Here is a 121835-nt window from a genome sequence, read left to right as displayed (position 1 = left end):
TAAATTATATAGATACAAACATTTTTATTTTAGCTTTGTTAACAGCCTACTTAAAACTTACTTAACTATTTAAAAGATTTCAAACCAGAAATTTCACAAAAAACGTGAAACATTACATATTTTATGTGTCCCTAGTGTTTACGAATAGCAAAGTTGTTGGTATGTTTTTTTTTGTGTACCTACTAAATTTGACCGACAAAAATTTATTTGAACTAAAACTATATTACCAATTTTCATATATATTTTAAATTATACTACCACTAGAAGATAGAAGAAGATTCTACGAATTATTAACACGCTGGTGCATTGGCTCCACTCCTAGGCTTGCGCAATAAACAGTATAGTAGGGTTCCGCATATAAAAACATCAGTCACGCGCGCCGACGACGGCGCCGGAAAACTGCGGTTTATGTAAACGACGCGACGTACACACTTGGATGTCACCGTATTTTTATTTATATTTGACTATAAACACGATTTTTGTACCAAGGAATTCAGCCTTTTATGTTGTGCCTGTCTATATGGGTATCGTTTGAGGTTAAGAGTCGAGTTCTTTAGAATAACAAACACGCAAGAATATTATTTTATTACATAGGTACTTCATAGGTTTATATTTTTATAAGTAAAAGAAAATCCTTAATGATATGAATAAAAAAGTCGTGTAAAACTAATAAAAAGTAATGATAAAAATATTATGCAATCGTCGTAATGGGGTATCTTCAATTATTATAATATGTATTATAGTTATTCAGAAACAGCTGTCAAATAACAATTTTTCGAATAAGTGACTACATCTTTTATTATACAGTAAACCGAGCTTATTACAGGAAAAATACTTAAATATAATTTTCTGCGCCTACGATAAAATAATAGCAATCCATCTTACCCACGTCAAACTGCGAACTAAACTAGCAGCATCACCTAAATGTAAGCTAGAATTTCTGAAGCAATATTCACATGTTTAGCAATATTTCGTTTTACAAGATTATAGCAAGTAATAAACTTCCAAGACGAACAAACTTGGATCAAGCCGGGATGCTGTGAGACGTTCCAATTAAATTATAGCCGGTTCAAAGGCAGAATGCATAACGGTCCGACTGAGCAATAGCTATGGAAATCATTCATTAAGTACTACGAGTTTGTGTACGTCATAATCTATGCAGAATGGTTAGTGGGAGGTGAAACGTGGAAGATTTATTTAATTGGTGTTTTTATAGAAGACGTGGCAAAATAAACAAATTAATAAATAGCATAGAGTAAACTCTTGTAAATGTAACTTAAAAAAATTAATTGTGTGCCAACAAAAATAACATTTTTACAACACTGAATTTGCAACAAATTAAGAAAATATCGGAAATTTTGAAATTTAACACTATTAGGTATAGGTTAGGTAAGCTTAAATTAAATTAATGAAAAAAAAAAACTGATATGCTATACGACTATTCCAATTTAATTATAACACTTTAGCAATTGATTGCGGAAAGAAAAACGCAAAGCTCGAAAAAACATTGTAATAAAAGCCTGTACATTTCCCATTGTAAAAACTGAACGAGCGAAAGAATCTTTCATAAAAACCAGTTTGTTAATCAAATGTATACGTAGCATAGATCGGAGAGTGGTATTTTTGCAACTATTCACTAAATTGAATGCACAGAGTTGGCTACCGACTTGTATACGAGATTATTAAGCCAACGCAATCAATAGTTTGAGTGCATGTAATACCAAAGTGAGCCGGTATTGATTCAACATCAGTGTAATGGACGCGAACTTTTATACGATATTTATTTGATGGTTTGAATGGCAACAGGCTATTGTTATTTGTATTGCTATTTCAATTAATGTTTGATGAGAATGTTGGAATAATTAAAACGTACACATTTATTTGAGTACATAGTTGGGAAATATTTAAACAAAATAATTTTTTTTCAAAAAATATTACGATATAGTTAGGTACCTAATATTTTACAGGAAATACAAGTTGACAATAATTATAATTAAAGGTTTTACACAAATATCTTGAAACTATTCGCAAGCAATCACGTCAATCCTTTATGTAGAGATATCTACTTTCGTCTTTCAGATATTATTCACAAATATATTTGTAGAGTAGTTAGTTAAGCCAAGAATATTTTTTCCTTTAATTACGCACTTAAAACCATTATTTTTTTCTATAAAAAACAACAAAATATAATTAGCTGCACATTCAATAAACGTTACTCGTATCTACAGAAGCAGCTTGACTAAGCTTAACACCAGTGTGCACTTAATCGCTTGGCATTTGATGCAGTACAGGGTAGAACAAAGCGCTCATATTATTGCATCAATATCCGGTAATTGCATATTGTATGGGATGCTTTTAAGTGTAAGCCGATTTGCTAGCCACGAGATATAGTTGCTAACTAGGGAATAATGCACAGATTGATGGGTTAATATGGTTTTGTGCTGTATTATAATGGCATTTTGGACGAGGTTTAAATATTAATTATTATTGTAGGACACTGTTAATTAATATTGGCGGAGAATATGAGTAGTGGTTATTTAATTATATCGATAAATCTGTTATTTTTAATTGTATTAAGGACCATGCTGCAATATCAGACAACCTTTTTACCTCTAAACATAGGTATATAATTCAAAGGTGACTGACTGACTAACATAGTGATCTATCAACGCTCAGCCCAAACCACTGGACGGATCGGGCTGAAATTTGGCATGCAAGTAGATGTTAAGACGTATACATCCGCTAAGAAAGGATTGTGATCAATTCTTCCCCTAAGGGGATAAAATAGGGGATACAAGTTTGTACCATGAAAATTTATCTTTTCCACGCAGGCGAAGCTACAGGCAACAGCTAGTTTAATTATATTTGGATTTCTGCAACTATAGTTGTAAATCTCAATAGATTCATCACGTACCATCAATATGGTACGTGAAGAATCTTCTTATTACGAGAATCCTTATAACATAATCCAGAATCCAATCTATATGAGATTCGGATTTACGTCTTTATAAAAAATCTCTACTATCGTATTCCATTCTATTGAATATAGTTGATAAGTTCCTGAGTATGCAGTTATATATAAATAACACTAGCTATTTGTAAATTATACAGTTAGAATTTTATTATATACCTTTCAAAAACTACAGATGAAACAAGAAAGAGAAAATATCGATTCTATGTCTACTCAATAAAATATTTCAACCAAATATGTATTCGATATAATCTTAAATACAAGTTCAATACTTTTATATTGAATAGGTAAATTATTATTCACGTTTTACGCCTTCGCTGAAAAGCAATCCATCTGCAAGATTGTGCAGTAAGATTAATTTACGTGAACGCACCTCTAGAACACAGTACACATAATCTTAATATATCAGATAGCAAAGCAACGGGCACAATATCGTATAATCTGCGTCCATCGTGGTCAGGAGCAAGACGCATTCAATCTGCAGAAACTAATCAATTAACAATAGACGGACGTCGTATTGACTTTACAATATATTGTGCTATATAATGACGTGAATGTTGAACATTAATTGGTTCGCAAATCCAATTAGGTTGGCTTCGATACGCATTAAGCACGTGCGACTCATTATTGATTACTAATGACCTATCGTCTGAAGTTCGATTTTGATGCTCGAAGTATAATTAGTTCGCTATTAAGTATGCAAGTTCGGGATCAACTTTGGGATGCTCAATTAGAATACTCTATGTATATTGTATATATAAACTTAGAACATGTGCTAGTTTAAGATGTTAGTATACTATGTACGCATAGTATAAAGTATTACTGATTTCATATTATATGAGACCCTTGGTGGATTTAATTTACGCCTTTTTAAAGCATTCTGAGGTCCGTTTTCTTTTCCTTAACCTTACCAGTGAAGTCCTTTGCTTTATACCATTCGTCAATCTTTTCCAATCTCCCACCTTTTTTAGTCGGCAATCCGAAAAACATTTTTTTACTTTCATAAAATTTTAGCTCAGATACGAGTTCTACATAGTATGAAAAACACATCATATCGAGATATTGAAGAATAAACTTCATTCTCCAATCCACATCGTTGGTATACGAGTATGCTGCAGAATAACGTAACCACAACAAATATTATTGTTAGCTGACCAAACACTGAGTTTCAAAACATACCCGTATGCTGGTAAACGAGTATACGTTGATTGAAAAATTAATTTAAACTTCACGCTACGAGTTTCAAACAAGATATTACTCATTATAAAAATAAATAGAAACACACAACTGAAACATGGGAGCTTAGAAGTTCTAAGCTCTTGTATAGCAAAATGGGATGTGAGGTTTGTGTTTATTGTTATTAAAAAGGATGGAAAATATCTGTTTTGGTGATCACTTTTTGCAACCTTAAAATAATATTGAAAAGCATATCCAATATCCATGTTTAGTAAAGTCTTTTAGATTGAAATCGACCTCGAGCGATCGATGTTCTATAATAAAGTACATATTTATTTTATTAATAGATAAAACAAACATTACATAGTTAAGCTGTTCTTATTTTTTCTGTGTAAACTTTCTTTTTGTGAAGCTTAGTCAATCTTGTTTAGAATTTGACTTGTTCTGAGATTTTAACGAGAAAAATTTATAATGAAATATGAACTTACCTTTAAATAGTATATGTAACAATAAAACTGTCACTATTACTGTGCTTTTACTCTCAAGAAAATCGAAAGTTCCAATCTCAAGCGCAATGAAATATACAAAGCGTCGCAATATAGCGTTGATGACGTCATAAACCTAGACATCTATTGTTGCAGTAAAATAAAAGTTTTTATAGTAGCTGCCGAATTAGTTGGAGCACAATAAAGAGTGGCCATACGATCACCCCTCGTCTCAAGGACTGGTAAGATTTGGCGCGGCTGCCCGGAAACACGTTTTATAATTGGCAAAATATAACTAGGCATTGGTTTAGTACCTATCTCACAATGCCTAGTTTTATTATGTTGTTAAAGTGCTACCAGAAATTATTATTCTATTACACCTATACTACTTTTGTTTTCCTCATATTTAAATGGTATCAAATTGGGCAATGTATCTACTTGTATACTTTGTAACAAACAAATATTTTTAAGTGAAATTTAATGATTTAAATGGCTAATCCTTTCCGAAGTAAAATTAAATTAATAAAAGCTCTCTTCAACAAGAAACTCAATATTGCAGGCCATAACAAATACCTGAACCTCATTACAATCGCATAAATTATTAAATAATAGATGTATCCCCTCGTTATACCACTTAAATGGAATTGGCTAAACTTGTCACAAGGTCCTCGGTGGGCAAATATTTGTACGAAAGAATTTTCATTAGCGAACATGGGTGACCACATTCAACGTTCCCTCTTTTCGGAGGTCGATGTGCCGGCCCATGAGTTATGTTTGTCCTTAAATCAACTGATGCATTGAGAAGGTAAAATCGAATGCTATGTGGCTGAAAATTTCTCTTTATTTACGTAATTAAAGGTGTATCTGTGGTTCGATTCAAGTCTTGCAAGCTAAACAGCTTTAAGCTAATAAAAAATATTTATCAAAAGTATAAAATAGTATCTCATTTAAAAGTAATTGATAAATTTTAAGGTAAGATACAGTGTTTCATCGTATAGTACACAACTAAATCATCTTTCAATAATTTATTCGTAAAAGTTTATTATAGGTAACTTCATCTTATTTGACCGCGCACAAGAACAAAACATCCTCACAATACACACAAGAACCAGGATAAGCTCAAACTATTAAATGCAGCGAATTTCCATCGCATTTCCATGCCAAGTGTGTGTTCCCTTACCCCAAATTCAGCACTAAATCTGTCGCTAAACGTCGAGGGCTGACGTTCCCTCTCTCGCTGACGTGGCATCTAGTGTTTGACGGATCATCCCTTCCATACATAAGTGCTATGCTCAGCCAGCTGCTGTATGCAGCATTATAAAATGTTATTCAAGATTTTGGTGACCTATTTAGTGCGACGTAGTAAATTCTGAGGAATGTGCAGGAAATGTTTAAATTTCTTGAGGTAAAAATGTAGCCAGTTATTATTATTTTAAGATAAGTATGTAATTTTATGGAAATCTATATGGTAGGGTTATTTATTTAATAATACAAGGGTGCTTGAACTAATAAGGTAATTTACAAATCAATACAGTTTTTACACTATAAAACAATCATAAATAAATACAGCTAAACGTAAATGTAAAACGATTTCTACTAACTCTGACCAAACTCAAACATTCCTTTGTATGAAATTAAAATATAATAATATACACATAAATTCAAAGTCAACATTATCAAAGAGAACTTAAAGGCCATCCCTTACTGTTAGTGACAGATAAAAACGGATCCGTATGTGGGTCCACGTCAGCATATTTACCAACCCTAGAGCTGTTTGCTTCTTACCCTAAAACTAACCTTTACAGTGTAAAATGGCGCAAGTATATAGCGAATATATGTAAAAGTAAACGAAACGGGTTCAAAAGATGCAGCATCCTGGTGAATATTATTATTTTTTTATTGACCATAAGAGGACCTCAAAAGGACCCTCTACATCCAAAGCGCAATAGTACATTATTTTTGTATTTAGAGTGAAATCTATAAATGAGAAAATTTCTTATAACTTAACTTTACATAAAAATTACACATAATTTATTGTAATAAAGTTGTAGGTACCAATAGGCAAAGCGTATACTGTCCAAACAACGGAAAGAGGCATTTTATTAAAAAGTCCCACATAACTTGTACCATACACTGATTTGATCACATTTTGCATATTCCTTATTCACATAATATAATATCAGCCTACCGTTATTTGACTTCGGTCTTTGCTGACCTTGTTACGGTAGGTAGGTACCTATTCAATTTCTAACTGCTGAATTTGTTCAAATGAACATCTTCAACTTCGAAACTATAATATATTATGTAAATAATATTATAATACTAGTATTATTTATACAAACTATATTTTAAATACGAAAGTGTGTCTGTTTGTCTTTTATGTAAGTAGCGTTGGACGAGGTTAGAGAGTACCTACTTATCAGCAATTTGTATAATTACATAATTTTCTTTATACACAAATTGCAATAATTTTATAACTATGCATCTTTCTATAATTCATTCTTTATCGTACAAAAATGTTACAGTTATTGCCTTTTAATGAATTATTTTCACATGCACTTAACTAAAATAACTACATAACCGTCCTGCGTCCTTGAAATACAGAGATGAATTTGTTATTGCAGAATGTCTGTCAATGTATTACATAGTTTACATTAAAAACCTGTCAGTCTCGATAACAGCAATCTTTGGATACCGACGCAGGTAAACAAAAGCTTTATCTCATTGTGCATCAAAACAAGTTATATTTACACAGAATAATCACCTCAAAGACTAAAGACATAAATGTTATAACAGCTTAACGTATTTTGGCACAATTTTTGTTTTATAAAAAGGGTTCGCATTTTCAAGAGAAGGCTCAAGGGATTGCAAACGTCTACATCATGGGAAGCCCTGGATACGAAGACTTCACTCGTCGGATTTCACCTGTCATAATTATCCCGAGTGGAAATCTTGGCTTTTAAATAATACTATCCTTTAATATATAGTGCTGTCATAGCATTTGCTGACGTTTTAACCCTTCGTACTTGTGGTGGTTGACTTTATTTTATTCGCTCTTTAGTCTTTATCTAGATTAGTGTACCTAATACTTATTACATTTATATTATTATACTGTATATATATTGTATATGTATGTAGGGTCAACCGGGGCAAATGCAACTATGGGGCTATGGCAACTAGTTATCATAACTACCGTCAAATGTGGCTACTTGACCTTTACTTGGCAACTTGACCACACCTTCCGTTTAACAACAAAATATCAAATTTTGTAGAATTGAAAGCAAATTGACCTAACGTATCGATGTTGGTAGGTTTTTAAAATATAAATTGGCAACATATTTTAATTTTAAAGCTGTAACGCTGTTGGTTCTCGCAATATAACGTATCGAAGTGTGACTGTGACTAAGGATCTTTTGCCGGTGTCAGTATTATTATGTTTGTAGAGCTTAAACTGCACATCTCAGGTGAGTACAGTTTTGATATGTTGTGTAATAAACCCTAGAGATTGATTTTACAGTGGGAACTATCCAATTTTAGGCTCATCTGTCGAAATATTTGCTTGGGCATTGATGCCTCAGGTTAGGTCAAGTTGCCATTGACCGCTGCGTGGCAACTTGACCGACGCCTAGGGTTGACACAAAAAATAACGTGATTGCATTTTTTCCTTTTTTTATCTGTTTCGAGTTTTGCATAGTAAAATCAATAAATTTGCTGCAAATTTCGGACAATCCAGATACTTATACTCTCTTTGATGACAACGATTTAGCATATTTCTAATGAAAAATAAATGTTTCCTTACCTATTAATAAATACCTATAAGTATTAAGTAATATACATATACATATGTATTAAATTTAGTTTAATAAATAAATAGTTCATTAAAATTTGTGTCTTGTTTGTGACAACCCTATCCGACATGTAACGCTTTGTATGAAATCATTACAAATCCCGTGGCAACTTGACCAGGTAGCCAGAGCCTAACAGTTTATTGTAAAGCTTCGGCCTGCAATATTTAAAAAGTCGAAGACTTAAAAAGTAATAGCAACTTAGCCTAAAACAAGAATGTTAAGCATCTACCTATGAAAACTGATGTGCAAGGTCAAGACTCAAGATACCACATCAGTGTCAACTTGACCCGTATTACGTTTATTTGTAAATAATGTCGGATTCAATATATTTTAAAGAAATACCTAGTAAAAGTGAATGATGAAATCATTCATGACATGAACAAATCATAAAATGTTAATAAAAGTTAAACATAAATAAGTTAGCTAAGAAAAAGTAAAAAAATGTGGTCAAGTAGCCACATTTGACCGGTAATTTATTAGAGTTGTTGTAATATATCGCCACCTATGATTCAATAACTCAACGACTAATAAATCTTACAAGTAATAGATGGTGCCACTACGTTGAAAACTATTTGATTTATAGGCCATTTTGTCAAACCGCTATTTTGAAGTTGGTGTGCGTAAAAACAGGTGTCGAGTTTTACAGACAAAAAAATTGTTTAGGAGTGATTTTTTGCAGGTGTTTTTGATTGGACACGATTATCACAAGCCGTTAAGCATATTTCATTTATATTTTTAATGCGTTAGTTGACTCTATTTTGTGTTATTGATGCAGTTACAATTGCCTCATGAAAATTTTACTGTGGGGTTATTGCAACTGTGAGGTTAGTTACAATAGCCCCTTATATTTTTGTATGAAACTGAAAACACTAGTGATGTGACAGTGTCGATATTTTTATTATGTATCCTTCTTGGTAGTCAAAATATACTTTCTTTATGATTAATTAAAGAAGAACCATCGATTATTTCTTCGATATTATACCCAGAGACGGGTTCATAAGTAAAATTAAAATTAGATAAAGCGTGGTTAAAGACTATAATTAACTAAAAACTATTTATTATTTATTTAAATTTAAATAGGTAGGATAGTTCTGTGATTGTTCAAGTAATTTTTAGTTAACGGTTGATTAACTAATAAACGTATTTTGTTTGGTTTACGTTTTTAACAATATTTAACACAAAGAATATTATTTGTTCTGACCAAAAACTAAAATTGACTTAGTAGGTAGTACACTGTAATTTTTTTTTTGTTGCGATTTAAAGTGGTAAATAAAGTAGGTACATGAGATTTTACTCTAAATAATGCGGCGCCATCTACGATCGCAACGTTATTGTATATATATATATATAGAATAATAAAAATATATCGATGAATAAGTTTTTTGCATTCCCCACACTAATTCTCTAACAAATAGTTGCATTTGCCCCACATTTAGAAAAATAAGATTTTTCCTGAAAACTCGTCCTTGCTACACGGTAATCCAGTTCAAAATCCTATGAATAACATGAAATCTCATAAATATATTCTATATTCGTTGTTTTATATGAAATAGAAGAAGAGCTATGGCAGTTAGTTGCATTTACCCCCGACTAGGGGTTAATGTAACTTTTTCTACCAATTTTAGGAAATATTCTCACTACCAGTTATTTATAAGACTACTGTATTGCTTGATTGGTTTAAAATAATCTTGAATAAATACAAAAAACAATAAATGGGTCAAATAAATGACCAAATATAAAAGGAGATAACTGCAACCGATCAAACTTGAGACTTGTTATTTTTTAGTTGCATTTGCCCCGGTTGACTATATATACTTATTTATTATACTGGTAGAAAATTACAATAATTTTCATTGATCAGAAAAAAAATCACGGATTTGAAAACGGATATTTTTAAATGTTCTTATTAGATAGAAAAGACATGATTTGGATAGAAAAAAAAACATATGTTTTCCAATACTTCACACTAAAGCGTCATGTTCTTTCATCTTGGAAGCTCAACAGTTCCTGAAAGTAAAATTAAAATTATACACAAATATTGGAATACAAAATACATTAATTATTAAAACAGGTCTTAGCACAGTCGTGTACAAATTAGATATTCACACAGGCGTTTCACGCTGAATGCGTAGCGGATACATTAAGCCCTCATAATGTACTAGCGATATATAATACTATCTGAAATACAGCAATTCAGCTTATATCTCGAAAACAATAAGACACATTTTGGTATGATTGTAATTCTCATAATGTCTGTGGTCAGCTGACCGAAGTCGAGACTGTAAGGAATAGGCTATTTGACAGTATAAAAAATAAATTACTTTTTTGTGTAATCCATATACATATAAGGTTTTTGAATCGATTTAAATTAATAAATGATATAAATAATAACTTATTTATTTATAAATCGTCGAGAAAAAACATCATATTTTTAAAATGACCACGTGACCGAAAACATCCATGATTGGCTGCATCTGCCATGACGTCACAGCGGCGTAAATAACAAGTGATCCCAACGTTTACTCACGTCGTTGCTGAATTTCGCTTTTGGTTTTGTTTCTTGTATAACTTATTTCTTGTGATTCAAGGTGTCTGTAATCAGTTTTGTTCTTTATGTGTTATTTTTGTTTGTCATGGAACCTAATTTCGAAAAAGCAGACAGTAGAAATCTACCTAAAGTGGACGCTATAATTAGGAAATAATATTGTAATACTGTGCTATAATGGTTGGAATGTTCTTTAAAAACAACCAAGATTTTTACGCTCCTCAATTGAGAAATGTGAAAACAGCTATGTAAGTTAATATTTCAATCGTCATTCATTACCTTTTTAGTTAATTGTACCTACAAACATGAATCACAATAGCACAATAATTATGAAGTACCTATACATTTTTTAGATTAAGTCCTTTATTTTTCATTTCAGCCATCCAGTTTATAGGATTGACGTGTTTGTATTGATTATTTTCAATATCAATACAAACACGTCATCATCAATTTATATATATCATTATCTTACCTCAAGCAGGTAAGTAATGAGACGATTTATACTATGTATTGCAAATAAAATAAACTGCCTACTAGGTATTCAACACCATACTTACATCGAAGTGGTCTTCACAAAAAAAATATAACTGTTTTAATTGATATATCTAATATCACTTGGATTTCTGCGAGCTAACTGCAACCACTTTCTACGCATTTTTATATCTTTTGGAGCACATATAAATAGTTTGTCAGGGGTTTTAATAGTTGTATTTCTGCATCCAGGAACTACACACCACCTATAAGAACTCATTTTCTGGTTTTTAAACAGATTAACTTAATCAAAACTTAATTATACTATAATTAAAACAAAAACGAACAATAAGTGCTAGGAGCAAGTTGATGTTTACGCCGCTGTGACGTCACCATGGTCGCGAGACGCCATATTCTTCAAAATTGTGTTTTGGCGGCGTATTTGAATATCATGTTTTTATTTTCCATTTTCTCAATGAATAACTACAAAAAATTAAGAAACATGTATTTTGTGTGCTCTATAAACGTATCCTTATAATTTGAGACAGTTTTCAAAACCTTGTCAAATAGCCTATTTTAAATGACCCTTGGCCATTGTGGTTTAGGGTTACTTTATAAGTACGACCCGGTTTCGTCCCTTGAAATGATATTTTCTTATACATTTGCAAATATGCTTTCTATGTGAGAAGATTACACGAGTGCTTTCCGGGACAATTTCTTTACATTTTGTACATGGGAGTAACCACATATTACATACATTATTTGTAATATATTTATTTGAGATAACTAACTAAATTTGACACAGCTTGCATACCAGATATTTCCGTTGGTGTAGTGGTAAATATTATGTTCAACAATACAACAATACATTAAGTAGTACCAGTTTTAGGCCTTCGGAGCGAATGCCAAATTACACACACCATTCCTTGTGTTTGTGTACGTCAAACATTTATAACAAACGTAGATATAGTTTCAGATTAAGGAATATTAAATAATTACATTTAGTAATAAAAAAACAACAGGGAATTTTTTTAGCATGACACTTGAGCACCATGATACGCATTATACCTTACTAAAATCGTTCGAGCTATTTTGTATTATATTTATTTGACAATAAGAGCAAGATATCATCAAAGCAAGGAAAAAAAACTTTCGCGTATTTACGCACGTTTCAATATAATGAAGTTAAAATCGCGAGTGCTCATTAATTTTACATAAAATCCTGTATCTGAATGAGTATATGTACGTAACATAATAATTCGTTATGAAATAAAACCTGAAATAACGAAATGTTGAAGAGTAGCAAAACCTGTGTGTGTTAGTGCATGAAAACAAAGGAAGATACAGTGGCATGAGACGTTTATCTTATTTTTGTTAGCGCAACATATACCCCAAATTAAACGCCCTCCCAATAGAATTACTCATAGCGAAGATCCTTATCGCCAGACCAACGCTAGTACATTCGATTTAATGCAGAATTACTTCATTGCGCTCTTGTCTGGCTTCCAAAAACTACGAATTCGGTCCCTATCGGATTGCTCCGTCCAAATTAGTTCCTGTCAAACCGTACTAAGGCTGTGCATTCATTACTACTGAATGCAGACCATGTTTCAACGTCCTTCTGCGTCCAGAGGGGAGCGTTATGCTATTCTCGTTTTTGTCCCCTGAAAAGCTTTTACGCCGATGTAATTTTATACAATATGAACAGAAATGGCTGTACGATTGAGATAATATTATTTTCACATTAATGTTTACAATGTGCTCTGTACATTTGTTACTGACGTTTTCGTTTTGCTGAATGGAAATGTGATTGGATAATGTTTAAATATGCTTGCGATTTAATATTTACGTAATTTTTGTTTCGCTTGAAATATGACGTTTAGAATTACTTTGTTGAGCTCGCGCATATTGAGCTAACAAAAAGTTTGCCAAACAGCGAATATATAGTATATTTTAACTTGGAGAAAAAGTGGTAGATTTAAGCGAGTAAAGAAGTTTATTTTTCTTTAACAAATAGCAGCTACGGAACAGACTTCGTCATTTTACAGGCTTGTTAGCACTAGTTAGAGTTGTTTGGTCGTCTCGCTGCGTCAAATGGTTTCATACCAATGTATATTATAGTCATATTTTTCTTGAAAGCTGTTTTTGCCTGGCTGGTTTTGTGAGAAACGGAAGGAGAAATAAATTCAAAATAAAATTACACTTATATCGTAGTAATCCAATATGACATGAATAACTCTTGAAGTATCTTCTTGCCTCGAAATTACTGCAATCTGGTTCAATCTACTATGACCACCCACCATGTAGGTATATATATTATATTCTTAAAAACAGAGGAAATGCATTTAGTAGGTGTCAGTTATGAGTTTCCATGAACAAATAAAATTTATGAACTTCACAAGCGCAACTGCGCAATAATACGATATAATCAAAAATTAATACCGATAAATGGAAATAGCGTTTCCCCAATCGAACCTGTAAATAAGTTCCGCTGCAAATATCCGGTTCGGAGTCAACCTGTTATGTCTGTCTCCCTCCGTCGTATGCAACAAGACAGAGATAAGTGACACCCTCCGGCTTCCGAGTGTGATTGACAGAGCAATCGGCAGCTCAGTGCATTTTGTCGAGTGTTACGAAATTTTTCTGTGTCGGTATACAAATGCGTTTTGTATTGCATTACGTGTTTTATCGAGACACGTGTTTCCTTGACTTTCGTTTAGTTCAATTTTACTGGCATATAAGATTGTTTACGGGTTTTTTTTATCGTATTGATTGATTATTATCGAACACAAGGAAGATCTTTTCGGTTATCGAATTAATATTAATATTTTTTAGGAGTAAGAAGTAACAGAATTTGATTTCTATATTTTATACCAGACAAATTTTCATACAAATCAAATCAGCAGTTTTTGTAGTTCACAAATATCCATCCTCACAAACTTAATGTTTAAAATATTCCTTTTAAAGAAAAAATAATGCACTTTCGTTCATACAGTACAAGTCCTCGTAATTCAACAAGCCCGATTGAAACAAATGCAAGAGGTAATCAAACATGCGGTATGAATAACACAGGCTTTAGTTTCCCCAAATTTTAAATGTATTATTTTACTTTTTCAATAAAGATATTCTTATTCTTATTCTTCTTCTTCTTCTTAAATATTTCATTATTTCAAATTTAATTTCCAGTCGACTTTCCAAACATTGTCCATTGAAAATCATTCAAATGGTGTATGCTTGGTGTATGTATTTAATTTATTTAGTTTTCGCTGTTTTTAAATACTAGCTATTTATTATGATTTATTATTATAATATATTAGGTGTATTGTAGTCGATGATGCTTGGTTTTGGTTATTTGAGAGTGGTATTCGGCAACCTATTCATTTAGCATTAATAAATTCAGTTGATGCTATATTTTTATTAATGAAAAGATTATAAAAATATCTAAAACCACAAATATATACTTTTCTCTTTTGTAGAAAATACTCTTTTTAAAATATTACTAGCGACCCGCCCCGGCTTCGCACGGGTGCAATGCTGATACTAAATACACTACAGAAAAACTGTGAACGTTGTATATAAAAACATAGCGGCCCGGCCGGCCGGTACCGCCGCAAATTCTACGTCCCGCAATTTTTAAATAATATCTTCGAAAATATTCACTTAAATCATACGTTGTAAAGGGCCATATAGATCTATATTAAATGAACAATGTATTCAAGGTATTTAATTGGTTAAGGATTAATGCTGTATTGGTGAAAATCGCTTCGAAAATTAGCTATTATTTGTCGTAAAAAGTAAATGACAAAAAAATGTTATTGTGGGTTATCCTGTATCCATAAGAGATGACATATACCATCGCGTATACTTTTCTGTAGACCTTTTCAATGTGTATAATACTTAGTACATTATTTTGATAAAACTCGTAGGGTTCAGCCTGCGTTTGCAATATAAGCGGAAAAAATGTAATTTTTTACGACATCACATTAGAAACCTCAAAAATAACAGTACTTCTCCACTATTTAATGGATGTTATTATACATATAAACCTTCCTCTTGAATCACTCTATCTATTAAAAAAAACCGCATCAAAATCCGTTGCGAAGTTTCAAAGATTTAAGCGTACAAAGGGACATAGGGACATAGGGACATAGGGACAGGGAAAGCGACTTTGTTTTATACTATGTAGTGATATCGTATTTCTATGTAGAGCATTTTCCTCTCAACCACATTTTCCGTAGAAAAATATTTATCAAGATAGGAATAAAATGGAAAAACTACAGACGCGAGAAATATTCTTATTACACTTAATATTATTAGATTTAATATTTCAAAAAGATTCATTTTTCATTTAACTAACTATATCGGATTTGAAAAAATATTTTTTTAAATATAAATTCCCAGTTTCCACATGCACTCCAGTTAACTTTTGAGTCAGATAGCTCCGCATTTATTTTATAGATTTTTAACGAGCACGGCGGTGGAAATGATTTTTCATATTCCAGAATGTTCCGTTGTATCATTAGAACATAAATCCAGGTGATGATTATAACACAGATTCACAATTCAGTGAAACTGAGACTTAAGTACGAGCCATTAATAATTCAGGCGTGCCCTTAGGTAAATACTGATAAGGGAGTTTCAACCGCACGATAAGACATGTCTTATACACAAATAAGTACGTATGTAGTTGCAAACTTTCACTAGAAACGAGCAAATTATGCAGGCCATAAATCGTGATCCTCAAACTGACAAATTAATTAAACAGCTGATAAGAGTAATAAATGTTTATCACAAATTTATTAGTCTGGCAAACTAGAATTTTGAAACGATTAAATTGAACATCTCGTGGTAAATTATTGGTTGTGTAAAATCTTTGTTAATTACCAGTAAATGTGAAATAATAAAAGAAATATTCACAATGAGTTGTTTTAGATATTTTTTACTTATAAATAAGTGTAGTTAACTTATCATCATATTTTTATAGGCCGGTTTGATAAACCTGTCATTTATTTGATATGAAATAAAAATAAAGAATTATGTACCAACCAGAAGAAAATAATATTTTTTTAAAGATGAGAGCTCGACGCCTCCGCTTTTCTTCTTTCTACGTATAAGTATACACATAATACTCACATTACAAAACTCATTCCAAGTGCAGTTTCCGCTATAATAAAAAACATACGTCGATTACAGTTTCTCATACATAACAGTTTACGAGTAAATCGACAGAAATCTTAGCAAGTGCCTTGTCCCCTCGAAGGGGAGTCCCCCACGACACCTGCTACACGCAAGATGTGCCTGACGTGCTAACGTTTTACGGGTTTATTTTTCAGGATTTAATGCACGTAAAAATGAAGTATTTGTGACAGTGTACAGACGCAATAGTGCGTCGTTCATTTGATAAGTATTTAAAAATCGTTAGATCTGGATAGATTTTGAGAAGCTTTAATGTTTCTTATTATTCGTTCTTTTAATCATATTGGTATAGTGTATATTATGTTGGGAATTTTAATGGAAAGTGCGTAGCTGTTAAAATATACTCATTTATTTTAGACAAAGTATGGTACAAAAATCGTTCAATTGTACAGATCGGTATCTAGCTCGTTTAATTTGCCTAGTTATGAGCTCTTTATAAAGGAAAATAATTCTTAGACATTAATAGCAAAAACATTACAATACTAAAAACTTATATAATTTTAATAAAAAGACTAGTAATTTTGCATGTCTGCACATTTAACAGGTACTCATAAAAGGGGTAAAACATAACTGCAAATTTTCAAAATCAAAGGATATTGAATAAGCGCACGCAAGGTCTAATCTCTATAGATAAAAATTTATGAGAAGCTGCTGTCTGTATATTTTTAGATATTAATAAAACACCTAATCTTTCACACTATCTTTATTAACGCTACAGAAGAACAAATAATCTGTTCAAGAATAAAATAAATTCTTCAGAAAGACAGACATACAGATATCTATCTGTTTTTGTGCTAGTGTCGCACATAAAAACTAATATAATAAAATCATACTCAGATTTTACTCTTGCATTACCACAGGTCAAACATAAAAATAATAATATATGTAGTTCTTACTTACACATCTAAGGAAACTTCATAAAACACTGAAAAAAATCCATCAGCACGGACGAAGTCGCGTTCGAAGCTAGTGTATAATAATGTCAGGATAATTCTCATCTCATAGAACAGCTGCATACGCAATTTGCCTCCCCCCGATGATGCGACGTCTGCTGACACTCGGGCGTAACAAATAGCTTTGAATATTAAAACATTCTGATTAAAAAACACAGCCTTATTCGATCTGCAATTTTATACGTTGCAGCGCAATTCTTTTTCATAATGTTTTAATATACGTTCTACAGCGAATAAATGCGAGTAATTAAAAGTTTCATATTCATTCGGATTCATACGTTGGCTTTGTGGGAGAGTAAATATTCGGGTTGCATACTGAAAGGTTATTTTGAAGTCATGTATGCATTCGTGTATATTAAAATATCAAACCAAAATAACAGGTCTGCTTAAATAAAACGTAACAGAATAATTAACATCTTTTGGTAGTGAACCTGTGTAGTAAAACTACACGAATTTAGTACCAACTTTCAATGAAGCATATTAAATAACTAAGCACGTAGTATGTATCTGTTGTTTATACGCCGACGTAGCCTCGTAGCCACCGTAGAACGCTACGCCGTAGCTGGAACCGCGAAAGGCTTATAACTCACCCTCTAGTATTATGTGGTTTAAATGAAATTTATGCTTCTTAATTAGAGAAGTACAAGGAATAATTGTGTTCTAAGTGAGCAGTCGATAAGTTTTGTAGTACTAGTTTCATTTAAAGTTTAACCTGCTTTTGACTTAACAAAATACTTTTACTTACTATCGCTATTCTTTGATAAAACTTTATAAACATTATAGCTACCGATCTATCGATATTGTTCTAAACTTTAGGACACTTTTTAATCAGAGGAATGAATTACCTAACAATGTTACGAGACGTAAGCACGGGATGTACTTTTTAAATGGAGTTTTTAAATATGTTGATGAATACAAATATTATACATAATTGATTTGCTTTATACATAATCGTATCTACTATTACAATAGAATATACCTACTGTATCTGTTAAAATAATAAATAATGAATTTCTTTATTTCCAATATTCCAAAAAAACAAAATAGCCCTAGTATCTTGTAAATATTATGTAGACGGATTCTTTATTCTTCAATTTATGTCGATACTTTTTTTTTGTTAAACTAGACCGCTTCACTCGCGTAGTAGGTAACCGGATATAAAGCCCAGAGTATAACAATTTTCATACAGGTTTTATCCGCTATTTTTAGTGAAAAAGTAACAAAAATACTTCCATCTATACTCACGATACACGATGATTATAATGACTACTGACCAGTGATAATATAGCCTTTCATTTAAGATAAAGCGTAGGTTTAATACATACATAGTAATTTTAATTTTCACTGAAAAATGACTTGCAAAATATTGTTATTTAAATACGTAAAACTGAAGATAATAAAAGCGTGTTAATGATTGTGTTTTGTGTACGTGTTGTAAAGACGAATATCACTATCATGTTCTATGTTGAATTAAGAATATTAGTAGTGTATTTAAGGAAATAGATTTGGAATTATAATATTTAATTAAATGAAAGACAACAAACCTATTTCTGATGCCAATGTAGGTAATCAATACACGGATTCGAAGTAACTTTCAAGGTCTCAACTAAATGTGACGTAAAAGCCTAACGTGAAAGTTTGCAATTTGAGTCCCGATGCCGACTGAATGTGAGATAAATCAAGTAGGGTCGTTTTGTTGTACGAACACGTGAAAGGTACGATATATGGCCTTGTGGAAAATACCTGCTACCGTGCTAAAGGATCTTAAAAGCATTTTATGTTTGGCAGTAACAGTTATCTTAATTACGATGGTTGATAGATGAATATTGAGTATCGTTTATGTAAATAATAAAATTGTACTCTGATTAATTCTACTGAAACATTGAAAATATTGTACGGCACATGGCATATCACAGCGTAAATTAATGCAAAATAGTGACGATTTGCCGAAGTCGCTATGTTCGCTTTGAAAAAATGTATAAGATATTTTATATTATGTACTTACTAACATGTAATTTTCTTTAAGGACTCTTTTATTAAAATTTATCTAATCTAGTTCCTTTTTTACTTGAAAATAATTTACTGTAAAATTTCCCAACGCTACTACTTCTAAGCACACTTCTAAATAATAATTGGAATCGATATAAAACCACCTATTTTTACGTGGAAAAGCTATAAGTAAAAGCAAGTTTTATTATAATTGAGTAAACGTAGGCTTCTGAGTGGGAAGCATTTCCAATTTATATTAAGTTTCATAAACATCCCATATTCTATTGATCATGGAACTAATACGAATGTCTATGAATAAATTAGATTTATAATAATATGTAAATTTGTGATTTATTGTCTGTCTGTGATCAAAGACAATATTATTTTGGGACTTATGAATTGGATATTACGTGATTCATACTGTTTTCCTCATTTATATATACTGGGCTCTCTTTCGAAAATTGTTCAAACGTCCCTTCGTGGAAATCCTTTGGTATTGTACGGTCAATGCTTCTTCATTTTTAGGCTATTTTTATAAAGATCAGTAAAATATATAAGTAAAATGATAATGAAATAGAACCGAAAGATAACATGATCCTCATTACCCGTTCGCAGGTAATCCGGAATTCCGTATAAACTGTGTCCATCAACTCACAAAGTTCCAAACTCGACGACCATTGTTATTTTCGTGCTCAAATTAATCCTGCGGCGTGTTCGTTCACGGAATTATTTACATTGATGAATACCGTAAATAAGGGATGAACTGACGATGCTAAATACTCGTATATTTAGGATTTCAAACCCCCGAAGCCCGTACGCTAGTACCAATAACGTAGATTTATCCGACCCCTTTATTTGAGCGTTCAGACGGGATCCGGTATTTGTGTGTTGTGAATATAATACGTCTGATTAAACGCTTATTTACAGACGATTCTAATTTGTTTTTGGGAAGCTCAGGTGTCAAGGTCGGTGACCTCGAACGGGAAATGTATCGATAAGTTAATCAATGTTAGGCTTAACCTCGCACACTATTTATGTAGGTATCTTTAGATATATTCTCGCATATCTATTAATTAATATCATGTTTCGTTTAGTGTATAGGGTTTACTTTAACTATAAGCTATAGGTATAATCTATTATTATTAAAAAATGTTAATCTTTGAATTGTTAATATCCCATTTATTAATCATCACATTTCAATTTGTAACTTTATGAAAAAGTAAGCAAAAAAAACCAACAATTCTACCAAACAAAATTCATATGTCATAATAAGATTAACAAAATATGGACGTGATAGAACAGAGGCATACATAACGAAAAGACAAAATATGATGTCGCAATTTATTTTAATGTGTGAATAAGTATACAACGTTGCGTGAATCTTGTAATAAACAGCCATGTGGTTATATTTCCAAGATTTACAGTATCATAATGAAAAGTCTGTCCTTATTGGCGTCGCTTTGAAAGCGTCCTACAGCAGCTCAAGGGGCGGAGGCGTGAAAAGATTTTGCTTCATCCTGAATAGAACAGACCCGGAAATCCCTTTAGCCGGTCATGATGAATGGTGTTATTCATTTCAAACGTATTTATGGTCGTGATCTGGATATTTGCGGCCATAATGAATACTTGCGACATTAAATAGTGGATATATTGCGTAAGTTGAACGTCAGCTGTTCTTATAATATGGATTATGCTTTTGCAAACGTTTCTGTCTTGTAATGAAGATAATGGGATATACGTTTAAATACGCTCATTATATCATAATAGAGATCCTATAAGCAATAAGATATAATCATATTATAATGGTGTATGATATTGTGCAATTCATAAATTCTTGATTTTACATTCGGAATTTTTTTATGATTACTGAAATTAGAGTCATATTAAGAATTTGTTGATGATAATTTCTCAACTTGCAGGGCAAACCATTATAATACATACAAACTGTCAATACACCATGACTCTGCCTTTTCAATCGTACCTTGAGGGTGAGCTTATCGATTCAGGTAATTACATTATGGTACCCTTCAACGTACCCTATATAGTATATATTGATCAAATCTACGGTTACATGGACCGTAAAATATCGTTAAAAGATATTGATTTGTAATAAAAAGTGATGTAATACAGACAATGCCATAATCCTTTATGTATTCTCGGGTAATTATTGTGAGTGAAGCATTGTATAATGTGTATTTAAACAGATAATAACACAATATTTAACTATTGGTGGTTATATAAGGAATATTTCCGGGTTTAATTCAAACGAAATTAACAAAACACCGCAGCTACAAAAGCCGTATCGTCAAGGTACTAAATAATCACATTATTACTTTTATTTAAAAGTATCTCACAAGCATTTTAATGTCTACCTAATTAATAATTCAGCTCGAACAAAGTCTAATCCATTCAGACGCAATCGCAGTTCTGGGCTTATCTGTTCAGCACTACAGCAAAGGGATTGGGCGGCTTAGCGAGGTCCACTGTAGGTACATTAATATTCTATCTTTGTCGAATGTTTTGTTTACTTTGCTGAACCTTGTTCTTGTTTTAATTAGAGAGCGTGACGGTTTTTAGAGCTTTTTGGAAACGGTGATTGGGTGTTAAAAATGATTGTGTTTTGCGTACGTGTTGTGAATAAACTCTAAGACCAAAATGAGTTTAATTAAGAATAGGTTTACAATAATTTTGAACCTAATAATGGTAATGTAAATTCTACTGTGTTTGTGAGGTTTAAATTATACATTTTCTTATATATCTCATATATTGGATCTAAATGATTATGAACTGTAGGTAGGTACTAAATGAGTTTTTAATAAAGCTTGTTGAAGCCAATTGTTGTGTTTATGTTAAAAATCTAATTCAAGAGAATCAAGAGTTGCAGGAGATTCAATTCAAATGATAAAACTTCATCGTACCTATTTGTTTTTTATACACTTTATTTGTTACATTGTCCGATCACATCCATATGAAACTTTAGTCTATATAGAGAACGTTAAGGCAAAGTTACATTAGAATGCGAAACCGAAAAAAATGTATTTACAAAGTATGACGAACTCATATAATTTGCAAAACTATCCGCTTCATAATATAAATTAATTTCGTTGAGGAATTTTACATTTCCAGTGGTCATTTAAAATTTAATCCCTGTCCCGTATAATCACATAAGCGCATTTCGACTCATACTTCCACAAGCGTGCTTTAGAGCATTTTAAAGCCGTATTTAAGTGGAATGAAGGAAAAATCCTCTAATTGCGGAATCCTCAGGCCGGCGTGCAGCGATAAACATGAATAATGTCTCTCGATGTCCAAGACTGCTTTGCCGACTCTATTTTCTTACTTTTGTTACCTGCTCCGTAAAGATAACGCTACGTGCATACTACGATGTTTTTCAATGACATTTCGAGCGGTCTTTTTAAAGAATCTTTGGAATTTGAAGAGAAAATGGCTCGTTTTATTTTGTTCGTAGAATGGAGAATTTTATTTTTGAAATTGAGGGCTTATTATCGTTGAAATGGGGCTATTATTTGCGTACTTTAAACTGTTTATATCGCCGTTTATACGATGTTAATATTTACATATATTAAAGCTAAAGTAATGGGTAGAAATCAGTAAAATACATTATTATTCATTACAATATCCCATTGATCATATTGTACTTTATAAATATCGAGAAAATATCAATCAAATTGGAACCTCTAAAAACAAGGAAATTATCACAACATTGTAAGCATTAAAATCAAAAAATAGACGCACACAACGAGAGTCAAGAGTGAATATAATTCAATTCTCCCCGCTATCGATACGATAAGTATAAAATTAAATAAACAATCTTTATCGATAATTTCCGATGCCGGGAACGTCACGGCTCGCTTATCGAGGAAGGAAACTCCTAACGCCTGTTTAATAGGCATCCGTCGCGACTCCCAGCTATAATCTCCCTAATTGCACGCAAACCACTAGCATACTGAACTCAGATGTTGAATTAGCATTGTTATTATACGACACAATTACAATAATTATGCTAAGTTACGGATTTTACTTGTAATTGGGTTACCATGGGTGGAGATTCAATTATATGTACAAGAAAAGGTAACGACAGGTCTTGAAGTTTTGAAAGTACATAATATTATTGCATTTTACAAAACCAATTGATAATAAAGTTACTATAGTGTAATTATACGGAAATTACACAAATATAAACTGACCCAGGCTCGCAAGATGGCAAAAACTGGTTTTCGATGTTGGAGTGTAGTATATTTTCCTGTGTCTGCCTTCTGGTTACATAGCATCATTTATTATTCATAATATTTGTTAAATTTTATTCAATCTGATCTTCTAATCGATTCTTGTATCGATTTAAAATGTGTAAATAATAGGTATGGTTGCGGCTTCCCTAAATCTATACTAATATTATAAAGAGGAAAAGTTTGTAAGTATGTATGTAAGTATGTATGTATGTATGTATGGTTTTCACGCAAAAACTACTGGACCGATTTCAAAAATTCTTTCACCATTAGAAAGCTGCATCTTTACTGAGCAACATAGGCTATATTGCATTTTCAAAAAAATTAGAGATCCTTACCAAAAATGCAATAATGTAACCCAAGGTGTAAAAAAATCCTCAATAAAACTTCTGTCATCGCGTGCGCTGCGGAATCTATTGAAGATAGAACAAAAAAATGTTCTACAGTATTATAGAATGGATCAATATCTACAAGAAAGTCCGCGATACCATATGTCTATCTTCAGTAGTTATCTTACTACAACAACTTTTTTACGTTTTCAAAGTAAATAGAAGTGCCGACAGTAATCAAACCATGTTATCCATACACATATATTAATCCTTATCCCATTAAATGATGTTTTATTACAGACTGTTTCAATACCAGCAAAATACTTTTTAAATGAAAAGAATTGGATATTCCATTCAAAAGATATAACGAATTTGAAAGTGTCAATCTACAGAAAATAGTAGGTATACTGTTCGAGCAGGCTGTAGTGCAGGGGTCACGGAGGAATTCTACCAATATGCGTCTTGACGGAACACAGTGGGGTTTTGGTCGGTAGGAATCCGAGATAACCCACGGCCCCTCCCCTGGAGGCCGTGGGTATCTATGAAAGATTTCCCCACTAAAACAAAAAAAAAAGGCCGTAGTGCGGGACGGGGTAAAGGTGATTTTCATGTGATTAAAAATTAAACCTATAGTCCGACCTATAGTAGACTTTTCACTGTAACGATATCGCTATCTATGCGGGTGAAACCGCAGGGCATTGCTAGTACTCAATATAAGTCGACTTCGCTTTGAGGACGCATCTCTGTAAATAATCCAACATTAATGGTTTTGTAATTAAACGATGTGTTTAGACAAACATGGGGATGATCACTTCAAAGGCAGGGACGGAGATTAAACAGGCCTGCGTCTGCGCCACGTGGCTGTATTATATTATACTCTTTTCACCAATCCAAATTTACATATACTTATTTGAAACATGTACTCTATTGTCTTGGAAACTAAAGTCATATTAGCGTGAACTTATTTTTGGAGAAATATCGTATGTTTAACTACGCTTAGGTTGACATTGCAACTAGTTGCAACTATCAAGGGATTTGTCGTGTAATAGGGTGTCTTACAAGCTAGCGTTTAAAAGCATATAAAGCTCTGCAAACTTGCTCGTAAAATTGAGTTTTTATCTTAGAGATAGCAGACGGTCGTGATGCCTTGGATCAGACAATATTAGCGGATTAGGGCCTGAAAGCTAGACGTTTTAAATAGTTTGTGATAAAGTAAGCTTTCGTGAATTGCGACTTTGTTTTCGGTGTTCATTTATTTAAGAGTCCGTTTGTATAAATTAACTCTTGTAGATAAAATTAATCAACGGAATCGTAATACCCTTTTTCGAGGACATCCCACCGTGCAAATTTCGTTTTATTTTTTATCTCTTTATAATTTTACTTTTTTTACTGTTTTGTTTGTCATGTTTTTAAGACTTTGTTTGATTATGTCCTTGAAATAAATGTTTTTTCTTTTCTTTCTTTCTTTTTCTAATAGGTAGCTTTGTGAATGAGTACCTACCTGTTTAACTTGTAAAATACTTGAAAGTAAGGTTTTGATGCAAAATATATCCTATTATCATTTATTTCAAGATCAACTATGATACCAAGTTGTTTGAGATTAAAACAATACATTTATATCCCACGCTTTGGTTAAATTTAATACAAAATTTTAATATTTTCCCTGCCTTTTTCAAAACAAATAGTTATATCGCATATAGCTTCCATATTCATAATATGCAATACAACACATCAGTTTCGCTACGCAATAACCTAGAATGGGATATCACTTAGGGATATGACGGTAAAAGAGGTCACCTCCCAGGAGGTCACTAGATTCTCTCTAACATGCGTCAGGCACGCGATGCGTATTTGATAAAATCCCCTGATTGATGTATTGATATTGCTACTGATTTTTTATGTCTTTAGTTTAACTTCTATGTATTATTAGATTAGACATCTCTATGTTAAGCCAAGTTTAGTGAGTATGATTTTGACATTATTAGGTGTAATTTGATTTTTTTATGTAATTAATCTGACGTAAAAACTTTTAAGTATCATTACAATGTACACATATTGAGTAAGTAGGTAGGTAAGTAACGTATCTCAAATTTCATGGTTAAAAACGAATATTTCATTACATTTCATTGAATATTCGTTTAAATAAACCGCTGCATTATTGCTATATGAAATTTTATTGGACATACTAAACCAATATTTAAATTAAGTAATAAATTAACGTATTTTTCAACATAAATAAAGAGGAAATATGCGAATAGCGGCCACACAATCAGTGTTATTATGGCCGCAAATGCAATATTTGAAAATTGAATCTCGTTCGAGTTAATTTTTAGCAATTAGTATTCAGCACAAGTTATTTTGCGTCCAATTGGTTTGGAGCTGTCTGGAATTCCTGACATAACCACAATATGTTCAAATTGGCTGCTCTATAAATATTATTTATCGAATTATTCAACTTTAAATTAAATTGTTGAATAATATCAAATGTTATCAACCAATGATTCTTTAATAACTATGATGAGATATTATGATTCAGATTATAATTGATCATTAAAATTTATAAAATACCAAGCAAATCTTTATTCAAATATAAAATTGGGTACTTATTTCCTAAGTGCGTTTGTTGTGCTTATTATTCCTTTATTTCTAATCAGTCACTCATTTCAGCGTATATGGAGAAAAATCAAGACTAGGTTTCCATAGGCTAATTTTAATCAACAGGTATGATCGATTAACTGCATACCGTCGAGTTTCGACGAGAAAATAAAAAGTAATCACTGACAGACTGAAAAGTTCTATTCATCCTGAGTTACGTCCAACTAAGTTGGCTCCTCTTTTTATACAGGCTCGATCAAATTTACGGAATGCTGCTTCATTTCGTTGCGTTTTTTCAGCGCAGCCCACCAGACACCGGTGGTCCTTGATTTGCGCAAAGCGGAGCTAATTTTGCGTATGATTTTCGTATTCGGGGGTTCATATTAAAATGGTTATGAAGGTACAGTCGTGAGTGCTGTTAAGGCCGACAGTGTGTATAAATAGGCAATCCCGATTGCGATCACGTAGCTCTAACGAGGCGTCGCGACTGTAGGAGGATCGATCGGTGTGATGGAATCCGCTGATGGTTTTTGTATATGGAAGTGGCTAACAATTTTTCCAGAAAACGTATTTAATATGTTACACGAATTGGCATTCAAATGTTACGATTTGTTTTTATTTATTCTGTAAAATGCTATTACGTTGATTGATAACCAAAACATTTGTCATCTTTTTACGTATAACCAAAGTGTACTTATATTAAAATATATTAACGTTACCATAATATATTTCTGTTAAATATGGTGAGCCTAAACAGTAAACCCGTTAGAATTTATAATGTAATTATCACTTTAAGTGCGCAAATACAAAAGCCCGAAGGTACAATTAGTTTACAAACGTTTAACATTAACGAAATAATGTAAAATACAGTACCATTGTATTGCTTTAGGTTAAATTGTTGTTAACTATTTACTGAATTACATTACACGGAAATTCATACATGTACAAACACATGTGACATGAAAATACTGTTACTGATAGTAACATCTATTACAGAATATATTGTTTATCATCTCTAAATTTTGCGTAATCTAATGCTACCTTGGATTTATATTTTAAAGAAAATGTAGGATAAGTCGATTGACATGTCTTTGATAATGGCTATTATTTTTAGATGTAGCTACCGCACATAGAATATTATATTATACAAAATATCACATAACAAAACGTAGTTGAAACTAATAGGTAAAATATGTATTTTAAAATATTTTATAAAAGGGAGTTTGGTGAAGCTGTAAGAAATTTATAATTGGAGTTAAATTTCTCTTCAGTTCTTATTTAATTGCATTTGATTGAAGTAATCTTTTCTTAGTGAATGAAGTTGTAATTACTAAGGTAAAACTTGCAACTAGCATTTGTAATAATATTATGTTATCTGGGTGTAAAATAGGTATGACTGATTACTAAGGAAATAGTACGTTTTTTTAACAACTAACTAAACTGTCTCAAAATATGGTCAAAACTGGGCAAAATTAAAATAGCGCAAATCTTCTTCTTTCTTTTAAGTCGGTTGAAAATGCTTACCTAATATGTGAATTTGACAAAAAATAGATATATTTTTCTTTACGATAATGCAGTAAACATTTTCTCACATAATAAACATAACTGAACGAAATTTATTACACAACTTGTAATATTATGTACCTAACGTGTTCCGGAGCGGTGTGCTCTGACGTTTCATTACAAGTATTTGATTTATTGGCTTTGCTTTCAAATCGCTACTAAACATGTATGTGCTGAACCAATTTGTGTAGTTAACCCTTAATTCACTACCTGAGTCCATTGGACTCACATCGAACTTTCAAACTATTATAATTTTTTCCCCTAGTGACTTATTTCCTCCACCGTCTCAGTACCTTCCTGCAGTGACGCGGGCACCTAGGTAGCGAGAGGACGTGCGCCTGCGCTGCGTAATTGGTAAGTTATTACGTCAAGTGAGTCCCATGGACTCATACTAGTGAATTAAGTAATATTTTATTTATTTGTTACGATTCTTAAATGTTGCTTATTTGTCGTATTAATGATATAAAAATATGTATTTTAATTTTTGTTGTTGTTGTAGGTTTGTAAAATGTAATTTGATGACACGTCTGTACAGTACACGTTTGCCACGACAACTTCGCTGCTCGATTGCATATATCATGAACAGAGACATTCCTGAAGATGCGAGCCACTCTGAAACCGAAGACAAGTTACCTAGTACAGAAAGAGAGTATTGTTATCTATGTAATTACAAAAAGAGAACAAAGACTGCATATTTATGCACTAGATGTCTGTTTGAGTTGCTCAAAAAAGGTATGCCGTCGTTGCCTGTAATCGGTGGTAATACCCCATGCACGTTTTTTTTCTTTGTATAGAAGCGTACATTTTTGTTGTTTATTTTCGGTTTTGTATCCCTTTAGAAGTCTTATTAAATTAAAAAGAGTTATTAGTTAAAAATATTTGATATTATTGTAGAGCTTTGAAAATAACTCTGTTTTTTAAGACTGTTAGAATAAGTTTTTTTATTTTTAAGAGTATTTCAGAAGTTTATCCAGTTTTGTTATTTTTTTGTAGTGCCTTAATAAACATTTAAAAATAAAAATAAAGAAAATTAATAGAAAAAAGAGTTTTATTTGAAAAAACCACGCTAAGAAAATATATGAGTCCAGTGGACTCATGGAAGCTGTTTATGTTAGCAAATTTCACGTGGTGAATTGAGGGTTAAGTAGGTAGGAATGTTTTGTTTAACTTAGAGATGATAGACATACCATTAAGACCTTTAGTAAATTTATTAGTTCTAGTACCTACCTATTTAATAATCTATTAATAATTAATGTTTTAGGGGTATAAATAAGTATTATTTGTTTGTATTGTTAATTATATTGTTTTATAGAAACATGACAAGTCATGGAATAAAAAAAAAGAATTTAATGAGGAAATTAAAGCTCAAGAAAGAAAAAAGTAGGTACAAAGTTTCATTTAACAAGTCTATTGTGCATTTATAATTAAAAGCTCTTTATATTTCTCTTGTTATAGAATTATATCGTACAATACACAGTTGCAAATAATAGCAACGCAAATTGCATTACTATTTCCACAATAAATACCGCCTATACAATAATAAGCAATTCCCATTACAACTTAATAACTCACAATCTTCTTAGCAAAGGAAAACTATTAAAGAATACTCGAAGAGATCCAATCGAAAACAAAGCAGACAATCCTATTATAAGAATAACAATATCGATACAAATAAAATTGAAACAAATTATCAACTGGTAATAAATAATACTTCGAGAAGCTTCGATCTCTGGCGCGACTCCAGCCACATTTTGATAGAAAATGTTTTTCGTTTTATTTGCAAGGAAAACTTTCAATGTTTGCCAATTAGTATGCTTATTGAACGATACAATGGGATGTAAATACGTGTTTTAATGAGAGTTATTGAGTAAATATAAATATCGATGATGGCTATTATTTAATTTCATTTGAGTATACATAATATATTTATAATAACGTGGGAAAGCGTGGGACGACCTCCCACAAGATGGACAGACGACCTGGTCCGAGTGGCAGGGAGCCGCTGGATGCAGGCCGCCGGTGACCGATCGTACTGGAAATCCTTGAGGGAGGCCTTTGTCCAGCAGTGGACGTCCCACGGCTGATAAGAAGAAGAAGAAGAATATATTTATGTTTAACTTATGAGAAGTCTCTATTAAACTTTTATATTAGTTTTGAAGATTAGACTAAAGAAATATACGTTCAATGTTTTGTAGTTTTAATTGTTTAAACTTCCTACTAATGCAAATGTGATCCACTGCAAAAATAAATACGGATTTAATCTTGTTGAGTCCTAATTAATTAAATTTAAGAAAGACAATTATAATTTTGTATTCAGTCATTTTCTGTAATGTAAGAATGAACTTGTTCTGGTGAAAATTTATATATAAATCGTTATTTCATCATAATGTATCGTCAGATATACACTATATTGATTATTAATTTGAATACAAAAATGCAATTGAACATGAGACATAATCATTGAGATAATATTAATAGGAGACGACACCGCCTACATCACTTATGTTCCACTCAACATACGTCATGTGACGTATGTTGAGCGGTATTTTTTAATGGTTTTAAAGTGAAACGCATCAAACATGCCTTCGTGTGTGTTACGATATTGCACAAATAATACGGAAAAGTGCAAAGGAATAACTTTCATCGTTAAGTACCTAACTAAATAATAATTTTTAAAACTTAGAGCAAAAAAATGGCGCACAGATTTTGTTCGTGGTGTCTCCTCCATACGTAGTAATATTATCTCAATGGACATAATAATATTAAATTTGCATTTTTGAGATTGACGTTGAACTTTTCAATGCCTTATTGAAAATTGAACTAATAAAGCGAAGCAGAATGTCAGCAGATAGGGCTGTTTTTCACACGTCATGAACTATCTCGTCAGCCATTTTCAATGGCTCGTAGAACCTTCGTGTATTCCTTCCCTGTTAAATTGCCTTTAATCTCTTTCATTTTATATCTATTATCATAAACTTACAATGATGACTGATCTTTTTTCGCATGAATTATTATAGCAATGAATAGAGGATTTTTATTATTGCTTTCCAATTTTTGTTTGTACCTTTTAATCATAATATGAACGATTATTATTGATGCTTTTTCAAAATGTACCAAAATAATTTCAGTAAGTAATATAAATATTAAATAGATACAATTAATACGTATTTGTGTCTGATACTACGTGGGAGCTACTTAAATAGATGACTACGTAAACATACAGACTACGCAAACTAATAAACTTCGTTCTGAATAAAGTTCGGAACCATATATTGATTCGAAGACAAAGATAACTCCAGCTGATAATGCGAATAACCTATTTTAATGTCGTTCTTACCAACATAAATTGAACCGTATAAAAGTTCATTTTCTTAAATCATGAGACTTCGTTAAAATGGTTAGCATAGGAAATCCCTCCCAGTAAGTACTAAATCTACCGATATCCCATCGATTGCCAATAATGCCTGTAATTACTTCCCCGGTGTCTCTTGCTGTTAATCTTACTTAGCCCTCGCCCTGTGAGGTTTAGTTAAAAGTTATAGCCGGCTTGAGCCATGATTGGTAACGGTTTATTAATAAAATAATACCACGGTCGTTCTAGTCTCTTTAATTAAATTTGAATTGCAGGCTACTTTCGATACACTATTAATTATTCCTTTCAATTGCGTCTATAGATTATTTACGTGATTAATTATCTAGATTTAAATTTAATAATTATAAGGTAGATCAGCCGAATGAATAAGAAGACTGCATTCAAACATTCGAGCGTGCGAACTGCATTTCATAACTTCTCCCGTTCCAACTGCGAGATGATTCCAATACGATAAAACTTTAGTGCTAATAACTTGTAGATTACTATCACGTGACAACAAACTGCTCGGATCGTGCTAAAATTCGACAAATGCACTGAAATTATTGGACATTGGTAGAAAACTATTCTCCTCGGAGGAATTTCTTAGGCTGGTCACGTGGTGGCGTTCAGTTATTCTTGCCAGCCCTGGGCCACAGACTGATACGATTTGAAGGGTAGAAACGTACTGGGTATGTTGAAAATAACATAATACATATGCACTTAAAAAGATTTGATGACTAAATGATGACAATTTTTGTAGTAAATTGCAAAAATATAAGTTTAAATTTTGAGGCATTTCCGCGCGTTTGATTGCTCGTGGAATAAAGTTGTCGAAATATTTTTTTAATCAATTATACGGTAACGTAATTCATTACTATGTTTTTGTTTCTTTTTAAACCTGCAATGTTTTTATTTTTTATACAATATCAATGTTTTCGTGATTGGGTACCTACTACACATTTTTAAAATTACACTTTTAAACTGGTTCCTTCACGAATTTAAATACAGCAATTTCCTTACCACTTTCCTTTAGCTAAAAATATATATCAAGCATACACATAACCCAGTGTGTTACCAACACAAAGCTCGTTACGTAGTCGAGTTCGGCGCGGATATAAATGTCTCAAGACATCTTGGGGACATTAGTAGTCAGGGACTATTCATTGGTTGAGCCGAAGCGTTTCAGCCATTGTTTGGAACGCTCGCCAGCGAAAGTGGTTACTCTTTGGAGACCTGTAAAATGATTTGGTTGTTTCAGTCCTTAGATAGGATTTTAGATGACGATGGTTAGAAATTGAACAAAATATCGTGTATTTCATGAGAGTATTCAAAACTATGGAAGCTTACTGCTAACTTTCTATCTGCATTAATCCATAAATAAGATCTTGAAGTATAAATTATATGTAACAAACTATTTTTTTTTTAATTAACTTAATCGTTGAACTAATAAGTTAAGTCTGCAATCTTGAGAGAATATACATATTATTACGATCCCTAATATCCCTACCGTTTTATGCTTTTAATTTAGATAGTGCACTTACAAAAGTACATAATATTTTATGCACGTAATTGTGTTTATCCTTATAAATATTGCCGTTTATGGACCCTAATAGTGACATGAGACGGTCAATGTGACACACGACACCCTAAGATAAATCCACCCTTGTAAAATCAAATAAAACTATTATGGTGTAACTACAGCAGATAATAATAGCTTTATCCCAGTTTCCCGCGCCATTTAACTGAGTTAAGTTGTAGGTACTTATGAATTTTTACTGCTTATAAGATAATAGTCATATTTCTTTTTTTATTTCCTTTTAGTCATTAGTTGCGAACCACTTTTACACAGTATTAGATAAAATATTTAAATTCTTGAGTGTTAGGTAAACGGCTTTGTTTTTACGTTTACGTTTTAATAAGGCTAAACGTGCTCGCTGTTTTTGACAAAAGAAACAATTTTGTTGCGAAACGGAAAGATTGAAACGTTTTTCTTCGTTGATTTTTCTTTTAAACGAAAAGTAATTAAAAGCTTTAGAATAATAGTTACGAAATATTTTATTCGTGACCTTGCTAGCTTTACTGTTTGTTTTATCCTATTCCCTTGGGTATTTTCCTTGAGTTTTCATTGCGTTAACTATTTTTGCAACAAAATTTGAGGTTTACTACTTACATTAAAATACAGTTACTTCGCTAAAATCATGTTCATGAACTAAATAGTAACTCAACTTGTTCATTAAAAAAGATAAAAGGATGCCTGAAATCAGAGTAATTTCATTAAAATAATGTCCGTTCTCGATTCACAGCGGGACATAAACAAAATCACGTTCCCTATTTTGTTGGACTTCAAAGTCCGTGGGGTGATGGATTAAGCTGGTATAGCACGTGCCATAGATAGAAGATATGTAATACTAAACGATTGTGTAGCCCCCGGGGCTGATTTTTGCGTTTACCCTGATTCGAGATTAAGAGATAGTTCTGTAAGAACGGCGGGACAAAATTCTTGCTAATGTATTGGAATATTTTGGAGCTTTGATGTGTAGAGAAATTGATATGAAATATTTTGTAGGTAGATATTTCAGATTTGTTTCTTTAAAATATGTTTGGTATAGATATTTATTTATTAGTTTTGGTATAGATTTTGTAGAACTGTAAAACTCGTTATAAATGGTCCGTTGATAAGACAAGAGTCCTTTGAACGGCAAGTAAAATAATGCGATAATTTAAAATTAAAATTTTAAATCGTAAATTTTCTGTTTTTTGTATAGTTCTCGTAGCTATAGAAATACAAATTAAATGGCAATTAAAATTGATAATCTCAGTAATGGATTTTAACAAATTAGATGAATCACACAGTGAAGATTCTTTTGTGTGTGAATTTGTTTTTTTATTTTTTTTTTTATAAATGAACTTGTTAGTTGATTGACACTCTCCAAGTGTTTTGTCTGCAAATCGGTAAAATATAAACGTTGGAATAATGAAAATTGAATATATAACACTATGTTTATTGTAGGCAGATACACAAATATAAAAACAAAAAATACAAAGTCCATCTCTCAATATTTTTCCAGTTGTGGGTATCAAATACACACCCTCTGGCGTAATGTACGGGGAGCTGTCTTTGTATCAATATAATTGTATCTAATAACAAACACAATAAAAATATCCATTAAGTTTTCTTTTAAAATATTATAAAAAATCTGTATAGGTAATCATAGATAAATCGCCAAAGGTAAAACAATAAATGCTAAAGGATTAAAAAATTATAGTTGTTCTTTTCAAATAGAAATAGTTTATACAATCAGTTATAATTAAATTATTCGACTTTATATTAAAACACATTCCTACACTTCGCCAACCTTCTAAAGTGTTGAATTGTAGTGCACATAGTAGGTAGTTTACATTCCTAATCAGCCCAGCTGCAGCGCTACAGTTTTTCGAAGGCATGTTAAAAATCAGTAAGGACTTTTACAAAACAGGACACAGTCAATGTCATAACCCTACAGGTAATCAATTTTGTTTGATAAAACTTACCAAAGTGACAATATACATTCGAACATCAAATGAAAATAAACTATAAGTGGACATTTCTTTATAACCCAAGCCTTACCTTTGCTTTATACAGCGAAAGAAGAATTAAATTTTAACCGCGCATATTTTTAACATTATTCAATTTTAAAGGAAATCGCTCGGAGTGAGGGTGAAGTTTATCATATTACAGATTGCGATTCATGCGCCCTCATTTATGTTAATAGCCTTCAAGCAATTTATACAAATTGTGGCTGTTTATCTTTAAATTGTGTTTTATCTATAACAAAATAAACTATTTTTATCTCGGCACGAATAGCATTTCTCCAATTGAGATATTAAACAAAATATGGTACAAAGCTCTTCTGTTAATGAAAAATGTATATACATTTGCTATAACAATAATTAAAAAGGTTGATAAATTAATTACATCGCATAATGGTTCGCCTGAATGCTATTATGGAGTATCGTATGAGAGCGCAATACCGGCAATACTTTCAAAAGTCAATTGTTATTTCAGTTTAATTGACAATAAAAGGTAAACTTATTGACCTGATTTATTTATGAACGAACCATTTATAAAATACTAGTATTGTTTTCATAACTTGCAACAATTTATTCCTGTAAATGATGTATTTTTCAATTGAATACTAAACATTTTCCTATATTCTCCACTGCTACGTTACATTTTATCAATTCTATTTGTTAATAGTACAGCTGTTAATGACTCCAATTGCAGTTAATGCAATATATGACCAAATAATCGTTACGCTTTACTCTGACGATATTATTTCCGTATACTAAAGGGCAATTTCCCTACTAAATGCAATAAAATAGGGTACGGTAATGAATTGATAGCTGCTTTGATTACACCTTGTGAGTGCAAAACAGCTCTTTTAAGGTGAATGGAATGAATGTTTTGGGGGACTGAATAATTTTGTATATTTTTTGGATGCGCTAATAAATAAATAATTAATGAAACGTTATGGTCAGTTCTGAAAAATAAAATTGAGCAATTGTTGCTACTGAGGTTATGGACAAGAAATGATGATTTTAATAATATAGTAACATTTTCTATTGGAATAATAAGTGCCTACGGGAATCATTTTGAAGATATTATTATAAATTTGCTTACGTTGTATGATTACAAGACTCACTGAACATCCATCCCTCGAGCAAAGCGTAACGCTACCACTTAACTTTTAAACTCATGAATTTAACATCAAAAGAAAATATTTTCGTGGCACAAAACAATTTTCTGGCCGAATTACTAGATGCCGCGCAATATGCAAGTGCTGGAATATTCTCTAAAATCCCCTGAGCTCCTGCATTCGCTTGGGAAAGGGAATTTTTTATAATGCATGTAAATGAAGGTGAGGTTATAATATCATTTTCCAAACTACAATACGCGAGTTACCGCGATGTTTTGTTTTAATTTCAGCTTCCGCGTTGCAAACACCTAGGAATTTCCTTTTGAGAGGAATTTCATTAGTTTAGCTTTAAAGCTGAAATGTAAAATTATAATTTAAGAGGAAATTATTGTTTTGAGTTATTGTAGATTAGCTTTTAAAGTGGCTTTGAGTTACTGTGTTTCAGAATATATAATTAGGTACGTATTCCCTAAGGCGTTCCTTTAAATTGTTACTATAGATGATAATCTGCTATATTCATGGTTAATTATTTATTAGTAATTAAGAGCGATTATTTTCGAAAGCCACTATCGATATTTATTTTAAATTCAACATTTATTGTGTTGAAAATATAATAACATGAATAGGTACCATAGTTTCAATCTCTTTCCTTTTCCAGTTTGTATACGAATCACAAACGCAAATATATAACATATTCATATTTAAAAAATACATACATGTATTAGTTATTATACATAATAGAATTGGTTTGAAACACATTTCTATCACAAGTATGGGTCTACAATTTCCTATTTCATATCGTAGCTGGTTTTTGTTCTGAGATGCTTGGATATATTCTTGTTAGTCTCAATAATACTGACTTGCGATAACGATACTAATTTAATTTCAACGTTTCTCGACGCAGCAATTTATTTTTTATCTCAATTAATTTTATTGTTCCAGAGGAGCGTTCCTAATTTAGATAAGAAGACACATTTAAGAATGCGTTAGTTAAATTGTGTTTGATTGGGTGGTAGAAACTTAATTTGTAGTCACTAGAAATTAAACTAAAGATATACTCGATTTAAGTTCGTTTACTTTGAGAAATGTTATATTATTACTCTATTAAAAAATAATAGACGTTTCTATTATAGTCTATTTTCAGTAATAAAATCATATTTCATTAGGGCATTACATTTTATCTCACATTAAAAAAATAAGCATAACTAACTAACTCAAGCTATACATAAAACAGTCAACAAAAATATTTACATTTGAATAAAACTATCTAAATCACTAGAAACAAGCACAAAATTAAAAAAAAGTTCGCATTGCATTTCAAAAGTCATTTGAAAAAGCGACTTTGAGGTCAAACGGGTAAAATCCCGTCATAGAACCGCTCTTAAAAACCTGAAGCATCCTGTATTCATATAAGTAGCGTTAATAAGTAGTTGCTGTGAACAGAATATTTCAGCGGAATTCGTGTCGAGCTACAACTATGGGGATGACGAGCATTTCATTGCGAAATGTTGGTACGGATTGTGATCCTGTAATTTGGACTATTGTTTATGCAATGTTGGCATTCCTGTATTAATTTATCGAATATTATTTAGCGGTTTTTTTGGTTGTATTGATGAAATTATGCCCTTTCTGATATAAGCGGTATTAACATAAAATATGAAATTATATGTATATATCAATATATTATAACGTAAAATATGAAATTATATATCAATATATTTACCAATGATAACTTCAAGTTTCGAAATCGATACTTTTCGTCAATAATATTTCATTTTAATTATTACAAAATAAAATTTAAAAGTTATTGGAGCTTAGAGTAACTACCTACGCTATGTATGTACATTGTCGAGTCATAAAAATAATCAAAACTTATGGATAATTATTTTGACCTTCTTTCCTAAGTGCAACGTGCTTTACCTTCTCTAGCAATGAATAAAAATCCCAAAGTGAATTAGTTACACGTCGAACTACAATTAAAGTTTGTCGTCTGTGAGAAAGAAATCTCAAGTGCTAAGTGCTTCAGTTGATTTGTTTGACTTAAAACGATTCTAGAGGTATAACAATGTACGGAAAGAAGTATAGGAGCTTTTAATTTTATTAAAGAGTTGGTATTGAGAAAGTTACTTTAATTTAAATTAAAAAATAACTACATATCGTTACATATAATATCTTATTACTTAATCTTATTTATAAATACATTTCATCATTTATTAACTGTTTCATTGTTTATTTACTTTGTTATGTTTTTTTTATGTAATTCGCTTTAAGTCTTTAAATGAGAATAAATGATTCTTTAAACCTAAACTATCCATGTTTTAAACTTCCTAAGCTTTCGTTTGGTAGTGCTGTTTTTGTGTGATTTAAAAACATAATTTATTACATTAATAATTGGTAAACGAAAAATATAGCATTTAATTCTAATATTTTTTTCAACGTTTTATTAGAATAAGTAAATTAATATATTTCTTGCAAAAAGTCCTATAAAATAAATGAAAGAACGCTTGTCTGAAGTTTATCAGGAATTCAGGATTAGCTCCAAAAATTCACCGTTAACGACTGATAAATGACGAAGCCGCGTTAAAAAATCACTGTTCAAGTTCCCCGACATCTTTTTGCTTAACGATCTCAGTGTTTTAGACTAATAGCTGTTTATTAAAGTAACACCAGCGCGGCGTCTCATTCTGTATACTATACCTACAAAATAAATAAAATTGGTATTGCATAATTAGGAAAACTTGTTACATCAAAAAAATATTATGTCGTATAATGCTTGTATGCTTGTATGAGACAAGCATTAAAAATATAGAAATCGAAAATATAACTGTCTTTTATCATATTAACCAGCAATATTAATTTTGCCTGAACCTCGTGAAGATTGGTTTGTGAGCATTTCGATCTATCGAGCTATTGTACAATATCAAACTGAACCATTTTTTACCAACTGCAGCATTTTTGTTAGCCATTATAGACAATTCAATATTAATGTACACAGATATTTTAATAAACATAACAATGACACAATAAAAAACGGATTTAAAACAGTATTCGTTTCCATCTTAAATGCAAAAAACCCCATAACAAATGTCCTTCATAAATAACAGTTGTCAAAGTATGGTCGTAATAAAAATTACAAGTACTTCTGAGCCTGATGGACTATACGTTACTCCACGGGCATTAGTCAAGCATAATAACGTCCCGTAATTCAACAAGTATAAGAACAAACTCGGAGGCTTTCCTCCCGATAAATTAGTGTGATTTATTGACAAAACTCAAAAGTCTCAGAAACTTCTGTCGTTTGCGGGTCGAAACAGATTTGTGCGGTTACTTATGTAAAACACATTTTGTCTTCCCGCTTCGAAAGTTTTAACTCCAATGAAATGGCTAAGAGATTTTTAAATAAGCTCGTTATATTAGAATGAAACATCCTTGGAAAATGTCGCGAATGTTCAAATTTGAAAATGAATTTACTTACCTTATAATTGTATCTTGATATGTTAATTAAACCTATTTTATATAGTATTTTACATAGAAAATATGTAAGAAAAATTGATTTTAACATTTATGTAGGTATTGAAATAAGATACTTATTCGTAAAATTAAAATGGGAATTCATTACAAGAACATCACAGAACAATATTTAATATCATATAAAACCCTTAATTATAACCACATTTCAATTGTGCCTTTAGAATCGTCCCACTACATTCATAATGCAACAGATTCTCTTAGCGCGCTCCGCTATATCATCTGCTATGAGACTGTTAAACGTTTTATAAGCATAACAAAACGCGCATTATGCAAAAGTATTTACATCTCCAGCGAGGACATTATGTGCAACTGTGTACTTAGTTCCGGAGTCAAGAATAAATCTGAATAAATAAATAGTAGCACGTGCATACGGCAGTTAAGTCCCCGGCTTCCGCGAAATATTGTTAAGAATTGGGTTACCAATGTTGTCGCGAATTTTTACTGAAATAGTGTATTGACTGGATGGGTTCGCTATTTTCGTAGGTATATTAAAGTGAAACTTTTATTACATCGTCTCAAACTTTTTGGTCTGTGTAGCGCATGTCGCGTGTATCGCGGCTGCCGAGTAGGTATACCTACTCGGCAGCCGACCGACACGCGACATGCGCTACACAAAGCAGTGTTCGGAACCGTTCGAACAGTTTTACTTTTACCGTGGTTTCATAAAACCACACAACATTTTATTAAGTCTAGATATCCTTATTTAAGTAACAATATTTAAAATTCCTGAATCGCTGTTTAGTTTTAAAGATGAAAATTGACATAGGTAGGTATTGTTTGTTTTTTTCTGGGTAGACATCTGGGAAAAGATGTTGCGCGATAACGTAAACTACACGTGAGCCAAGTCGCGAATGAACAGCTAGTATGTAAAACACTTATAAATAAAACTTCAAGAATTAATTCGCCACACATTTGTAATATTTTTCTAACCCACAACTACGTGACCATATTATTCCTATCCTATACCATGTATTTTTGCAAAAGTTTTTAAACTTTTGCAAAAATACAGGTTGGGAATTTAACTCGCTCCTGTACTAACTGTTTGTGAAACAAATTGTTTGTCTAATTACTAAGCTCATGTTATATTAAAATTCGTATATAAAGAATTTTTATCTAATTTTTGTACCAACTTTATCATCAGGCATTCTGTTTCAGTAATTGTCGATATGCTTCTATTGCTCTTAATGTATATTTTTCTACTTTTCAGCGAACTAAGTTCTTAAATAAAAATTATTAAAAGGTCTAGTTTGAAGATAGCATTGATAATTAATCGTTCTGCGAAATTCAGGCTTTATTTAAATTAAACAGCAGCATAAAACATCCTCGTAACGTTTTTCTTCAAAACTTGGCATGGAGTTGGTTCAAATATAATCTTTATGATTTAAATATTCCATTTGGCCAGCTTTCTTAGCAAGAAATTGGATTCAAGTGAGCAAAACCCTGTTAGTGGCAGAATTCGCGTGACATGGTGACTATACAAGGAATTTCAGATTCTAACTGTATTTTCATGACTATGTAGTTGTTTTTGAGCTTAAGTATTTTAGAACCAGTGAAAACTATGTTATATGGAATATTTGTTTGTGACACGAACGACTACAATGTTTTGTGTTAAGTATTTTGTACTGCATTTTCACTGAAACCTAAATACAGCATAATAGCAAAATGCGTAATTGGGTATAAGTGAATTTGTACAATATTGTAAATAGTTTGGAAAATCCAAAAGTGCACGCCTCATGATTTTTTTTAAATAATTATTTATTAATTATTATTTTTGTTTATTTAATAGCAATTAAACCACATCGAATCAGACCCTGAAAAATGAAAGGGTTCTATTCCTGAGCATACTCAAGCGTAAGAGAAAAAAAAAGACTCGATTAGTAAAGTATTTCGGTCGCTATCGTGTTAACAAGAAAATCCTCCGCACATACAGACACACGGACGTCCAAGACAGAACTTTTTTAAACTGTTTTTTAACTAGTTTAAATAACAAAAATGACATCAAAAATATCATGAATGTTAAAAATAGTGTTTTTTCTTAATATGTGTGTGTATGTATTATCTTACAAGTGCAATGTATGATACATAAAGACATTTTAAGTTTGAAAAATCAGATGTTTTGCGCGAAGTGACAGTAGTACCCACCTCAACGCTTCGCTTATGAGGCGTGCAATAGTTGTGAATCAGCTAATTTAATATTCTTTATGAGATGTAGTATTTTATAACATTCAATTTTCTAAATGCAAATAAATTAAATTTGTCATGTGTAGGTATTAACATTTTCTTTATTCATAAATCAGGTAACCAACCTATTAAGATACTAATACCTACAGGTAATTCAAGCAGTCTACAATTTGCGTCCAAGGAGAATTGATATAACATACATTTTTATAAGGAACATAAATAACTGGAACAAAATTACAGCATTCATACAGCCTCTCTCACAAACGACGTAATTTTCCGTTGAATTGAGAACGCTCCTGAATGCAAGGCACTGCAATTGCCCCGTTTAGCATAATACGGTGATACCATTAAGGCATAAAAGACATCAGGAATGGGTAAGCAAACAATGCAAGACAAAGCCTACCTACGGAAAAAAATCTACGGATAAAAGCTTATTTTTATAATTGCCTAACACAAAAGAAATACCCAAACATCTTCAATCAACATCGTACACAGTTATTCGTGTAACTTATATTATTTTCATATTTAAATAACTACAATATACACTACTTAAGCAGTTATATGTTAAATGTAAATAAAATTTAACGATCAACGTGCGTTGTTTATTCTACCGCTGTATAAATACAAGATACAGAACGTTTTCGCGTACCAAATTACCGACCTTGTTGTCTTCCCAACTTATTATTCGCTTTAAACAGAGGGTGACTCAAACACACCACTTAGACACCAAACAAGGGTGTATTAAGTGTGAGTTAAAATTTAAATTGATTCCACCCTCTATGGAGAAAATTCAAATAGTGCACTGTGACGTCGGGCGCGTAACATTGAGCTGTGGATTTCTTTTTCTGCAAATTGAACGCCTCAGGCCGTTTAGTCACTCAAAGAACGGGACGTTGCATCTATATTAACGTACAAACACATGCACCATGATTATACGCTTCATTTGTAAGGGAGGGTCTTTCAGTAACAAACCGAAATCTGTCAGTTTGCATCGAAAATCGAGGGTCTTTCAAAGAATAAGCTTAAATGTTTATGTGTGATGCTTTTTCTGGATGCCATTTTCAGGAAGACGGTACATCTATTTACATATTCAAATCAGTACCCCAAAATACATACAAATTAAATTAAACATCATGCAATATTAATTATTGAATTGTTTTTCAACAAGAACTTTTTTTTGATTTATATTATTCGCGTATCTAATTAGCGATTCCGAAATATTCTGAATTCCATCTCGGATCGTTTACCATAAGACCCCTAAAGTCGGTGAAAGCGAATGAGCGGCAATATTATGTAAATTTTCTCGATTTAAAGTATGAAACGCGTTTTACTTCTTTTTCTTCGGGATTCGGGTGGAACCGTAAAAGCTTTTACATTCGTCTCGCTTACAAAGTTAACAAAAGGCGCGACTACTTTCCAAGCACAATACTTAATTGACAGAAAATTTCACTCTTTATAAAAACTTCCTAAACATGAACGTTCCTAATATCCATTATAAGTTTTAATTTCCTATAAATATTGATGGGATCCTGCCATTAAACGTTTCAAGTAAGGAAAAAGTATCGTACATCTTACACCCTACAAAGGCGTTCAAGCCTTCAAGCATCTGCCCAAATCAATCTTAAATATTGAATTTGCCTCGTAATCTGCAGGAAAGTTGGACGGGAAACGAATCTCTATTACGTTTTAACACAATTTGTTCCGAGTTCGCACCTTTCTACGTCATGTGGGGGCTTCAAGATTGGAAATTGAATGACATTTAGAATTTAATTGCTAATCCACGTTGAATGAGATACAGATTATATAAGCTCTTATTATTGTGACTACCACGCAACAAAGAAATTATAGAACCGAAATCGATGAATTAAAAGCAAGCGTCCATAAATTGTGCGCTTCGTAAAATAATCCGGTTTACATGTCATTCGAAAATAATTACACGATTTCGCAAAGGAAATGACATCAGCTTAATTTATTATTGACAGCAATATTTTCCGTTGTAACAATATTAATCCGAATTTTTAACGGTCTACACGCTTTTCAGACTCTGCCAGTTACCGGCGGGATTACGAGCACGTCGATGGTTGTTCAGTGCAAACTTTTCGCTTAAGCCTCTCAACGATCCTCTTAGAGTGCACCTTGTAAATTAATTATTAATTTTAAAATTGGGATTGTTGAATCAATTATTCATATCTGGGATTAACAAAGGTTATTGGAGCGGAGGGGTTGAGATTTATGATAAGGGCTTTTAGAAAATGTAAAAGGCAGTTACAACAAAATACGGATGCAATTAAAATGTAGTCAAGACGTGATATTCATAAACTCTTCAAATTTTGATTTTTAATAAAAATGAATAATTTAATCTCATTGCCGCTCAGAAATAAATCAGATTAAATATTTTATTACTTATGTTAATCAGCTAAAAACCGATACTTCTAGGTATTCAATTACCGTATTTTCTTTAAATTTTCTAACGTTAAAAGATTTTAATTCCGATTCAATTTTGAAAATGGATACGACGGCTTTGAGACATACATGAACAGTCAGAAGGAACTGTCACGACCAAGGCAAGCCGGCAAATGGATTGGTTGTCAGGAAAGCACGCAAGTGTATAGAATTCCCAAGAAATATGTTCGTACTAAGATCACGGTAAATAATTGAAAACTCAAGACCTAATCCAATTTAAAGATGTCGAAATTGTATAGAAGAAATCGCGTCATTAAGGCAAGAAACTGGATAGCGAACAATTAATTTCGGTAAAAATACGCAGTTTTCAACGACTGATTAAAAATAGTCCTTAACCTTCCAAAGTCAACACTGAAATAAAAATACAAAAACAATTTATTTAAGTCCTACTGTACTAAATTTTTCCCAGAACTTCGACATCAATTGTGAACAATTATGTGAAAAAGTTATTTATATCTTTACTGCGTATTACTTTCGTTATAAATTTATGTCTTTAAAAAAACTTTTAGTAATAAAACAGTATTCAATCAGTTTACATAAAATGGAAAATGTTGTTATTATCAAAACGTAGTCAAAGTATTAACACAGACAAATAACAACAACGATTAATCAAAGGTATAAGTAAAAAAAAACACATAGGTACAACCTATATAATATTATAATACATCAAAACAGCTGAAAAAACATTTCAACACGCAAAAGAAGATATAGTTAATTCCCCGCAAAAAAGGGAAAGGTTACTTTCGTTCCCATTAAAACAGGAGATAAGCCTCGGCTGCTGTCAACTCATACATCGTTAATTTTGGGAAGACTTCAGTTTTTTTATTATATCTACGCAATTCCTCGCCATACATTAAGTGCAGAGAGGTGACGTGTGACGCGGTACATTTATCTTTCTGTGGGGTAAATAAAAACCTAGTATTGTTTCCAGATAATTAGCGGAGAGGCACTTATCGAGCTGGGAAATGTAACGATGTTAACTCAATTGTTCGTGAACATTTTGAGGGGCTGGTTTTTGAGACAGACCGAGCGAAGTAAGAACGTTTATGTAGGTAGGAAGTATTAGATAGTATTTATGTTTGTTGATAGCCGTTTGAGTTTGATTGTTTGGTAATTTTTTATGGTTTGAACAATTTTCTTACCTGTAGATTTGCCAATAAGAAGTTTTACGACGGTTATTCCAAACAGAAACAATGAAATATAGTACATCTAAATAGTTAGTTAATTAAGGCAACTAACAACTTGTTTTCGTAGCTTATTGTGGCAGCTAGAACAAAAATATCGTGATATCTAAACATGAAATTAATAGACGGTCTAAAAACTAAAGCACTCTAGTAAGAAAAGAGCTTGCACGTAAACAAGCATATGAGGCGAACTACAGGGCTTGTACATAAATTTTTATACCACACTGTTATGAAACCCAACGTGATTTTCTTTCAGCACTTGACATGTATGCCGGTAGTAAACCTTATAAGCAGTAATGTGAAACATTTCTTACCTGCCGCCGATATTGCAAGCTTGAGGACCGAGGCCCTTGCTACTTATGTATATAGAGTGCTTAAGGTATGAGATGCGCGCGTCTGCTTGGAGTCTTCAGGCTGGAGGCTCTGACCCTCCCCTCAGTGCTGTTTCGATAGCCGTGGAGGGTGCACGTTAGGGCGGACCGCTACTTTCCGCCTACGGGATTTTACTCGTAACTGACTTGTAATTTTGCGACCGTACCGCTAATGTTCCAGTGTATTGTGTTGTGTAATTGCTGAAATGTGAACGGACTTGACTGTTGGATTAAATGAGGTATATTTTTAAATTTACTTGGTTTATTATCTTGTATATTATTTAAAGTTTTATGTGAAGCTTTTGGTGTCTGGTATGTATTAAAATGTGCGGTACCGGTAGACCATTAATGTTATTCCATTAATAGTAATGTATCTTATAAGATTAGTTCATCATTACAGTATAATGGTAAAGACTCTTTCTTGTTTATAAAATGTATTTCTACCATGAAAGTAAATTCATCTATGTAACACATTACGTTAAGTTTGTAGCTGTAACGTTATGTCCGTAGTTAAGCAATTCAAGGCGGCTTTAGACACTTTGGTAACAGGATAAAATGGGATGAATGTATCTACGTAAAGAAAACAGATTTTTTAATGTATGCTTTTGGCCCATTACATTTATCTACTATTGAGACACTAACTTATTGCTATCATCTATTGAAATCACTTGTATCAACAGACTAAAAAAAAAAAACATAAATTACACCAACGCTTTTAGATCCATGACAATAGAAAAAAGAGATGTCAGGAATAGAGTCATTTAGATCCATTGTTGTATGTGTGATATCTCCGTGAACTATACCGATTTGACAAATTAAATGGAACATTTTGAAAAATGCCTGCCAAGCAATTATAGCCCTTACGCACAGCACATTAAACGTGTTCGGGCATACGTTTAAAATTGGTGATATTGGTTAAGAGATACAAAGAAACAGCGATAAAACAGATAACAGTGTACAAAGGAGTGTTACAAAAGGTATTATTACGGATAAACACGAGGTATGTTTATCTCCAGCACGTGGAATAAGTACGTCCGGTTACCGTTAAGGCTTTAGGGATTTGTTTATGTGACCTTTTGTATAGAGGTTTTTTATTATTCAAGAAAGGATAAAAAAAATTGCTAATCTTAAAACAGGTTATTACATATTAAGATGAAAATTGGAATGGGTCATGCTACTTTTTAATGGTTAAAATATCAGTATCTACTTTCTGCCCCCGGCTTTGCTTGTATCTTGTACATGACTTCTAAACGCATGATCCCGCTCAACATAAATAAAATATTTTATATTATTTTCGCAATATGAAATATTAATATTATGCATGCGAATGTTGTATCTCTATGTATTATACGTAATGCAAAAACTAGAAAACTTATGAAGCTATATTTGAATAAGCCCCAGCACCTTGAAGTAAATGAATTTCGGTAATTAACTAGGAAATATGTATGTAACAGAATCGGAGGACTAAACTTACTTACTTACTTACTGGAGTGGCGCAGGGACCCAAAGTGAGTCTTGGCCTCCGACAATAAGAGCCTCCATTTTACTCTATCCTGCGCCATCTCTTGCCAGTTTTCGATTTGGAGGGTGCGCAGGTCTTTGGCGATTTCATCTTTCCAGCGGTACCTGGGACGTCCAACCGGACGGCGTCCAGATGGCTGTCCCAGGTACGCTCGTTTCGCTGCTCGATCTTCCCCCATTCTTTCTACATGGCCGAGCCATCGGAGTCTTTGTGATTTAATCTCACCGATGATATTTGGCTCAGCCATTAGGTCTTCAAGTTCCAAGTTTTTCCTCCTCCTCCAAATTCCTTCTTCTGTAAGCACCGGCCCAAACATCTTCCTCAAGATCTTCCTCTCAGTGACTAGGAGCTTGCCTTCTTCCTTTTGTGTTAGTGTCCATGTCTCACAGCCGTACATTAATATAGGTCTTAATATGGTTTTATAGATTAAGATTTTTGTTCGTCTGCTGAGGATCTTCGACACCAGTATTTTATGTAAGGCTGCACTGCAGCGGAGGGTATTTTGTATTCTTACCTCAATTTCCTCTTCCCTCGTGTACGTATCGGTCACAGTGCATCCCAGGTATTTAAATTTGTCCACACCTTTATAGACAGTGTCTCCTACTAACAGGTCGATCCTAGGTATCCTGCTGTTTTTGTATCGGCGCATATGCATGTATTCGCTTTTGCCGTGATTGATTCGCAAGCCTATTTTCTTTGCTTCCCTTTCCAGGGTGAGTGCGGAACACACTATCTCTTCCTTCCTACCTCCTAGTAAAGCAAGATCGTCGGCATATCCTATCACCTTATGCTGTCCATTTAATTGCACTCCGCCATCGAGTGTGAGAATGTGTCGGATGATGTGTTCAAGTGCTAAGTTGAACAGCATGGGTGACAGCGCATCTCCTTGCTTAAGTCCTGTGAGCACCTCAAATGAGTCGGTGACCTCCGAGCCTACCTTTATCACAGCCCTGCTTTCTTTGGTGGCGACCTGTATCATCTTGATTAATTTCGTAGGGATTTTAAAATTATGTAAGATTGTAAAAACTGAGCTGCGGTCCACGCTGTCATACGCTTTAGCGAAATCCACAAACAGCATATGGATATCCTGCGCATACTCCCACCTTTTCTCCATGAGTTGTTTGAGGAGGAAGAGTTGATCGACTGTACTTCGGTTGCGTCTGAATCCACACTGGTAGTCGCCTATTATGGCCTCAGCGTACGGCTCCAACCTCTTGAGCAACACGTAAGACAGGATCTTAAAGGCAGTGGGGAGTAGCGCTATCCCACGATAGTTTGTGCACTTCTTTCTAGAGCCTTTTTTGTGGATCGGGCATATAACTCCTACGTTCCACTCTTTTGGTATTTTTTCTTCGTTCCAGATGTTCTGTAGTAGGTCGAAATATTTTGATTGTATGACACTTCCACCGTATTTCCACAGCTCTCCAGGTAAGTTGTCAATTCCTGGTGCTTTATTGTTCTTCAGCCTCATGATAGCGGACCTCACTTCTTCGTACGTCAATGGCTGTGATTCTTCATCGCTTTGGAATTCGGTTTCGTTTATGTCTTGATGAGTCGACGGGCAGTTTAAAAGGTTTTGGAAATAGTCTCTCCACATGTTCTTAATAGTTGCCTGCTCTGTGACCAGATTACCGTCATCGTCTTCCAAGAGTTGCAGAGTAGGCTGGAAGCCTTTTTTGAAATTTCTTATTCTCTGGTAAAAGTGCCTACTTTCGTTTGCTGTGATTAGATTTTCTATGTCAGTTATTGAATCCTCCAAGTATTTTCTCTTTGCATTTCTTATTGTCCTTTTAGTTTCTGTACGTATCTCATTGTATTTTTCTTCCCACTTATTGTCCTGTTCTGCTTGCAATTTCAGCTTTCTTCTCTCATTCAAGAGCTCTTCACACTTTGATGTAACCCATTTCCTTCTGTTTTTCCGTTTCTTTCTACCCAGAACCTTCAGACTTGTTTCCTTCACTGTTTCTTTTATGGTGTTCCATGCTTCTTCGATGTTGTCAGAAATCATTAACCCGTCAAATCTATTTTTCAGTTCTAATTGGAAGTCTTTATTTACATATTCATTTCTTATCTCTTCTACATTAATCCTGTCTTCACGTGCTACAGTTCTTGCTTTAGCGACTTTTATCTTAGCCCTGACTTTTATGCCTACCAAATAATGGTCACTGTCACAGTCTGCTCCTCTAAATGTTCTTATATCTTCTATGATATTCCTGTGTCTATTGTCAATTATGACGTGATCTATTTGGTTAACAGTTTTTCCATCCGGCGACTTCCACGTTCCTTTGTATATATCCTTGTGGGGAAACTTAGTGCTTTGGACTACCATTGAATTTGATGACGCAAAACTGATAAGCCTAGTACCATTATCGTTCGACTTGTCATGTTTGCTATATTTTTTTTAGGAGGACTAAAGCTTGTATGAAATTAATTGATTACCTGAGGTTGGCATCGTATCCGCTATCATGAAAGCTAATTGAGGATGTATTGCTTGCATAATATTTTCTGGAAATAACACTAAAACATAATGGTTTTAATCTTGTTTTAATGGCAAATTTGCGCAATTAAAGATATAAATGACACCGTTGAAGAGAATTTCATTAGTCAACCAGTTAAATCAGTAGGTAATCCATACTTAATATTATAAATACGAAAGTAACTATGTCTGTCTGTCTGTTACTCAATCACGCCTAAACTACTGAACCAATTTTCATGAAATTTGGTATGGAGATATTTTGATACCCGAGAAAGGACATAGGCTACTTTTTATACCGAAAATGACGCAATCCCGGAAATCCCACGGGAACGGGAACGGCGGGTTTTTCTTTGACAGCGCTGGCGAAGCCGCGGGCGGAAACCTAGTTGATCATAAATTTATGCTTCGTTTATTCAAAGAATATGATAAAAATAACTGTTTTTTAAGCAATGATTAAGTAATATACTTACCACTATCTAATTACATATATACCTTTCTGCATTATAATATAGCTTCTAATACTATAATTATTTGAAATTTTTACCCATATTAGTAACTATAGGTACCTATATCGAATATCGATAAATAGTAACGTCCGAATTTCATAACAAAATTCCTACAGCGAAATCTTTGATAACTCTTGACATTACTCAACATTTCGCACTCTCAATTGAATATCGGGCTATCTGTGCAATTTATATATTTTTATTAACCGACTTCCAAAAAAACGAGGAGGTTATCAATTCGGCCGGTATAATTTTTTTTTTTTTTTTTGGATGTATGTACACCGATTACTCCTAGGTTTCTTAACCGATTTACGTGATTCTTTTTTTGTTCGATGCGGGATGGTGTCGAATTGGTCCCATAAAAATTTTATTCGGATAAACCCAGTAGTTTTTATTTTATGGGCATTTTTGTCTGTACTCGATGACTTCATTGAAATGTTGCAAGTAACTTTGATTCACTTCCCGGTAACCGATTGAGCTGAAATTTTGTATACTTATGTAAATTGGATAGCGATGAAACATTATCATGACATAGAGCTGATTTGATGATGGAACCGGAAGGTGGCCTTAGGAACTCAGTAATATATTGACTCAATTATATCGAGATTGGGCTCGTTTGATTCGTGTTGATAAATACACTAAAAAGTATTAAATAAAAATAACTGCGTTAAAAACAACCGACTTCATAAACAGAAAAGTAAAAAATAAAAAAGATTTGATATTATTAATTACTACATATTATTTAGATGTGCTATTTATTAAATAGGTTTGAAGTCGGTGCCAAACACTAGTATTAAGCCCGTGCACCGACATCAAACCTTTTTAGTAAATAGCACATCTAAATAATATGTAGTAATTAATAATATCAAATCTTTTTTATTTTTTACTTTTCTGTTTATGAAGTCGGTTGTTTTTAACGCAGTTATTTTTTCAGACGTCGCATCGGGCGGCGGTATCTATTACGAAATTGCCATTTGATAAATCGCCAAACATTATTATGGGCGGCAGAAGAAATGGACGCATTCAACTTCAAGCGAAACCGACCCGAATACTGCTTTCCAAAAATCAACTTTGTCACAACTAAATAAATAACATTTTGGTAAGAACCGCTTTTAAGATGATTGAATGTATTTTGGACAAAATAGTATTACTTTATGAAGACGCATAATGGAGAGTTATGAAATTAATAGGTACCTACTCCCATTATTACACCTTTTATGTTTATATATTATCACTCTTATTACATTAATAACAACAAATTTAAAAAAATATCGTTAGCTACCATTTTGAAATAAGGGTCAAATACAATTGATAAAATACATCATCACAGGAGTCGTAAAACGACCGATTTCCTATGTGTAGATATTAAATATATTAATAAACATAATATCTAAACCGGAGAAGATCAGAACATAAAAATTTTCCCATAGGTAATTTTGAAGGTGATGACAATTAAAAATAAGCAAATAATTAAGAATCTGCTTAACTGCGTGAAATACCTAAATAAGAATTTTCAATACAAAATTAAATTATCGTTCCAATTTCACGGCTTTTGCTTTTAATTTGGCTTAGGTATTTGTGAAATAATAAAAGATTTACGCCCACCAAAGTAATTAATTTCAAACGTTATTTTCTGAAATTGGTTCAGCTACAATAGCTAGAATAGCAAGCGCACCGGAGTCGTGATAAAAATGCATTAAATTTTATATTCGTATAATATTTGCGTTCTAACCGGAAACAGAACATAGTACCGCATACCGAATTTGCACGAAACCAGTCTATAAATGGGGCACAATATAAATGTTATTTTATTTTATATAGACATAGGTAATGAACGTAGCTGATTTTCTACGTGGGGTTCTGTACGCTTCTTTAAGGTTAAACTGTTTTTAAATCCGGATTCTGCAATTACGTGATAAAATTTAGATTAACCAAATAATAATGTTAAAAGCTTTTTATCCTTATCAATGAAGTTTTATGTTTTATTCTATAGCACTGTTTATTAATTAAAATCCAATGAAAAATCGACCACGAAGAAAATACTTTGGATACCGCTACTATTAATCCTTCTCTCAAATTCGCTGAGACAGTTAGTAAATACAGCGTATGTATGTTAATGTATTACACTAAACAAGTTTAACTTTGTCTTCAGAACTACGGAACAAGGGACAGCGGGTGGACACTGCCCGGTCAAATAGAAGCGGACTAATTAATAAGGGTTTGCGGTTGTTTGACTGCGGAACTCTAATTTGATTAAAAGGAATTTAATGAAATGTTTCAAGACACAGTTCTTGTAAATATAACCGCCCATTTAGTAATTTCATGAGTTTATTGGCTTGTTCATGCTGTTTGCTTTTGAGGTCTTTTCCGTTGTTCTCAAAATATATTTGTTTATAGTTAACATGTACATAATTATAGGTAACATTGCGTTTTTATGGAAACATTTTTTGTATTATTAAAGTGAATGCTGTATGAAAATATACCTAAAGAATCCTCATATTTAGAAGAAAATATCGTATAATAATAGGTTCCAATAGGTATGAAAAGATTAGACTTGACTAGCGCCCTTTACCAGTAAGTATAAGAGCTAGAAATTTCGGCTTACAAGAATTTAACCAATAATTGATTCAATTTAAATGAAAGAATTCACTTAGCATAAATTTTGAAATGCACTACAAAAATCTATACCCGAAAGACAAAATTTGTTCCTCAATAAACACGAACGCAGTACCTAGCTTACGTAACATTTACGTCAAAGAACCACCTTTTGTCTATTAGAAAAGCGTGGCAGTAAATTATCAGCTGTTCGTATTCCCTCAGTGAGCTACGATCGCGTGTTCCTCCGTTTCAATGAGCCACGCGATACCTAAATTTCCTTCAGATTACCCTGCGTTTCTCATATGTGTATTGTCTGATTTCTGCGAATGAAATGGTTCAATCTTAATTTAATTAGTTTTGTATTTGTGAAATGTTTTGTGGTAACCTTGACAGAGATTTAACAAATGTGTTAGCAAAATTTAAAAGCTAAATATATTCGTTTGATGATAAGCTACGCATTGAAACGCGAAATAAAAAAAAATTGGTTGTCTGTAAAGTCGGTTTACTGACGATAGTTGAACGTGACAACGTCCGATTGTGCTTCTTTGTCGCTCGTTCCGCGCTCTCGCTTCCACTTCAAGCCTTACATGGAACGCCTCAGAGCGAGGTAACGCCGCATGAGTCATGTTTTTTCGTGCGTGCAGCCAGCTCTATCGAATTATAAGACGTTGTCACGTCAAAATATCGAGACTCAATGTTAATCAAATGTAAAATAATATTACCTTTAAAGTATTAGTTGTGATGAATCCTTGACGAACATCATTATCATACCTAGTCATAATTATCATATAAATCTATTCGATCAACAAACGAAAATTCTTACCATTAGAGCTAAACATACGGCGCAGAATATACGGAGTGAAATGATTTGCCTAAAAATACACTGTCTACCCCAAAATAAATTGATACAATCGTTACCAAACATCAAAATTGTCCGTCAAATTACGCCGAAATAACGTAAAAATCGTAACAAAGTAAAGTTTTATTAAAAAGAAATACGAAAAGAAAATCTTTATCATCGGCAAGGGGATGGTTCGTTAGATTTGTGAAAGTTTGTGGTGCGTGTTTTGAGGGTAGATGGAGCGATGTGTTAATTTAGACTGTCATGCTATGAGCAATCCCACGTTTGGGAGGGTCTTGAAAAATTATTTGTCGAACACATTGTTGTGTTGGAAAACTTACATAGCGATAATTATCTGGAGATATTAATGTTCTTCGTGAGACTGCTCCGAAAATTGCGGTGAACATTCATAAGAAATGTTTGCCTGTATTCATTGATTAGTCGAGCTAAACAAGTCTTTGCTTTCCGACACATTAGCTGATGTATCATCATATTAGCTTAAAATAAATTGAACCATATTTATGTGGAGATTAGTAATGACTAGTGAGCTTTAATGTGATTTAAAATATTAATTTTACATAGTTATAGTGTTATACAAGTCTGTTTGTTGAAAGACACGTCATCATAAATTTTACTCAAAATATGTAAATTTAATGTAAATATATACTAGGCTTGACTCATCGAGTACACCGTACATAAATAAATCCATAGAACTTTGACGCAATAAATTTTACACAGAAAGTATCTTAAAAACTGTTTGCATTACTTCATAGGAACATGATGTTAAATTGGAGGTGATAATTAGGAACACACAAAATGCATTTACTAAGGTCAAAGCAACACCGGGCCGCTTATAGGCGGCAATTAGATTAGGTGGCGCGTAGCACGTAAATTGTCCGGGGATACCAACTTTACACTGCCTCCTCTGTTTAGCGAAAGCGAGACAAATTCGTACCAAATTGTCCTAGAGTTGCGGTCAATTGTACGTTTCTATGTAAATTTGTTGGCTAAATTGTGGAGTTTGATGCGAATTAGTCGGTTGCATTGAATTAAAACTGTTTGTTTCTATTGCTATGAAGCTTGGTTCGTATGAATAATTATTGCATTAGGTAGGAATTTGATAGATAATATTTTATTTATTGTTCACGCCGTAAATTAGTGCATAATTAAAAGTACACTTTTATTGAATTAATTATAAACAAACGATTAATCTCCGAGCTAGCACCGCTCAATCATTCCTAATCGACGTCATTCTACAAAGAAACTTCCAAGGTAACGTACAATTGTTATGAAACCAGGAAAGGTCTAAATACCCGCAGGGCTTTAACAAACCATTCGTCACACATCGTGGTAAAAATATTGTGTCATTCAATGTGCAAAAAGCCTAGTCTGTGTAGAATAAAAGCTTTTAAACACCCACTATATACCATCGAGAATTACATGTCCGACAATAGACCAATGATTATGTTATAGTGTAGTGGTTGTAAAGTTAACAATGTCCGAAAACTGCTATTGTTTACGAGGAAATACAGTTCTACTAAAATTGAACAGAGTGGAACAAATGCTGTAGAAATTTAACCTTTAAAGTGAACGCTTAAAGTATACAATAGCATGATGATTTTTTTTGATTACGTGACAGTGTATCCGAATTGGCTACGTGGTGTAGAATCTGTGATTTATATGCATCTTTTGTTTTTGGCTGTTTAGCTAGTAGTATCAATAGCCGGCTCTGAGAAGGTCGTTATTCCTGCATTGTGCTTCTAGTATTGTTTCGAATGACATCGTTAGTAAGTAAGCGGGTGGTCGCGCATTGAAATTCAATTGACGACACGATAAATCACCGTTAGTATACTGGAAATCATTTTGGTAATTGTCTCGATTACATTGTAACGTGGTTTCAAGCTCATGAATAAATTAAGGATCGTTATTACTAAATTCTTAACACATTTTTGGTGGTATGAAGCTTACAAACGTATCAATGTTTCCACTCGTTGTTTATACGTTTGGTTTAAAAAAGTCCTTTCATGTTTTTTCGATCGTACGTCATGTGTTGATATATTGCGTTAAAGATAACAATGGGAGTTTTGGACCGTTTGTCAAAATATAAACTTCGACCCACGTGATATAGGGAGTTTTACACCTACGTTATATTGTTGGAGTGTCCTTATGCTGCATAGTAGCCGTTATTGTAACAAGATTGTTATTAGCGATGCATAAAGAAAACAAAGATAATTTTATGAATTTATTTACAATATAACCATTACTCTAATAAAAATTTCATTATCCGACTTAGAAGTAGTAGAAAAGAAATGTACACAAGTGGGGCAAATAAAAGTCTATTATAATTTGTAACTTATTTCAATTTAAATAAATAGTTATATGAAATCATACTATGTACCTATGTGTATTGTGCATTTAAATTAAATAATTAAATATACTGCGAGATTTTTTATTCAATCTAAGAACTATAAATCACGTCAAACTTTAAACGATTCGCGTAAAAAATAGAGTTGTTACCTCAGTGTATAAAAAGTTTAAAGTATACATTCATTGCCCAAATGTTTCGAGCAACTAAAACCTACAATACCAGGCTTATTGTTGTCGTGGGACGAATGATCTGTGATATCTATTGTACCACTCGGTGTTACAATAAGTTGACCATCAGACACGATCTTTTGTTGCCGGCAGCTGAACATTTTATAGACATCTATCCAACCGGAATGAGGTATGACTTTTATAAAATAGTGATCCATAATGTGGGGTGGTATCGAAGGCTGTATTTTATAAACGGTGACAAAACAGCACGGCTTGGGTCGAGACCGTCAATATAGACGATACACACGCATCGTCATTTATCAATGATATCGATTTTTTGTTGCACCCAATCCCATTGATAGTTTTCATTTACACCCTTTGATATAAAAAGTGATTTAGTACCTACCTACCTTTAAACTTTAAACTGAAACGTTTTCATTCATACTCCGCTGCGCAAAAAATAGGTGGGTTGCCAAATAAGTTTAATGAAATAAAACGAAATAATTTCCTCCTGTTTTCTGTTTAAATAATGAGCACAAAACAAATTGGTCATTCCGAGTTTATTGAGTTGCAGCCAAAAATTTCGTTCGCGCTCCCCCATTTTAATTCGGGACTAAACCTTACTCCTTTCATTCAGCCAAATAACCTCTCGACGTTAACGAAGCAAGCAATAAAGAGACAGAATTAAAACGCACTAGGTGGAGTGCCCTCTAAAAGATTTCACGGGCACCCAGCATTAACACTAGTACGAAAATGAGGCAGACGGACGTTGGAGAATATCCAGGCTATCCCTTAAACATTCCGGGAACCCGGCCAAAATGGGTGGAGATATAAAAGTATTACTTATCGTTGTTGGCTTAAGTGAAATGTTTCGGGGTCGCCGTTGTATTTACGAATACTGTTATATAAGATAGCTTGTAAAACTTTATACGAACACAGCACTTATTAAAAGTTACGTACGACGTGACCGACAGCAAGCTGTTTTAAAGTTAGTATTTATATGGACGTGGTATGGACGAGTTTCTGGCGTGGAACGTGCTGAGTAAAAATGTTTCTTTGCTTTCAATCATTCAGAATGTTAAAATGTCTAGAAAAGTTTATCTGAGTTGGTGGGAGTTACTGAGCTACCTCAATTTTAAATATTCCTTCGAGAATAAAACGTGGAGCTACTGCATTTTTTTTTCAGACGTATTTTATTATACACATTATATGTATATATATCAATTTATATTCGTGTGGCAGCGTATTGGTGATTTCACATTATTTGCTAAAATAAGTATGCACCCTAATAAAATTTTATTAACAAGCAATATCAGTGTGTCCATTGTTGGCCACAGACCGCTCAGTAATAAGGGTATAAGGGATACGGGTTTACTCATCTGGTTATTCTATTTACAATAAAATCAAATGTTATAACATATCCCGTTAATCCATTAGTTCTTCTCTCGTCTTCTTTAATTAATTAATTTCATACGATTCTAAGGAAATTTAATTAAACGAAGACAATTTATTCCACACCGACCTGGTTCTGTAAATTCTCTCAGATATGTCCTAGATTTCGTCATACAACATTCATGACAACTCAATCAGCATTTGAAGGTGTGTCGTTTCTGATTGTACGAATTTACATATCCCCGCACGGTATGAAACTCCCGACGATTTACTCAAAATTAATACCACGCAATCAGCAATGAATGGTCTTGATAGCTCGTTTTATTAAGCCTGCGAAAAAGGTGGGTTTAATTTTGACGTGCATATAATTTTGTGGCATCATAGTAGATGAACTATGTCTTTATTTTTATGATGTTTTCATTAATAGATGTCCAAAAAAATGTAATCTATTTAAGCTAGCAAGCAAACACAGAAAAGATAAACTTTTTTGGTATTTTAAATTAGAACACTGTTCCATTTATAACACAACATTAGAATCCCCGTATATTCTGGTAGCTTATTCAATCTCCCGAAACCGGCGTAAAATTGGGTGTTCTTAATTAGTCTAACTAACTAACATGTATATGCAAAACGATACAAGTTAATTTCATACGTTAATTGAACAAACAATAATTTTCTACTCGAACGACTCATTTACTCCCGCGTACATCTCTTTCATTGTTTTGACAATTAGTCATAAAGTTTTCTGTGTTGATGTTTCTAATTATCTTTCAAGCGTTTATCATTTCCTTTGAGGTGTAGGTATGCCATGAAATAATAGTACAGGGGCCTTAGACAAAGTAACAATTACAAAACGATAACGAAGTTAGAAATCGCAAAAATGTATGGGATTGACATTAGATAGACCACGTGATCTAACGCGGCGTATGTCAATCCCATACATTTTTGCGATTTCTAACTTCGTTATCGTTTTGTAATTGTTACTTTGTCTACTGGGCCAGTATACTCAAAAGTTGTTGATGATTATTGGTCTAATAAAGCCGATGAAGGATTGATCGATATACAATTCTGTATATTTATTTTAATGCGGAATGCCAGTTCGATAAATCTGTCTTTGCTTGATTATTCTGAGAATGTAAACATGACATCATATCTATAGTATTTAAAAAGCAAGCGAAACAGCGAAAAGGAAATATCATTTCTTCTCCAATATAATGTCTCTAGTTCTTCTAGCGTTCTAGATTATTTTTTAAAACGTCACTAAGCTTTTAGTTTCGTCAAACTAACAACACACTAGCTCAGAACTTAATAAGTTAGAACACGTCCGCCCACAAGCTGCCTGAAGCCTGTACCGAATCCGACGTCTTACTCAGCAAAACAACTAGCTTATCCAGCTGAAATATTAATAACGTAGGAAAGACGGGATGATAAAATAGTTTATCCCCGATGGAATCGCGACATGCAGAACTGTGAAATTGTGGAATCGTGCGACTTCTGAATCATATTTTGTGTTTGTTATTGAATTTAAATGTAAAATTATGATACACTATTCATAACGTAATCGTAATTGAATTTAAAGAAACTAGGAACATGAATCAAAATTAACAGAACACACTAAATTTTACGTTCATTTCAACAGACAAATTTCAAAGATCTAATGTAATCTAGTAAAAAGTGTGAAGCCCAATTACATTGTTGAAGTAAACACGAAATTAAAAGCTTTTTATCTCGTGTAATGTCAAGATACTGAAACGTAATTAAGCTGCAGTAGCTAAACACAGTCTCTATAAAACCCAAGTAAACATTCTCGAGTCTGTAGGTACAGTAACATTTACTTTTCTTTATCAATATATAATTAAAGCGCTCCGTTTCACAGATGAATGCTTCAGATAGGATTTAGTGAGCTTAACATGGCGCCCGGGATTAGCTACACTCTAGCCTCTAGTTCTACAAGGCGAGTGATTAGCGTGTCTTTCGTCGGAAGTCTTTCAACGCGATGTGACGCTTCAGACCATGATTTCGAAGCATCGAGAACGCTATTACGTAGAGTGCACTTTAAAATTCGTTGTCACGTCTACTCGCATCTTGACATGTACGAAGACTTCCAGTGTTGCTCTTTTCCTGAAAATACTGTATGTATTTGTATGGATTTTCTCTTAACGTACGGCTTTTTAACGTGTTTGTAATAGTCTTATTTTTATGTGAAAACAATGAAACGGCAAAAGGTAATGTACATTTTTAAGGACTTCAATACGATACAAATACAATTCTATCTCTGTTGTAACTTTTTTTTAAATAAATAAAAAATATTAAATTGGTGTATTGTTAAGGCGTAAATACATTTATCTGAATACAAGTAGTAGAACAATATTACAAGTGAGTGTATATAGTGAAATTTCTTACCATCCGCAATTCTTTTTTGGGTTTTTGCTCATAACATTTTTTATACCTCACAAACTTGTTATAAAATTAAATATTTGCCAATAAAGTACTGGACATAAATTATGACCTATTCCTTATCTTCCTAACCTTACCTCTAGGGGTTAAAGAACGGAAGGGTTAACTAAAACACCGATGAACATTGATTAATATTAGATTACTTTGAAGTCTTCTTTGAAGCAACTCATACTTTGTATTCTGCTCCATCATCGAACTTATATTACTCAGTGCCAGTTTAAACTGCGGGACTATAAAAATGATATGACGTACGTCAATTTGTCATTTCACCCGCATCTTTATTCGAAGATGTAAATTAAAGGAATATAGTCGTCTAGAGAGTATTCGACGGATTTCTTGTTGCTACATAGTTACTGTCTCGATTGTGAAAACTATTGCAGTCCTGAAATGGAATTCTAAAATTTTATTTTTATTTATAAAATACCAATGTCAGCGATTTATTGTTTATTGAATAGTTTGGTTCCCTCCTCATTTGTTAACGTTTTATCCAAATTTATACACCTCAATACTCTTAAATTTTAATGCTTTGCTTTTGTACTTGTCCTGTTTGGTTATCCAGGTAAGACTGATCCCGCACTTGAACTGCTCAATCTTTTCCTCAGCACAGAGGATCAAATTGCTACATTATAACCATAGTCATTCAAATTAAAGATCAATTTTGATTGTGCATACATGACACTGGACACTGGCAGAATCCGTCTCTACTGGGATCGGGAAGGCCATAAACAAAAAAAGAAGAAGAAGAAGAATACCTTCAAATCTTTTATGATATTCTTTTAAATCAATACACACTGTACATTCTGGAAAACTCATTAATTTGTGGAAATATTTATTGGTTTTACACACCAATATATTCCACATACATTTCTATTTAAGTAAATCGCACCTCCTTAATCACGTCTTAATCCGTAATAAGTACAGCGTTCTCAAAGATTAAGTGTCGTCCTACCCACACGTATAAGCCCGCTATAAAATTTAATATCAATTCACTTGATACTAGCTTTGTGGAGCTGGCGGGATAGTAAAAGGATCCTACGTAATGGCAACCTCATCTCAGCAGTAAACTTATAGGCACATTGACCTACAGAAGGTCAAACGAATCTATGAGAGAAATTATCTGACCCAAGGGAGAAGTCGCCTTGAAATGTGTCGCGTAATTTTAGCTTTTAGGTATATTTTGTTAATGGAAGGGTGAAAAACTATAAAATTGATCTGATGTTACATACCGTACCTGAGAGAATATGATAGGGTAAATATAGATTTTTAAATGAATTATATACAATATACATAGTATGTGATACGCATACGTAACATTTAGTTTTTAAAGTAAATTATATATTTCAAATTAAGCAAAATTATAAACCATGCAACGGTGTAGATTAGATTAAAACTTGTAATATTCAATTATGCATTTCTACTTATATTTTATTGTAACCTGTACGAGTTAAAGTAAAATATGAGTTAAGCTACTTAGAGTTTTCTTTTTTTATTTCATCTTCTACTATCATAAATATATTTAAAGATACTGCTAGATTTCCTGCGTTAAAATGTTCCTAGTCATAATATACCTATTTAATTAACAAGATGTGCAACCACGTCCAAAATAGGTCCATTGTTATATATTATTTGGCATTTTCACCAGAAACCACGAGCTATCGGACGTTACACGTCGAAATTGTCTGCTCCATCGCCGCTCTAAGTTAAAATTAACCTAGATCGATAGGGATTATTCTCACATTGCACCAGCATTGCAGACATTTTATAAATAGCCAGATTTTATAGCCGCATTATCTAGCTTGTTGACTCTTGCCGTAACAAAACTGAATTTAGTGTCGTATAAAAGAGCTGTAAATATAGGGTCCAATTTTTCTTCATAAAATATACAAAGTATGCGGTCTTATTAGGTTTATGGCCGTCCTTAATTATTTTGTTTACTTCTCGCATGGTAACTTAATGTTAAAATCTTACAATGTTCAAATGAAAATCCGCAAGTTGAATTTTAGCTTGATTTTTATGTGCCTATCTTTACAATAAATGTATAAAAATATGAAAATTTTTATTTTAGTTACTATTTTTATATTAATATTAATACAGCTTTTCAAAAATGATTAACCCTTAACACGGCAAGCCCTGAAATAATGTACCCAGATATTTCAGAATTGGTTTTAGTGATAGTTATTGATTAAAAAATACTATAGTAGAGAAAAAAATAAAACAAATTTTCTGTAAGTAGGTTTTTCAGGATGTCCGTTAAAACGGCCTTTGCCAAGAACTCCGTCTTCATTGCTGTCTCAAAAAACGGACAACGCTGTAATACAGCTTAAAAAATAAAAATGAAAAACAAAAATATTCACTTAATATAACACAATTGAAAACAATTTCAAGTAGCATTTTATTGTTTTATTGTATCACAGTATTTTCATTATCTATTATAACAAAAAAATCTTCAATTTTAACTAAATACCTAAGAAATGATAATTGAGCCCTCTCGAGCTCAATCACACTATTTAATTGTATGGAATGTTAAATAACATTTATTATTTCGTGTCAAGCAACCTTTGGTTTCATGTAATACAGATAATAATGGTTTTTCTCAATGTGAAGTGATATTTGGCCGATGATTAGGACATTTAGCCGAAATGCATGTGGAGGTCGAGGAACTCCCGGTTCTATTGTAGACCCAACAGATTTAAGTGATCTTAGATTATATTCGTCATTTTGAACTTAATTAAAAATAATTCTACATATAATTAAAGACTCTAAAGCAAGAAAATCCCATAAAAGTGATATTTTATTAAAGTACGAATCATGGCAACGTCCGCTTCTTGGGACATGCCAAATGGTTCTTAGTTACCTGTATCTACGGCACTGTCCCAAAAAACGGACCAGCTATATTTCGAATATTTTGTCATAGAATTTTTTGAATATTTCATAATCTTTAGAGCAAAAACAACAGTTTATCTCTCCTGAAAGTTAAATCAATAGAAATCTGTTGTGTTTAACTCTTTATTATAATGAACAAGTGACATTACATTTTTATAAAGTATATCCAAGTACCCACATTATAATAATTAATATTACTTACATACAACATCTTCCCCTTTCAATAAGATATAACACAAGGATAATAAAATAATTTGCTGACGAACGATACTAATTTTACAATGAACCTTATATATACACTTAAGCAATAGAGTACATTCATTACAGTAAGTTTAGCTAAACAATCAATTAGTTTGCAATAATCTATATCTATCCATTAGTGCAAAACATAACATCATGTATGATGATATTCTATAGACATTAATTATAAATCATCTCAGCTAGTAACATTAAACAAAATTTAATGATAACCATTCAATCATAAATTTAACACATTACTCGCACTTAACCTATAAATACTTTAACACAAAAGCCAAACAATAGTAGAACATTCGATATACACATATTCCTATACTACATCATCCGATACAATTTTTTTTTTTTTTTTTTTGTTACATATTAAACTAAAACATTAATTACATATATAGCTAATAAAGAAATCTGTCTGGAGGACGCACTACTCTTCCAGAACGAGTACAATAAAATTTTGTATTTTGCGACACCTCAGTAGGAGAAGAATTAATCTTGTTATTTTGGACATAACTTTCATCAAAATCATCATAATCGCCGATAGGACGCCTATAATCAGGTTTCTTACTTTTATTTAAAACAGGCTCGTTCTGATCGACGCCAGTCTTAATAATTTGCTGCCTATTCCTCCTATACCGTGCGCCGTCCGGCGTGCGCACCCAGTACGATCGCGGCTCCGCGGCCGGACCCTCCACGCGCGCCGGCACCCAGCGGCTGTGACTCATTCCCTGCCCATCACGAATACGTACAAAATCATTGTTATTTAACGGCTTTAATTTTCGCGTATGCTGATTGTAGAACGAGCTCGATTTTTTAGTTTTTTCTGCACGTTTTATTGCTACTTTCCCTCTGGAAGGAAGCTTCGGTCTTAAAAGATTCGAACAAACAGGTAGCCTAGTATTTAAACGCCTACCCATCAAAAGCTGAGCCGATGAATAAATCTCCCCTGATATAGGCGTATTTCTAAAATTTAATAAAGCTAGATACGGATCTGTGCCGTCCTGTTCGGCTTTAATTAATAATTTTTTAACAGTTTGTACGTTACGTTCGGCTAAACCATTAGATCGGGGATAATAAGGCGAACTCGTTACATGTCGAAATCCCCAAGCCTCGCTGAAATTCTTAAACTCCCCAGATGTAAACTGCAGACCGTTGTCCGAAATTAACCGCTTCGGGATACCGTGACGAGAAAACATATCCTGTAACTGTTTAATTACCGAACCGGAGGTAATATCTCTCAATGAAGCGACCTCCACGTATTTCGAATAGTAGTCTACGACCAAAATGAAATATTTATTTTTAATCTGAAAAATGTCAGCGGCTAGCACTTCCCACGGAGTGTCCGGTTGCGGGTGCGGCAGCAGCGGCTCGCGCGGCTGCTCGGCGCGGTGCTGTGCGCACACGCCGCAGCGCCGCACGGCCCGCTCGATGTCCGCCGACATGCCCGGCCACCACATCACGTCGCGAGCTCGGTTTTTACACTTATCGATACCTAGATGGCCCTCGTGAATTCTATTAATCATTTCTTTTCTAAGACTCGTTGGTATAATTACTCTGTGATTTTTGAACGCTATATTTTTAATAACGTGAAATTCATCTCTTATATCCCAATACACCTTCGCGCTTCCATCTAACAACGCTTTCGTGTGAGGCCAACCAGTTTTATAATAATCCATCGCTTTGCAGAGCCCCACATCATTCCTAGTCTCATTCTCCACTAACTTCAGTTTTTCATCACTGAAACCGGTATTTTGAATAATAAGATTCACATGTCCTTCCACATCCTTTTGAATTTTATCTTCAGTACTATGTAAATTATCTAATTTAGTTCTCGACAATGTGTCCGCTATAAACATGAGTTTGCCTGGAACATAACATACATTTAACGAATATCGTTGTAATTTTAATAACAGTCTTTGCAACCTAATAGGTATATCATTCAGTGGTTTTTTGAAAATAGATTCTAAAGGTTTGTGATCGCTTTCCACTATAACGTTAGTATGTCCATAAACAAATTGATGGAATTTCGAACACCCATATACTATCGCCAACATCTCCTTCTCTATTTGCGCCCAGCGACTCTCGGCAGGTGTTAAAGCGCGCGCCGCGAACGCCACGGGCCGCCCCTCTTGCAGCAAACACGCTCCGAGACCGAACGCACTCGCATCGACGGAGACGGTAACTTGTTTATTTGGATCATAAAATCTCAAAGAAGGCGCATTCATTAAGGACGTTTTAATTTTATTAAAAGCTTTAGTATGTATTTCGTGCCAATCGAATTGTACATTATTTTTTAGTAATGATCTCAACGGTTCCACTAATTTAGCATAATTAGGAATAAATCGAGATACATAATTGGACATCCCTAAAAACCTCTCTAACTCTTTTCTGTTTACAGGTATACTCATGTCTCTTATTACACGAATTCTATCTGGATCCGGCTTAATCCCATTTGAATTAAAAATATGCCCTAGGAATTTAACTTCTCTCACCCCAAATTTACATTTATCCCGGTTGAACCTTACCCCATTTGCCACAGCACACTGCAGCACCTTATGTAACCGCTCGTCATGCTCCTCTTTTGTCTTACCGTACACCAATACATCGTCGACGTACGTTTCAACGCCTTCACATGCAAACAATCTATGCATTACACTATGAAAAACCTCACACGCACTACTAATTCCGAAAGGCAATCGTAAAAATCTATATCTCCCGAAAGGTGTTGCAAAAGTACATAGCTTAGAACTATCATAATCCAATTTTAACATATAAAATCCTTTACTAGCGTCCAAAACGGAAAAATAATTAGCTCCAGACAAATTTGCAATTATTTCATCAAGCGTAGGCAATTGAAAATGACATCTTTTAATTGCCTCATTTAAAAACTTAGGGTCTAAACATATGCGTAATTTACCATCCGGTTTTTCCACTAATACTATATTTGACACCCAATCGGTGGGTTCACTAACAGGCATTATAATGTTAAGCTGTTGTAAGCGATTGAGCTCCTCCTTTAACTTAGGTCTTAATTTAATAGGTATTTTTCTTGCACTCCGTACTACGGGAGGAACCCTCTCGTCTACAATAATTCTATGAAAACCTGGTAATTCTCCTATTCCTTCAAACACAGATTTATATTGCACGAAAAAGTCTATATTACAATTTTTTATCTCATTAATTCTCATAATCATATTTAATTTGACACAAGCATCTCTCGATAACAAGTTACTGCAATTTAGATTTAAAACAAATATTTTTTCATGTATTTTTAAAGACTTATATGTAATCGAGGCCATAAAGTAACCAATAACACTTAATTTATTTTTACTCACCTCTTTAAGAATTACATTAGTTTTCAATAAATCTCTTTTACTAAATCCTGAGGATAAATAGCTAGACAATGACATTACACAAACATCGGCTCCACTATCTAACTTAAACATCACCGCTTTGCCATTTACATAAACATAATCGAACCAATCGAAAACACGGAAACTATTTTATTAAAGCTTTTATTGACCAGAAACACAAACCATCACTAATTCCGGGAATCCCTAAATTCAACAGTCACCTAGCACACGAATCAAATGTTCTCTATAATTGGCATGTAGGAGAAAAATAAAGGATTGTTATCGTACTTTCTTCAACGTATTCAATTTTCTAGATTTTTTGGAACGTTCAAGATTTACACGGCTATAAGTACATGTACTAAAAAAGTGGCAGAAAAGCTTTAAGGGTTAATCTCATCCGTTATATCTTCTTATATGTACCTATATAAAAATGAATCGCAAAATGTGTTGGTAAGCGCATAACTCGAGAACGGCTGAACCGATTTCGACAATTCTTTTTTTATTATATATATTCCTTGAAGTACGAGGATGGTTCTTATGTAGAGAAAACGTAAACATGTACCACGGGCGAAGCCGGGGCGGACCGCTAGTTTATAATAACTCAAAATGGAGCAATATAGGCTATAATATATTTTGTTTTGTAGTTAAATGTAAAACAACGATTTCGTTTGACGTGCATCGAAGTAAAGAGGTCACCTAGATTTAATATTTTCTATAATTTGCTGATTCTTCAGTTCAGGTGCGCAACTTGACTCAGTCAAAATGCAGGTCCAAAAATCCCGTCTCCGAAACTGAGACGAGTCTGGAAACTACAGGCGCTACGTAGCTGAGTAAATGTTAGCTAGGGGTTGATTCACTACCCTGCGTCCCCGGCATTTCTAGCCGACTGGGTAGTACAATACGGCCAGTTCCCTCCCAGACTCCGGGAAGGAAGGACGTGTCACTACGTCCCGGTTGGCGCGAAATTTAACTCGGGCTTTCGTGTTTGTGTTGTGTATTGGACTTGTGCTACTGTTTGCTTGGATATGCATAATTTGTAATGTAAGTTGATACGCTTATTTGTTTTGCAGTTTCTAAATTAATTTGAATAGATTACATTACGAGATGTTTTTTTTTGGGATATGGATATTTTAATGGAAGTTATTTTGATAATGATTAATGAGTTAGTTAGATTGTTCTCAAATTTACCTACATAAAGTTTTTATGTTGATACAAAATATCTTGACAGCTCGTAATTTTATGAAGTCAACAAACATTTTTAACATCAAACAAAGGGTGTCAAGTGTATGAAAAACACATAATGATAAGAATTATCTTCATTATCTCTGTTTGTTATCACTTACAAGTTACATCGTAACGCTTTTACTGTTTCTTTTCTTCAATTGAGTTTCTCTTTTTAAAATCTTTTACATGTATGATAGTTTGTAAATTGGAAATATCAATGCTTTAATCCAATGTTTGCATTAATTAAAGTATTATAATAGAATTTGTGTGAGGTCAGTGAGGTTTATAATAGGACTGTTCTTAAGTGCTATAGCATTGTAAAAAATAAGTGCAGAAGGGACGTCAAAATGTACTTAAGGGCGAAAAGTCGTTTTTCGAAGACATTTTGCAAAGCTCTCAAGAGTATAAGAAAGAAAACGACTTCCGCCGCACGGACCTCTTATCATTGGAGAGTGAACGATGAATTAGCAAAAAATATTTGAGGATTCAAAAATATTTGCGTCCAATGGTTTTAGGCTTAGTCAATGGAGCTTTTAATCAATGTTTTGTTGCTATAGGTAGGTACCTACCTTAGTGTTGGAATAAACAACAAGTTTTATTTATTAAATCGCAATCCTGTATTAATGGTTTTTAAATACGAATGAGGATATGCTTTGATCTATTTTAATATAACAACGATTTTTTTGTTCGTTGTGATCTAAGTAAAAAAAAATATTCGATCATAAAAAAAAGTTGTAAAAAGCTACAGCTTTTCAGAGAAACATTGGTTACATTTTTATTCCGTTTTAAACAGGATAAGAACATTTGACAACAAAAATCAAGTTATTATGCTTTCTATTACATAGTAGTAAGCTTTTTTATTAGTAGTAAAGCGTGTAATTAGCTATTTAGCTTTTATAAAAAATAAAATAAAATGACGATGTAGGTAGATAATATAAGTAAATAACCAATTTAATAAATATAAAAAACCTTACTCATGAATATTATATTCATTTACGTCATTTCCATATCAAAAATCGTTAATAATGCAGAGATTTTATTGTATTGGGACATTATGTTACAAAGAAAATTATGGTACTTTCCTATCTACCAATCAGTAATAACATTACTAAGCTCTTGTGATCCATTGTTTATGTATATTTTATGAGCTTATGTATTTTAATACCTGTAGTCTTTGCTCGTATCTGATTGTATTGTCTTGTTATATTGGAAAACATAAACTAAATTGAATTGGAAGAATTAACTAACGAAGGTTTTGAAATGAAGGTTGGTCTCATAACTGGAACTTTCAAGACGGAATTAGCAGATACTTTAACAAGAACATTACTTTTACTAAATTAACTGGAGGTCATACATAAATTGTAGTTAAATATGGATAGGTTTATAATATTTTAATTTTCGGTCAGGGGTAGATTCTGTATGTACACTGTCTGACAATTAAATGGTAAAAACACATATTTTTATTTATTAATATTGGTAGCTATAACTCATCCGTAACCCCTTACCCGACTGGCTTCACTATTTAGCAATGCGAGTAATTGTAATTTTTACCTTGGTAGGTACCGAATATTGAAAATCGTCTCAAAATCAGAGCTTTTAAGATTAAACTAGCCGGTATAAATACAGATTCATTTAAACAAATAAAATATTGTAATGTTTAGTACAAAGCATAGTATAACAAAATACATTAATTGAAAAATTAGATAATCTTATAATTTTTCAAGTTAAATCTAAGTAGGTTTTTGTCGTAGGTGAACTTTTTAATATTTAACACTAGTTACATGTACGGTACAGTTAATTGTAGAGACTAGAGTTAGAATTGACGGTTAGAACAGGAAACATTTTAACTGGCTGGATACATTAGTTCGTAAAATTGCGTCATTTGATATCCCAACAAGTGTTACATTACTAAAATGTCAGAGTGTAAAAAATATCTTTTTCCAATGTTAAACGTAAAGGGTAGCGTAGAGTAAATTATTTATGCAAATAGATTCTATGCATTCTAATTATTTTTGTATATATTTTGGTAACATTGATTTTTTTCTTAGAAGTTTGTCATTTTCATTAAATATTATCAATTAATTATTGTTTCAGGTATTTTAACTGCAGATATAAAAAAATGTAACAAAAATGCGTATTGAAATAAAGTGTCATATAATTTTCTTATAAACATTTTCAATGAATGCCTAAAGTAAAATAAACACATAGTGTCGATTTAATAAGGACTGAAAACCTTTGAAACGTATCACCTAGCTCAAAAACAAAACACCGTCCTCCACGATTCAAAACATGAATCAATAAGATTGTCTAATGTTTCAAATCCTGTTCGTAACGTGTCGCGGGGTCATCGGTTACTAACGGATGTATCCCATCTCTATACTTAACATACAATGGTAATGCGCATATTTATTCTCAATACTTGGGTCGTAGTGTCGCGAAAAGCCACCGTTACTTACGTGAATTGTCTAAAAATACGGTAGAGATTGAGAACCTATGTCGTTTAGGAGCTGTTAAAAAGGTTAACAATTTTAGACCGTTCAGCACAAGTTTACGCTATATGCGTCAATTTGTGTTGTATTTAGCTAAACCAGCATTGCACTAGAACCAAGAAATCTATGTAAAATGTATTATTTTATATTCTCCACTCTAATATCAATGAAAAAACTGCTTGTATCCTTTTTATATTGTCCCTTTATAGTCCCTAGTGGATGAGAAAATAAAACTAGTTTGATCAAATTTATAAGATGCAGAGGCCCAACATGAAAGTTATCAAAACTTACGTGAGATAAACCAAGATTTCATAAAGCCCCCGTAGAAATAAGTTAATATGTACGACGTATATTCACGTAAAGTAAGTTTCAATAAATATATCCTAATAAAATTAATTAGATTTTAGTGTACGGAATCTATAAAGTTACATTGATAGCACTCTTATCGAATTTAATAAAACTTTGCCGCGGAACAGGCAACTTTATCAACATTTTATGAACACTTTAGAACCGTAAAAGTATCCTCTTATCCTCTTTGAATGCTTGATAATACAATTTCAGTTAGAAATTTATGATATCGGACGATCCTGTAAAATTTACTTTGAAGCAAATGATGAATGTGACAATAGGCCGGGATGTTTCTAATTCGATTAGGTCATGTAATTACTGTTTATGCGTTATCTGCCGCGCTCAACTTTAAAAGCCTATTTCTGTTACTGATAAAACGGAGATATGTGATGACCTCGCTTCTCCCATACTGAGGATAACAGAAACAATGAATTTTAATACAGAACGCTACCCGACCAAGTGAGCTCGTAAATAAGTCCCTTATCGAATAGGTAATTGGTGATGTGGGCGATCGCTTTCATATTGATAGTGATACCCAACACGTGGCTATAAATTAAATTATACTGTCTTAACTTTATCACACACTTCGAATGACAAACTGATACAAATTACTCACATTATAATGAACGACCCATTGGAAATCACTTACAGCGGTCCCTCTTACACTTAAATACAGTTTACTTAACCATCTTATCAGGCTAGAACAAATATATCAAAATGCAACTTCAGTAGTTAGGGACTGAGATAAGACGGTGGTTAAAAAAATATAATAACTTTTTATGACTTTAGAACACCCATCTAGAGACGCTCGACCTCGATTGTTACAATAACATTTTTAAGCCTCCACATTTTTATTATCTAAAGTGTAAGGCAAACAATTGAATTTCTTGAGAATTCAAGATGCTTCTGGTAATCATATAAAAATATTAACAGCTGCCGTGTTGAAAGTCGTTTTAAATCTATCAGTCAGTCTGTATATGAAAATCGAATGAATTACAATTTCCATTTGCCCTTTGCTTTTGTAATATTTCGTATCATTTCCTATGGAGGGTGTGATGGAGAGATGGATATAATAGCCGTTCACATTCAATAGGTACATGCAGGGCTGATTTTTCCTTGGAATATGATATTCGCCCGTGAAATTCGCCTGTCCGAGACCCATGGCGATCCATCAACAATTAAATGTTGGACTGTTGACGATACATTATCAGCTGCGAATGTACTCTGATTGATGGTGGCTGGTGCCATGAATCTGAATGTTTGTGTTCACGCCCGATTACTACTTTGTGAGAAAACTGTCGCTGACATGAACGATGAGCGATTAGTGATTTTCGGATTAGATGAAAGCTTTCCCATGGTTTTAATAATAGAATTGTTATGATAACTTCTAACAGTTTTGGTTTTATTGTTATGTAAATGTTGACAAGTTGGTCTTTTAAATTTATTTGAAGACGGTAATTAAATTTTATTTTTAATAACCCGCTCAAAGCCCGCTCATATAATTTGTCACCTTGCAAAAAATCAATAGTGCACAACAATCTAATTCATCTTTAGAGATAAAATGAAAGGATCCGAATACGCGTCATTTGATATGAACAATGAACATCTGATATTAATACTAAGAACGGGGTTGCTGTAATCGCGGCTCCATATTTTAGCTTAATTATTCTATCCGGTGGATAATTAATTAAACAAAAGACTCTGTCTAGGTAGATATAAAAGCTGAGGCCTATTGTTGTTTGGGATAACAGGGAAAAATCTGCGATGCTTCCGGCTGTGTCTCCCTCACTCATTGTTCCGCCTTCCTCATTCCAATTTACGTAGTCTTTCATCGCGTGACTGATGCATTTATCATTTGTTTGAGTAATTTCTTTAGCGTTATAAATTGTTTATTGAACGGGCATGTCTAATCTTTTTCGGGCTCCTTCTGATATGTTTTTGATTTGAATCCGAGGGACTGATTTGTAGACTTTTAGTTTAAGGGGTCGCTCTGGGTCGCGGTTCCCATGCGTTGGGGTGTTACGCTATTTTAGTGCGTTCATTCGATAATTTATTGCCGAGAAATGTTCTATGCTTTTAGGAGGATGGCACACTTGGAGATGGGTGAGACATTTCTGTTAAATTTATGTGACTATAAAAGCCCATAAGTAATGTGCGATTGCCCTAAAATTTATTCTCAATTCTAGCTTGTTTCTTGAAAGAACAATTAACAATTATCGTTAAAGCGCCAGATGCTTTGTATTAAAAGTAAAAGCGTGTCGTAATAAAATCTCTGAAAATATTAGTTTCAATTGATGTAAAGACAACCCTTTTATTACATACGTTTTATTGACTATATATAGTTTTCCGTGTGGCATGTCAACTATTTAACGGCTTAACAAGCCCATTAAAGAGTTGAAATGTCGAACCAATTTTGTACTTAAATAATTTGTCGGAGGAATCCGTACTCTAAATTGCTTCCAGATTTAGCTTCGAGCTGTTCGAAGCAAATACAATTTGTTAAGACTAAAACAATGCTTAATGTATACAGTGTGTAATGCAATCAAATGGTTGGTGAAGTAATTTAACTTGAAATAAATTAATAGAAAATGTGTTTGAAGTTTTGTAGATTAAACTTTGTTACACTAAATATTTTACTATGACTTTTAAAGCTTTGTTTATCAATTTGTTACGACATATCGTACTAAATTCGTAGAACTGCACGAACATTATTACAAAAGTTGATAAGTTTTATGGCATAACGCAATGTCATGGAAAGAGCAATGAGGTGTGAGCGACTCACAGCTGCTATAATCTATCGATATTATCTGTTAGTCCCTATTTTATAGGGATCGTTTATTTACGTTATGAAATAAATCTTTTTAGCTAAGTAAATATTTTTAAATGCTCATTATAAAATGAATAAAATGTCATAGAAACATCTGCAATCGTTTGTATTAAAAAATTAGTTAGAAAAAATTAAATACAATTTATTTAAAACTTACTACATGTGAAAATATTTACGACCATTTTATTCTTCAGATAACAGGATTTTTTGCTTGAGGTAATAGTAGCAATAAATAACGTCATTAAATCTAAATATAATATGAAACACACATATGCGACGATATGTTACAAACAGTGAAATGCATTAGTCAAGTAACATTACCAGAGTTCCTCAATTCTTGGCAAGTCGCAAGCTCATCTAGGGATGTCTCCAGAAATAGAACAACTAGTAGAGTATATAAATTAGCTGTCAGGATGCTAATCGTTCCGACAGCCCGCGATGAAACTTTAGAGTCTATCAGTGGTTGTCTGAAAGGCCAACGTGCACGCCCAAAATAAACGTACAATAATGGCATCCATTTTATCCACGAGCAAAAAGCTGGGAATGATTGAATTAATCTGTTTTTAAAATTCCATGGACTATAAATGCAATCAATATACTGCTGGATTTACTACTCTATCAAATTTTTCATCAGATTTTCGAGGGTAAACATTGAGTGAGACGCACCGTGAACTTAGAAATTAGGTCCTCCTCGTCCAGATTCACACGGTTTGCACAAAAATGACGGCGAACTGTGCACAATAGAACACAATTACGGCGGTCGTGGTAATGAACGCGCCAATGAGATAGCAATAAAATTTCTGCTCACAATACGGCCATAATTAGAATTAACTGTCTCATTCCCGCCCATATCCGATGGCGATCTCTATTTTACTTCATTGACATTGTCCAGAATAGCGGCCCATTTCACCGCAAATAACTTCGGCGGCCGTTTCGAAGATCTTTCGGTCATTAAGGCATTATGACTAAATTGTGACTTATTGTCTTTATGCGTTCATTGTACGTGTGTTTTACAGATTGCTTCATTTGTAACGTTTTCAGGTTTTCGTTTCTTAGTGAATGTTTTCTTCGCTGTTATAACTTACATAATATTATTATGATCATCCACATATTACGAAATACGAGCAGCAAAATATAAGAGCGTGAACAGAAATGCATGCCTTGCAGAGTTTTTTTCATCGTTTTAATATTGAATTTTTTTTTTAATTTTGATTCCATTAGAAAAAAACCTTACACTTATATTATTTTTATTCATACTTTCCTCAATTCATTTTTTACAACAGAACGAAAATAAATAAAAATTTTATACCCGAGTTGCATAGTTCAAACTTTCAATACGAGTCGCGTTATTGTTCATTATTCAAAAACGAAATGTGGCCGAAGTAAAATAAAATATCAAGTTGCACAACTTAATAATGACAGAAAACTTTCGAGTGTGTACTCATGAATGGGCTTTGTTTCCGCAAACAGCTGGAACAAAAACTGAAGTCCTCGCCACAAACACTTCATTTAGGAGTTTTTGTTTAACCAATTAAAACGATACTGGTCTCTAAGTTGTTTCATTAAAATTGCTAGGAAAGTTTTTATTTAGTGGACTTAGAGAGAATTACGTAGCGCCGCCATTGTTGTGGGTTTTGGAAACAATGCGTCATTGTGCATGAAATCTGGAGGCTTTATGGGTTTAATGCTTGAAGTAAGCGTGTAATCCTTATCGCAACTTTTGTATGGGTTAAATATTTAAATGTATATACACATAATATTTAAAGTCACTCTTTGTTTTTGCCAGGCTCTTCAAGTTATAATAATGCGCTTTTCATAATTATATGATATGTAATTTTAATTTTAGCACTAACATTCCATTCATTAATACAAAATTAGCATCCATATTTCGATGTCACTATAAATAATAAAATGTTCGCGATCGTTGAAAACATTGAATGTGGGGGTTTATGGGAATCCTGACTATTGGCCGTTCAATGGCTCCATGTGGAAACGTTAGCCCACACGTTATCGATATAAAGCTTAGTGAAAAAACAAACATTCCACCGCTTTGTTATTCTACCGATAGACCGCTTGTAAATAACGCAATATATTCTAAACAGATTTATAAAGCTCGCGTTGTATATCCAGCGCTGGATGTTAACAATTCATTACCACGACTCAATCGTCTGTTATAAAGGTGCGCTGTTATTGTTGTTGTAACTTAGAAACATATTATTCAGTGTTTATTCGGGTAAACGCGTGTTTTATTTATTTTTACTGTGAGTCATTTTATTCGCTCGATTCATTTTACTGGCGTCTCGGTTATAAAATAAATCCACACTGCGTCATTGTTATGTGTACATACTTCGTATATAAAGATTCAATTTTATCGATATGATGAATTGACGTTATTTGAATAAATTGCCTATAAAATATATTAAAATTTTGATATAACCCATTATCGCCGACACTGGCTTGATTTAAGGCCATCAATCAAAGTCTTTGAAATTCAATCTATACTTTTAGACCCTCCAATTAAGAATAATTGGAGATAAGCCTTTAATTTTTCCGTCACGGGTGGGCTTCGGAAAGTGTAAGCCGGTCATTAGCCACCTTTTTAAGGTCTGCCCGCGCATCTTTTGTCTTAAAGCCATCATATTTCTCGGGCTTAATCCATAATACATGAGATACCGACACTGCATGGCAATTATGAGTAATAAATCTGAACTTAGATCAACAGCCGTAGTCCAAATTTATTTTCGTATCGGCGTTCACGATAAAAAATCGGGAGGAAGTATTTCATTGAAATAACAATTCAATTTTATCGCTAGAGTGCCACTTCAGTGACCTAAAACTCTCACAACTGGATGACCGACATTATCTTCGAAAATAAATGACCAATTAAACAGTCTAATTCATTTCTGTCGAGTTCCAGTCCTCAACAGGGTGGAAACATAAATCAACATGTCATTGAGTGGCGATAAACATTTTGTGACTTCCAACCCAGGTGATAAAAACTGACCGTTTTTTAAGAGCACCAAAGCCTTTAAAAGGGTGACATTTTTTTAACTAACGGCTCCTTAATTGTTGCGTGGCCACCCTTTATGTTTAAAATCATCCCTTCCGACAAAAAATGGACCTAAATAAATGATCATAATGAGCCGATTTAGAGGTTCGTCGAGCAAAAAATAACTAGGTAGCTAACTACATAATGAGTGTTTGATAAGACGAAATTCTTTGTTTGTTTTCGATTTACCGCATCGACGCGGCGACACTTACTCAAATATTTTTTTAATGTCGACTGCTTACACTATTAAGTGCTGTCTAATAGGGTACGCAAATAAAAAGGTGCTCACACATGTATTGAACGTAACTCATTGCGGATAAGAGGGTCAATATTTTGATAGCACGCGTGGTACGATAGTGGAAACATTTGGTTAAACATTGTGCAATGAGTGTGGTTGTTTAATCGCAGTGGTTAACGGACACGGACAAAACAAACGGAGCTTCTCTTAACAACCGTACAAGCAGACGACGTAGACAAAAATAAACTGGCACGATGAATCAACATCCAAGTCGAGAAATTCCAGCACATCAAAGGCGTCCGCGGAAATGCACTTTTTGTTGCGAGATTTGCGAATTAATTAGTTGTAAATTGTGACAGGTACGCTTCAAAGCTAATGAACGGTATAGATATCTACGTTAGTCATATTCAGAGGAGACGTATTTGAATAGCATTTGAAACACGAAATATTTCTCTTTTCACTCTTCAACTGTGTTCAGAAAAATGTGCTGTGAATTAAAATTCGTTCTTTATTTAAAAGAAAGTTGTAGAATGTCGTAACAGTGATGTGTAATATTGAATGAAGACACCCATAATTAGTTACAACTTTAAATAAACGGTGTGTATGACTACCTAAAAGGAATAAGCACATGTAAGCGGGACATCAAATACAAATTGGCTGTTATTAGCCGCGAACTTGAAAGGCAAAGAAACATTAAATGAGGTGGAAAATTTGACACTCCGCCTACAGACACGAGTCATTATACAGTTTTATTGACGGCCCGAGAAGATTTACACATGCAGCTGCCGGAGTGCAATCAACTTAAAAATTTATACGTACATAAATAATAATTCATAAGAAATAATTAAGTCTTTGCTTCTTGCGTTTTTATGGCGTATTATGGGGCACATAAGAAAATAACATGCTGTAAAATTTTGCATCTTTATAGTACATGTGTAAGAGGATATTGCTAACATATTGAACGAAGCTCAAACGAAAAGAAATGTGATAAATAATATTCGCACCTCTATACCTAATTCGTATAACTGTGAAATGAAATATGATTTAAATTTACGTGTACTACGTCTTCTTTATAAAGGTGCATCTACCGCGTAATAAACCTAATAATTTTGCCAGAACTGTTAAAAACTAAAATTATGATGCCATTTAGATAAAAGTTTGACACGACTCCAAGTTTCGCTCGGTTGAGTTCCTAAGTTTATGCAAGTCGCGTCACGTACATAATCTATGCACTTATACTTTTTAGTTTCTACCTTCTAGGGGACACATGGGACTTACTTTTTGCTAGTTAAATCTGTTAAATGTTTCTTTGAATAAATGGATCGGATATATATTATGTTTACCATGAAAATTGTTTAATTTATATCTAGATGTTTTTTTTATATTCGAATAAAATGTATTTTGATAACAATTACATTGTTTTATTGATATTCAAATGCAAATTATATTTGATTTAAATAAATATTACCTTTTAAAGAAGACATCTTGATTTTTTCCTATTTGCTATAACAAAGGAAAAAAATCAAGAACAGCAGTGGAAAACTACTACAATAGGCATCTTGGCGGGGCTTGAGTTTGTTAAAATTAAAGTACATAAAAAATAAGTATGATTTTTACAGCTACCTGTTCTGAGTATTGTCAATGAGACAATGGACCTTAAATTGCGAGCGTTCTGGAATCCAGTCCATACTGCTCCAACTTTTCCAAACAGGGTTAAGTATAGTTCGGAAACTAGTTCGGTTTGAAATAAAAATTATGACAGTTTTAATTTAATAAATAGAACGTAATGTTACGTTGATAATAAAAGCTAGTGAAAATAATATTTTTTTACAAGCGAAAGAAACTAATAACTTATTGGGAGATATAAAATGTTTTACATTATTAGGTACCTATACATTATTATAAACTAATAAGATTTAAGCTCTATTTATTACCTTTTATATTTTAATAATTATCCCCAAAGTTATAATTTAATAACAGCAAATATTAAATTATTGAATAATCTTTTTAACAATTTAAATTACCTTATAATTATTTTATAATTAAATTTCATTATAGAAGTGACAGTGATGATGTAATTTTCTCTTATAAATTCATAATTAATACGAGAAAATTACATCATCAATGTTGTCATTATAATTATTATCTTAAAGAATAAGCGGTTCCTTTATTCCTTGATGATAATAACAACGTAAATTATGACATATAGGTCTTGTGTCAGATCAGGAATTCTTAAAAATGATATGAACATGATAATCCACACGGGTTATCGTTAACTAGGGTACACATTGTCCTTACAAGATAAGCCATTTCATTCAGTACAGTAATTACTAATGTTAAGCAAAGTGGTAACTCTCTTTAATCATATTGTCTGAGATACTTGTGACTTTTTGCAATCTAGTATGAAAATGATGCCTAACTATTTAAAATTGTTACCTATTTACATAATATTAATTTTGATAATTATGTGAAAATTAAAAATCATTACCCTCATTATCGTAATTCAATTAAAAAAAAATTCAAAATTCTTTATTTGGAACAATAAAAACACAGATACAAAAAACTTTATGAACGATGTTTGAATTCTATATGTACATATTACAAATTGAAACTCTCAAATATATTCAATAAATTACTATCACTGTAATGTAACCATTATAGAATATAATATTCGACATTGATTCCATATTTTCGTCGTTTCGCCCTCGCATTTTCAACCAAAGAGTATAAAACTATTTTCCGTACAATTTCACAGACTCGTCCTGTTTGCGCAGAACTTCGACAGACTATATTATATATAGGTATTTTTTATCTGTATTTCATAACGATGGCGCCATCGGTAAACTTTGATCGGTAACTGCCACCACTAACATAAACTAAAAGTTGTTCTTTCCACATTTTGACATCTCTATTTTGAACATCAAAGTTGGTGATATTATTAAAAATTTGTTTCATCTGCGCGTTGCAAAACGTTCCGATGTTGTAATTCAAACCGTGATTTATCTTCTTTAAGTAGGTCTCAGTGGTTAATTACATGATATATTTTGAAATGTTCGTGAACATACCTATTATTCGGAAGGTTAGTCGTTTATTTAAACGTGATTTATACGTGAAAGATTAGCGATGAAGTTTGAATGCTTAGTTTGAATGTTTTATGTTTTCAGGAAGAAATATTTGATAGTTAATGCATCTGTAGTGACATGAGTAATCGATATCGATTACTATTAACATAAATATTGTCACTATTATTGTATTATTTATGTTAGTAAAGTTAAAAGGGGTTCATTTGAAGAAAATGTTTATTTTTATTATAAAATTAACTAATACTATTTTTTGTTTAGATTGCCGCAGAGTACGCTGAATTAAAAACAATAACTAAAGTTGATAACAATGTTGAAAGACGTTATTTTTAGCATTCGTTCAATCACTCTCGAAAACCATAAAAGCCGTGTTCAACATAATCCTACCTTTATTGAAAACATGGCACATTACTTTTATTTTTATCAAAATCACATTTATAGGTGTTAAATATCACAATAACTGACGCAGGTGTAAAAGCATTGAGTTTATTTTATTGCCACACATCATTCCATATGAATACTACGCTTTTATTGTCCCGGTGAAACTCGGCTGCTATTCTGTTATTTTAAAATGTTTTTACTTACTTTTATGAGCGGAGTTGTCAAATATTTTATACGTGCATATTTGATTTACCTACGGTTGTTTTAATTACAGTACCTATCAAAGTTTGATTAACAATTTTTATGATTGTAAAAATGATACAAAAATGTAGGTAGTTTATTGTCTTTTTTAACCTACAACCGAGATGTTCGTTTTGCTTGACTTTGCATTACTAGTTCTCATTTAAATACATATACATATACGTAGATTGTAGGCACGCCAAAGTGCTTCAATTTTTTGCCAAATTAGTATAAGATTTCAAACGAAATCTCAAACCCCATACCCGACAATCACTTAGCTGCTTTGGAGAACCGCTTCCGGCGTATACAATAGTGCATGCAAACTTCGTGAAATGGGTAAAAATAATCCGCTATCCCAGTCCAATACATCACGCAAACTGTCAGCCGAGACCGCACGAACAAAAATATACTATTGTTAGACTGGTAAGGCTTTGTCGGAAACTTTGACAAAAACTTGTGCAATATTTGACGGTACACGCACCGACGCCATTCAACAAAACTTTAAGCCAGACTAATCCATAGATCAGACAACGGCTCCGATTAAAAAAATATACGTTTCAATTGGTGTTGTGGGACGATTTCGTGCGAATTTAACGAATGCAATGAAGATAACGCAACAAAAGATACATAATAACGCTTCGTTTTGTTATGTCGATTAACCTAAAGAATGCTTAACCAATGTTGGTAAAATAACAAGAGTTATAAGACACCATCCTCGTTTTGTTGTTGAAATTCTTGGCAACTGTTGAGTCTCTTTTCATCTCGCTCTTAATTGTCACTTGTAAAGAAACAAACTGCTTGAATTTACATACCAAATTAAATGAATTCGGACACATTACAGCTATTTAGGTTCGAAATATTGCCAGCGTAATAATTTCGATCGCTGCTATATTAAGGGCATTGTATGTTGTGAGTTGTGACTGCTTGTAAGTTACGATACGATATCAAATGTTTTCTTTTACAACAACTTCTGATTATGAAATCAATATCGATAGTACCTATCGATTGCAATATAACTGTGTTAATAAATAAATAAATAAAATAACTGCCAATTTATTAACAAAATCTGAAACACAACTTACACATTAACTGTGACATTGGCAGAATCCGTCCTCACTGGGATCGGGAGTTGCCATTTGAAAAAAAGAAGAAGAAGAAGAATACATTAACTGATAGCTATATTATGTTAACAGACAAAAAAAAACTGAGTGCCGATTTAGATAAAAATAAAAAACTATTTGTCGCGACGACAACTAAACGGGTCGTTTTAATTGTTTTTTAGATGCCACATCTCACTCATGACCGACAATTAATCAATTCCAAAATTGGAGCGGCGTTCATATTTTACAAGGCCCCAGTGATCAATCGCTCTTTGTGTGGGTCTAATACATGTCGACACTTGTTTCTTTATTGTTAATATGGAAGCTGTAGCCATAACAAACATTATTCAAAAGTATATTTTTATTTACTTGTACAGCAGGTTGATAAAGCTGCGCTTTGATCTCACGTGTTCATAGATTTTCTTGGGTTTGACGATGGATACTGTTATGTTTTGTAATTTTGTTGACACGGCGGCGACTGTTGCCTTATAGAGTGTTGAGAAATCATACGTCCATATTTAGGGAGGTCTATGTTGATTTTGTTAATCTGAAGTATATATAAAGCGATTTAACACATAGCGTTATTACGTACTGTGTGAAAAATAAACACGAGAACCGACGCTTAGTGCATTTGCTAAAGATATCTAGAGACCGCACCTCGAAGCAAAATGTCAACAGTCACATTATGCGTTTGAGAGTCTTCACCAACTATGTTATTGTAGCGAGACATTTTATTTAAATATTTGTACTGTCAATTATGAGCTGTTGAGGCCTGAGGAATGTTTGCGTAACTCTGGTTGTTACTATTCCGATGACAGTGCTGATTAACGTGGGATTAAATATTTATTCAAATGAATGATTTAGTTAAGGATTTAATTGTCATAGAAATAGGTCTTAGTCGTATTTTTCATCAATTAAAAATACTGTTCTTGATGCTCGATTTATTGTCAATGAGTTTTCAGAAATAGGTACGGTATTTGCATGTAAGGGACCTAATAAAATTTACGTAACTTATTCATTTTTTAAGTGGTCTCATGAAAGGTTATTTACTGAAAAGGCACTAAAATAATATGGTATGTACCAACATACCATATGCATAATTTTGGGCTTAGATCTTTCTTAAAAGTTGACTGAAATATCACGTTTCATTTAAAAATGTTTTATTACGTCTGGAACATAATTTCAGGCTACGAACGTATAATTAATTGTTTCACTTAAAGCTCAACCATTAAAGTAGCGAAGGAGTCGATTGTTTTAAGAAGCAATCATTTTTTCTAGTAACTGGCGGCCCGTCATCGTTCAAGTGGCAATAAATTTTAATCTTAACCTTGGCTACGTTTGTTTTGGTTAACCGATTGTAGCTGGCATATGCGTGAGAACTGAGCTTGAACTTGGAGATTGTTAGTGAATGTATAAAATATAAGTTTAAAGTAAACTGTTAGTTTATTATGAAAATAAATGTGAAGTGGAGAAGATAAACACGGGAAAGACATGGGAAAGCGTAGTTTATATGTTTAAGATGTGCGTGAGGAGCTATGAACGTGTGGGGTATGGGACAGATCACAGATGTAGGTGTTTAGTTTAGTTCTATTGCCTCTTTTATTTGTCTCCGCCAAGGATCACATCCAGAGCCTTTTGATAAGCTTACTGAGGGTGCATCCCAGCATTTAAGAAACCGTAAATCTGTAGGTATGTCTATCTGAATTGTCTATTCAGCATCTAAAACATAGGTATTTGCAAGTAAAATTGTAATACAGAATATTTTGATTCTATTATGCAGTGTTAGTTATGCATACAAACTGACAAGTTCTATCAACGTATCACATCTAAGCATAATATTACACTGGCGTTATTAAATTAAGTTTAATCTGGCGATTAGAGTAATACATAGCATTACCGTTTGCAATCTAAATCATCAATATTACATTGGATTTTAGGTTCGATATTAAATCCGAATAACGCTAATACAGTTTATTGAGCCGCATTATCCTCTGAATTAACAGGCCCAATCTATTATTACTGATTAAAATATAAATGGTGATTGCACGTACACGTTTTAGTTAGCTGTTGCAACGGTATTATGAAAATACTAGCTATGCTCCGCGGTTTTACCTACAGTGCTCCGTTCCTGTGTGTCTTACCGTGATGATATATAGCCTTTAGCCTTCCTCGATAAATGGGCTATCTAACACTGAAAGAATTTTTCAAATTGGACCACTATTTCCTGAGATAAGCGCGTTCAAACAAACAAACAAACTCTTCAGCTTTATTATATGTATTAGTGTAGATGTGTTAGCATTCGTTGTTAGGTACGACTACTAGTAGCATTATATTATCTGTGGCTACGACATTTAGTTATCTGTGCTACGAGCAAAATTTATAGTTATATTGGTCAGCTTAATCTCATTTATTTATAGCTCAGCGTGTCGTATGCCGCAATATGTTACAGATTATTTAAGATGTTTTTTTCAGTAGCTTGCAGGAGCATGTTACAATATTGGATTTTTTATCAACATAGTTATAATTATACCCAGGGTCTAGCAATGTCATTCCTGAATTTTAAGATAACATATCTAAACATTTTTGTATTGTTGTCTTCTATGTTGTATGTATTCTTTTAAAATTTTACTTAGTATATTTTTGGCTTATATTTATTTAGACTGAAAATTATTATAATAATATTTTATCATGATTTATCTATTGATTTTTAAATTACATTAAAAATTTGATGATGGACAATATTATGATCACTCTGTACCTGCTTGCTCTATAATATTTTTAGCTCGTACATTTAAATCTAATGAATATACCTACAGCCCACTGCTCTATGACGGAAGTTTATATCAAGTGTAGTTGAGCCAAATTAATTTGTGCTTGAAACTTAAATCAGGGTCGTACGATGTATTCATAACAATATAAACAACAGTATAAAGGGTTAGCCTTAGTACTTCAATAGATGTTATTACCCGCAGATTTGTGAGTTGTCCAAACAAATTTCAATCTTAATTTGTAGAATAAAGGGTTCATTTCCGAATGTTTATCATACACATTCTTTACAGAATATTTTAATATATTTCCAATAGTATTGGTGCTGTGAAGGAAATGTCACTCCCAATTAGAACTGTCAATTTTAACTGATCCCTTCATCATGATCCCATTACCTAACGACTTGGTTGAATGTCAAGTTGTATTTGAATTAGATATCGTTAACAAGATGATTTAATTTAGTATTTTTATTGATTTATTTAGTAGGTAGTTTTAAAATTGATTATCTCGATTTCCCCAAATTAAAAGCTTATCTGGTTTATAACCACATAAAATCTGAATCCATGTCTATCTATGTCAGTCATGTAATTTATCATTTTATGATAATAATCTTCCTTGATAAATATAATTAAGGGCAAGCCTTAGGTTAAACAGTTAAATTTAACTTGACTTGATAAAAATAAGAGATGGAAATTTGTAAAGAGAAATGACTAGGACTGTCGCGCGATAAACTGAAGTGCACGCGAGCAAAGCCGCGGGCGGAAAGCTAAATTTGAATGAAAAAATACTGAACACGTCCCTGAATAATAAAAAAGAGCGTATAATAATAAGGTATAACCATATCACATTAACTCAATTTACTCTGTTTACTCAATTTTAACGTACGTTCTTTTGTTTCAGATGAGAGAGAAAGAAGAAATATGATCACACATAGAGTTAAATTAAGGATTCATACACAGTGGTAGTGCAGTGTCGCCATGGACATCCTAAAATTGGTGACGTCTCTTTTGGGACTGTTCTGTTTTGGTAAGCATTGTCATTTCTTTATAGATTAAATTAAAATAACCCATAGTCAAGAAGTCTTGATTGTGATCTATGGGTGAATTTTATGTAGGTAGATATTTAATTTTCACAGTAGTAAAATAATTTTATTAAATCTACATAGCATTTTTTATTATTAATTATGCTATGTAGGTAATACACGATTTTTTCAATTTTTTATTGTATTATTAATTAGCTTTTAAGTAAGTATGTAGTTTAAAGTTATGGATAATCTTTACGTATCTAACAAACAATACCCAAATCAAAATACTGACGCTAACCAGTGATTTAACAGCCGTAAATTCGTTCCATATGTTTGCATTCTTACATAAAAAATTCACGGTGCAGTCAAAGTTCAAGGCGCTAATAGCCCCCAAGGGGTCGGTCCCTCGCTCGATACTAGTGCCACACCGTACCATCTTAGATTTGTGCCAGTTAGACATTACCACAATTTGTCACCGCTTCGAAAATGTGGCTAATTGCAGGAAATTTCTGTTTAGTTCGAGGGGCGTAATTGGATATTAAATTATACTAATTTCATGTGTGAAGCTTGATTTTAATTGATGTTTTGTTTTAGGTATTTGTTAGAGTGGTTAATATTGATTATTATAATATGATATAATTTATTGAGATTTTCTCGTATTTTTAGGTTTCAGGTATGCCACGATATCTAAGTATTTAATGTAACATGTTCGATAAATCTTAAAATAAATAAATCGTAAATAACAAAATCGTCGTATTGGTAATGACAATTTTCGAAAATAAGTAAAACACAAAAACCTAAGCTAAATACGATGTTAAAAATAGAACCATTAAAAGAAAAAGTAACTAATGGTAATTTCTTAAAAAGCGTGATAAAAACCGTGTCGAACAAACAAATGTCACGTAACGACTCTCCAGGGCCTAATAAAGTTTAAGGGAAAGCGTAACGCATTGACAAAATTCATTAAGTTAACAAAATACACATGCATAGATTTACATGCATATGTCGATTGCACATATTTTACAATCAACTGAACTTGTAATAGATGAAAAACAGCTTATCTATGGGCGTTGCTATCACCCCAGTATGTCTCTTCGTCATGATATAATTATTTTAGACTGTGGTTTATGAACCTATACAAAAAGCGCGCCCCAGGCGGCTATCAAAGCGTAAAGAAGTTAAGCTAATGTTAAACGATGCCTATCTTTTGTGCCTAATTCATGATGGATGCCGCGTGAAATGCAAAGAAAAAATACAATAATAAAATTAAGAGAATCAATCGTTTGGGGTACTTTACAATGAGGTTATGTGCGTCACTGTAGCTACTCAATGGGATATTTGAAAAATGGATCGTATCTCTTCTTGAACAAAACTTTGACTTTTACGATTATCGAAAATAACATTTTGACCCTCGCGCTCGAAGGTATATGACGCCCAATTCGATTGTAGTATATATTATAAATAATTAAACGGAAGTTTGAATACAAAGGGTGACGGTTAAATTATAGGTTCTTAAATTCTAAGCGCTTTGATTCTAAACGCAAAATGCCTTCTAAATATAGACGTCATTCCTAATAAGTAAATGTAATCAGTAAAGACGATCGCTAATATTTTTTGTTCGTGAGCTCGATATGATCAGATAGCTTTCATTTCGCAAACTATGGCCTTTTATCTGTAAACCGATATATCTTATTAATGGTGACGTTTCGGAAGCAAATAAAATCACCGTTCTCTTTGGAAACTCGGTACCGGTGTCATTTTATCCTACAGATGTTTTATTATTGTGCAATAAATTAGTTCCATTATCTGCAGCGTGTGAATGTCTTGTTTTATTTAAATTCAAATGTATGTTCAGTTTTTGTTTTAACGCCGACGCATTTCATAATTCAATGAGTTGAAAAACTTAATACCTACTACAGATTATTCCAAGATTAGACATTAAGTGTGTTTTAAATAAATAAATTATAAATGATTATTTTGTTTTCATCATTTTCCGTACATATGTTACCATGTTATTGAACGAACGTCGTAGATTTATTCACCATCCTTCACACATAAAAATATTTGAATTTGATTTTTTTCCGTTTCCTATAGCCTGTTACAATAAAAGTCAAAGATTTTATAGAGGAACAATAAATAAACAGAATCTATCGAAACAGTCATGGATACAAAGTATGTTATTCCATCTGCCCACGCGCTGAATGTCTACAAAAACAAACTCGAAAGAAAGCAATATAGCAACTGGTCGATTCCTTCCGTATTTTCTATTATAGAAATGGCTACAGCCACTAAGGCGATAAATTGTGTGCATTATTGTGTTCGACAAACTGACACATATTGCGACGACATAAAAATGAAAGTCGGTTGCGGGATTAAAAACAAATTTAGCTTTGCAGTTTGCCCCCGTTTCAGGTAGGTATGGGTCGTGAAAGATGACACTACGTCAACAATTTGTACCGTACATTAGCAGGCCTTACAAGACAAACATTGTAACTCACGAAACTCATATTAATGTAATCCGTCCATCCGTTCAGGCGGATAATTTTCAACAGATGTGCCGATGTTTTTGTGTTGTAAAAGATAAGTGCTATTTCATTAACCGTAACGTTTTTGGATATTTTTATCTTCTCGTTTTTCTCGTTTAAAACATATACTTCTCATAAATCGTACTAATCTAACCCAAGTTTGTTTATGGAGAAGCTTGAGTTTTTGAAATAAAACTAAATGTGTAATGTTAATTTAAAAAAATTATCTGCGTGCATCGATGTACAAATGAATCTGTAGAATCTCATTCCTGTTGCATTGCGTCTATTGCCAATCTCAAAAAATAGAACTAAATCGAATTTGTGTAAATTTGTATTGCTCATTGTATATTGCGTTCATTTAGCGATTTCATAATAACGTACAACTGCGTAATGACTGCTTAGAGTCATATTGCCAAGGGGTCAAAAATGAACACGTGTTCAAAATTCGAAAAATCATGATTGGCTCCCTTAGGAGGCAATCACGATCATTAGAATTAGATGTTCGTATTCAAACTGCTATCGTGTTACTTAGGGTGACAGTTGTAAACTTTTGAGTTCTAAGGGGAAGATTTTGGTATGTTAATAGGCTTGTTAAATATACTATTTCTGTTAATATCTGTACATGCTATACAGTAAGGCCTCTTAGAATAATTTTAAATCAAATTTTGATAATGCAAATTGGAATTTTATCCTAAAACTACTAAATATGTATAATATTGAATTACACAAGATATTCATACGGTGTTAGGTACTTCTTCGTACTCTTTAAGGATGCTTTAAGGTGACCTCTTCTGAAACATTGAATTTTATTGTAGATCGAATATTCGTATTCCTACACGCTTTAGACCTCATTCACACGAGAGCTTTTTTAACGTCCGTTAAAAAAGCGTCCAAATAGAACAAATGCATTCCCAAGTATATGTTCACACGTCAGCGCTTTTAAAGCGCGACGCTTTTTTATCGCGCAGTGTTCTATTTTCAACGCTCGGCGTTGGGCGTTAAATAAAATAGACCATAGGAAACTTCTTACTATTGTTCAGACGAGCGCTAAAAAAGCGCCGGCGCTGCGTTCAGTATGCCGCACGCTCGCTCAGCGGTAGCACGTGTTTGTTGTGCTTATAATCATCAGAAAATCGATACGAATTACGATGTCGTGGATTGTTGATCCCGAACTATTAATTATAGATGTGGAGTCTCGTCCGTTCCTGTATTCAAAATCGTTATAGACATTTGAAAATAATTAAAAAAATTCCGGGGTATTGCCTTAACTCTTCGTACAGTGTCACAAACTGCCCTTTTAAGTATCTCTGTTCATTCAGAGGATGTACCCAGAATGCCTTTTGTTTTCTTTTTCGTCTTTCAATAACACAAATCGCTAGTGCCAATCTTTCTTTCTTTCTTTCTTTCAAATATACCTAACATATAAAAATTAAAACAGTAGGTATTTTTATCATATTCCTTTAAGTAACATGTTTATCGATGACGAGTTTGAACAAATACCTAAGTAGGTACCTACAAGTGGTTTATTAAGAACAAACTTTCCGAGGAATTCTAAGCAAATATAATAATATAAATATCATAAAGATATTACGCAACTGACATTACGTAATTATTTTAGCAGAAACCATTTCCACGTCTTACTGAAGCCAGAGACGAGACATGAGTGATTTTAAAGCGTTAGTATGAACAACCACAGAGAGAACGTTTAAAAAGCGCCAACGCCGGGTTTTAACGCAACGCTTTTTTAACTCTCGTGCGAATGAGGTCTGAGTCATGCATTTCATGCCTATTATACTTTTCTACAGTTTGATGTTTATCTTACCGTATCTATTAAAGCTCACAATGGTGCAATATACAACGATCAAAGAAAGTCCGATTTTCGTTTGATGTCGAATCTACGTCGACAAATTTGTTACGTTGCAAATGATACTGGAAAGCGTTTGTACCAAAGCTAAAGGAAATGGTTTTTAAAGCAGCTGTTAACCTGATTTTATGAGAATCCAATATATCGTGATCGTGTAAACACGTCACTGGATACTATTGGGAAAAAGCAGGATGGCATGGGCTAGTTTTTGAGATATCGTACTTATTTCCTTAGTAAACTAATTGCAAAGAAGTAGGCGATATTCTTGAAATATATTGGCATCTTAATATGTTAATGTTTTTAATGTAAGTATGTATTTTAAATACTATGCACCTTTAAAATTTTTAAAAATTCATATATTATCATCTCAATTGAAGTTAAATAAGAGGTTTAGGTATATGTTATTACTTAAATAATAGGTATTCCATGATAATGAATACCGCCATAAAAGTAAAAACATTTTTTTCTTACACACTTAAGTATATCTTTCTTAAAAGGAAGTTCAAAATATAAGTCAACTCAAATGCAATAGTTGTGTCCGTGACCGATTTTTTATTTATTTTTTTAGTTGACGCGTGTCGACATGTGCTAGAGTTATAAATTAGCAGGGGACACGACGCACCCTCGCAATTTTTTTTAACAAATATTTTTGAACAATGGCCCGTAACTATGCGCGTGCGAGCTAAAATCATTTCCTTTGGCATTGCTTTCCAGTGTCATTTTAACATTTCGGGCTAGTTCATTAATCTGGCTGATAATAGACGAAATATAAGAACCGCGTGAATGTATGAAATATGAATGTTAGCCGGTTATTCTTATAGGCAAAAATTAAATATAGACTGGGGTAGAAGCCTTTAAAAATAATGAAAAGATAAAAAAAATCGCAGTCGGATGAAACCCATTAGAAAAGGAGGGGAATATGATGAAAATAAAAGGAAAAATAAATTACGGTCAATCCGAGTTCGGGAAGTGGGAGGGGGGAGCTTTTAAGAGAAAAAAATGGTTTCTCTCGATTTCCGACAAAACTACAAGTCCTACAGAAAAAAATTCAATGGCAAAGTTGTAGGTAATTTAAAGTTCTACAACTTTTGTATTCATAATTTTTTCACATAATCTCAAAATTTAGGTGAAAAATTCAAAAAACCAAGTTTTTGGTCTTTTATTTTTATCTACTTCAAAATTTATTGTTTTTCTACGAAATTTGGTGGAAACTTACTTTATTATGTCCCAAATACACTGTAAATTATTTGATTAAAAATATTTATTTTTTCGCCTTATTTTGAATTAATACCAAAAAAACAACCTAATTTTCAATCGAAAAGTCACCCGTCAAAATATCAGCTTTTTTCAAAAACTGGTGGTGCCTTTTATTCATTGAAATCTCTACTTTCATATGGTGTAAAAAAAAAATAAACACCACTATAGTAAATGTTCTCAGGAAATGCATACAAACAGTGTGATAATGAGCTTTTACTAAATCAGGCACACTTCTCGAACTCTATATCTTCTCTTGTATCGGCTTTTCGGTAATATTTCAAAAGAAAAATAATTATCTGTTCTAAGTTTAATATTTTACAGCATATTCAAAAGCAAAATGATGTCGATAAAAACATTTCAGGTAATTCGAGAAGTGTGCCTGATTTAGTAAAAGCTAATTTTCACACTGTTTGTATGCATTTCCTGAGAACATTTACTATAGTGGTGTTTATTTTTTTTTACACCATATGAAAGAAGAGATTTCAATGAATAAAAGAAACCACCAGTTTTTGAAAAAAGCTGATATTTTGACGGGTGACTTTTCGATTGAAGATTAGGTTGTTTTTTTGGTATTAATTCAAAATAAGGCGAAAAAATAAATATTTTCAATCAAATAAATTACAGTGTATTTGGGACATAATAAAGTAAGTTTTCACCAAATTTCGTAGAAAAACAATAAATTTTGAAGTAGATAAAAATAAAAAACCAAAAACTTGGTTTTTTGAATTTTTCACCAAAATTTTGAGGTTATGTGAAAAAATTGTAAATACAAAAGTTGCAGATCCTTTTATTACCTACAACTTTGCGAATGAACTTTTTTCCGTAGGACTTGTAGTTTTGTCGGAAATCGAGAGAGACCATTTTTTTCTCTTAAAAGCTCCCCCCTCCCACTTCCCGAACTCGGATTGACCGTAATTTATTTTTCCTTACATTTTTATCATATTCCCCTCCTTTTCTAATAGGTTTCATCCGACTGCGATTTTTTTTTGTTTCAAAAATTATCTACTCTAGTCTAATAATGAAACAAGAACATTTATTTTTTTATTAATATCGAAGAGGTATTTGTTTGATACATTCTGTTACGCAGCACGGTTCTTTAATTAGCTACATTACTATTGTTTGGTTACATTCATTAGATTAATTAGGTGTGAAAGTAATCTATTAGGTTAGTGGGTAAGAAGAGATTCAGGATTAAATACTTATTCATTTGCATAAATACAGAAAAAAGTCAAGAATAGTTTACATGTTATCTTAATTTTTAAACATGTCTGTCTTAATTACGACTTCCAAAAGTTACAAAATATATAGTTTTTCCAACATTTTATACCAAACTTCCGTATCTATATCACACACGGAAACTCCTTTTATATCCGATAATCGATCGGGTTCAAAGCAAGTAAGCAATAAAGCCGGTTTATGTGCGATAAAGTAATGTATCGAGATCAACATAAACAATATTTTATGTGTCTTGCATTCCGCTAAATCTTATTTTTATCTCTACGTTCTGGTATATTTTGCCATATCACATACATGTCTCTTTTACGAGCTCACAGATAATTTATTGCGTCTAATGCCGATAAAATTGTTTTAATACTGTCCAGTCTTTTCTAGGTTTTAGTAGATTAATTAAAAATTTGAACGATAAAATTTCTGCGATGGTATTGCGAATTGCATATTATGTGTGTAGATACATATTGTATACTGCAGTTATGTGGATGCTTTTATGTCAACAAAATGTATTTTTTTTAAATAAGCAATGAATAATACGTGTCAAAGAACAGTCCAATTTTTTTGGATTATTTTAATAGGTAATTTATTTTCTTCGTCAACTTTCAATATTTTTATTCAATAGGTACCAGCTTTAATTTTCAAAAAGTATAGAAAAAATAAATGTATTATGTAGGTCAATAATAATACTCTAAAACATCAAGGGATTTACGAACAAAAATCGAAAGATAGCAAATCGAATGGAGATTCAATTATAGATTAGCCCTTGCAACGTACCGCATTCACAATGTTGGGACACGTGAATAAATAAACACAATTATTTTGCACAATGGGGTAATCCTTATTCTGTTACAACCTCGATCCGAAAATCGAGTCACAGACCATTACCGTTGTTTCATTTTTAGTGAAATCGAGTATTTTTTGCAACGATTTTCTGTTAATAATGCTCCGAGGTAACAATAGACATACATCAATTCGAGTGTCAAAAACTAACATCTGCGCCTTTCGTTGTAAACACACGAGGGTCCAAATTCGCATCCTTGGGGGACTCCAGGCTAGCCTATGTTTACGCTTCATTATTATTGTGCCATGTTTTAGTGTAGCTATAAACGATACGCTCCACTATTATTATCGTTGAAACTAAAGATTCTGTACCATTGTTAGGCTTTTAAATGAACGTTAACGACGGGCGGATCGGGTATAATTTTTAAAGGGATTATGTTTAACTCAAATAATTGTTCGATTATATCGGGACTAACGTTAAACTATTGAAAGTTTTTACCTTTAGTAATTCACCTCGTTTCCTTATTTTCTTAAACATATAGAATGCACATGAACCTGTATAACATACTCTTACGTGAAATAATTTTATCAGGTCCAGTCAACGGAGGACTTAGTGACGATTACATGGGAAGCGGTGAAGCACCATACATCATCGAACAGCCGCTTGACGTCACCGTAGCGAAGCACCAACCAGCTACTCTAAACTGCAGAGCTGGCGGCTCACCATCACCAACCATACGATGGTACAAAGGCGGCGTGCTTGTAGTATCAGATACACATAGAAGCTTATTGCCAGCTGGTGGTCTGTTCTTTCTAAGAGCAACGCATGGTCGTGCGCACTCAGACGCTGGCGTGTATTGGTGTGAAGCCACTAATCCGTATGGTACAGCTAGAAGTCGGAATGCAACTCTTCATGTAGCTGGTAAGTTATCTAACTGCTTCGTATTGATGATAACACTTGAGATAAAAATATTCTTATATTCATTACCAAGTACTTATATATTACTTTTTGTCTGAGTATCTTATTTAATTTTAGTACGATCACGATAGTGACCGTTATAATATGCCTCAATAAAAATATTCTGTTCTTGATCCTGTAGTTCTTCGAGAAGAATTTCGTTTGGAACCTGTAACTACACAAACAGCACAAGGAGACACTGTGATTCTAGAATGTTCACCACCTCGTGGTTCTCCAGAACCAACGGTATATTGGAAAAAGGACGGTCACATACTTCACTTTGATGGAGACTCGAGGTAAATTAAGTTAATATGTAAATATATGAAACCCCACAAACGTTATGTATCGCATTATGATTCTTTGCTTTGTATTCTGTATTAAATCCTTTGAATTAGTAAAATCAAGGCAATTATTTCCGAATGGAAATATAGTTTATTTTTTTTTTACATATGCTAGTCACTCGATAATTATTAAATAAAAATGGCCAAGAGATCCTGAACTGTTCATAATCATCAATTTGCAAATAATGGAGCATAAAGTTAATCGCTACTAAAATTACAAAGTATAACCACAGCTCTATTAGAAAGTACTACAATATAAAATGAAAGTTACATGCCAGCAAGTTGGTTCGATAAAACACACTTACGTAAAATCGAGGGTATAGTTGCTGAGAGCCCTCAACTGTTAAATGGGATGGCGGAAACGCGATAGTCTTGTGAATCACTGCAAAATTAATTCGTGTAACATCAGACAATAACGTATCGTATAATTTGTTTACGGTGCTTGAATTAAAAAGGGTGTTGAAATTCTTATCGGTGTATTTTAATACTCTTGCGTATTGATAAATTCAGAAATGAGCATTTTAGTTCTAAACTGAAAATTTCGTATGTAAGATTTTTTTATTCTATAATTAATGTTGAAATTGATAAAAATATAAAAGCGATGTGACTTTTTCTGCACACATTCACTCTTTTAACTTTATTTATAAAATCAAATTAAAATCAGTGACCCCACTTTTTCAAACTTATTCAATTTGTTGTCTATGAATTTTTATGATATGCCCAAAGATGCATCTCAAGGCGACGCATGTATATTGAAGCATAAAAATAATTAACATGGGGAGGGTACATCAAAGTTTGAAAGAAGGGGATATTTGAAGAGCTCGACAAGCAATCAAGCAAAAATCTCAATAGTTCTGACTCAGTAGACCCCTTATTAAATGTTAATTTTCTATTGAATAATTCCGCCCTATATTTGAATGACTTTGTTACAATGCGCTTTGTTTACAGTAATGAAAATTAAATGTTTATTGTCTACGATGCTTATTAAAACGTGTAATTATTTGTATAGAATGCATTTAGTGGACGGAGGAAGTCTGGTTATTCAAGATGCCAGACAGACAGATGCTGGGAAGTACCAATGTATCGCAAGGAATGCTGCTGGTACTAGAGAATCTACAACAGCAACGCTAAGAGTTCATAGTGAGTAGTATATCAATAATTACAACGCACAAAAATAATTCGTTATAATAATTACCGTAGACAAGGTGCACTTGGCGATGGTATAATAATATTTACCGACTTCATATTGGTTTTACTAGTTTCAATTTAATTACGGCAGTTATCAAATATGTACACCCATTCACTTGGCTGATTACAAACGGCTATCATTTTACCTTTCATATCAATCAAACGGAAGCCGATCAATAATGCGCTGCCCATAGCAAAACCGTCAAGCGATTGTACCGTGTCACTCAATGAATTCTCATTTCGCAGTTAAACCGTATTGGATAGCGGGGCCCGAAGACGTGGTCGCTCACACCGGTGAGAGCGTGTTGTTTCACTGCAGGGTGGGCGGGGACCCTCTACCTGATGTGTTGTGGAGGACAACCGCCGGCAGTGGGAACATGCCACTCGGCCGCGTCAAACTCTTGGACGATAGAAGCCTGAGGCTTGATGGCGTGGTTTTAGCAGACGAGGGGGAGTACACTTGTGAAGCTGACAATGCAGTCGGAACTGTCAGCGCTACCGGGTATTTGACGGTGTACGGTGAGTGGATGCATTCTTATTTACTCGCTGTGATTACGCGTTTCTTTTATAATTATCGTTATGGGTGTTTTTTGTGCGGAAATTGAATTATTTTTGAAGTTTAGAATGAATCATTGTAAGAATATATACAACTTACTTAAATTAAAAAGAAAATTATTCAAGTAAAATGAATGTAATCATCAATATTATAATTCTTTTCTTATAATTTAAACTTCTTTTTTTTAGATCCGCCATCTGTAACATTAAAACCAAATTCAATTATTGTTGAAAGCGGTTCAAGTGTGACATTTACATGCACTGCCACCGGAAAACCTGAACCAACTCTTTTTTGGAGTTTGGAAGGAAATAGAACAATAATATTTCCCGGCACATCGAAGGATAAATATCACGCATCGCCTGTTATAGACGGGGTGACAACACTAACAATAAACGGAACAAATAAAAATGATAGCGGTAATACAATAGTTTGTTCAGCGGTCAACTTCGCGGGCAGTTCGCTCGTTAGAGGAAAAATAACTGTGACGTCAGACGACGACCGACCACCGCCAATAATAACAAATGGCCCCTCTAATCAAACGTTACCTTTTAAGTCCGAAGCCGAATTCCCCTGTAAAGCTATAGGTACACCTGAGCCAATCATTGCATGGTATTTCGAAGGGGAAGCATTAATACAAAACCATAGAAGATATATTTCCAATGATGGTACATTAGTCATAAAAGATTTGGGTAGGACTGATAATGGAACTTATACATGTGTGGCCTCGTCACCACATGGCAAATATGTTTGGAGTGGAGTTTTGACTGTAGATAATCCCAAAAATCCAAATATTAATTTCTTTAGAGCAGCTGATGTATCAGCTTTACCAGGTCCTCCTACAAAACCGCACGTACATAATGTAACAAACAACAGTGTAATTTTAACATGGAATCAAAATAACAAAATTGGGTCATCCTCCATTCTTGGATATCAAGTTGAAGTATTCTCTAGGGAGACACTATCAGGAAGTAATACACCGAGAAACTCAAGAGGCTGGGTTGCTGTTGCTAAGAAAATATATCAAACCCATTACGTAGTTAGATCGTTGATTCCTGGAGTAACATATATGTTCATAGTTAGAGCTGAAAATTCTCACGGCTTGTCTGGACCGAGTCCTATTTCAGATGCTGTGACATTAGGGGAAGATGTATCCATATGGGATAATGGTCCATATTCAAATAATACTGAATATAGAAAAAATATCATGACTGATAGCATAGTTGAACTCAGAGAAGCAACTGCTATAGACGCTACAACAATAAAACTTATGTGGGCAGTACTAAATTTCTTTTACTTGGAAGGGTTATTCATATACTACAGACCCTTAGATAATTCAACGACTGAATATGATATGAAAACTATTTTACATTCCAATGATGTATCGGGATACGAAATTACGTCGTTACGAAAATATATGCGGTACGAATTTTTTCTCGTGCCATTCTATAAGAAATTTGAAGGAAAACCCTCAAATTCAAAAGTAGCTCAAACATTGGACGATGGTAAATATATTTCATTATTTTATAAGTATATTTCATTTGACTAACATGTTTTTTTTAATTTATTATGTTGTTTTAAAAAAAATCATACCTACATTTCACGTTTTATTTTCAGTGCCGGATGGTCCTCCAACAAATATAGAAATGTTCATTGTCAATATGACTACGGTTCACTTGAAATGGCAACCTCCCGAATTTCACTTACAAAACGGCGTTATTACTGGTTACAATGTGGTGGTTAATTGGCTGGATATACCCGCGAATAAGTCAATGATCGCAATTAACACCACCGTTCATCAAGCGACCAGTCTCATTATGACAAATTTGACGTCAGGAGTCAGTTATTCGGTGCAGATCGCAGCAGAAACTATTGTTGGATTGGGACCTTTTAGCCAAAAAGTATATCTCAATATTGATTCAAGAACAATTGGATTAGATCCTTTGTCAAGGTATAATTATTTTTAATGTTATAAATACGTCTGTATGATAGAACTGTAAAAATAAAAATGTATTTTCGCGTATTCTCGTCTATCAAAAGCTACAATACTTTTATTCTGTTGCAGATATCCTAACAACGGAGAAGTATCTATTGTTGCGGGAGACTTTGTACTTGAGTCATGGTTTTATTTTTTAATTGGAGCTATCGTGCTTTTCAAAGTTATAATGGTTGCTGGAATCATCTACATTCGTAAAAATAACATTTTTGCGAAAAAATCTGCGCTTCCCAATATATACGGTTGGTATTGAAAATTCGAGTGTTTAAATTGTATAAGATGCAAAAATAATACAGAAACAAAGGCTTATCTCGGAGTGCTTACATTTTTTCCCTAGGATCAGAATTTCAGAATTAAAAACATTCCTCGGGTGTCGTGGGGTGGTAAGGGTGCGAGCGTTTGTTTGATGGAGGCTTTGCCATGCGAGGCGGGAGGGTGCTAGATTACTTTCGAGTTGAAAGGTAGCACGAGCCCTCTCACTAGCGCAGTGGATCTCTTTCACTTTGCATTCACATTCTAGGCACAAAGAAATGATACAAATCCGGAAATAAAGACCCAACAAATGTAAATGTTTTTGTTTCCTTTCAAATGATTCGTAAACACTTTTGGCATTTAATTCCTGCAATATCATAACTCTTTATGTATATTACATTTAAATAATGGACAACATAACTTTTGTTTTAGATTCTAATGGAACAAGTTTGGTGACACAAATGAATATAAAAGCAGCAGTTTCACTGTCTCATCCATTAAGTAGCTGCTATAATAAAAATACAGTAACTAAAACTGAGTCATTATTGTGGATGGAGAATCAGCCTGGTATATGCATGTCGACAAATCAATCCAATCAAAGCAAAGATAAGACAAACTCCGAATACGATAAGGTTGCTCATCCTCTGCCAGAGTATGCAGAGGTCACAGCATCCAGAGTTAATGGGAATGAATGGAATACGAGCAAAACTGCTACATCTCCTGCCGCATATGCTTCCGTGACACTTGTAACTAATACGAGACAATGTGTTAGTTCTTTGGTAAGTTCAATTTAACTATTATATTTTCACTCTGCATAATGGCTTCACTAGGATATCGTTTTAATGTAAAATTTTATTTCAACAGGGCTGGTTTCCACCGGGTGGAAAGAATGTCGATAACTTCGATTCCCGCTACGCTCCTGATGAAGAACTTTATCCAGCTAGTAACGGAGGTTACTATAACAGAAACGTATACAGCGAAAAATACTTCCAAGGGCACCCTAATGTGCTTAAATTTTATGACATACCTGCCTTAGAAAAAACACAAAAGGCTCAAATACGATACAATCAGAGCCTTGAAGATCGAAAGAGCGATAAGAACGTAAACATCGATGTTACGCAATCCTTGATTGGTCGAACGTACGGAATCAATTCAAGGAAGAATTCTGAATCAGAATCGACGTATAGAGCGTTCGGCGAGGATGAATCCGACGATGAGAATTATGCGGAAGACAATGGTTACGATGAATTGCAGGCAATGCAGCCACAGAAACAGCGACCTAAACATCAATATGAAAGGCCTAATTTCGACAACGATGGGACGAGGACTCTATCAAGATTTACTTCGTTCAGGCATGCCCAGAATGTTTTGAATGGTGTGACGCAGTCGTCTCTCGCGTCCACTCACTCTGCCCCGACGTCACACCCACGAGTGGACTCAGTGACGCGGTAGTATCACGCTTTGCCGGTTTTCGGCGACTTGTGCCAAACAGACGTGTAACCGACGACGAACAATGTTATAAGTGAACACGGTTAAAAGCTAACACGGTTCTTCCTTACGATTATATGAACTCTTGATTTTCCGTCGGTTTTCAGACATATTGTGCAGAAGTGATATGTGTATTAAAGACTGTTATTACGCGTTTCTTTGGCCTACTATTAAACTTGTGGCACTAATTTAATATTACTAAAAATCTTATAGAATTATTTATATTTCATGGAACTTTAACTAGTCTATTGTTATGTATATCCTGTGTACATAATTTTGTAAATAGTGTAAATATAAATTAATTATTAATATTATTAAAAAAAAACGTTTATTGGACTATTATGGGGATTGATCAAATTTATGTGTCCGTCTGTATATCAATAAACGAATTTGTAACCGTATATATCATTAGATTAGGACTTCGTTAGACACTGGAAAATTGAACGCTTGGCAATAATTTGAGGTAACATAATATTACTAGTGTAAATATAGACATGAATATTGAATACTATAGAGGCAGACCTTTCACAAACAGTAGCTGTAGCTAGAAAGCGAATAAAGTGTGACTAGACTAAAAGTGAAGGTAGTTTGAAATTATACACAAGTATTAGTGCAGTTAGGGTTTCAAATGTTAAAATATACCTTATGATAAAGCACAAATTGACTTGATATTAGATTACTTCGTAATATATTTTGTTGATAGCTAGCGATACTCGATTTAGTTTTATTTAATGTGCCATAAGATTTCCTGGATAAGAACATAGTAACATTCGAGTTGTGAAAAAAATTCAAATGATGCTTTTACAAAAAGATGTTTAAATCTACGTAAGTTAATGTGATATGAGTTATATTATAATCACTTGTTATAAAAACAAATAGCACGATTTGTATTGCATATCATGTATTTAGGTATTAATAAATAATGAAGTGTTAATAACATAGGCTTTGAGATTTATTATTTATCTTATTATGACTAAGCCTATCAAAATTTAAAAGCAACTGCCTATTAATGTATTATTTAAGTTTTTTGCATTTGTTTGTATCCAATTAAAGGTCTGAAGACGCCATTTGAGAACTGGCTTTGAAGAAATTAACTAAAAAGTATTATTAATTAAGAAGGTAATTTTTATGAATACTCAATGCTATTTCAATGTTCTTTCCATTATTCATATTTTGGATAAATGATGCCAAACTAAAAATACGTTATCAGTATTTTAAAAATAAAGGCGAAGCTTTTGTCATATTTCTTTGTCCTTCAGTTATAATTTTTAATTAAACTGATACCAGTTTAATTATCAAGATATCATAAAGTCCAATGCTAATCATTAAAAAGTATTTATAATTTTATCATCCTTATCTTGATTTTGATTAGAAAAGCTTCAAATTTGATGGTCATTAATGTATATTTAAAAAGTCAATTAGACAACTGTTGTACCTACGGTTAAAATGATACATTTAAACAAAAAACTTGCACCGTGTAAAGCATTTTATTACAATAAAACAACACATTTCCTCAATATAAACTGCTTAAAGTTGACTTTCAACATGTCTTTAAAGAAGCTATTGACTAAAAAAACAATAAATAATATTTAGACTCACTATGGACTGAATAATTTCATTGATTTTCTATTGTACAGCAAATAATAATATTAACAAGAACTGTTGCTTTCTTATAGAGAATAGACTTTTCAAGACTCACTGTTAAGAAATTATTCTTCTAGTTCCTATTCTCATGAAACATTGAATAAATGTAGATATCAATTTATTTATTTCATGTAAAATATACTTTAAAATAGACCTCTATACATCACAGACTATGGCCTATTTACTATTAGCATCATTATTTATCGTGTAAAAAGCACTTCAAATATATTCAAGCGTATAAGTTTATTATTTGTATGAAAATTTTGAAAGTAAATTAGATTTTTTTTAATTCAAGGTATGATTTTTAAAGTATTTCGAATATGTAATTGGTAAGCAAAGTTCATCATTTACCATCGAATCGTTTAATAAATACCGTGTTCAAATACTTTATTCAAATACCATTGTTTATTTATTTATTTACCATTGTGTATAAAATACGAAAGCTAAAAGGAATTCAACTAACATTTACTTTTGTGTATGTTCATAGAAATATACGAAACACTTGGCTATTGGATATTTTTTATGCAGTAGGTACGCAGTGTTTTTTATTTACAGGAACACAGAAAAGCGAATTCGTGGTTATTTATTTACGATTTTGTGTATGAAAAATCCATAATTGCAAACTATAATCTAATACTATCTATGTACGTATTGGAATATAATATTATGCAGTTTTTGGTGGAATTTGAGATTTCAAAACGTTTGTTTTAAAATATATAATAATTGAAATTAAACCCAATTAAAAAGGTATTCATTTTTTCTATGATTGGGTTGATAACAGTTATTATCTATTTAAACTACTTAAATTGAACATACTATTTAATTCCAAAGTATGGGAGATTTTTGTGTGATTTTTTTGTAAAGGCCTATTTGATTTTATAAAATTATGACGAAATAGGATCAACACAATAATGTCGACTTAAATGGATTTTAATTTTGTATTTGTCTATACAAACCTATTTTTTAATAAAATAATTTAATTACTATACTCTCTTTTATTTTACCTTCCTTAAAATAAGTAGGAGTTATGTAAGTACCTAAGTCTAAGCACAAAATATTCTAGTAAAATTCAACTTATTTATAATAATATCATTTTATTCTTCTCAAAGTTGCTAAAATAAACCCATTGATCTCGTATCTATTTCCATACTATTAGGTACTACAATGTCAAAAGCTCCTCTCGGAGTGAACCTCAAATATTATGCATATTCTTCTTATATATAAAAATGAATCGCAAAATGTGTTGGTAAGCGCATAACTCGAGAACGGCTTTCGATAATTCTTTTTTTATTATATTCCTTGAAGTACGAGGATGGTTTTTATGTAGAGAAAACGTAAATATGTACCACGGGCGAAGCCGGGGCGGACCGCTAGTCTATAATATAAAAATGAATCCCAAAATGTGTTGGTAAGCGCATAACTTGAGAACGGCTGAACCGATTTCGATAATTCTTTTTTTATTATATTCCTTAAAGTACGAGGATGGTTCTTATGTAGAGAAAACGTAAATATGTTCGCCGTATCTTCGCCACGGGCGAAGCCGGGGCGGACCGCTAGTTTGAAATAGAATAAAATGTACATTTAAAAGGTAGTTTTATAAATACAATTAATGTTTTATTAAAAATTCCTCTTGTTTTCATTTTTGTAACGCCTGCATGTTAAAAATTCATTACAAAATGTTAACTCCCTTTTTCATTAAATAAACAAAGGATTGAACTTTGAGTTCAACAGCATTGAATGCACGGGATAGTCAGGGATAAATAAATTAAATCAACGTATGCAGTTTCCTTTCGTATTGTCAACATTTTCAATTTACGAGTCAGCAATTCATACACGAAATCTCGACTCAACACCCATCGTAAGTACGTTATTGGCGGGTATTTAGCAGCGGGTTGTGGTCCGGCCGGTTTGTCTGTGACTGCGTGATAACAGCGTATTCATCCCGAATTAAAGCATACACGGATATACATGCCGAATGTCGGTGCCATTCGCTTTGTCTTCCTAACGTGTACCAGAGATTTTGCAGTTCGAATGTCGCAGCCGGATTAATCGAACATTCACGTCCGATACGTACATCACGCGCGGAATTTTTGCACAAAATTCATTTCAGTCCGGTTTTAAAACAGAGTGGGATATGGCGAGCGTATCTACGAGTGCGTCAAACTTTTTGCCATGAACTGAACGCATGAAATACAAGTTTTCTCTCCGCCGAACGTGCGGTAAGCGAGAGGCCGCGGTCGCCTCGGGTATCATTTTAATTTTCCGCCAGTATGGAATTTTACACGAGCTGAATGAACCATCAATTTTAATGAGCTTTAAAGTTAACTGATCAACGGTCTCGGTGGTGTGCCTGCCAACGGAAATATTTCTTCCGTAGTAATTATACGTTAAGTATTATATAGTGCAAACATTTTACAATAGCGCTATTAAAGTTTATAAAGTAATAGATGAGGTAGGGAATTTTAAATATATCCACGTAGGTATTGCTGGCTTAATAAAGTTTTGAATTAAAAAGGTTTTAAAAGGATTCCTCATATCCACTCACGGCCGGTGAGGGATATAATTCAATTTAGAATTAATTGCTTGATTAAGTTGTGTCCGCGTCATCGAGGGGTGTTTTGTTCCGGCGAAATATGATTTCGATCAAGGTGTCGAGTTTTACAGGTCAATTTCGGTAATGGGTGTAATATTTTAGCATAGGCGCTCACGCTTGCTCGGCTTAATTTGAATTGACGTTTATTTTGTTATTATGTACGTGTGATTTTTCACATTCGACTGTTGTTCCAAAAACTTCAATTGCAAATTTCAATGTTGCGGTATATTTTATACAGCTTTTAAAAAGAGCGTTCAATTCAGACAAAATGTTTAAAGGTAACAAAACAAAAATTTCGTTACAAAATAAATCCATCCGCATAATGCACAGCATTCTACATTTATAAGAACCGCTAATTACCTACTTAAAATTGTACACGCCCGTGTCTAATTAGGAAAACATAAAACGAATATAAAATTCTTCTCCATGTAGGAAAAGGCTGGATAATATACGGCCGCCCTTAAACCCAAAGTGCCCTTAATACTGTGCTTAAGTGGGCGAGCTACAGAGATGTTCAGAGGCTTTTCGGCCCCAACACTTCTAAGCCTTTTAATATCGTGCCCTTGTAGGCTCGCCTCTCATCGGATCTCTTTCATATCGTTACTTTACTTCTTTAATAGCATTCACGGCTAAAACTATTAAGTGTTCACTTCGCTGAACGTAATTGCTGTACTTGTTTGCTTTGAAATTATTCGAATTGAAACTGCTTTCAGTTTCATTATGTAACGTTCTAGTAAATCGTTCCTAGATATGTATCTAGTGCGTTTATGTAGCTTGTTCTTTGTTTGAAAATTGAAATACAATTAAGTATAATGCAAGAAAAATATATCTCATTTATAAATTGAAGAGTTAACTTGATGGAAGAATTAAACATACCTTATAATTTTAAATTTAATATGTTCTGAATAATACACTATGAAAGGAGCAAAAAACATCTATCTTACAACAAAATTGTTAACTACATACTTTCAAAGTGAAAATTAAATGAAAAATAACTTTCAAATGAAATGAATAGTTCTCATAGGGTTAGCAAAAGTAAATTAATTACCGATAAGCACGTGTAATACAGACAAACGTGATTCTGCATAATTCACTCAAACGTCGGGGTCACTGTTACATCCAACGTCCTTATAAACTACAGCGATGATTGCCCAAATTTAATTAAGGCGATGCAACCCTTTGGATAGCGGAATGGGCTGTAAAGTTAGAATGGCAGTCGGCACATGGGCTCGGAGTTTTGTAATTTTATTAATGATGTAATAACAGTTCTGCCAGTCGCATGTGTGTCGTGAGCGATAGTGAAGTCGTTAGTTCGGACGGGTTAATATTGGAGGGTCGGATTGGGGATTATCTATGGGATCCTGGTATCCTGGTATCGCTAGTGCTATGAAAGTTATGATCCTATTGAATATGTATAAACAATAATGTATGTTTCGCAAACTATATGGCACGTGAGAGGAGCTTTCTGTGATTTGATTACCTGGAATGATTACAATTCACTAAAAATTATTTAGGTACTATTTTTGTAGCTTTGATACAAACATAAACAGATAAAATTCAAGACTTGAGATAACATTTAATTAAGAGTAGACATTTAAATAATTATTCGAGATAAATATAAAACAAATCATTTCCAATCGATTAATAGTTAGTTATATTAATATGTAGAGACCTACAACTCTATCAAAAAACGTCACAACGTAAATTCACATAATATTATAGTCAACTTAATGTATGAAAATATTCAAATTTCAAAATTCGCTGGCATATTAAAACGCTATCCATTCAAGAGTACTCCTATTATTGACGTCTCTTAAGCCCAACAATCTTTCAAGAGTTTAAAGGTCAATAAAAACATCTTGATGCAACCGTGCATGATATATAACCTCTTTATAGTATGATATAACATACGATCAAAGTGCTATAAAATATTTCACGGGCGACAATAGCGTGTTTCATGCACGTTTCTAATAAATAGAAACGTGCAGTCATACGTAACGCTGGCTTCTAATGAGGCAAGGCTGTCACAATAGCCCCCTTCGCTATGACATCTAGACACGAAAGTACGACGAAATTTTCATAAGACCCCCATTTATAGTAATCAGGGATATACGTCACTTGTGTTGTAATTAATTAACTATAAGAATACACATCGCATTATTAAGCTTAATCGAGTTATGTCGAAGTTTGTATTATTTGACGAACATGGTAATCAATGACGCCCATATTTTTAGTGACTTATGTTTATTTATTGAAAATGAGACACTCTATGGTAGGTAATATATTTCATAAATAAATACTTAAATGATTTTAATTAAAATATTATTTTCTGGACGAGAATTTGTGAAAGCAAATAGGCTGGTACATGTAGTGTTTATATTATTTTACAATCAAGACCAAAACCAACATTATTATCGCATCTATCATACAATGAACCCTTAGCTCTATCTACCATCTAACTCATAGTAGGTACACGCGTACTTAGTGCATTAACAAAGGAACTTAAAACAACTACGAAAATGGACGATGTCGCTTAAAGATAAGTGCCACAATCCATCATTGCATTAGAGGGGACGCAATATTTATTGATTTTCACCAATTTTGTACCGAACAACCGGCCACTTGTTTTTATGGCTTGCTAAAGGGATTTTTACTAGTAATAATCGAGTTAACTTTGCATGCGTAGCTGGGTTTAAAACGCATTGTAGATTCCATTTCAGTCTGCTCTCAGCTTGTTTGTATATTTTTCTGCAAACAATGAACTGCCCTTAAATCTGAGTCTAAAATAATATATTGCAGACAATTTATATTTTATTTTGTATGTTCTATATTAAAATAAGCTGATCACATTTTTTTTATTTTACGTTTATTATTCCACGATCGGGTTTATGGATATTATTGTGTAATGATTTATATCAATCCTGGCTGAAGTACAAACAGTAAATTCTGGCAGTAGTTATAATAAGCCCTTGTCAAACATCCTTTGTTAAAAGTCACCAAAATAAGGCACAGATTTTAGTTTCAAATTCTGTAAATTGGTGCTAGAGTTAGTTACCTATAGGTATTCCAAATATGTATTATAAAATGTGTACAAATTGAGTATATTATGCATTTATAGATATACATTTGGATGCTTAGGGTATAAATATTACCATGTGAACCGATTATCATTTCTTGCCTATGGAAAATTCGACTAGTAAGTTGTAATTATACTCCTTTGAGCCGAAACTTTCAAAAATCCACACACACTATTTTAGCTCAGCTGCGAACTTAATTGTTTATGTTAATGTTCTCTTTGTTTACCAAAACCTACGCCTTACTCGCTTAATGTCTCATCGTCACATTTCAAAACAAAATGTCGATTTACATAAGCAAATACTGGTGTAGTGTTGTCCAAATAGTAATTTAGCAGACAATAGAGTCAGCTGCGTTTTGTCCCCGTTCTAAGGGACAATAATAAAACAATAAATTTCTTGTAATTTTATTCAAATTAGTCGCCTGCCAAAACCGCCCTTGTCGTGTTTCATTTACCAGAAAATAACTGTTACAATTGTCTTCAGCACTTTGTATTGTTTAACGAAGTAAATATAATTTTGTAATGCGATTTTGAAATGAAATAAAGTTGATCTTTTCAGTTGTAATTTATTTATTTAAAAAAATAGAACACAATAACGTTTTTATTAATTATATTTTATTATTAATTATTGTATTTATTAACGTAAGCTAGTTTATTTATTAACATATTCAATTTGTTTGATTCTGAAAAAAAAAACTTATATTTCGAAATAGAGCATCTAGTTACTATATAGAAAATACCAACTTCGATAAAGTTTCAAAATGAAATCTCCAATAAGAAATTTGACATTGATATAATGTTATACAGGGTGTCCCACTTTTGGTATACTAAGCGCGAAGGAACTTGTAGTTTTGCATACACTGATCACGTAAAAAATACTTAAAAAAAAAATTACGTCCAAAATTTTTTGCTAAATTTTTCCTGAAAATCCATGTTTTCTTCTCTAGCTTCGCGCAGCCGGCATATACCGCTTCTCTTATATGAGCATTTTATCTATGAAAACATAATCTTAAACGATAGCTCACGTGCTGGGGGCAAAGTTGGGCGGCTCGCTTGTTATGGGTGTACACATAGAGTTTTAAGAATTCATCTATTTGAAAAAAAAATGCGTCTGGAATTTTTTAATTATTTTTTACGTACTCAGCGTATGCAAAACTATAACCTCCTTTGAGCTTAGTATACCAACAGTGGGACACCCTGGGATATTATGTATATTGTAAAATAAATTATATCATGCTTTTATCAAGCGTTTAATGAAAAGGAATATTCCAACAATACTTCTCTATCAACGCAATGCCGAAAACATAAAAATGTCACATGCATAATGCACCCTATAAATATTATTCCCAACGGATACGGACTAATGCTACTTAGTCTGTCTCCAGAGATGTAGGTCACCGTGCTATCTATCCCTTTCTTATACATCATCATAATAGGCCTTCTCTAGGTTCCGATAAAGTATATTTTCAAAAATCACAGTTCTACTCCGACTTCAAGCCAGAGTGATCTATAAATCGAAGGTCGTACAGTGCACTTTCCTGCAAAATGAGATTGCGAAGCCAAAAATATGCGTTTTAGTACGCAATGATTTGTGCATGCGTCTATTGCATTGGGGTTTCTAATGGTCACGACATGCGTCTGTCCTGAGTACACAAGTTCGTTTAATTTACGATCAGTTTAAGAAAGGGTGAAGGGCAATCCTTTATCAACATAACCTTAAACATTTTATGTCCAATTAAGCTGGATTTTATTTTCAAATGCTATAAATTTTGTTACGTCTTAGAATATCGCATTAAAGCATTAAATATGCAAATAAACCTCAAATAATTCATTGTGTTGTTTAAACACTGCTTATCATAAATTATAATTACATAAGTTTTATTCTAGTTGTCCTCAGTTGTTTGCAAAACGAGGTCGCGTTAGCGTAAAAAACATTTAACAAAACATTTAAAACTAAAACTGTTAACCTACGTTCTCTCGTTGAAACATTTTGTAAAATCATTCCGAAACAATTCAGTATACGGTAGACTTTTCAAACAATCATTTTGCGAAAGTAATTATAAAACATTTAGAATATTATACTTCACTTTAACGTAGTGCCTATCTTATACAATTTAAGAAAATGAGCTTATACGGTATACCGTTCTTTACTACAACACAATTTTTTTCGCGTTTATACTGCTATTACGCTCCATCGATAATTACAAGTCTTCACCGATCATTCTAACCGCAGCCGCGATAGTTTGCTGTCAAAGACTACCCTAGAAAGCTGTTTGCACAGTAACCTACATTATATCGTCACATGAGGGATGCCATCATTAATGAACAACAAGGGCTTTGATCGGGGGATGGACCCTTCGTGACTGTGCATTGAATATCTCAACAGATTCCATCGAAATTTGACTAAATCTATAAACGTCATACTTTCGCGAAGATTTCGAAAGTTTGCAAGTCAATATAAAATCTTAGAAGTTGAGTCACGTTTGTGTCTCGGAAGTTTTGCTTGCTGCGTTTCTCACTTCATGTAAAATCGTTTTATTAGTGACCTAAAACGTTCTGCGAAAACAGAGAGCACTCGCTGTATTCTGTCAGCAGAACTGTTTCCACAAAACTATAGGCTCTTATGTAAATTAAATCTAAAAAAAAAGATGAAAGTGTTTGGATAAATATAACACAAACTAAACACCAGCATTTTCTTTTCAAAACTAATTACTAATATTATTCAGTAATACAAAATTTGCGCCTGAAAATACACGTTGTTATATTTTTAATTTAGTATTTAAATGTCATAAAATCTCTGATCTCAAGCCGTTTACTCTGAGTACTAAGATATTCTGAATAAATCGACCGCCGAAGGGATATCGTTATTAGTTCAGCTCCAATTTCAATATCAGATTGAGCCGAGCTATGCGGAGCTATTGTGACCAGCACTGGAAGTACCTCTGAAGAGCTGTGGGCGTCACGGCCTTTCATTTCTCTATATCCCATTCAAATTTTTACCCTCAGTACTGGGCACGCTCGACGAGTGCTCTAACGTCCGTTCAATGCAATTTGATGAACGCGGTGTACGCTATTCAAACTGAATAGGATTGGCCACGACAATACTCTGGCTTAATAGAACCAATTGCCAATACATCACCGCTACTAGTTTTGTTTGGGTTAAATTATTTAAGTCTTTTCTGGGTCGACAATATGATTATAATGATTATAAACTTTTGTGAATTTGTGGAGAATGCCAAATCCCACAATGAACAATTTTAGGAGGGTTCAAATGTAGGTCATACAGATTTATTACTGCACACATGACAATTTCAACTCTTCAAAAGTCTGTTTACGAGTGAAGCAGTTGGGATCGTTTGAAAAGTTAATATAATTACAAGCGCCTTAACTGCCTGGCACATTTCATTAAACTAATAAATCTGCCAAGAGCGACAAACAACTAAAACTGAGTTATAACAAAGTCAAATTACTGAAGGAGTTTACCGCACGGGGAGGCAACCGACACCCGGGGAGGACGCGGGGCGAATACTGATGCAAGCCTGGAGACTCCTAACTCTCACAAGATTTTCGGATCGGGATTTTCCTTTCTTTACAATGGGCCTACTCCTGGGGCATATCAATTGCACGCGGTTATGTCGTTAGAAAGTTTCAGCAGGGAACTCCGACGCCCCATCGATTTTGAGGCTAATACCTAAATATACTATTCAAACGTGTTTGGGTAACCGTGTTTTTATATCATGCCAGATTTTTACGATTTTCTCCATACATGCGTGCTGAAATTTGGAATTGCCTATACGTGTAATGAGATGCGAATCTATTTGAATAAAATTGGAGAAATAAATTGAACTGTGCAAGAAATGTTGATTGGAACATTTGGTCGGGTTTAATATATAATTTTTCGGTTCTAAATCTTTTGTGCTTATCTAGGATAATGTGTACATTAGTCTCCCTTCGTTTAATTTACATAAAACTACTATTGTTCATTTTTCTATAAAAGGGGCTTATCTGCACTAAATACTGATCCCGGGGGTATTAATTCTATTGTCAAGTAGTGGCACCTCAATCCACCCACATATCGGGTATAATGAAGGGACTATGCATCGATTTATAGAATTCAATAATTATATCCTGAGCTCATTATTTTGAATTAATGTGCTAGCAAATTTAACTAGTAGTGGTAGTTTTTAGTCAGAATTATTTTCACTAGCTAAAACATCATTATGTAATGCATTTGTTTAGTTCATTGGAGAACGTAATAATGTATAAATTAATGCAAATTAGTTTACTGTTATTTGGCATTACTGATCTAAGAATAGAATGATTATTTTGGTGTGCTATGTAAAATAAATACACATATTGCATACCTAGTGCACACTAAAAGTTTTGCGTTTCTGGCCACCCATAAATGTTTGAATTTCGAATGTTATATTTTTTTAACATATGAAGTCTCATAAATTGAGGAAAAAAAAATTTGGCGGGAAGAGCTTGTCAATTTTTTTTATCTCAAGTTGAAGTTCGTTGTCCCTAGCAAAAACGAAACTAACACGAAACAATTTTAGGGCGATGATTTTTGATGATTTTAGAAGTTCACTTTCTCCGAAAGCTTGCACTGCTCGCCTTCAAAATACTTTTGGGAGGGAAGCACCTCATTTGAGCACTGTAAGGCATTGATATGCTGAATTTCATCGCGGCCGTGTTTCTCTCCATGATGAAATTCGTGAAGGTCGACCCTCAACTGCGATCACGGAGGAAAATATGGCTACCGTCAGACGACTAATTTAAGAAAATTGCCATATCACTTATTAGGAAATTCGAGGACATTTAGGGATTGGTATGAGCCAAATTCAGAAAATTTTACATGAACATTTCAAAGTTAGGAAGCTTGGTTGCCGGTGGATCGCTCCCAACTCACTCCAGAACAAAAACGACATCGAGAGGATTGGTGTTAAGAAATGCTATTAAAGTACAATTACGCACATTCTAATGCCGTGTATAATATCGTGACAGGATATGAAATATCAATACATGGTTTTATTCCAGAAAGAAAACACCAATATTCTTTGTGGGTGTTTGAAAGTGACAGCAAACCAACCAAATTGAGGCAGGCGAGAAGGGTTGGCAAACAAATGATTGCATTATTTTTCTTTAAGACGAACCTGTCTGCACTATCCACTTGAGTAACAAAAGACTGTTAATGCCGAGTGGTACACCACTATTTGTTTGCCCAATGTCTTAGAAAAAATAAGAGAAAAGCGACCTAGAAGTCGCATCTTGTTGCACCACGACAGTGCTTCGGCGCACACCGCGAACAAAACAAAGTCATTTTTGGCTTCTGAAAACATAGAGCACGTGACTCATGCCGCACGCAATCCCAACCTAGCACCTTGCGATTTCTTCCTTTTCCCAAAAATCTATGATTCAATGAGTGGTTCGACATTTACGTGGCCAGAAGAGGCCGTGGTTGCTTTCAAACAGCACGCAGAAAACATACCCTCGAACCAATGGTCCTCATGTTTCCAGAAATGGTTTGAACGGATGAAAAAGTGTTTTAAATGTAACGGAGAATACTTTAAAAAGTAGTAAATATAATATCAGACAAATAAATTGTTTTATTTATTAGTTACGCAAAACTTTCAGTGTGGCCCACGTAGTACCTATTTTTAAAACGCTATCTCAAAAGCCGAGTTAGAAAGTATTAGAATACATTAAACTATTGCATGCTATATTTTTAAGGATTGCTTCTGCAATCCTTAAAAATATACAATAGCATGTTATTTTCAGAATCTAGGTCATATTCACAGGTCATATTATAATCTTGTTCTAGAATAGTAAGGCCAAAGTTCAGTGAGATCAGTTCATGACGACGGAAAATTGCATTCGTTATCGTACATCAGCTGTACTCTTGTACTGTAATGGTTATAACAATTGTGTTTTTGTATCGATTTTCTAAACTAGGACGCTGTTACTCGTTTTACACTAGGTTGTATAAACACGCACTGTGCAGTGTTAATTCGATTTACTTAGATACCATTATTATATAATTGTTAATGAGATAATATTATTATGATCAGAAACCTAATCTGTATCATCGGCATCAATTATTTTTTTATCACACACAGCATAATTATCATAATATCGTATCATTAATGTTTAGGATATAATCCACAAATGTTTAAAGAATAGTATAATACTCATTATTATTTTATGTCCTATTGGAAGTTAAGACATATCTCCATATTAGAATCTATTCGACTAATTGTAGATGCTTTTTGTATCTAAAGTGGAATACGAGAAATAAATTCTAATAGTAAATTATTAAGTAAAACGGCTCAACTTCTGACCCAACACTCCGACTAATAACTTAAACAGGCTACTTACTCTTAGGTTGATAATTTTATGATGATACTAATACTATATTATCATCATAAAATTATCAACAATCGAAAATCGAAATATAACTACGAAGAAACAGTGAACGTATTACAACGTTCACTTATATTATTAATTTCACAAAACTTTATCGGAAACTTTGTCAAGCATAAAACGGAACCCAATTACTCCTCAGCTTCCCTCTTACTTTTGAAAATATGTCTCGATGCCGGTCGCTCACACCGCTCCTTTTACCTCTGTGACACACGACGTCTCTTGAATGACCTCTATTCATTCCCCGATTCTCATTTCGCTAATGGAGTTGCCTTTTCGAGGTGCAAATAAATAGTTACGTCAAAGACCGTTTGTCTGATGCAAAAAGGGTGCTAATTAATGAAAATTTTTCACAAAATCCCGACGGGAGTAATTTCGTATGACTTTATCTCTCGCAAAGTTTGTAAGCACTTACGAATTAGGGAATGAATGAATTAACGTGACGTCCGCCAAATGAAATGTATATTACTTTTAGGAGTTCGGGACACAAATTCGTATTTTGTCTCGGCTTTTATTCGTATTTTATGTAATTGTATTTGAAATGGATAAGGCGTGTAATTGTAGCGACGAGAATTCTTAAGCTAACAGACATTGCCTTTACATGCCGAAGTAATTGAACATTCTGTTCAAAATATTTCTTGATAAGTTGACAATAAAGCGTTCATTCTTGCATTTATAATCCTCGCGCCCCAAAAGATTGTCGATCCTGCGTCTCATCCGTCCTTTGGTAATGAAAATTCTAGACATCGCTCAGAGGATTTTCAGATATTCGAGGATCGTTTTCCGGACGGAAAAATAGGCTCGATGAAAAGAAAATACGGCGAAGGAAAATTGATATTACGTATACAACTCGGATGATATTTACGTATTTGTATTTAATCACGGAATATTTCTGTATCAAATCGTGGCACCAATATTATTACGTTTAATATGGATGTGATATTACTAAACATTTTCATTTCTTATGTTTATTACATTTAAAAGAAGTGATTTTCGATTCGATTCGATTAGATACATCAAAATAGTTCTACCTAATTTTGTTAAGATCACAATTGTGTTAAACGAAACCGAAAAAGCAGAGTAAAAGTAAACGAAGTGTATGTTATAAAAAGAGATAAAGAAAACTTACCACTAATCGAATCATGGGTTGTCCGGAATATTGTGAAGTTCGCTCGAGTGTCGTGAATGAATAAAATAGTCATGAATTTTGTATAAGTCGCTGACTGATCCGGGATCAGAGTCCGGGGTTAACTGACAAAGATATAGCTGGTGGTATTTGGAATAGTTTTTTACATTGTTGTTCTTTTGCGGTGAAAGCGTGGAATCTTTTTTGTTTGGTTTCAATTTGAACGTAAGTTGAATAAATAGTGCTGTTGATAGATGTGTTATATCCCCGTCACGGCTTGTGTACCTAAATATTTTATTTTATTTTATTTATAAAAAGGTACCTTACAGGCTACAGCTTATAATACAATAAATAGTAAATTAATAATCAAGTACGCCAATAACAAGGTACACCAATTATCAGTTCAACATAAGTGACAAAAATAATATATGGACTACTACTCTGGATAAGTTATAATTTTATCACAAGACAATATAATATTACATTACAAATTAATTAATAAAATAACCTTGGTTATTAACCAGAATATTATAACTTTTATAATAACATTTAAAAAAACATTTGTTAAGAATTACATTATTCAAACTTCAAACAAAATGTTAGTACCTATTGCTTGAGTAATTTCTTCGCAGTATCTATAAATACCAAACTATATTCTCCTAGATATTCGTAGGAACAATTTTATATCTATAGCGTACCCCTATCGATATCAGACATCATGTACATAAAATGGTATACCAAATCTCCAGCAAAAGGAAACATCAATAAAAGATTTCGTTCAAACAGAATCCAGTCCCACCCAATAATAGTAACCTATTCATAAAATATTCAGACCGACCTAAACATGCTTACAGAAACAATATGTATTTGTATTTATTCAGATCGAGTAAATAAAATAAATAATGCAATATTTTCCATTCAACTATTCAATTACGGTTTTTTCATAGAAATAAAAAGCAAATGCGATCGTTTTATGTTCGCGAACGGGTTGTTCACCTTATGGGTAATGAATGTAATTATAACCCGTATTGTGTTAAGCGCTAGTAATTTGAAATAACGAAGCACGTTCAAAACATTGATTTAATAACACAAAAGCAGTTTTTTAATACATTTAATGTAATTCTTTGTACCAATAACCCTTGTTAGCTAATTAAAATATGCATTTGCAATTCTTAACCTCAATTATCTTTCCAATCAGTATTTGTCATGAATTACATATTATTGATATAATTATTCATGACAAATACTTCTACATCTTCATAGTTTTATCATACTCTTAAAAGTAGGTAAACTATATTTTATGCATGCACTTTACGTATTTCAATCGTAAACTTAAAAAAAATCACCGTACTAAAATGAGAATATACAGAAATCTGACGAAGCATATTAACTGTATCATCGCATTATTTTGGGAGCTAGAAAAGCCAATGTTAGTACCAAGTTATGTCATTTAAAAGCTTGTTTCTCTTCTTCAATTATTTATCTTTGCCCGACTTCAAGTATTTTAATATACCTACATTTAAAACAAATACTTAATCCAAAGTTTTGGCACAATCAACACTCTGGCAGATACTTAGGGGAACGTTTATGGTTTAACGTAAATAATAAGGGGAAGGTACCACCTTACCAACGCCTTTTGCATGTAGCAATATCCTCCTAATAACTTGCTCCTTATTCGAAGCGTTTAGGTGAAGTTCTTTATGTGGAAAGCAAAATAAATGAAGAAGTTGACGGCAATAAATTGATTCCCCTTATTTTCTACTGCTTTGGAAATAAATCCGTAGGAAATACTATTTATTTCAATATAATCATATTAAATTTTATTTCTTGTCTCTATAATTTAATTAAATTCTAAGATATACTTACTTTAAACTTCGTATAAATAATGAGGTAGGTATTAAGATATTTTTTTTTGTTCAGATGATTTTCAGCAACAGCTCTTCATAATCACGACTCAACAAAAAAATTTTCGTTCTTTGTCCTAAAGTTTATACTATTATTTTCCATTTAGTTATGCACAAAAACGAAAAGAAAATACCTTTTTTCGGTGTAAAGTTTGCTTTTGTGATAGTTATAATAATAATACAAATTTTTCAATTTTTTCATAAATTTTAATTTTTTAAAAAGACCGCGCGGTGAGAGTGGGATATTAACGTTTACACTGTGCCGCTAGATGGCACCCGAGTGGTAAACAACCATCAGGTATTATTTAGCCCAGAATAACTTAAAATGTCGTCACGAAAGTGCAAATACGATGCTGATGCATTTTGTTTTATATGTGGTCAATTTATTATAGTTCGAGACGTGAAATATGAACTAAAGATGTCTAACGTTCTCTGTGAAGCCTATGAAGCATATTTTGACTGTCCTGTACGGAATCAAGATAAGCCATGGGCTCCACATGTTGCTTGTAGATATTGTAAAAGGTGTTTGGAAGGAAAGGCAAATTCCAATTACAAATTTTAAGGCCATGGGCTGCAGGATGTCATTAAAAGTACATATGCTGCATGCTCATTTGGATAAATTTAAAAACAATATGGGAGCCTATTCCGAAGAGCAAAGAGAACGTTTCCATCAGGACATCATGAATTTTGTACAACGCTATCAAGGCCAATACAATGAAAACATGATGGGCGACTATATTTGGGGTTTATAGAGAGAAAGTAGCTATGAACATAAAAGAAAAAGTAAAAGTGTGCACTTTTAAGTTATTTTCCACTTCTCTGTAAGCTAATTTGATAGTAAAACTTAATAAAAATAATAAACATTTTTATTTCAATAGTTTTATTTTCAATAAAAAATTAAAATCCGAGATTTTTAAAAATTTCCTTCAATCAGTCTTCTAAGCACAAAAGCAAAGTTTTTCATGCCATATATTTTTTTTCCGTCTAATTACGACCTAAACTACGAAATTTAATGCTTTGCAATCAAAGTCAAATTTCATGGTGACCCGTTGTAATCGGAGACCATTACACAATTTCTTTAACGTGAGATCTTTAAATCCATACTAATATTATAAATGCGAAAGTAACTCTGTCTGTCTGTCTGTTACTCAATCACGCCTAAACTACTGAACCAATTTTCATGAAATTTGGTATGGAGATATTTTGATACCCGAGAAAGGACATAGGCTACTTTTTATCAAGGGAAAATGACGCAATCCCGGAAATCCCACGGGAACGGGAACTATGCGGGTTTTTCTTTGACTGGGCGGGCGAAGCCGCGTGCGGAAACCTAGTATTTAATAATGAGCTAGTTACAATTTTTATGCGTCAATTTAAAATACTAAACCACTTAGTTTTGTTTTCTAAATTTCGCATGATATTTACTTACAATATATACTTTTTCAAGTCAAACAGTAGTAAAAATAGCTAACTGATTCCTTTGCAAAACATTGTAGAATAAAAAGCAATTAAGCTATTAAATAATTATGAAAACCATCACAAAGTCTCGTAAACTTATGCGTAGTATCCATCACTCCAGGAAACAAAGTTGCAACTAACAGGCCTACAGATTAAAACTCGGGAATCAATTTCCTTCTGATTAAAAAGTAAAAGAATACTATGTCCAAAGGGGAAAGTTTCAGGAGATTAATTCTCTTGATAAAATTTCACGGTTCGAGAAATCCAGCTACCGGTTGCGTGGGGCGATGAACGGTACTGATTACGTACGTCAGATATGGAGCAAAGAACATAGGAGTCGCCAGTTAGTGTGGTTTCTTAACTCATACGTACACCACTAGAACAATAAATCAAAAAATTACTGGTGGAGGAAAGAGTGCGGTTTAGTAAAAGCTTCGAGTGTTTGTACCAATATGTTTATTTATGATTTTATGCAATACTGACTGTACTATATAGCGGCAAAGAACAGAGTTCATGAAGATAATTTTCATAGAAATTTACATAGTAAATATACAGAACAAACTTAAAAATGTGGAGAAATAGTAAGTGAATAATAATAACATGCTCTACAAAATCTATCCTGGTCGTAGTGGTAGATGTTTTTGTGTGTTTTTTACTTTGCTATAAACACAATACAACTCTAATATTTAAATAAATCACCCTTTAAATGCACACATTTGTAACAGTAAAAATATCAGAATAATTTACACAACAGGAAGCTCTATTCATTTGCAAGTCTATCTTCGTTACCGTAGTCACTACGTCGCTACGGGTCGTAGCTGGCGGGCTACGAGTCCCCAGAGATAGCAGCCTTCGTAGCCTTACAATGTTCTAGCTACGTTTAGAGCTAAGCTGCTGTCTTATTATTTTTAACATGCCTTTCAAATTGAATTACGCTAAGTAGCGAGTAGCGAGCTTAATATCCATCTAGCTAATCTCGTGGGACTAACTTTTTAATTTAAAATAATCTTTTGGATCCTGCGGTGAATTATATTAGTCTTAAAATTCATATTACATTCTAGGTCATGATAAAATTATAATTACAATTCATCTACGTTTAGTTAAAGAGCTCTTTAATTTATTATATTATCTTTTAAGTCTTAAGTTTATGTTTTGTTTTTTCATTGATTTTCCAGTTTTTTCAGTTCAGTTCCAATTGACTAATATCTTTATTAGTCAATTGGAATTATAATATTATTATGAATATTATAATATTAATTATCATGTTATAAACTACTAGATTCCTTAAATATGCATTTATGTATTCAGTAAATTTAAAAGCTTTCAACCATGGCCGTAATACACGTTATAAAAAATTGGTCAAACATTTGCTTAGCTAAATTTTAAAACCACATATTATAGTCATATATTAAATATCTTGTAACAACCATAATATAACCAACCACATACAAGTAATATGTTCACACAAATTACAGTGCACAGTTATCATTCACTTTGTAATTAGCAATATCCGTTAATTGGGCGATAATTTCATACAACGTATCTATTGAAGCAATAGAAAGTACCATCCTGATTCATAGGTCAATGACCGCAAATGACTTTACTTAGGTCCATAAGGCATTAGAGGTGCCTAAGTTATCTGTATAAGCGGTTTGGAAATTGCGCAATTAAAGATAAACTATTAAATTAAGTACCTAAAGTGAACCGCAAATAGTTTACAATTTTGGTACATTGTTCTTACTTGGGTTATAGATACACTGGAACTGACAAATATTTATATTTTATTATGATTAAATGTCTATTTTTACTTTCGGTCAGGGCATCAAATACTGTTAAAAGTCTTTTTTTCCGATGAAAAGCTAAAGCTTCACCGTGCACGGTCAAAGGTAGCTTTCGTTCTAAACGAAAAATAAATAATTACCTGCTTACCTTTTGCTTGTCAACTTTATTTTTTAATAATGCATATAAATGGTCGTTTAACGATGATAATTAATTAATTAGTTACCACGTACGTTATAAATTATGAAAATATTGTTTTAAAACGAAATAATTATACCTAAATCTTCTTCGTATGCGACCAAATACTATCAAATAATAAGCAATCATTCTAACATAAAACGTAGGAAAATTACCAAAAATTGTCCATAACGTTTCCTCCTTCAGAACGTCTTCTTAGTTTTGTCAGCTACTATTTCAAGTTGAAACATCCCCGGGCTATGAACCAACCCAATTTGGAGTGTTATTCTAGACAATTAGACGAACTTCCAGCAAGCTTGTCTCTTAAGTTTCATATTTGACTCGAACTTCTACGTATGTGCAAATGTTTGCAGGGTAATTTGATATGGAAACTATTTAATTTGACTATTTGATGTTAAATCTTTATGTTACATACCAGTATTCAGACTAAGTCTGGTAAAAATATTAAATTAAAGTATATTTTATTGATGGCAATTCTGAGCAATTAAAATCTTATCCTGCCTTGACAATCTCGTAAATAATGAAAATCTAATCCGTCAATACTTTGTTTAATTCGCTGACAGCGTCGCTTTGTTTATTACTTGATGAACTTAAAATAATTTATAACGCAATCTACACTGACTTAATAGGCTGCTATTACGGTTAAAGTCTCTTCGTTGGTTCCAGACAGAACAAGGGCTTGACAAGCCATAATTTATATGGCAGGGTGGCGACGCTTTCCCGCGAAACATCTGCTGCCGTTCTCTGAAGTTTTTTACTTATACTGAACTAGCGTAGTGATGTTTGATATACGAACCATGTTTTCTTTCGGTAGGCATGCTCTTTTTGATGTATCGATGGCCAGTATTGAGATTTCGACTTTATATTTATATGGAACAATTTTGAAATGTAAAGTTAGTAAAATATAAAGTGTTAAGAAATTAGCATTTTATTTAAATATGTTGCGCCTACATAAAACTAAAGAGCAAATACCTGCAAAAGTATCACAAACAGTGAAAATTACACCGTCAATATTGTAAAAGGGATAAAAATAAACTTTTAATTTGTGTATTCTCTAAAGAAAATAAAACTGTCAGAAGTCTCCTTTATTTAAACTGATAAAAAGTGTATTCGATTTCTTTAACGAAGTTTAAACTAGTCAATCTTTATTCATGTTCCCCGATTCTCCAGCCCATTTGGAAAAGTTTCGTAATGGAAAAAGTTCGAGGGTCAAAAATCTTAAGGATCATAAATAATTGTTACTGCAAGATGTTGCGCACGGCTGAAGTCCGCTCCTCTTCAGATTGAAACGAGGGTCAGAAAGCACGTAGCTAATTATTTAGAACAATGTACATTAAAAGAAATTCCACAGCCGTAAAACGTGCTAAGAGTGTTTTTTACATTTTAATAAAATGCCACTGGCATATAATGTGATTATCTTTTTCAGCATAGCGTTAATGTGTTTGGAGTGCTCCTCATTTGCAAATTAAGTGGTTTTACGGGCTTTTAAACTGTACAG

At 33.0% G+C, this 121835-nt stretch overlaps 1 protein-coding gene across 2 annotated transcripts; it reads left to right on the top strand.

The window, feature by feature from the left end:
• Positions 1-46216: 46216 nt before the first annotated feature.
• LOC149482408 (roundabout homolog 2-like) lies at positions 46217-101363 on the top strand. 2 transcript variants are annotated; one of them, XM_089703705.1, is made up of 11 exons: positions 46217-46365; positions 85581-85706; positions 93953-94282; positions 94461-94614; positions 95669-95799; positions 96094-96366; positions 96592-97905; positions 98018-98351; positions 98466-98638; positions 99081-99427; positions 99513-101363. In XM_089703705.1, exons 2-11 carry the CDS (start codon positions 85658-85660, stop codon positions 100098-100100), a joined length of 3693 nt encoding a protein of 1230 aa, XP_089559831.1. In that variant the 5' UTR covers positions 46217-46365; positions 85581-85657; the 3' UTR covers positions 100101-101363. The 2 variants fall into 2 exon arrangements, with proteins under 2 accessions (XP_089559831.1, XP_089559830.1); XM_089703704.1 differs by lacking the exon at positions 46217-46365 and adding an exon at positions 67807-67979.
• The last annotated feature ends 20472 nt before the right edge of the window (positions 101364-121835 follow it).

Source organism: Colias philodice, chromosome 15 (genome assembly GCF_061535455.1).
Source record: "Colias philodice isolate Cphi_HAF_F1 chromosome 15, ilColPhil1 Martin Lab GWU primary, whole genome shotgun sequence".
Classification (NCBI taxonomy): Eukaryota; Metazoa; Arthropoda; class Insecta; order Lepidoptera; family Pieridae; genus Colias; species Colias philodice.
The sequence above is the reverse complement of the archived record's forward strand: the minus strand, read 5'-3'. Positions and strand labels throughout refer to the sequence as shown.

Coding starts and splice junctions, on each gene's coding strand:
- LOC149482408 (XM_089703705.1), top strand. CDS start 85,658: ATGGACATCCTAAAATTGGTGACGTCTCTTTTGGGACTGTTCTGTTTT. Junction 96,367..96,591: donor CGGGTATTTGACGGTGTACG/GTGAGTGGATGC, acceptor TCTTTTTTTTAG/ATCCGCCATCTGTAACATTA. Junction 98,639..99,080: donor TGCGCTTCCCAATATATACG/GTTGGTATTGAA, acceptor CTTTTGTTTTAG/ATTCTAATGGAACAAGTTTG.